This window comes from Clinocottus analis, unplaced genomic scaffold (genome assembly GCF_023055335.1).
Source record: "Clinocottus analis isolate CAN_PGR_092001 unplaced genomic scaffold, fCliAna1.0.p SCAF_1, whole genome shotgun sequence".
Taxonomy (NCBI): Eukaryota; Metazoa; Chordata; class Actinopteri; order Perciformes; family Cottidae; genus Clinocottus; species Clinocottus analis.
The window spans coordinates 19,243,517-19,363,816 of record NW_027175820.1 but is presented as its reverse complement, the minus strand read 5'-3'; the positions used below and the strand labels follow the sequence as shown (position 1 = coordinate 19,363,816).

The 120,300-nt window shown below is 41.5% G+C and overlaps 4 protein-coding genes across 5 annotated transcripts; all 4 read left to right on the top strand.

Moving 5' to 3' along the window:
- The first annotated feature begins 10,574 nt into the window (after positions 1–10,574).
- On the top strand, positions 10,575–15,693 carry irx6a (iroquois homeobox 6a). 2 transcript variants are annotated; one of them, XM_068574906.1, is made up of 7 exons: positions 10,575–10,913; positions 12,053–12,266; positions 12,973–13,082; positions 13,338–13,630; positions 13,756–14,418; positions 14,630–14,741; positions 15,107–15,693. In XM_068574906.1, exons 1-6 carry the CDS (start codon positions 10,900–10,902, stop codon positions 14,734–14,736), a joined length of 1,401 nt encoding a protein of 466 aa, XP_068431007.1. In that variant the 5' UTR covers positions 10,575–10,899; the 3' UTR covers positions 14,737–14,741; positions 15,107–15,693. The 2 variants fall into 2 exon arrangements, with proteins under 2 accessions (XP_068431007.1, XP_068430997.1); XM_068574896.1 differs by having other exon boundaries at positions 12,003–12,266.
- Positions 15,694–61,368: 45,675 nt separating this feature from the next.
- mmp2 (matrix metallopeptidase 2) lies at positions 61,369–76,008 on the top strand. Its single transcript, XM_068605184.1, has 13 exons — positions 61,369–61,788; positions 61,970–62,196; positions 63,180–63,328; positions 64,126–64,254; positions 64,928–65,101; positions 65,850–66,023; positions 67,527–67,700; positions 67,916–68,071; positions 68,232–68,358; positions 72,127–72,263; positions 72,848–73,007; positions 73,307–73,416; positions 75,288–76,008. Exons 1-13 carry the CDS (start codon positions 61,633–61,635, stop codon positions 75,389–75,391), a joined length of 1,977 nt encoding a protein of 658 aa, XP_068461285.1. The 5' UTR covers positions 61,369–61,632; the 3' UTR covers positions 75,392–76,008.
- Positions 76,009–77,901: 1,893 nt separating this feature from the next.
- Positions 77,902–90,272, top strand: lpcat2 (lysophosphatidylcholine acyltransferase 2). Its single transcript, XM_068605060.1, has 14 exons — positions 77,902–78,149; positions 78,555–78,697; positions 80,538–80,755; positions 81,256–81,368; positions 81,533–81,593; positions 81,941–81,999; positions 82,405–82,439; positions 82,599–82,653; positions 83,309–83,391; positions 83,732–83,857; positions 84,083–84,236; positions 85,037–85,135; positions 85,896–86,037; positions 86,169–90,272. The coding sequence occupies exons 1-14, from the start codon at positions 78,039–78,041 to the stop codon at positions 86,345–86,347; spliced, it is 1,578 nt and encodes a 525-aa protein (XP_068461161.1). The 5' UTR covers positions 77,902–78,038; the 3' UTR covers positions 86,348–90,272.
- A 6,120-nt stretch (positions 90,273–96,392) lies between these two features.
- Positions 96,393–118,611, top strand: slc6a2 (solute carrier family 6 member 2). Its single transcript, XM_068604945.1, has 14 exons — positions 96,393–96,746; positions 98,594–98,725; positions 99,946–100,183; positions 105,834–105,972; positions 106,361–106,495; positions 107,824–107,927; positions 109,965–110,089; positions 110,729–110,841; positions 111,739–111,867; positions 112,559–112,658; positions 113,438–113,538; positions 115,066–115,233; positions 116,384–116,455; positions 116,773–118,611. Exons 1-14 carry the CDS (start codon positions 96,452–96,454, stop codon positions 116,794–116,796), a joined length of 1,875 nt encoding a protein of 624 aa, XP_068461046.1. The 5' UTR covers positions 96,393–96,451; the 3' UTR covers positions 116,797–118,611.
- The last annotated feature ends 1,689 nt before the right edge of the window (positions 118,612–120,300 follow it).

Sequence of the window (120,300 nt, the reverse complement as noted above, 5' to 3'; positions counted from 1 at the left end):
TGTGACATCATCACACTCTAGGGACAAATAAATCTATCCCGTGAACCAGAAATCACACTTTAGAACTCTTTGATGATCGTACTTACAGGCGCTCATGTGCACTCGCTCACGCGCAATCGCTCACATGCATGCGCGCACAAACACACACATGCTTACAGCAGGCAGTATGTGCAGTGTGTTTGTAATATGACGAACGTAATTGTGTTACGATAAGTTAAACTCAGCATTTTAAATGTTGGTCCTTCGAGGAAGACATTTTCATTCAAAATATACATGTATTAGAACAACACTATTTCAAATTCTTACGCAATAGATTTTCCCTTTTTTAAAATTTTTTTCCCAAAAGCATTTTCATTGTTTTCTATTCCTGTGTTGGTCTGGGCCTGCAACAACTCCACAATGAACTCATGACCGTATGACCGGGCACCGTAGCATGACTATATTCTGCAGCATCGCCGCATTGGATGTGAACGATTTCAGTGCCGTTAGTATTTTTCTGCACACTTTTTTGATGTTCTTGCCAACTGAGCTAAAGTCTTCTCTCTGGACGAGCCCAACCAGAGTCTACATAGCTGAAGACATTTATACACATATCTTTTATTTATATCGTTCGAAATACACGTTACACCAGAGTAAATGTAACATCCAGCCAATATTCTTTTTTTTTTTAGTTTGTTATATCTAATGTGAACACTTTATTATGAATAAACTAGGAATCTTAAATGTTATTGAATCCTAAATGTTATGACTTGTTCTCACTTTTGCTGCTCCGAGGTAAAACACTCTCTCTACTTTGTCTCTGACACTCACTTCAATCTCTATGTGTTTTCTCCCCCTATTTAGCCTAAAGGTAACACCATATATTTACTCTCAACACCTTGGGGTGACACCGCTTGGAATTTAAGCCGTGCTAAAGAGCTGTTTTACAGCCCCCTCAGACGCCGCCTGTGTCAATTTGTTTTCCCACAAGCAATGTAAACACAACACTTGTTGAAGGACCCTCATTCACCATATATTTAAAAGGAATGCTGTTGCACCCCTCCCCCCTCTCCCACGCTCCCTGCGCACCACTTTTATGTCCATAATTTCCCCCTTATCGTTCTCAGGATAAATATCCTTGAGATAAATAGAAGGCGCTTCTGTGTTCTCGATATCTCAACCTGCAAATGGAAAACATATTGAACAGAGCAGAGAAAAAGAGCCAAGTTGTATTTCAAGGTTACTGCCCCCTTATTTCGAGGCGTCCATGTTAGCCCAGATCAGGGGGCCTTGTGGACACCTGATCCAGTCCTCTTGCTTCCTCCAAAGTAAGCTTGACAATCTGCAAATCAAAAATTAGCCTTAACAAGGCAAAGTTGAAACAAAAGTGTGTGTTATTTCTGTAATCTGATGATGTATTGGCCGTGAGGCGAAGGTCAGGGTTCACTCAGCAACCATGTACGAAGCTTGTTTACATTAACCAGTGAAAAGGCTTATCAAAAGTATATGATTTCACCTTCATACAGTTAACAGGGACTTTTGATGTTGCAAACATGTAACATATGCTTTTAAGTTGGATAGTTTGAGGGTACCCCATTCTTTTTTTCTGTCTTTACTTCTTTTCTTGACCTTAAGGAAGGTGTACATGGGGCAACGGAAGACTGCGGATAGGGCTTGAGAGCCATAGACCTATTTTCAAGTTAAAATCCAACCCATGGTGTAGGGATTTAAGGTTACAAAAAGCATAATATTATGTTGATTGACACCCGATTATATTAATGTGAGTCTGTGCTTTCCGCTGAGAATGAACCAGATATCTTTTTTTTCTTCTTCTCACACCCTTAAGATTGAAACACACAAGGGCATTTTGAGATGAGTTAAGGTGCAATAAAAGTCAGACTATTAGCAGAAAATGAGAATTGCATTCTAGTTATTCTATATGTAGTCAATGCGAGATAACAGCCTTGAGCTAAGGGAAATAGGTTGAGTCATTATGTATCACTGGTTGCTGAGCTCGTCAAACCTGTGTGTGTTGAGACCAAACCCATCAATGGTTAAGCGCAGAGCAGAAGTGTCAGGTTTTAGTCCGCGTACAAGAAAATATACCATCATTACCTCTGCACCTTGACACAATGTGGCTGCAGAGGAACTGAAGACAAAGACAAATGTTGCCGCATAAAAAATATTTTTAGCCGCATCTGGATCCAGTTGCGAGTCGACCATGGAGGGACCTCCACTGGCTAAGCAGCAAATGAGGAACAGAGGAGCCGAACGATGGAACGGTCATTGATAGAATTGCGATTTCCATCCTATATCGAGGGCTCTGGCTGGGACTCTGGGGACTTGGGTGTCTCTGCCTGGGACCAGTTAGCACTAAGCTTGCACACTTACCTGGGCATGAAATCAATTAGATCAATTTGCTTAAACCTAGAACAAAACTAGAGCTAAGGGATGATGGCTACTGATTGGTTGTTGTCTTTTATGTTTTACCGGGACGCACGATCAAAACAAAAGCAAAAATGTCCCTACTTTAATGGAAGATAGACGTTTACTTGCTTTTTTTTTCATCAGTGTAATACAAGCCTAATTCACCTCACGACATAACTTGGCCTTTTCCTTCCTTTGCCTTGACATGTGGAAGAAAAATCAAAGTGGGTATGTGAGGGATTTAGGAAGAGAGACATTTTCCCCACATTGCATTGGGCCTCTGAACTTTCAACTGAACTTTTAGCATGTGTTTAACGCTACATTGATGTGATTGAAATTGACACTGCTATGCTACGAGAGAAGAGAGAGCTGCTCAGCATTCTCCATCATCATACACCCACATTCTATACACACACACACACACACACACACACAAAACACACTTTACATACACACAACCCACTGAAAAGTTCACAGTCCAAGCTCACTGCCAGGAACCGAGAAGAAAAATCCAAAACAATCTTTTTTTTTCATTCTTAAAGAAGAGCAAATCTAACTGTCAGCTCAGTGAGGATTATTCCACCACGTTTGGCTCCCCAACTTCCCCACCGTAATCCACCCCAAAAACTCTTGGTGAAGCCTTTCAAAACAATTTATGCAAACAAACATCAAGCACAGCTATTTGTATTGGCACCACTTTGCAGTAAACCAGACTGAACCAAGACCAGATGGGGCTGGGCCTTTTCTGTTGCCATGTGGTGCAACACTAGAGGCAGCTCAGCAGACAAGCTCAACGCAGAGCGCTGTCTTGTGTAATGGAGAGTGTTTCAATATTTAGACCACTTCTCATCACATTCCCCACTTCTGGGTGTATATGTGTATATGTGTGGTGGATTTACACAAGGGCACATGAAACCACAAGGGATGTAGTGTAGCCATTTCTGTATTGTTCTTGTATGTGTTGTCATTTTGGTCACAAATCTTTCCTCGTTTGCAGCGTACATCCCTCACGCAAGCTATCATCCACGTAGGCCCGGCTGGAGGTGTCCTTCACATCTCATAATGATCGAGCTCTTTGATGACTTCCTACTCTGCTCAACTCTTGACCTCGTATAACGGCTAATTCATAAGAGTGGATGATGTTGATAACCAGTTGCTTACAGCTCAACGCTGTGCCGCAGAACATAGAAGTTCTCCTGCCTCGAAAACATGGCCGAACATGAGAGAAAAGATGCCGATGCATACCATGACCCGTCTGGTGTTGACAGCGGTGGCTGTGCTGTGGCCGGTAATTGGACTGACAGTAATAGGAACTGTCTTTCTGCCTCTGCGGGCCCTAGAGATGGGCCACAATGCTGCTGTGAATTTAGCAGCTGCAGTCAGATGGAAACCATGTAACTGCAATTTTCCTCGTCTTCCTTTTTCTTCCTCCGTTTGAACGCTGACATGATCATTTATGAGTTGAGTGAATTTCATGACCCTCGGGCCCTTGAAACTTGGTCAACCGCCAACATGCGATTTCAGAAATACATGGTTGTCAATGAGAAAATGAGCCCTCCATTCGTCATTCCAGAGGAACTTGTTTTTTTGCAGATACATGTATTTACCCGACAGCAGCGTTTTGCTGCTGCTGGCCCTCCGCCTTCAGGGAAAGTTTGGTTTGAAGTCAGCATCCATCTCGACGAAGACCACACAAACACAGGCAAAGTAGCAGTGAGGTGGCTCGCACAGACCTCATTACTGCCGGAGACTGAAAACACAAATTTGATCATATTCAAGTCCAAATGTGAACGTTAATTCACAAGGAGACGCGGATCCACGCAATGCCACCACAGGAGCTTTGACACACCCAGAATAGACATGTACACACACCACTTGCCGGCTAGAACACACATAGACAAAGAGCCTAAGGCCCCAAGATGAAAGACGGCACATGGATCCACACATCACATGATCGACCCACAACCAACTCCTCTACACACACACACAGACACACACACACACACACACACACACACACACACACACACAAACAGACACACACACTCTCTCCAGACACCCCGGGGAGAAAAGAGACACACATTCCTCCCACTCGTTCACCGTCTCTCAATCACTCTTACACACAACTACACTCATACGAGCTCTCTCTCTCTCTCTCTCTCTCTCTCTCTCTCTCTCTCTCTCTCTCTCTCTCTCTCTCTCTCTCTCTCTCTCTCTCTCTCTCTCTCTCTCTCTCTCTCTCCTAAGCAGTTATTTCCCAGAGTCACTGCCAGCACTCTCTCTCTCAGTGACATGCTACAAATCCCTGACACCACCACTGATGATAGCTTTACAGTAGAGCCTCAAGGGGACTCTACCATCCAGCGCACACAAACAACACACAAATGCCTGCCTCTCTCGCGCTCTCTCCCTCTCCCAGGAGCCCCGGGGGCCTCTGGGATATGCAGCTCCCAACACAAAATGCCTAGGGTTTGTTTGAGTTAAACATCTGAATGCAGGCAACTAAAGTGGCACGGGTACAAATGAAACACCAATTATGCCTGTCCATTAATGTGCAGATTCACGTTTGAATTGTGGAAAACAAAACCAAATGGATATACGTGCTTTCAGGATAAACATTGTCTTTTTAAGTCAAGAGACCAATCAAAGCACACCACAGATCACTGGTACTAAATCAACAGCAATCTAACTTGTACCGTGATCAGTTTTGATCCTTTTTTTCTCAGCACACCACATTGACTTATTGAGACAGTTGTCATAATGTCATACTTGCCCTATCTCTCTTTTTTCCCCTGTTTGATGAAGCTTTAATGACTCCCTCTGTGTGCAGTAATTATTCAGCAGCCCTGGGATGTTTGTTATGGTGTTAACCGGCCGGCCACTGCTGTGACCGTATTGCTCTATTATTTCTCATTACAATATTCATTACTTTTCTTTCCATTTTGGATAATTTTGCAGTACTAATAAATGCTCTTCAGGGGGGGGGGACGTTTGTGTGTATGCTGGGAATGTGTGCGTGAGTGTAATAATTCCGGATCACAAGTGCCTTGGATTTATTGGCATATACCAATTTGGCTTTAATGAGATCACACACCTCCAGGTAGGTGCAGCTTCATCCGCTGCTCGGCTCGGGCTTCTCCTTCCGTCTCTCCGTCTCTCTGCCCTTATTACCATTTCATACCCACCCACCCCCTCCACCTCCACCTCCACCTCCACCACCACCGCCGCCGCCGCCGCAGCTACCCCCCATCTGATGAAAAACCAGAAAGGCTTTGTGTGGTTCATTAAGTCAGCATAGGAAATGTATTAAGTAGGAGAATAGGGCTGGGAGCTATTGAGTGTTGACTTAACCTTTCCAGTTTTTCTTTTCTTTCTTTTTCCACCCAGTGATGCTTCTAATGGAGGATGCGTGCTTTACTCTGTCTCATTAGTAACCGCATGGATCCGTTAGAACAAGATATAATGGAGGTTTGGACTTGCTTACGCTTCAATAATGTGTGTGAATGATGTACTGTAGGGGTGAATGATTTTGTTTGAAAGTAGTTAAATGTTCTACATGACCTGTCTTGGTTCAGATATTATGTCCACGAATTCTGTCGGAGTTTGTCGCAGCTTGTTTCAAATAGAGAAATGGACACTTTTGTTGTATCATGAGAAAGTCTGCAGGATGCTAAACATTGAACATTAAACCAAATCTATGTCTACTTTCTTAACTTCAATGTGCACTTTGTGTTAAATGTGGTACTCTGAAGAAGTTCAAATGATTTTCTCCACATTCTTTCCACGTTTTATTTTACCACCAAATTTGTTACAAATGATACATGATTTAAAGAGGGTGGTGTGTGTGTGTGTGTGTGTGTGTGTGTGTGTGTGTGTGTGTGTGTGTGTGTGTGTGTGTGTGTGTGTGTGTGTGTGTGTGGCCTGGAACAGGTGCTCAAACTTGAACAGAGCCTAACAGCTTTTGGATGGTTGTTAAAAATATATATAGTGATTGGATATTGCTCCTATGGGAGAGTATAGCACTCTATATAATATCTTAAACCAACCACTTCAAGCATGCCTGAAGGACATTAAAACCTGGATGACCTGCAAACTTCCTGATGTTAAACTCAGAAAAAACTGAAGTTAACTCTGAAAAGAATTATTTAATAAAATAGTTTCTCCAGATGGCATTGCACCAGCATTCACCCCCAACATAAGAAATCTCTCAGTTATCTTTTATCACGATGTCTTTTAACTCTAATAAAACACATTTCAAGGACAGCCTTTTTTTCACCTATTGCACAAATTAGGTACATCCTGTCTCAAAGTGATGCAGAAAAAAATGTTCTCATATTTCTTACTCGACTAGATAAATTGCAATTCCTTATTATCATGGTGCTCTAATACGTCTCTTAAATATCTCCAGTTGATCCAGAATGCTGCAGCTCGTGTACTGACCGAAACTAAGAAAAAAAATCATATTACTCCGGTATTAGCTGCTTGGCACTGGCTGGCTCTCTGTAAAATCACAAATCAAATTTTAAATCCTTCTCCTCACCTACGGAGCCGTAATTGGTGAAGCGCCATTATATCTTAAGGCGCTTAAGGAGCTAACTCTACAGTACCACATTACCCCACTAGAGAGCTGCGCTCACTGAATGCAGGGCTACTTGTGGTTCCCACAGTCTTAAAAAGTAGGATGGGGGCCAGAGCCTTCAGTTACCAAGCTCCTCTTATGTGGAACCAGCTTGTACTTTAAGTTGAGGGTGTAGACACAGTCACTTCATTTAAGAGTAGGCTTAAGACTTTCCTCTTTGATAACACTTATAGTTCGGGCTGACTCATGTTTGGTCTGCATCCCCTACATGCTGCATTAGGCTTAAACTGCTGGGGGACATCTCAGGATACACTGAGCTCCTCTCTTCGCTTCTCTATCGCCGTCTGTATGAATTCATGTGCCATGAATGCACATTACTAACTCTGCTTCTTCCTTGGAGTCTTTGTACTTTCTCGCATCACAGGTTTCCATGGATCGTGTTTTTTTTCTGGGCTGTGGCCGGGCTTCCCATCACGGCCCTGCTGACACCCACTGCTACAATCATTATTGTTGATACTCATATTCCTATTTGTGATACCAATACCATCACTGCTTTTATGACCATTATTAATATACTGTATTCACTGCTCTTATTACTAGTAGTTGTATTTTTGTTCATTATTATTCTACATATTTCTCTCATTATTTGAACAATAGATGTCCTATTCATTGAATATGTTCTAACTCTGTTATGTTGTTCATTCTGCATACACAACATCTATTGCACTTCTGTTCATCCGGGGAGAGGGATCCTCCTCTGTTGCTCTCCCTAAGGAGTCTTCTTTTTGTCCCTCCCTGTTAAAGGTTTTTTGGGGGGAGTTTTTCCTGTATGTGAGGGCTCTGGGTGGGAAGATGTCGTATGCGTACCAATTTGTGATTTGGGGCTACACAACATAAATTGAATAGAATTGAAATAAAACCTCTAAACCAGATTTTGCCAAAAAGTTTTCTTCAAGAAAAAAAAAACATCGGAGAAGGAGGAGTCACTAATTATTGTAGTCCGCCATTTAGTTGCTGAAAAAACTAAAAACCTTGTAACAATGTGAGTACTAAGTAATCCAGATAAAACAATGTTAAAATGTCTCATTCGGGGGTTGTCACACGTTTTAAAGGGAAGGGCACTGCGGCCAGTCTGCCATTACAATTAGCGTTCATTTTGGCCTGATTCAGTGAGATCTACGCTGACTGCTGGACATGCATTATGCATGAGTCTGTCCATATGCACTTGGGCCATCATGCATGCCCTTGTAGAAAAGCATCGACCACTGGCATGCAATTACATTTAGCTTGTTTCCACCTTCTCTGTGTGCACATTCTCCTATGGAATCATGGGGAATGGTGATGAAAGTGTGCATTCTCCTTTGATAAAAAAAAAGTTCTGATATCTTTCATTGATAGTAATTGGACAGTAGAATATTTTATTGTTGACATCTGTGTTGAGCTCTTTCACTTTTCTGTCTTTTCGCCCACGTAAAACAATGTGTCTGAATTTTTCAGATTAACTGGAGGAAAAAGTGTTCTTTTAGGGGTTAACAATATTCTCCAACCTACATCTTCATTAACTTAAACAATTGAAAGAGCCACTGAATCATCTGAAAACTCAATTGTTACAAAACTGAAAACTGGTCAGTTTTTCATATCATGAAGTAGAAAATGTTGTTTTCCACTATTTTATCCAGAACCTCACATTCATCATACATGTGCAGTGGCATTTCACTTTTTAACCAGATTGTTATCATTCATGACACAAGAATAACCTATATTTCAAATTAGTTATATTATTATTGAGTTGGCCTGTCCCTTTTATTCATATATCTACCTCTATATTTTTTTGTGTGAGTTTTTGCCACTTGAAACGTTTGGGTGCAGAATGAATCTGGCTCTGCTGCTGATGAAAGAATCAACAAGTTGGGGAACAGAGAGAAGATTAAAGACATTTTATATGGTTTCATGTCGACCACATGAAAGGTTTCATTCATTTCAGCGACATAGGGAATAATTATTAGTTTTGAGCACCAACAAGTTCCCCGCTGTAACTTAGTTGTCCTAATTGCAGTGAGCGCTTGTCAGAGCCGAGGTTGCAGTGTGTGTGTGTGTGTGTGTGTGTGTGTGTGAGAGAGTTGCTGTTGCCTGTGGGTGTTTACTGCCCTGGCACTTTCCAGAGCCTGGACCATGACCACTGTGTCCACTTTATCTCTCTGGAAAATCTCTTGACGGGAGATCTCCATCTTCTACACGCGGCTCTTTAGCGCCCCTCGGAGAGGAAGCCCATAATCGCAGATGCGTCTCCAAGGGGAGGACACGCCATGCATCAGTTATGGGACGGCGGGGCACCGGGGGAATTTGGCACAAGGTATCAGTCGTGACAACGGAAACCTTACACAGCCCTAGATAATCAGAAACAGGCAGATCATATGACTCAGTAGGACTGATCATCGCTGTCACTGTCAATACAAATATAGTGTGTATAGGGGGAATAATAGAACCCCCTCCCTCGCTCCCTCCCTTCTCCCAGCTCAACATCACACGAGGAGGAGACACAGCTTGTTTGTGTTTATGGGAGAGAGCGGAGAGAACTGGTGATGGTTGAGCTGCTGATCTAATAAGGCTTAAAATTATTTCTCGTTTCATTCACTGTGAGGCAGCATCATTCCTTACCCATCTTTCAAGTGAGCATCATTCAATTAAAATGCAATTCTCGTCGCCCCCATCCACGGATATTTAATTAGACTAGAGAGCAGGGCTTCCACTGTCTTTTTTTTTCACTGCACAGCTCTTCGGATTTCACCTCTAAGGCATATTTTCACTATGTTACTCGTTGGTTAAACAAGGGCATGTATCCATTTGTTAATTGATACAATTACGCATTACGCGTAATGGTCACGTAGGTCTCCAGGCGCGCATCAATCACTGGTCTATTGACCTGCCCAAAACCCCTCTAACCGTTCCTGCTGGGACTGCCCCTCTCTCTAATAGAGAAAGATAGAAACATCATCGTCATTAACTCCGGGATGGACCTCTGGCCAGAGAGCCAGAGGCGAACAGAGGTCGAGATTAAATAAAGGGAGAAAAAAAAGGTGCTTATTCCACCAGCTTTAATTGTGATGGATTGTAAATAAAAGTAACTGTTTTAAACGACACTGGTTTAAAACAAAAAATACCCAGCAGACTTTGTAGTTTTTATGATTGTTTCCTATTTGTCTGGGTGAAAAGGGGGGAAAAAAAAGTAATCGTTTATTCTGAATGTGTGACGTGTCTGTGATATTTCACAAGACTCTTTTTTTCTTTCCTTCAAATTCATTAAACTTCACAAAGGGTTTCCATATGTTGCCAAGCTGCAATTCAATAATAATGAACAATAAAACAATTTTCCAAGACGTTATCTCAGCAAGAATTATATTACAAAAGCGGGACAAGACTGAGCACCTTAAGAAACCCCTGCGTTGGACGTGATTGGCAAAGACATTATTCTATCCTTGGTACCCTGCCGTTCTGGGATTACAGTGACGTCACGCTGATACCCTTGCATGGATGAATGCTAAAGAACTATAGAGCCACAAATAATAGCACAAGCAGAGTCCATATCTTGCAAGTCTTACGTTATCCTTTAAGCCTCCTTCAGCTAACACAACAACAATTTTTTTTTTGCACCTAATGACGCTTAATTTCATTTCTTATCGGGTCCTTCGGGGGGGATTATTCATTCATATAAAACAATCTGCAGCTGGTGCCATCCTAAAGTCTCCCTCCTATGAGTGAAGTCATCTATTATTGAGCGAAAGGCCGTGCGTGGAAATGTGTGTAAGACGGTGGATTTGAAGTAGAATTGGTTGCAATCGATCAAGGGTGAAGAATATTGCTGATGGTAACAAAAGAAGCAGCTATGTCTTTCTCGCAATTTGGATACCCTTACAATGCAACTTCACAGGTAAGCCTCTTTGCTTTTTATTTCTTCTAAGTGTTGTGCACACACACCACACAGACACACACCAGCAAATGTTTTTTATGTGCAAATTGTCTTGTATTTCACGATAGTCAGAAGCATTTTTCTCTTTTAGTAACATTAATGTCTGAGTGACTTCTTAGACAAAGACTGCTTTTTTTCGTGTGGTGCTTTTGTTGTTGAACCAAATATCGATATACACGCAGCCGTGTCCAATTACACTGAATTATGAATGAACTCACGTGTTTTTCTGATGACAATAGAGATGAATGTCACATATTGCTCACTGCGAGGTGTAATTGGGCTGTAACGCATGCTGTACACATTCGCAAACTTTCTTTTTTTTAAGGAGACGTGTGGGATGTTAGACACCTTGCAATCTAGTGACATTTAACAAAAACTTAATTAAAGTGGTTTATTTACATTTAAAGACACTCGTATTGCGCGTAATGACACGTTTGAAGAAGTTCAAGTCGATCAGGGGACAAAAGTTACTCTCATGGAAAAGTTGTCACCCAACTTTTATCTCGATAATATTTTTAACGATCAATACATTTTGTATAAAATTAAAATATTTCAATTGCAGAATAATTGCTTGCACAGTTATATTACCTTAGTTTGTCTTATCTAATTTTGAAAATGATGATAGACTGGAGCAGGTCACCTTTACGCACAGATTGCGCACACCTCTTTTCATCTTAATATCGACTGAAATGTTTTTATTTTAATTGTTTTGATTATTATATTTAAAAGGGGGAAACGATATGCTACCGCTTATTACACGTTTTCACAATGTAAGCTGTCTCTCATTCCAGGAGTCCTCTGAAAAGTAACTTACCTTATATTCAGGCAGGTAACACGTTAAGATAATGACACCTGATTCGGGACAATTGCGCTCACGTTTTCACACGTTTGCATTGAAAGGCTCAACACTAAACTGACTGAGCAACTTAACTCAGACATATGTTTGCAGCGCATCACCCACAGCCACTTCAGAGTTGTCTCAGGCATCCATGCAGATGAGAGCTGAAACAGCCAAAATGACCATGTCTATCCACGATTCTCTTCATGCAGTTTTTCGTGTCGGCAAACCCCAGTACGACTTGCTGCGATTCGATTTCCAGGTCGGTCTCTGATGGGACAGCCGGCTCCCAGACCGCCGCTGCCTCCTTCTGCTGCCCGTCCTACGAGAATCGGCTCCTGGCGAGCAGCCGGACGGAGCTGAACGCAGCGCTGGGGATGTACAGCTCTCCCTACGCCGCAGCGGCTGCCGCCAGCCAGAACTACGCCAACTACTTCCCCTACAGCACCGACCCATCCGCTATCTACTCCACTCTGGTGGGCTCACTTTCCGCCTCAACTGATGCGTAAAAGGGGAGGGGGGGGGGGGGGGTTCAGGCTAATCGATCAACTGGGTTTTATTCATCAATTTATCTCACACTGCAAAGGTATCCGTCTCGACAAGCCGTTTAGCCAGTTGCATCTTCTTCCCATTAGAAGCAAGTCAAAAATCCCGTGACTGAGGTGAAGGGAACCTGGAGAGGAAGTTGTCTCATTTTAATCAAATTGTATTATTATAAAGTAATCCTCCTTATTCTACCTTGTTTCCAAGACACTGGCTCTTCTGTGTTGTTGAAACAGCGTTTGAAGAAAAAAAAAGTTATGTAAATTATTACTTATAATAATTCACTTTGAGAAAGTACGATTTCAGATTGGATAAAGGACTAAATACTTGTTAAATGGATATTTTGCAGTGCAGATATTACTTTTCTTTCTTTCTTCTCATTTATTTAAAAAAAAAAAAGAAAGTCATCTTACATTTATGTCCATGGAAATGTTGAACATTGTGTCTGAAATTGTAAAAAAAATATATATATATGGCACGCATACATTATTTTGACTTTTGGTTAGAGTGTTTTATTCTTATTTAAGAGCATGAAAATAGCAAATGATTTCATTATTATTGAAAAAAAAGAATACTCAAAATGTTGAGAAGCAATAAATGTTGCATGTATACTTACAACAACCTTATTGTCTTTCACAGAATCCACAGTATGACATTAAGGACAGCACAGGCACGTTACACTCTGGCATCACTCAAACCGCTGCATACTATCCTTACGACCATTCACTGGGACAGTACCAATACGACAGGTAAATTCTATCGTCTTTTTTTTTGTAACTTTCTGTAATATGAGCGTCAGCAGACCTGGGACACTGATCTTTAAAAGCAACCTTTCACAGGTCTGCATTCAGATCAAGGGTCAGAGTGTAACTCCATACCGATATCTGCATGTATTTCAAACAGCGGGAGAGATATAAGTCGTCTGAGTGACTAGTCGATGATATCCTCCACATACTGCGCTAATACACACTGTCTGTGTGCATTTCTGTGTGTCCCTTCTCCAGATACGGGACAGTGGACTTTAATGGCACAGCAAGAAGGAAGAACGCAACTCGTGAGACCACCAGCACCCTGAAAACATGGTTGTATGAGCACCGCAAGAACCCCTACCCGACCAAGGGCGAGAAGATCATGCTGGCCATCATCACCAAGATGACCCTCACCCAGGTGTCCACCTGGTTCGCCAACGCCCGCAGGAGGCTAAAGAAGGAGAACAAGATGACCTGGTCACCAAAGAACAAGGCCAACGACGACAGGAAGGACGACTTTAAGAGTGACCAAGACTGTGTCACCAAAGGTAATCAATGGTTTACTGACACTAAATATAAGTAAATACAGTTACCGTTCGGATGGACCACAAAGGGTAACATGTATATTTTAAGAACTTTTCAAACTGTGCTAATCACCTTTTCTTCCATGCAGATTCTAGTGATTGCAAGGAGGAGAAGGATCTGCATCTAAGTGATCTGGAGGACATGGACGACGACGACTGCGACAAGTTGGACAGTGACTGTGAAAAGGTGGCTGCGGATGAGCAGGACCTCCAGAGGGTCATGGCGGTATCCGGAGACCTTCAAAAGAGAGACTGCAGCTCCGAGCTGCACCTAAGTTTAACCAACAGTTTCCACGCGTTCCCCTGCGCCATCAAAAGCGTCACCGCCCTCCCTCCTCTCCCGTCTGACTTCCTGGACCCTGCAGTGTCCAAGGCCTCGTCTTTGACCGGCCCGGCGGGCACACTGTCCCTCTCTCACTTTGAAGCGTCAGATAAGCCTCGGATTTGGTCTCTGGCTCGTACGGCAGCTTCGGGGGTCATACTGAGCCCTCAGCAGCACGGCTCGGAGCTGAGGACAGGCAACTCAACCGGGGACTGCCAGCTCCAGAGCACCAGGCTCACTGGACAGTGTGGGGGCATGAGAGGCCTCCATGAATCTAGCAGCGTCACCAATACTGAGAGCCCGTTCCCCGAGGGCTTATCCTTGCACTCAAAAGTCTATGGCACTGGCAGCTACAGTCACAAAGACCTCCAACTGCACTGTTCCTCCTACGCTGCCCTCCCAGACTCATGTCAGTACTCCTCTATTGAAGGTATGTCATCTTATTACAAGGGATATTATTAGAGAGGTGTATATATGTGGATATACCATAAGGAAAACTAGCTTTGCCAAATGTGTTTAAAACTATTCCATGTGTTGTTGGATGTAGAAAAGTCCATCTAGGGTTAAGAAGTGAGGAGACGCTTTCAGGCAACTTGCACCTGAGGCAAGTTTCTTAGACATGCTTTTATTTGGTTGTGTAGGATTCTCTGGTGGCAAAGCAGGGACACGATCATCTGACCTCAGCGAAGCCTGCGGGACCGTGCAGGATGACAAGGTCACTGCGTTCAGACCAGTGATGAAGAGGTGAAGCAGGTGAGAGTTTGCACGGAACTGGAAGAAACCGGCAAAGTCACGACACACACACACACACACACACACACACACACACACGCACGCACACACACGCATGCACACACAGGGTACAGAACAACAGCATTGCACACTCACGTGTGACACACAGACACTCTTTTTTTTATATTTAACATTTTATTGTATGACTGCCAGGTTATAGTGCTGCATTACTAATATGCATAATGACAGAAGTGATTTATAATAACAATCAAAGTGTATGAGATCAAATATTAACATTCTTAATGCAATCAACTTATAATACTTTTTTTTTTTTTTACAAAGAGTGTTTATTCCCTATTTTAATTCCGTTTCTTTTCTCCTCCTAGATTGCTGGAAACTGTACCACAATGAAGAATGGGACATGTATTATGCACTAAAGGACACACTGGCTGAGTAGTGGCCTCAATATGACACATGGGAGCAACCTGGCGCTGCTGCAGTGAGAGGCTGTCAAACTGTGGAAGTGGCTATCATTTTGCACAACTTTGTTTTTATGGTGTAAAAGACTTTATGCAAAAAATTCTAGATGCAAAGGTATGAGAAAGGCCACGTTCAAACGGCCGGATTTGTGTATGGCAATCGTGTAGTGTAGCAAACCTATTTATTTCTCTGTGCATTTATGGTTTTGTTATGTTGTCTGTTTGTGTAATATCTGAGGTGTTTCTTGGTTGAATTCGTATTCCCTCTGAGTGTTCTGTTACCTGTTGCGTTTTACCGTGGCTTCGTTTAATTTTGCTTGAAGTAAAAGAGAAAAGCTTGTGGGACATAAAGTTGACCATAAAAAGGACCGGATCCCCTGTGTTGCGCGTGGAGGATTTTTTTTTTGTCAATGTGTTACAATGTGAGCTTCTTCTGTGTTTGCCTATCATGGCAATTTTTTTTTTTCTAAGAATACAATTTTTTTTCCAAGAGCTTTCGTTGTCCGTGTCATGCTTTATTTACAGAGCCCGGCGTCCAATCGGCCAATTAAAACATTTGCGGATGCGTATTTGATCAAAGTTGCGCGTCTTGACTCTTTGCATATGAAGCCGCAGCGCTGACGGAAGGTCATAATTCAGAGGGCTAAGGACGTGAGTGAAATGCACAAGTTGCGGAAGAAAGGGGACATCATCCCTCTATTGTCAGCATCTAATCAGAAGTGACGCCGACCACTTTGTTACTGTTCAGTCCGAGCATCGAGGCAGGGACATAGGATGAATGCTGCTTTGTCCCCTGTGTAGTGCGCCGCTGCACTAACTTAACATTGTGTTAATTAAAAGGTCATTTGTACGATCAAACCCGGAAGAGAAATTCACATGGTCCATCAAAGTCCCTTTGATTTGGCGGTTTTGCCCAATAGTCCATCTCGTTATGGGCTGACTTTGGTGACTCTCCTATTCAGACAGCAGTAATAAGATGATCACTTTAGTCTATGATGTGACGTGACGGCCTCAAAAAGTTATTTCAAACTTTTAAAATCAAACAGTTTCTGATCAAACTACACACGTCAGCTGTGTAAACTATACGTGCGGTTGGGATATTGATTTTAACTCACTATTCTACAGCGAAATATGCAAAAGAATATATATACATCAGTTTGACAAGTCTGTGAAACTTTGTATGTTCAACAGTTAATTAAAGTCTGATGACGTTTAAACTTGTCTGCGTATGAATAAAGCTACAGAGGGAAAAGCTTTCCGACTTTATCTCCCGTTAGATTCCTGAAACCAGTGAATTATTATGACAAATATTGATATTTCATGACTAAATGTACTTCCAGGCCACCACTGAAACTATACCTGCAAAGAGCTGCACGGCCTCGCAAAAATGTCATTTGAGGTCCTGGCTATGTGTGGGATTAAACTCGTAATAAAAGTCGTTGCCGTATTAGGGCTCAAATCACAGGCACTGGTCATCCTATGTGTCCTTGGCCAATGGCGGAGGCGTCAGTAAAGCACAGAACCAGTGAATCCAGGAATGATGAGGACGAGGAAGGTCAGGAATAACAATCTAGGCCTATTCAGATTTGTTCTCAGTTAAACGTTTTATTGTGTGTTGATCTGAGAATTTATCAATGAGCTGTGTGAGGCTGCAGGCAAAAATAAATATGCATTTTTAATAAAGCCTATAATTTCAAAGATCGGACTCTCCTGATTAACTCTTTCCTTTACGACCAAGAAGACACGTATAAAAAATAAAAAAACAACAACAACCGATTGGCAGTTGATCATGCATGTTCAATGGAAGGTCAGCTGCATGAACGAGGAAAACAAAATTCAAATTTAAAAAATGTCCAGCAGAATACATGGAGGGAAACAGGGAGCAGTTCACTTCACTTGACGTGTGACAGAATTACAGCTTCTACCCATCACGAGTCAGTCCAGGCTGATACTGTAACAGTCCGTCTGTTAATGACAAGCTGCAAGCAGGGGGCCTCTCTCCATCCTCCTCCTCATCCTCCTCCTCCTCCTAACACTAATCAGTCATGACGCCGGATGCGATGCTCTTTACGTTGAAATGTAGGGTAGATATGTATCAAATATTTACAACCAAATGTAATTAAAGCCGAGGCTGTAAAGAAAAACCGGCCTTATGCTATTGAAGGTAATGATGCATGCGCAATGGGATTAGCACCAGGGCGACGTACCTGGGGGAAAGCGAAGATAATGACCATGATGGGCTCATATAGCAGCTAACAGGTCAATTAGTCTGTCGGTCCCATATAGAGCTTTACATATGGCTAAAGCAGCTGCGCACACAATCAAGAGACACATCAAACTAGTCTGGATGCCATGGATCAGAAACCCCATCTGTAATATGTGAGAACACCAACATTGGAATAAATTAAATGAAATGACCTTAAGTGAATGTAAGGATACATTAATACATGTTTAACATCGTTTTGGTGTCATGGTGCTGATGGACAAAGGGGGAGGGGACAAACGCAAGACATTCTGTTTTGTCTGAAGTCTTTAATCTGAGGCCAGACATTACATCTGTGGCAAAGTATACAGTCCTTCAGAATAATAACTTCCTTAGGTAGCCCATATATGCACAACTGAATCTCCCTAATACACGCTTCCCTCTTGGTAAATTACATTTTTCATAAGGGAGGGGGGAGATGGCGGGTGCCTGTGAGAGCATGTTTGCATAATCCAAAACAGATTTGAGATAATCTGTGAATGAGACACAAATATGCACAAAAAAAAAATAAAAAAGGAAGAAGAAGAAGAAAAACAAGCTATGTGAACATGAACACTTGACATTTTTAATCTGTGGCCATTGTTTGTGTCGATGAGGGTGTCGTTATACTCGTCTGTTATTATCAAAGATTTCCATAAGTGTACGCTCAGTCACCCCCCCGCCTCCCTCTACCGCCCCCCTTCTCCTCCTCCTCCTCTTCGGCTGCCATGGATCGTTGGTCTTTTCTGGGCCAACTTGCTGCTTGCCCTCTGTATGCTCTTTTCAAGTCAATAGGCCAGCTTACTGTCACAAACGACAGGTGTTGTGTTGAAGTCAGTGTGTGGGACATGTAACACTCACACTAAATGTTTTAAGACGGGCTAAAGAAACTTTATATCCCTGACAGCTGCATAGTTATATTTTGTTTACTTTCAATTTCAGGTCACCTATAAAAATGTGTTGTTTTTGCTGTGAGTATTAAACAATAAACAACAGAGTTATAATAATAATCTGTGTCGTTTATTTCTCCGTAATGGTCTGCTATTTGTGTGTGTCTCTCTCAGAGGAAGCTTTAAAATGTCATCATTTTATGTATTTATTATCTGTGCTATTATTCTTAAACAAGGTCTAAAAGGGGCTGGGACCAGTTCAACAATGACTGTCACTGTTGTATGTTGTGTGATATGATACTGGAGGTCAATGAGGGGTTAACCTCTGACAAAGCACTGTCAGGACCATCCATCACATGCTCTTTACGTTTTGGCCCACACTTAATGAGCATGTGCCGAAGAGAATATGCATTATTCTGACATGATAGCAATGGCCTCTTCGTATAAATGGGAGCCATAATAACAACAACAACATCTCAAACAATAATTTGCCCTCTAGTCTGACAAAAGAGGCAGCATGGAGGTGCCATTTGATGTGTCCCACGCTGGGCCGCTAAGGCTCATAAAACAAAGTCTTTGTACCGGTGGCTCAGAGTTCAGATGAGGAGGACAATATACACACTTCATTACATTTTGTCAAAAGGCGCAATGAAATGTGTGTGGGACATTGTTCCTGTGCATGTCTCCCTCCATGGAATTTCTGATTGCCGATGTTGCTACAAGGTCTCTGCTAATGAGTTTTGTCAAAGACAATTATGGACTTGGTGGAATGGCCAGAGAGGGGATGAAAAGCTGGCTTTGTGCGCTTTTCGGGAGATGTTGCATTGCGACCCCTGCTTCTTTCTATACCCCGTGTTTGACCTGCGCCGTTCCGTATCTGAAGGAATCCGGGGCCTCCGTCGCGTCACAAGTGCTGCTCTCGGGGCAGAGCGATCTGCCCCAGCACCTTTGCCATCCCAAACCGGATCGCAGCGTGATGTTAGCGCTACTGGTGCCATTTCCCTGGGTCTTCTTTTTTAAAATTATTTTTAATTTCCCTTAAAAGTAAATAGGGTCTTAGAGTGTTCTCTGGCTTGTTTAGTGGAGGGATAAAGATTGTTAACCAAATTCAGAGTCTCTTTCCGCCTCTCGATCTCAGTTCACTGACATTAGCAGTAAACTGTGAACTCATTCACTGCTAATGTTAAACCGAGTGGCTAGCTCCACGTTGCTCAAGTGGTACCGCACGATGGAGGTAAGAGTCACACTGCAACAAAGTCAATTGACTCTTAAATCTCAGTGATTCTCTCCTGGTGTCAATTCCACTGCTGACCCCAAGGGGAAGGTCAATCTCTCTCTTGTGTCATCAGTAGCTACTGGAAGAGGCAGAAATGGTACTCAAGGGGATTAAATGAGCAAAGATTGTTTACTTTGTACACATACAGACTTAAGCAAGTCAAGAAGCCCCGATCACACAATGAAAGGCAATTACATACATTCTTACTCAATACCAACACGAGAGGAGCTTTCATGTGAATCACCACATTGTCCGCATAGAGCGTTAAACTCTGTGCGCTCTTGTTCCTCTTATCTTGTTTGTTCTTTTATGTTTGTCTGCCGGACTGGACGTTTTCTGTTGCTGACCTTAGATTGGTGTCTCCACCATCGGAATAATCTCCTGTGTCTTTTTAATGCCCTTTAATAATCCCCTCCGCATCTCCTTTTTAATCTCGCTCTCTCCTTCTGTTTTTCTTCCCCTTCACGTTGGGCATCTGTTGGCCTTTAATGCCTGCTGTTGTGAGTCTACATTTGACTTTTAAACTGGGTGAATCATGTCATAAGATGACCACAAAATAGGCATGTGTCCCAAATTCTACAGTCTCAACAAGCAAAGTCAAAACAAATTGTAATTTTTCAAAACAACACATTGCCATTCGAAGAATTGCATGGAAGAAGAGGCGGGGCTCATGAGAGTATTGACATTAAAATAACAGGAAGAGGTGTTTTGGCTGAGGTGGTGGATGGACATTTTAACATTTCACTGCCCCGATACTTCTTCATGCTGCTCTCATCAACTTCTCCAGCCTTATAAACCCACTTTACATAACCCCATAAATCCACTGTACATAACCTGCCAGAACCAGATGGCAAATACAAGTTAGCTACTAGCTGGTGGACACAGTGGAGCAATTAGCAGCCCCTAAAGACCCGGATATGTTCTCATATGTTGGTGGAGACCCAAAGAGATCAGAATAATATCGGTCACAGTGTAAATATATGTGATATGAGATAAAAGAGTGTATTTTTGTCAGCTCATTTTCATGTTTTTTTGTCCTTTGTTAGTCAAAATATTGATCAGTGCCGTTTAAATCTCATCGTGAGCACATACTTTTCATTGCCTATCCTTTATGTACTTCAAAAGTGAGGTGTTTCTCAATACCATATTACACTGACATATTTTTTTGTACAATATCATATGTACTGTATACGCAAACATTGTATGAAATCATAATGGCCGTGCACAATGGAGCTAAGGCTGCAGAATGTGTATTCAGGGGTATGTCTTGTATAAAGTAACAGTAATAGGATGGAATTGATGTTCAACAGTATTTTCCTTGTTTGTAGGAACAGTCAAAACTACAGTACATAAGTGCCCTCTGTTGAAGAAACTCTCACTGTCACTGATGTTTGTATGATTTCATGTTTTTTATAGAAGCAGAGACAGTTTTTATGGTTTATAAAGAGATGTGTGGAGTTCAAGGAACACGTGCAGACCCACGGACACAATTTAGAAACTTCACATTACATGAAACAAATCACATTTAAGGTCAAATTTTTGGTTCAGGCTGATTTAGGATGGGAAGAATCTTGTCGCGGCGGGTTTATTTTCGCGGAGCTGTATATGTGACAGCCTCGGCAGCAGTTCATTTGGACCGCAGACAGCAGCAATGTTCAGCAACAGTATTCTGCAAAGCAGCAGCAGCACTATCAATTCTCTTCAATTTATGTCTCCAATTGCCTGAGTCCAGCCTGTGCCAGCACCGCTGCAGATTTGACAGATGAAGTCCAGCATGTGAAGCCAGCCGTTCGACTCTCTTGGAGACTCTACACCTGACTGTCCCCCCCTCCCCCACATCTATTTCACAGATATGCAGCACAATGAGTAGCTGTAGCAGTAGCACCTATAATGAACAGCCTCCTCCAGCTGAACACAGTATTTCCACGACATTAGTTTCATTGGCATCATTTCGGGCAGGAGGAAAACTCGCAGCAGGGCTGTGTAACAGTATGGTGTCGACAGCACTCTTCTCCACCGGGCTCTGCTCGGGGGCCTGCCTCTCTGTGTGAAGCTCCTGTGTAGGATTAGACACTGGTGTGCAAGTCAAATGGTTGCTAGCTCTAATGGAGTCTCCACACCTGCCTGATGTCTACATCAGCCCTGCTTACTGGCGCTCGTGGCCCTCACACATCAAGCAGACACACCAAGGAATGTCGCGGCTTCTCCAAGAAAAGTAGCTTCATGAATACGGAACATGTCATTACTGTGACAATGCTAACCTCGAAAACAGATGCACGCAAAGTGACTAAACATTACAGAAGAGCACTTTGAAGCAATTATGTCATGTTGAGTAGCTACAAAAGGCTCTTGAAGTAATTTAAGACACTGGGGAGAACGCCGTGGCCTGTAAATCAGATTTCATCCTTTAAATACATTGTATGGGGGCCCTGAAATGTGACAAACGGCTTTGTTGATCGCAAACAAACCGAACAGGCTCTCATCAAGCGGCATCAATGCATGGTGGCCCACAACAAGTCGTTGTTGTTGTTGCGTTGGCATGCCAGCCGCGACGGTGGCTTTGACGCAGCGGCGCAATAAGAGGCATCAAAGAGGGGCAGTCGAAACACGCTCCACATTCTACAGCAGCAAGGTAAACAGCCGAGGGGAGAGGAGGAGGGAGGGAGGGAGGGAGGGAGGGAGGTGGCGGAGAGAGGCTGGGGAGGAGGGACCAGCAAAGGGAGGTGACACGCAGACCACACATTTCCAAAGTTCACTCTTAAACACACTACGCTCATAAAAGTACAGGCCCCATTATTCACGGGTGGGATTTCTTTCTCTCTCCCTCTCTCTTAAAGCATGCAGGCAAACAGCCCAAACCCCCGAGCTGTGTCAAATGATGGAGCATCATAATTACGCCCTTTTTATTGGCCATCTTATTCCAGCTATGACTGATGCTGCTCCCAACCCTAAGTGTTTCCATTTGCACTTTCATGTGGCAAACGAGCAGAGAACCCGTGGCTCGCCTGCCTTTCAAAGGTGGGCTGACAAATATTTATGGCCTGACGTGAAGTCACTTTTAATCAGGGCTGGTGACCTGTTCCTGAGGATTCTGGCCGCTGCAACGCGCTTATCTCTTCCGTAATAAATGAGCCTTCAAAGGCCCCACTGTGCTTGCATTATGCGCTTGTCTAAAAATAATAACTGACACATTTCTTTAGAATCACTCATAATCAAGAACCCAGAGCAGGCAAATGCACAGCGCTGCTGTAACATGGCAGAAATAAATCAATGACCTCCCTCTACTGGTCAGAGGCCAAACTACAGTGGAGAGAATTACCAGCCTCTCGGAACAACTCTGGACTGATATTTTGGATATTCACAAATATGTTATTTTGACATCAAACAACTTACTAATGTTCCTTATTTCAAAAACCACACTTAACATATATATGTTGTGTGTGACCTTTTAAATCTATTTAAGGCATGAAAAATCACACACACTTATAGACACAGACACATACACACACACACACACACACACACACACACACACACACACACACACACACGCACACACTGAAAGGACGTAAACTTCTATTACATTTAAACGACAAATTACCCACATCCCGTGAACCTAAATCTCTTTAAACGAATGGATCACATATATTACCATAGCACTTGTCACAGGCAAAAACAAGTCCTATCTATTTTTAAAATGCGTTGTAAATCCTTTGAATATGAGGGCAGCTGAGGATGTGATGGATGGCAAAGGAAGTCAAGAGGAGATCTGTTGATGATGCACTATTAATAGAAATTACCTCAAACTTCCAGACTTCATATCCAGTCAAAATGCACTGTAATCCTTTGCTTTGGTTTAACTTCTTCACTGTTGTCCCCCTCTGTGATCCCACACTCTATGTTTTATGCTGTCTTGTTTGAAATCTAGATTTATGTCACCAATATGTTCTTTTCCATGCTTCAACAGCATGTAAGGTATATTATGGGAGGGCTCCCTTAGTGAAAACAGATATTTTCCTCCATATTAGGAGTTATGGAGAGAGTGATCCTTAAAAATGAAAGCCATAAATCATTTCCCTTCACGATTATACCGTTAACAGGAGCATGGTTTTGTCGTTTAGGTCATGCTAATAGTTTGGGCTTGAGGTTGTGGCCGTGGGGAAGGAGCATGGAGCGATGCATGTTCCTCTTTGCCAGAGAGAGGGAGGCGTCGCGAGAGCTGAGTTTGTCTTGGTGGTCCCGTGTTAGTGCTTCAGCTTTCTTAGCTTGATCACTGTAAACGTCATCCGCATCTGCTCTGCATCTGCCCCCCCCCCCCCCCCCCACCTCCGCCCCACACACACACAGCCCCCGTCTTCCAATTGGAGTTTCTATATTGGGCCTGCTTGTGGTCTTCCAGAGAGACCCCATGACAAACTATCGGAGCATTTTGCACTCTACAAAAGGCACCGGATGCCAGCAGAGTACATATTAAATTTGTTACTAATTTTGAACTTGGCATGCTGGACCACGTAGCTGCCACTCGCTCACTGGAAGCAGGCGGGTTCAGCCCCACTGCGACCACAACCACAATACAAACAAAGCATACGGAACAGCAGCTCCCAGTGTACTACTGACAGTAAATGTTTAGAAAAGGAACTTTTAAAAATAACCCAGTGTAATAGAATTAGTGGGAGAGAGGCGCCTGTTTTCCCCCTTTTTGACTCTTACACCAGATTAAAATAATAGTTTGAGAGGCATAACCAAAACTAAGGAAAGAATGAGGCTGCTTTTGTGTTTTTCAGATAATTCTTGTGAGTTGTCCGTGGCTGGGAAATTCACTCTGTTTGTATACCTAACCTTCACAAAAGAGCACTTTAAGGTCTAAATTGAATAACTTACTGAGTTATGTGCATGCCACGGTACAGTAGGTAACGCTATTAAACAAGGTGTTAAATTATAGCTGTGAAAATCAGAAGTACTCGGATCTTTTACTCAAGTAAAAGTACTGTAGTAATAATGTTACAAGTAAAAGTAATGAATTTCAAATTTGACTTATGTAAAAGTATAAAAGTATTTCAATCATGAACCATTGGATTATGATTATTGGTACTTTCATATATGCATCATTTTAATGTTTCAGTGTATACCTATTTTATACAGCTTCTAGGCTAATATATCATCATGTATTTATTGATACATTTTGTATCAATAAGCTACAACTGCAAAGTCATTAAAGTTTTAAAAATAAAACACAGTGCAGTAAAAAGTAACATATATGCCTCTCAAATGAAGTTGGGTCGCAGTATTATGTAGCATAAAATGGAAATAGAAGTATTTTAAAATGACCTAAATGCAGTCCTTGAGTGAAGGACTTGGATGCATTTCATTTCCTAGCTCGTCCAGCAGCAGACATGCGAGCTGCAGCCATGGAGCGTTCAGTGTCAGTGTGAAATCATTGCTATTAGCACCTAACAAAGCTTCATGCGGATTTGGATATGCAGCTTCTGGTGACAAGGCTGCAAGGTTTGTTTTATCGGTGCATGTCGGTCTGCGAGTGGCTATTTGACAGTGTGAAACCCACGGTGATATTCTCTGGCCTCTTTCAGCGTTTGCCTCTTCCCTTCAGTTCATGCCCATCACCTAAGTGGCTGTGTAAAACAGGATGTTGACGCTGGCCCCAGCTGCATCTGTCACCCATGGAACTGCAGTGACCTCTAGAGACAGCTCTCCCCACATACAGTGTTGAGGCAATCCAAGGTGTTTTGGCACTCATCAGGTGAGGTGATAGTAGTTAGGTGTATGTGTATGTGTGTGTGTGTGTGTGTACGTGTGTATGTGTGTGTGATCACAGGCAAGTTGAGACTGCAGACAGCCACGGGGCCCTGGATGCATCGTTAAATGCAAGGCTTGGTAAATGACACAAACATTAGAACAGAATCACGCACACACACACACACACACACACACACACACACACACATGCAAAACCACACATGCACTAACATGCACACACATCATTAAAAGTGCATACCAGCGCTTGCCCGTAGTTAAACAAACCCAAGCAGACGAGACCCTGGGCCACCCTGCAGATCACCCTGATCAGTGTGGGAGCTGCGTCTTCTCTGATCTAATATGTTTAGCAAACATTCATTTATTCTCCCCCAATCAATAACTCAGAGCAGCGTGTGTTTATGCCTTGGCCTCTATACTCACTCAGTTCATCTGCAGTTCATCGAAGCTGAAACAGTGGTTTAGCCTCTGGCCTGTTTCTTTAGCTCTTGCAGTCAATGACTATGTCTCTGTCACTCTCTCTTTATATCACCGTCTTTCTCTCATTCACACATACATATTCCTTTAATTATTAGCATTGTTTTGAACTTGCATTGAGAGCACACTACTAAGATGCCCGGAGGCATATGGATCAAGGGAAATTTCGGAGAAACACAATATTTTTTTTTCTAAAACAGAAATATCTGTCTATCGTTTTTAAGTTAAAAATGTTTGACACACCGCTTCCATAGAAGGGAGGACAAATATAATTGTATGGTTCCTCTTAGCAAATAGAAAATGTTTTGATAAGGTTTTAAATATATATATATTTCCAGCTCAAGGTGATGTGCAAAACCATCACAGGCTGTGAGAGAGTGTATTACCTTCAGTTGAACTATGAAAGTAAAGGGGCTCTAGCTTAGAAAACGATTATACGGCATCTTCAAACATGCGGAATGATTCGCTATGGAGCCTTTACACCCCAAAATTCCCAAGGTAGGAAATTACCCTGAATAAAATGTTCCAAAAATGTAGCCGTGAATCACTATCAGATGCAGGCTGAGTTTCATTTGAGTGAAACCGGTGCTCGCTTTAACTCTCCGCTGAGGAACATAGAGTATCTAGTAAAGAATAGAGCTCATTCATACTCCCAAGTGCAGTAAAGATATTTTATATGGGTAGTTATTATTGTTATCATAATTATCATTCTGTGTGTGCTGTAAAAGTGGATGATGGAGGATATATGGATGGCTGAGGCTGTAAATAATGGTTGCCTTGGAGGGCTGTAAAGCTGTCCCCTCTTTTCTGTGGCAGAATAAATAACATGTGTGCTCATGCTCAGTGCACATTGACACTCACATGAAATCTGCTTTGTACTATGAGGTCAGGTACTGTAATAAGAAGTAAGATATCCATGGTTACTGTGGATAAATATTCAGATATTTGCGGGTAAACTTTGTTTTCATGTGATAAGACAAAGCAGGTGAATGCTCCAAACCCGTCCTGAAAGCAGCATGGACAGACAATACATGTGCGTGGTGTGCCTGTACAGTATGCGTTTGTGCTTTCCATTAGCCATGTACAGTACAGGGGCCGATGCACAGATGCCCTGAGTGGTGCCATACGGCCGATGGCTCATTAGAGCTCAGATGGAAGACATGAATCAAAGGAGGAGCGGAGAGGAAACAATCAATCTGCCTAATGGGAATCCCCTGTGAGGAGCGTGGGCCAGCCGTCCCAGTGCAGCTGTAGCTGTTTTAAATGTGACCCCTCCCCCTCCCCCTTCCCAGTTTAAATGACCTACCAAAAATGTCCCCACTGCTGCTGTGGCCACCGCCACCGGAGCGAGTGCACACACACCAAAAGGCACCAAAGGCCCACAACAAGCTATTAACGCAGGGGCCTCCCACAGAGTGTGTGGGCGCCGCGTCGCGCTGATGTGGTCTCTGAAGCGGAGACCGGGAGACCCGACGTTCCTGTGCGTCACCAGCGGTCCCCCGCACATGTGTCGTCCATATTCTTCGTAACAGCTTAATGTGTGTGTGTGTGTGTGTGTGAGGGGGGCGGGATATCAACGAGGTGGCGGGAATTGGATTTATAGCGCGGGGGGGGCGCCTGTGTTCTGGGAGGCATGCTGGTATGCTGTGTTTACTGTCCGCGTGTGAGGTTGTGGCCAAGGTGAAGACATCATTGTTGTGGTGTAGGGTGAACGGCACTCAATGAGGTCAAGGTTGGGTTTTCACCCGTAGTTTACCTGAACTTTCTCCCCTCCCACTTTTGTCTTCAGGCGGCCCTCATGAGCTTTGATCTGGTACACCGCAAGCTCTCCGCCTGCTGAAGACTACTTATCTATTCAGCGTGGGGTTTGCTAGCAGTGCTTTAAGAATCGAGTTATGCTAAACAGAGGTTGATTTAAACCAGAGGTTGACCTCTGACCTGGGCTTAGAGGATAATGTCCCAGGCAAGGAGAGCAAAGTCCTGTTACCATCCATGAATCAGGCTCCCACCGACATTATTTCAAAATTGCTTAGTTGCATGGAACTCCCTTTAGTGCTGAACGGACTTTCATAAAATTGATTTTCTGAGTACACCCTTTTAGCAGCTATAAGCTTGAAATATGAACCCTTCATTGCTGAAAGCATTTCATTTTTTTGCCCCTGTGACTAATGATCCAGGGAAGAAGTGTGTTTGAAATTCTCCTCGGCAGCCATTTCCATAATTAAACACTGCTAATTATAGAGCTTTGGCTGACTTTAAACAAACAGGCACAGTTGCCGAGCATGCTTTCACGCCTTCCATTTGGAAATTTATGCAAATCGTAGCCGTATTGTGTGTTTTCTTAGATGAAACTGACAACGTTAAGACACATTGCTCATGCTCTCGAAGATCAGACAGCAAAGCCGAGAGTTATGCTGAGGAGAAACCAACAAGCCATTGGTGGTTTGCAGGAAACACCCTGAACAGGTATGATACCTCGTACAATGAGGATCAAAGCTCGCACTGCAAAAGTATCAGATGATTGAATGTGTTCACATTCATGTGTGTATGTTTGTTTGCGCATACATGAATATGCATTCATTCATTACCATGAGTGCCCTGTGGTAGAAAATATCCCCTGTCTTGGCCAACAAAACATTTCTGCATTGTTGATTCTAGTGTTATGATACCGCTTCTCAATTTATCAGCCTTTGACAGCAAGCCACTAGAAGCCATTATATCAGACAAATGAAAATTATATATGAAGATTAACATCAAGTAATTTGTAAGGGGGGAAATAATTCTGCAAGGAAATAAACAGGGCACCAGACTGAGAGCTATGCTGCCAGTAATTCACATATCAACAGCATTTAAATTATTAAAAAGATTGGAAATCATAATTGGCCATATATTTTTCCCATTCTTCTCCACACAAATGGCTCGCCTGGGGTACTTGACATTCACCAGTGGTTTGTAATGTAAATGACAGAACCTATTTTCTCCATTTCTTAACAGCGGATGGAGTGATTGACTACTGAATATAAGCAAGCTACAGGTGGGGGTCAATTATCATTTGAATAATCGAGCATCAGTGGCTGCCTGGCTTGGCTGTGAAGTGTGACACATTTTTATCTCTATGCATTTCAATGAAGTCAGACTGGTACATAAAAGGTTATCACCTAGGAAACATATTTGCCTAGGCGCAAGTTAAACAGGCAAGTGAGATCAGCATAGATATTCAATTTAACCAGTCAACCCTGACCTATAAATATTTCAACAAAACCCAATGAGGACCCCTCCCTCCATCCCAACCCCCTTCTTTGCTTCTTTGATCCAATTCCATTTCAGCAGCGGGAGATACGAGAGAAGAGAGGGAGGAAGGACGGGGGGGGGGGGGCAAGGGTATGAGAAAAGAAAGTCAAGCATATTGTAGCTTATCTATTAAGTGAATTGTTTAATGCATCTACCATCTTCTCACCCAAGGGACGGGATCCCAGTGAAAGGGGACAGAAGGGACAGATTCACACTACAGGGCACTGGTGGCTCCGAAGTTGAGGCGGAGACGTAGACTAATCTATAGTTGTGAGCTGACAAATCTGGCCTGACACGGTGCTCTGTAGCGGGTAGACTCAGGAGATGGGCATTAATCACAGCGTGTGCTCTGCTGAGAGCTCCGGCACACTGGGGACACCTCAAAGTGAGCTGGAGGTTATACAGGCGAGGGGATTAATCAATACGGCCCCATAATAACAGCCAACCGCCAGCACTTAAAGGCCCACCGGTACCAAGGCACAACACGCACTCGCACGGACTCTCGCTCACAGATACACGGAGGCGGAAGCATGCACACACACCTGTTTGTCTCCCGTTCGAGACCACGTGAAAGAAGTTCTTAAGTCAGAGCTCTCTGTGGAGCACAATGCACATTCAGGAACATGTAGACACCGCAGGCAAAAGGGAGGAACACATACAAATACATTCATTTTCTAACGATGTGAGGAAGGAAGGGATCATCATGGTTGTCATAACTGGGAGGGAAACTATTGTGTGACCAATACAAATAATACTGTGTCTCGGTGAGTCATTTCCTTTCTCACAGGTGTGGCAATGTCAAGCAAAGACAATTACAGTGTTACAATAATTATGGAAACGATGATCGCTCCACATTAGTGCACACCGACACTTTCACATACAAACACCTCCATCCGATGACGACACCCCTCACACCTGAGAGCTGGGCGCACAGTCCATAATGCCACGCTGTGCTGTGATTACACAGTTGCTTGCCAACACCAAACTGACAAGCCCTCTCAGCTGGGAGTATTACTGGGGACAGGGTTGCGTGTGTGCGTGTGTGTGTGTGTGTGTGTGTGTGTTGGGGGGGGTGTGTGAGTTGTAGTGAGAGATAACGGCGTTCACCAGTGTGCTAGGAGCCCCAAATCTGGCTCAAGTGTTCTGTCAGTGGCCAGCGCCGCCCCACCCTTCCCTCTTCGTAGGAGTCTGCCACCCGCAGAGACCTCGATCAGCAGCCCCCCTGCCTGACAGCAGATCTGTCAGCCCCCCCGCCCCCTCACTTCATACAGTCGGCGAGGGCTGGTTTAGCAGGAAGCAGACAGTGTAGCAGGAGGTGAAAACTCCAGCTATTTGTCAACGTGGCGCCCGTGTCAAAATGTCAGGCCCGGGGACATTCCCTGTGCAGCTGGGCTGTTAGCTAAGGAGACAGGCCGTATGGTCGGAGCAGGAGCATGCTGTCACCGACCAGTCAAACTGCCTGAGACCGGCAATCAAGCAGCTCTTCCCCTCGCTCGCTCCCCCTCTTTATCTATCTATCACAACTCTCCTCCGTGCTCTCACTGACTGTTATCTATCTGCAGATTTTTTTTTTTTTTTTACTCCCCCTGACTCTCTCAATCTCTATTCACTCTCACTCTGTCATCCTCAGTTTCTCCATTTTTTTTTTTTTTATCTGAATCTTTCAGCACCTGCACATTTCCCCTCCTGTTCATAATTCATCAACTGATCAATCTATCTTTCTTCATCACTTTCCCTCAACCGACATGGAAATGGGAATAGTCTTTATTTTATTTTATATTCGATCAAAATTACAGAATGTTATCTCCCATACGCTGGTGGAACTCCTCAACATTGTATTTTATTACTATTATAATTTCTTTATTTTTTTTACAATTTTGAAATACAATTGGAAATGGGGAAGACAATTAGGGTGAGCAAAACAAGTGCAGAGGGACTTGGCAGATTCTGGATAAGCTCGAGGCTCGCATTAAGATTCGGCCAATCACTGTGCTGTTATTTCAAAATATTATGCTTACATTGTGAATTCTGTTCTTGAAATCTGCTCGTGGCAGAAAAACAACTGCTCCGGTTCAAATCTCACATCGCAAAATAGTAAACATCTTGGTGTTTGCTTGAGGTGCCAAGTCTGGTGGTAACTTCATTGTCTATCAGCTGACTAAGATACACTCGCCCCAGAGAGTTCCAATCCCAGAAGATTAAGAGCTGAAATAAAAATAACAGAAAATCAAATCAAGTAACATATGAAACGCAAAAAAACAACATTAACTGTATTCATGAGCGGCAAATTCATTGCTCTATCTTTCCATAAGCTTCTTTGACTTGGCATTTACTCGGAGAGGGTGGAGGATTTACTGAGGCAAAATGCAAACAGGGTATTTATGGGTCAAACACAGCCTAGCTGGCTTTATGGCAGCTTATGCCCTTTTTTTCCGCAGGAGAACACAAATTCGGTGTGATAGTGGTTTGATAACATTTTACGCATTTAATTTTGATTCTTATTAGGTCATATAAGCAGAATGCTACAGGATTGGTGTTGGCCGAGGGAGGTGGGGGGGAGGCTTGGCTGACATTTTACACAATGTTGTTTGTTTGTGTGCGCGTGTGTGCGTGTGTGTGTGTGTGTGTGCACGTGTATGATTAGTCTCTCCTTCAAGCCTGTCTATTTCTCCCTCGTTCTGTCCATTTTGTTTTTTTCCGATCTCACCACCCCTCCCAGAGTCCATCTGGTACCTTTGCTCCCCCTCAGAACATGGGCCGGTGGAATTCCCTGGCCTAATTAATGAGCAGACACTCACAGACGGCCAAAGGCTCACATGTCTGTCTCTGTGCGCCACGTTGCCTCTGGAGGCCCTTTATTGAAAAGGGAAATGAATCAGATCAACTGGACAGCATGCACCAGCCAACAACATGAAATGTCATATACTTTTTGACCAATATGGGTTTTGAAAGGTGATTAGATGCTTTAAGACTGAAGTTACTGTTACCCGTTTAAAGGTACAATGTGCCTACTCCAGAATTATTTAATAGTAATAAATATCACTCAACATAATCATTAGTTTTAATATAACAATAGTTGCATGCACTCGTGTTTGCTTGGTATTTCCTCCAAATGATTTGCTTTCCTTCTACATGCCAAAGACAAATCCACATTACCTCTAGACGTTTGACTCTTGATGTTGTCTCGCCTCACTTGTTCTGCTTGGAGGCTGCGGTCCACCCGCGGTCCTGAATACATGGGCATGTAAAAAATACAAATAAAAACAAGTCATGGATGCAGTTTCATATATTTGATTATACGACTAAAGAGTAACTCTCTGAGAGTGGCAGAAAGGCAGCATTAGCTGCCAGGCCACCCAGAGAGACACTCAGGGAACCCGGAAATATTATCAATGATCTTACTCTCTCTTCCCAAGTGCCAAACAAGTCCTGGAGAGCTCTTGACTTGAGTAGAAGGAGTTGCAAAAGAGAGACAGAGTGAAAACGAACAAGAAATCATTTGAAAGTATTTGCCTTTTTCTCCTTTTTGAGTTGTGACATTATTTGTCACGTGGGACATCAATCATGCAGTGAGTTAATGACACTTCCAGCCCATGAATCTTTCAGCTCCTTTCCCCAACCTCAACAAGGCATGCTGGGGCTGTTCCTGCTCAGCAGCTGCTGGAGCAAGGCTGTGCCGGAGCCCGGGCGGATTTGCCAGCACCGGCGCTTTGATCTCAGCTTGTGGAACAGATAGCTGTGAGGCTGGGCCTGGATCTGGCTAGGTTGGAGTCTGGATGCTGCGCTGTATAGGGCACACACACACACACACACACACACACGCACACACACACACACACACACACACACACACACACACACACACACACACACACACAGGAGCCCCATTCCCAGCCCTCCCTGCCATTCTCCTTACACCTCGGACCTCTATGTGACCAAAAACCTTTATTGTAATATACAGTATGTATTCAGTGCTGAGATTATCATATCAATGGTGATTTGTCTGCAGAAAAAATTGCAAAATACAAAATGCCTAGTTTAAAGGAAATCCAATGCATCGAGTATAACACGAGCGTGTAGCTAAAACAGTTCAGAAACTGCAGCCAGCAGTCAGTATTTGTCATGCTTTTGCAATGAAGCATATAGTCCTACCTTCAATCTATTTCACTCCTGAGGAGCCAGAATTCAGGAACAGCCTGCTCCATTCACACTCCCTGGGCAGCTCCACTGACATACTTTCCCTGCTAATGGGGCCACCTGCAGGTCTGTGTAGGGCCCCGTCCGGACAGTGTCAGAGGGGAATGCAGACAGAGCAGGCGGTGACGTGGGCGGGTGGTGGTGCTGGGCATCTGTGACTGGCACCAGCATAAGAGCTCTTTCATTTCCCCCTGTTCTGCTGAGTGCCACGGGCACACACACAGAGACGGGCACGGGTACAGGCCAGGGCACCAACACATGTCAGGAAATACTTTCTCTGTGATCTGAGCGAACGGGGCCCGAGTCAGTAATCCCCTGATATTTTGACTGCAATGCGGAAGCTAACTGACATACATTATACGCATGAAGATTCTGTGTGTTTAAAGTGTTCGATGGAAATGGTTCACTTGAACTTTATCTAAATTTACTTGCGGTAACATATGGTGGACGTTAAACTGTGTTTTTTTATTGTGTACTATGACACTGTGTGTATGATGTCCCTTGCTTAATTCCCCTCTCTGATGTATGCAAAGTGATACAAAACAACATGATACAACGCAATATTATACAATACGGTATGACGTCATACAATATGGTGTTACAGTATATAATACGAAAAAAAAACAATCATTTGACACAATATCAGTCAACCGAATAAAATACAGCACGAGAAAACATGATATGATACAAAACCAGCAACGAGTCATCCCAATCAAACAACAAAAGCACGTGGATTGCCATCAAAGTGCAATTTATAGAAGCGTTTTCTAATCTGGCGCGCCCTTTCAGCAGGACAGCGTTATGTGTGTGTGCCCTCGTGCTTTCTAAATCCACTGTTTGGAGAAGAAATGGGTTTAATAAATGGCATTGCTAAATGTGTGGTAAGGTTTAGACACAAACCACAACATGGTCAGGTTTAGAGGAAGAACATTTGGGTTGAAATTGCTACATGGTATGATAGAAAGCAATATCGTACACAATAGAATATGCTACTATATGATACAACACAGCGATGTATGAAATATATGTCACAGCTGGTCCGCCATAACTATACATGAAATTAAACAAAATTCAGTCATGCAAACATCCAAGTCATACATCTTCACTCCTCTAAACACTGTTTTATGAGTGACACGTTAATGATAGATACTTAAATATGCACTATTTGCAGCAATTCTGTAGCGTGAGTCATTTAACTGCCAAATGTATAATGAAAACGTCTCACAGTTTAACTTCCACTGAAGAACCCTGCGTCTTCCACCTGAGGCTAAAAGCTGTATTTCAAAGCAGAGGATAAGACTCGGGTCAGACTCGTTTTATTTCAGCCTGCCTGATTACAGACAGCTCACGCAATAACTGTGTTTTAATTTGTGTATTCAAAGCCGTAATTCTGGAAATAAAGCTCACAGTAGGAACCAGTTTGACAACAGCGATGAAAAGGGCATTCAATTAACAAAGCCTGGGAGTGCCTGCTACCTGGGCTGTAATTTCTTTAAACACCATCCTCTGCAGTTAAAGAGTGGTGTTAAAGAGAAAACACCATGCAGTCCTCACACACTGAGTCCTGCCTTGGGGCAGCCGAGCAAATTTATGGGTGTACTTTGCTCATTACACCAGAGAATAATCAGCCTTTAAAACAAACCTATAATTTCCTAGGTCTCTGAAGTCCACAGGTCTATTCAAATCATTCTGCTAATCGGCCTACTGTAAATTGCAGGCAAGCGTGCCTCTCAGTGCATGTGTGCTCTGAGCTATTTCTTGTTTATTGCACCTACTATATTATATGTTAATACTGCTCCTCTGGAACAATAATAATGATTCAGATGTTTTTACTTCATTTAATTACTCATATTTTTAATACAACTGATCAAACACTAGAAGGCAAATACAATGCACACATAGAGGAATATTGAATTTAAAAATATGTATCTATACTGTATATAACTGCTTTTCGACATTAGATTGCATTAGCTGAATAATTAAAAATGACAAATACATTTTTTGGTACTTGAGCAGATTGGTGACGACCTTATACAGATTACACAATGTTCTATGAACCAAGTTTATGACTCATAGTCTCACAGCAATAACTTGCTTTAAAAGATCTCATCAATGGGCGATAATCCTTGTCAACAGGCTACTAAACACGTACACACAGCTAACACAGTTCACCAAACACTCCATCACTGAGAGCGGAAACCTGACCCTCCGTTCAGAACAAAGTGGAAAAGCGCAGGCCGAGTTAAGAGGGAATCAAAAGGAGAACGATTTAGAAATTCAAGGGGATCAAATGGTAGCTTTATTAGGAGCTGAAGCCGCAGGGCCGGATGGAATGAAAGCCTGGTCTGTGCTGGGCCTTACTGGCCAGGTCAGGCGAGACACCCAGTAAGAGAGAGCACTCAGGCCTGGGGCAGCCTTCACACCGTCAACCAAACCCTTAAGGGTCATCCCTCCCTCCTGCCTCAGCATACCGCTGCACAAATGTCTTTCTCAACAGGTATACAGTGAGCAAAGGGGGGGCGGCCAGGTAATCCAACGCTGATGGGATCACTCAGCCTCTCTGCAAGCAGGGCGGGCATGTTTTGTGATCATCGTGTTAGCGTAGGCGCTTCTGAGATGGCAAGCTTTTAAGTGAATGGGCTAAATGAATGGGGAAAGCACTGCTCTGAGCAGCGAATGCAGGTGACGACAATTCAGGTCAAAGATTGTCTCGCGTCTTGCGGGGGAGTGTGGAACAAATCCAATTTTTACACCAGGGACAGAAAGTAAAACAGGCCAAAGAGGATATCATTCATAATTACAAGGCTTAGCCAAAGCAAATGCTCCCCCACGGAGATCTGCAACAATGGCCTTAATTACATTTTTTTCCTCCCTCCAACCCCACCTCAAAGTAAGAACACGGATGACAAATTTGGCATTGGGATTCCAGCTCATGGCTACTCTCTGTGCCAATTTCACTTTTTTGCTTGTTGCCAAGACAAATCATATTAACATGTTACTAAAGAATACTAAAACCTTTTGGCTACTTACCAGCCTACCGGTGCCAGTAAACTTCATTAAAGCAAAAAATAAATGCTTTTTAGAAAACCTTTTATGAGTTGCAATTATAAATAAGTTCCTTCATTGAGCCGCCCATCATGGGTGGGCTAGCAGCCCAGGGTCCACTGGCGTGCAGACAACTGATCACTAGCCTGAATGGAAAGCAAGCCCAGGCAGCCAGCTCAAGTATCTGCTTTGTTGCAGAATAAATGTCGCCAGCCACAAAGTTTACAAAGGACCATTTGTCAACATGTTTATGTAATAAAGGTCTATAACTATGGTGACGACAGCCAAAAAAAAAGAAGTGTCCGAGCCCATGAGAGAGAGGAAAGTAGCCTGTTCTAACATAACACAAAATGTCCTTGGTGGGGACTGGCTATAGTGCTTGGATTGATGAGCACAAAAGATTCTGTGGTTGATCCAGTGTGAACATGTAAGGTGAGATGACTGGAGACTGTTCAGTGCGACAATACAGGAGTCTCTTACATTTTCCCGCCAAAGGCCTGTGTCACGGCAATAAAACAATAAATAGGATAAAAAAACAAAACTCTCTCACTTGCTTTCCCTCATTACATCTAACTTAAACACACTGAATATGCAATTCATAAGAAGGTTCTCACAAATCTGGCAACGCTCACAGTTGTTCAGCCTCCTTACAGACCGCAGAGGATATGTACAGGCATGTAATAATATATTAATCTAGTTTTTTAATTGCTTTATTTATAACTTCATTTATTTGCTTAAGAAGCACTCCCAAATCTCCAAAACCTGCATTGTCGACCTGGCTGCGAATATGCAATTTATTTAGACTAATGTAGAGGAAAACATTTGCTCGGCTGCACACAAATTTATTTGAGCGGAATATGATCAAAGTAAAGATTTGCATTACATCACCCCTGCAGCACTCAAAAGTCAAACACAAAACAACAACAAAAAAGAGAATTTCATGTTTTGACAGGAAGTTAAAACCCTTTTATTGTGCAACACATTTCGGTGCCATAAGCCTGCATAACACCTGAAGTGTTACAGCAAAACCCAAGCAAAAAGTCATCCTAACTATTTCTTTCTTGGCCTTGATCTGCCCGAACATGGTCAGAGGTAATTATAAGACTTATCAAATAAATTCTTTAACTTCAGAACATACGCTTGTCCTGATTGTGTTGAAGACATAAGTGCTGACATGTCTTATGTGTCAACGTGTTTGCGTTGTGCACAAATTGTTCAGCGAGGCGCTTTTCATAAAAGTAGCAGAACAAGAAGTGGAAGTTTGGTTCTATTCAAACTGTTCTTTTCAGTAGATAAGGAGAGCTGCTGACTATTGAGATCCACTAGCAACCTATTAGAGCTTTTTCATCTGCGACCTGCCTCCTGAGACTTGCGGGGCTATGAATGAGAGACCTGTTTCGAAGAGGCCAACCAAAGGCAGTCCGCTGTCTCCTCGCCACTCCATCACTCAGTGACCCCTCCAAAGGACACGCAAAACCAATCGGCAGAGAGGCCTTTCAAAAATCACCCTACCTGTCCCAGGCGATCTCCCGGTCAGTCAGTGGACCCCTCTCTTGATAGGCAGGGCTGGGGTAACTGGAGGAGGGCCTTCATTTCAGAGAGGTCATTAATCTTTCTTCCCTTCTCTTTCTGACACCTGAACCAGACCCAGCCAGCAGCCAGCCGCTTTGCAGCAGCCACCTCTCTGGATCTGATCAGAGCCACGCGGCAGGCCGCCCGCAGAGAACCAGCACCACAAAACTACCCCCAAACACATGTGAACAAACGCCCTTACCAGGTAAAAAAAAAAACTAGGTATCCTGACGCACAAACATATACTTTTTCTCCTGCTCACTAACAGGAAGCCATCAGAGACTGACGTTGACAGCAAGCTGATCCCTTCCCCTCATCTCTCCTACACCCACACTCACTCACAAACACATCTCTACCTGACAATCTCTTTCATTGTAGTCAGACACCAAACAGAAGGGAGCTGAGGGGCTTTAGAGATGACTTCCGACACTCACTGCAAACGAGGCACCTTAAAGATGCTCTTGAGGATGGGGGTTTGCCTAAATGCGCGTTTGTTTGAACACACACAGGTGCATTGGCACCCAGATGGTATTCCTGCGATACTGGCACTAAAATGATGTTTCTCACCGAAACCCCTGATACTTGTGCTTCCTCGTGAACTGGGGTGGATGATGTGATGACAGTAAGTTCAGAGGATGCAGATGATGCACAGTGATACGACAGCTTACAGCTGTGATACCTGTTTAGACAAACCCTCTGACAACAAGATGTGTCACTAAGCAAGGCTTTAGCACAGCCAATTCCCTCATAACAAGATGCGGATTTGCTTGCCTCAGAAGTATGGAGACTAGTCTCGAAGCCTCTCTTATGACGGTTAGCGCTAAGCCACAATGTTTACACAACCCCTCGGGGCTATTTCACTTGCCAGCACCAAAATAGTAGTCATCTTCCAAATCTTCTTGTGAGGAGAGAACGTCTCATTGATGAGGATAAGAGGAGAAAGGGACAAGACAAGCTTGGGGATTAGAGGCCCTAAACTCCTGCACAGCACACTCCACCGTCTGGTACTGTGCATTGAGCCGTCTTGACAGGAGGGGGGCCGTATGGCATTTGAGGAGGTTAGCTGGGGTCGTGGAGCGTTGCTCAGCAGGGATTAGGAGGCGTGTGGCCCCCTTCGCTTTTAATCAAACCCTTCCAATCAGGTCAGATTACAATGGGATAAGCAGCATCGGCACATTGTGTGGTTAATACTCGCCTCTTGACGAGACACCCAAAGTCCCTGCAAGAGGAGGGCTGCATTGTGTCGAGGGAATGCAAATTATTTTCATTATCGCTCTTTACAAAATAGGTTAGCCAAATGTGATGAAGCAATATCTAGAAATATTGAGGACTTTTCTATGATTTTTACACACACCTTCTTTTTCTTTTCTTTTTTACGGCTGGGAGCTTTCTCCAGTCTCTTTATACCCTTGCTCTTTTTTTTCCACTAAAGGGCCTCAGGGCAAATGCTCTGTCCTTTAATGCTGCCCTTGTGTTGCACATTTGATTCAATATGAAGTAACCTTATAACAGGCTGGTTAGTCATAACTAATTTGTATTTGGTGCTCACCAACAACAAAGATCTGGCTGTCAGGTGGAGAAAAGAAAATTGGTTAATGTCTCAGATGAGTGCAGCTGCTGGTTTGATTCACAGGAACCTCTTCAGATCCCCGTCAGGCAGATCACAGAGAGGTTTTGTCACAACTGACTGTTTTACTAGTTGTTTCAACTCTGCAGAGCTTTTCTGAAGAGTTAGGTAAACAGTGTTAACAAGGTAGAGGTTTTCATGGTCTGACTGAAGAAAAGCCAGAGAAGAGGCACTTTGCCTACGCTACCATACCGCACGATCACTATCCTTAATCTGGGAGTCAGGCCGCATACCTTCTGATTTCTCTGTTAGAACATGGAGAGAGGAGTGGTCCGTGGAACTTCAAAGGGGCAGGGAGACGCACATGGCTGCTAATTTTTCAGACTGGGCATATGTGGCGGAGAGCTTGGATTTGAGGCTCTCCTCATACTTCAAAGCCGGGCGCTTTAAAAGGTCTGGCTGTGTTTTGACATGGATCTGCAGAGGTGAATGAGAATCAAGCACCCGCTGCAGACCCTTCAGAAGTCAGGCTCACTCTGTTTAACCCCCCCCCCCCTCACACACACACACACACACACACACACACACACACTATTCTCCCTCTGCACACACTCTCTCCTCCCTGCCTTGACAAAGAGAAGAAGAAAACAAGAAAATTCAATAATGCCTTTGAGAGGCAGGATTACCTGAGGAGACGCCTGCGCTGCTATGCCGCGAGTGAAATCTCATGTGCCCTCCTCTCCGTCTGCTCTCATCACATCCCTCCCCCTTTTCACTCCTCTCTCCCTTCTACTCCCGAACTTGGCTAAAGACATCCCTCAAAAAGCACATCAAAACTCTCCTTTGATGCCGTGGCAGGCAATTAACCCCTCGAGTCCAAAATTACAGATTGTTGGGGATGTGACACATTTTGGATGGGATGGGCTGGGTGGCAAGTGTGCATGTGCCTGCCTGAAGAGGGGAGGGAGTCGGGGGGGGGTTATGGGACTGGTGTGGGGGGGAAGTGGGTTGGTGTATTGTTTGATTGTTTGTTTGTCTTAAAGCAGGCTACTTCTTTAATGAAGTGATGCCGTGGCAGATTTGAGACAACCCATTTCTGTCAGTTTGAAAAGTAAAGTAGGGTAAACCTCTAGAGAAAGGGCTAGCTTCACCGGAGGAAGTGTTTGCACTCGATTATTTGTACTCCTGCTCACTTCTGATGAACAATGCTGCAATACAGAGGGAACAAAGGAGCCAGGCTCCTTGCGAATCTTAATTAAGTCGTGGGCGCAGCCAAACAATGATGAGGTCTATCCCAATTTCAACTGTGTTTTTGTGTCACCCGCTCCTCTTGTGTTGCTTTGCATAAAAAATAATTAGGCTGGGTTAGAGCAGCGGTGGTGTATGGAGATGGCAGATAAAGCCCGATGTTCCCTTCCCCGATGAAGTTCATTGTACGTCACTGGGCATTAACACAGATTAAATGCCATGTGCCGTTTTGGCACCGCAAACGATTTACAAAATGACTCCATTTTGGAGACTCGTCCGTCGCAGGGCAGGTGTGTAACAAGCTTTGCCAAGTAATGCAACAACACCGTAGTGGAGGTGTGACAAGCGCTACGCGGCGCGACAAGGATGGCCTCGTGTGAGCCCGGCCATCCTGTGTGCCGTGACCCCTGGCAGCCGGGTCCGTCTGTCTGATGAAGTGCTATGGCTGTCGCTGTACATGCCGCTGACATTAAACACATCAAAACACCTGAGACCTTCAGCGCAAGACATCCAGCCCCAGCAGTGTTTGCACGCCAGATAAAACACAGCGAATAAAAAAATGACATGATGACACACACACACACACACACACCTTTCTGTTTTTGCTTTTCCGTTTTATCATTCATGCAAGCAAGGACCCACCACGGCTTTCCCTCATGGTGAGTCCCGTTTGTGGCGTGCACTCATGGGTCTTTCACCTGCCAGCTTGAGAGTTAGTGATGCTGTCAGTCATGGCAGTGGGCGTCCTCAACTCCGTTTCACATATGAGGCCTTGAGTGTCTCTATGAGCACTGCCAGGCACTAACACGCACAATTACCCTAAGTTCAAGCAAACATGCAGCTCTCTGATCTCGACAATTAGCGCATATCACAGTGTTTGGGTACAGCGCATAAATCGGCAGTTCTTCTCCGCTGACGACCAATGAGTCATTTTTCCTCCCTCGCTGCAGACTCCCTGCCTTTTCATCCTGCCAGATACAGGCAAAGGCTTCTGATCTCCTCAAAACATTGTTTTACGGGGGGCTTTTGCGCCGCCCTCCCCTGGCAGACAGTGAGATTACACAGTGATTATAAGCAACTCAATATTGTATGACAGCATCTTCCACGTGAGGGACTTACAATCATGTTTCATTAATTCAGCTTGAGTGAAGCCTCATTTCAAGCATTGAGGAGCTTAAGATTTATGTGAAATTAATAACATAACAGATGTCTTCAGAATATCGTATCTCTGGTATAAATAAAGGAAATCAGATATTTGTCAAAAATGCCGAAATAAATAAATAAACTTCAGACCTGCATTCAATCAGGCTTACAGAGAGAGCACCTACGCGTTGAAGAGCGCTTCACGTATACATCATGCATTGCAAGGCACCAGAGGGGGTGTCAAGTGACAGATTTGTACCAAATGGCCTTATTTAACACTGCCTCTCGGCTTTAATACTGGCAAGCAGGAGCAAGCCGAGTGTTGGATATTTCAATAAGATGTAATCACCCGGGGATCTTGCTAAAACATGGTATGCATCAGAGCTTTCCTGTTTTTAATTTTCATGAGTTGCCATTACCTCTCATCTATTCTTTTCTTCTGTAACAAAATGCATCTGTGTTTCGAAAATGTCTCACGCACTTTGTTCAAGCTCAGAGAGCCCTACATAAGATAGCCTCAGGCCAGAAGTGTTGTACTCCCTTTCCCTTTTGTATGCACTGTCTCTCTGCATAGACTAAATATGGGGACAAGAGCTTCACAGCCTACTGTCTTGCGTGGTGCTGCCCTCCCCAGGTACTCCACCAGCGCAGCTCAAACAGAGGCAGTGGGGAGACGGCATTTCTCTGCTTCAAAGAGGGGAAAAGATAAATCATTCAGGTTGGGCTTTTGTTCCAATATGCCACGGAGCTGCGATCACAATCCCCTTTTCCACTCTCTTTGTTTCCAAACTGAAGCGTCTGAATGTGACAGTGAATCTGACTTCTTCTGCAGGTTGTTTATGCAGCTCAATCAATATAATTCTTCAAATTTGATGTGACACCAACGACGCGCTCGCTTTGAGAAAAGTGGAGCCGTGAGATCGTCTCGTGCAAAGACTCACCACTTGTCATTTCACAAAACAGGTATATATTATATACATGCATTGTATATGACCAAACACTTAAATATATATACAGTATATGAACTCACCATATTTCAAACAAACAATTAAATTATTGAATAGTGACAGATTAATAAGTGCGAGCTCGAAGATGAAGTCTGATTAAAATATGAGAAGTTAAACTGACAAACTGTGATCAGTTATTTTTGAAGCTGTTTAAGTTGAGATTGATTTACTCGGTAATTAATTTAATCACTTTTATTCTGCTCCACTAAGTCAGCTGAACCATGAATTCAACTTTTTGTCATCTTCAGTGAAGACGGCCTGTATTTATTCACGCTCTCAGTCACTGATGTGAGCCCCGTGTCGGTCTTTGTCAGGAGAAACTGCAGAAGTCCTGTCGACGGCAGCCTGCCATCCCGCCTGGTTAAGTCGTTTAAAGGAATACAATGCAAACAGAAAAAACAATAAAGGAAAATCTGAGTTATTAAATTGGATATTGCGGTAATGCATAATCTAACTTCATCTCAATGGATCCGATGGAAATTCTTTGTTTAGCCAGAGAGAGCTGAGGCACTCTAATAATTGAAAAACCAATTCAAATTTATATGAGAGCCGGGTCTATGCAAAAGTGGGCGGATGGAAGAATGAGGTGTAAGGGTGCATTAATCTTTATAACACTATTATTTTTTCTTCATTTCTAGAATAACAATTGTCTGCTGTATAATAGGATCAAAGTGAGTTTGCTAATAATGTCAGTAGAAGAAGGGCTTACAGTATGTCAGTCAAACACTTTCTAATGGTGTCTAATTCAGTCTGAACCCAGCCACCCTTTGCACCGCTCGCTCAGCTTTACACATCAATGGGCACAGTGGCCCTCCGGCTCCTGCCAAGAACACAGTGGCGCAGAATAAAACAGAGCATTGTGCTAAACTGTCTATTTAATCTATTCACTGTAAGGGCTCAGCTAATGTTCAGTGTTGCCGTTTTATAATTACATCCAGACAACAACTAGTACAACTCTTAACATTCATCGTACATCCGTTCGACATCGCGACATCGCGACACCACACCACGGAAGTCGTAAAAGGAGAAGTCGCTTCAAGGAAGAACAGCCTGCCCGCACAAATTACATTTCATCTTTGATTGACATCCAGATACTTCGGGTCATGGAGGTGAGCTTGGAGATTCGGGGCAGGTGGTGGTGGAGGGTGGAGGGGGCGGGGGGGTTGAATGTGTACCAGGGTGACATGTTGTTAATTTACTAATAAATAGGGAAGGAAAGGGTGACAGGGGTCCAGAAGAAGGAAAGTGCTCCTGCGTATGGCCCCTGGGGTGATGTGTGGAGAGACATGATGCCCAGAAGCTCTGGCCACTTGCCAGCGTTAACTGTACTTCTCCCGCTCCTCCCTGCTGAGAGAACATCCATCTCCCTCCCCGGCCTGACACTCCGTTTATTCCCACATTCATTTGTCATGTCCCCAATCAGCTGGATGAATAGAAATGCTGTGACCATGATGAATGGTGATTCTAATTAAGACCCCCCCCCCCCAAAAAAAAACTTGGGATGCTATTTTATTTTTCCCCCCTTCCCATTCTCTCTGTTTATCTAATAAGAGAGTACCCCTCCCCCATCTTTTTTTTTTTTTTTAACTGGCGGTGAGTGATGGTCTTTGCAGTCACTGTCAGTCAGCTGTAGGTCATCTGACAGCAGAGACAGAGGGATGCAGAGAGAGGCTGGGTGGGGCGTGTATGTGTGTGTGTGTGTGTGTGTGTGTGTGTGTGTGTGTGTGTGTGTGTGTGTGTGTAGGTGGGCGGGTGGGTGGCGGGGGGGGTGGAAGTAACTCTGGACCCAGGATGCTTTTGTTTGTTTGTTTGCTGTGTTTAAAACAAAGAGCGCATGGCATTGAGAATTCCATCTGAAGGAACTCCCCTCAGAGATTAGTTATTCAAAGGCATGCAAATGACATCGCCATGTGCTGGTTTACAAGGGGGTTGTGTTCATTTTGGATCTGCTTAATTGCTTCATTTCTAAAATAACTTCTCTGTTGTTTACCAGCACAATACAGATAAAGGCTGTGTACAGCAGAGCTGTAGTGCATTGGATGCGTCCTTTTTTTTTTTTTTTTGCATTGTATGTGCATTATTTTACTGGCTGGTCTATGATGTGTTTATCAAAAAATTCAGAGGTTGATTTTTCTCTGTGAGCGAGGTCCTTTTGACATCAGTATTGCAAGCACACAATGTCTTTTTGAAATAATTGCAGGCAAATAAACTAATGCAATTTCATACATTTTAATGTACGATTTAAAGGTTAAGCTTATATCAACTGAATCTACTGGTTCCACTAAAATTAAAAGCTGTGACAACTCTGTACTGCTCTGAAAGCTACAAAACACCGGCACAGGCGTAGCCATGTTGATGCTGTTGAGAGGCAATCAAAATGCTCCCACGCGCATATGATGCACCTTTATATACTGCTGTTGTTTTCAGTGAATTACCACAATGTCGGTTCATGCAAATTGACAAGAAACTGATACATTTCAGTAATCAGTGAGAAAATGTAGTTTTAAGTCAAGCCGTTGCTCTTGGTAAATATATTTAGTGTTAAGTTTCTTTTTCACCATCCAGGTATCACTTCATGTGGATCTCTTGCTTCAGTGATCTTATTGGCTGTTTCTCTGTGGCAGTACAATAAGGGCAACTGTGGGTTGTATAGGCTCGAGATGACCAAAAAAAACAACAAGAAAACAGGTTAAAGCCGCTAAGTAGTTGTATGTTTTTAGCTAGTTTTATTTTGCAAATTTTAAAAGCTGTTATAACAGAAATGGTGTGGCACTATATAAATATTTTAAGGTAAACATGATGAAACTTGATTCAGTTTTAAGAAAATATGGAGTAAATGCATCTTTCCTTTGGACCATAAAAAGAAAATGCACACAAATCCATACCATCCATATTCTCAAAGCCAAATCAGATAAAGAATGAGCGTCTGTGAATGTGCATGAGATTACATGGAGAAAGTGAGTCAGTGGGCATAATACAGGGGAGAAAGTCCAGCAGCACTTGTGTCCCAGGGAGTTAATCACCTTGGTTAGGTGCAGAGAGGCCGGATTTAATTACAAAAAAGCAGCATATCTGTGGAAGTAAGCCATGCGTGACATGCCTGCACTCTCTTTAAACATGCAATGCCAGCAGGGGCCTCTGCATTTTAAAATCATTGAAAAGAATCAATTACTGTAAATGCAACAGGGGCAGCCAAGCATGTAACCCATGACATATCTACACATTGCAGTTTGGGGAGCCTGAAGCTGCATTCGGACTATCTATTGTGAGATTCCGTAGGGCAGCCAACATTATTATAAACTAATACCCATAATACATAGCACATACATCCCCTTCAACGATGCTGGACACATTTCTAATGCATCTTTTGTGAAAAGCTAATATCAGCAACAAAAAAAAAGAGTGCCAGATTTGATGTATCAGATGGGTGATGTTTTCAGCATGATGTTGTTCAATCATAGCAAGTTAAATGTTTTTCAATTTTAATGAAAAATAATACAGATAATGCCAGTGCAGTTTGTAACACTTACATGGCTTACTCTGAAGGCAGCATTTCTTTTGTACTCAATTGATGGCACTGTGTAGCATGTCTTCAAACAGCATTGTGGGAAAGCAAGGGTTTTGGGATTGCTGTCCTCAACTAAGCCTTTCAAAATAACCCCAATATTGCCCAAATATTCTCATTATGTACACAACATAACCTGCTTTGCTTCCAATCAGCCCAGAAGCCTTACTTCAGCTTTATATCAGCAGAAACACGCCTAATCTCATGTTAAAACGGAATAACACATAATAAAAGGAAAAAAATAAACATCATCCCGTGGTCAAGGCCTAAATCTCTTTTTCATGTCCGTCCTGAGTGGACAAGCAATGTTATTCATTGTGAAACAAGGCGGGGACAGGGATCAGAGATCCTCTTTTGGCACCATCTGAGGACTGAACCACTGTTTTCACATCATATCCCAGTGTATACAAGCTGTAAACCAGCGTTGGTATGGCCTAGACCCTTTGTTAACACTTGTATATTGGTCTTCCTCTTGATCAGACATACTCACAAATATTGATCGCTACAAATTTGTTGAAATCGTCCCCATTGCCAGAACAACAACCTTGAAAAAAAGGGGTAATGCAGAAGAGGATTGACTGTCTACTGCAGCTCTGTCCATGCTGTGGAATGACACCCCTCCCTACCTACCTTAGTGCCTATGCATGCTTATGCAGGCTATTCTTGTTTGAGGGACATTGCTTGATCATTCATTATTAGCTCACGTCTGTCAAACCAAACAATGAATAGACTGCTCAAAATTGATGACTATATAGAAGTGCATATGAGCAAAAAGGCTTTCATTTAGTGCCCTACTCTCCATGTAGGAGGTGACAGCAATGATGGATATGACACTATACACCAGATTTATCTTGGAAATGGAATAATTATGCACTTAATGCATGACTGGTGGTCTGCATTTATACTGATAACTAACAGGGTAGGCAGCAGGATAAGCAGAGGGGGTTGGAAAGTACAACCCCTACGGCTTCATCGCCTTGGGCCCCATTGGAAATCTTTAACTACAGGAAAACACATTTTCTTTGGTCAAGGTTAAGATACAAGTCTACATATGCCAAGTGACACTCTGACAGTGTCACCTCCACAGGGACGGTCCGCTCATTGCAAGGTGACCTTAGCACAGCTAATGGTGACTAATACCCCTGTAGAGGGAAGCTAAGGGTCATAACACGCCACACCACTTACAGGAGAACGATACAGAGACACCAGCTAACACCGATCAATATGCTGCATTACAAATTCAACCATCTTTCTTTGTTCCTCTCTACAAGATCAGACATGGAGACACATAATGTGGAAATAATGTAGATTTCCATCCAATCTCCTGTGAAGGCAGAACACAAACACCTGGCATGTAAATGCTCACTGTTTCAAGAGACCGACTTTCCATTACAAGTTCTCAGTTTGGCTGTTGCTCAGGGAACTGAACAAACAGCTTTACATGCAGCGCTGCCTTTATAATTGAATGTGCATTTCCCAGACATCAAAATGATCTGAATGTTGCAGCGGAGGCCTCTCTCTTCATTTTACCTCAGCCCAACTTCAGACAGGGTTTCTTCTTATACCATGGGAGGGGGAGGATGGAATCCCCCAGTAGTGTCGCTGAGTGTTTTGTGTAACACTGGGCAAATAATCCTCCCTTCTCAGAGGGGCGAATGTATTTTACAGGTATCCGTCATCCAGGTGTCAATCCTGCCGACAGATTTCACACGCCACTGGCACCACTGCACATCTGCCTGCTCGCTTCCTGATTGCATAAATACTCCCAGTGACACAGTGGACTGCATCCAATTCCACACCCGCTCAGACATCTCAGGCAAGTACATGCACAAGTCATGAGGGCGAGCGGGGCGGGGGGGGGAAAACATTAACTAATAAATACAGAGCGCCAGTTAGGCACAGGGAGAGGCTTTTATCTGCAAGACTGGCTTCTCAACCCCTGAACTCGAGAGGGTCTTGTGTGATGTACATCATCAGCATAAAAATGAGTAAAGCTGAGAAATTTGTCAATTGGGAAAAGGGTCATCAGAGGGCCTAATAGCTCATATTAGCTAAATACTTTGTGTCTCCACACCTCAAAGACAGCTACTCTATAATTAAAGTAATTGTGGTCATTAGCCTTGCATTATTTTAATAATAAATTCCCAAGAGGCTTAGTATGATTACACTGTTGTACTTAGGCCCTTTGAAAAGCCACAAATCCACCCTGGCGCTAAGCTATGTACGACAAATGTTACAATGCCAAATTTCAGGTACAGGATGATGAACAGCAGCTGAATGGGAAAAGGGTTCAAATCCATCTGCCGGGTTCCTATTCTTTTCTATGTCTTGGTTTGAGAAGTGTGCGGTGGAGGTGCGCTGCTGTGCCTTTGATCAGCAGATGCAGACAATGCTGCTCTCCTCAGCCCTGTGGCACGGGGGTTTACCTGCTGCTAAGTCAGGTATCACAGCCGGGGACCGAGCACCTTAAAGAGGCTTTAACCCTCCTCTGGATCAGGCTGACATGATTCATGTGGGCTGGGTGTGGATTTGAGTCCCTGCTGTGGCACAGCGTCTTTCATGTCAGGCTGTTTATGAGAATATGGAGATGGGTTTTGCGTGCTCGCGGGTGTTCCTTAAAGCAGCGATACGACCTCAGGCTGGGCTTGATCCCCGACGAGTCAGAATCTACCTCTCGATGAATCTCTTGTAGCACACTTAATACCCATAAGAACATGGTGCACGAGGGCCCTCATCTTGGTAACAGAAAGGAATTTGAGAGCAGATTAATATTATGAACAGTAATATTCCCCCGGCGGCATCTGCATGCGCCAGGGATTACAGGGCTCTGGGGTGATTACCGGCAGGGGAAGAGGGGTTACAAGTCCAAAAAACTTTTCATCTTCACCAAGGACACAAGAGCACACACACAGAAAGACATATAAACACATAATAACGGGGCATGTGTGTGTGTGTGTGTGAATGCATGTCTGTTGAAATCTGTGTCTTGTTATATTCATCACACAATGTCATAAAACATGGATCATTTTCTTATATATAAAACTCACCTTTTGACCCATATCTTTTATGTATCATTTCAAGATAAAATCCAAAATGTAACATTCCTGCAAGCAGGCGCCTAACAATTAACATGTCAAATGGAGAGAGAGAGAGAGAGAGAGAGAGAGAGAGAGAGAGAGAGAGAGAGAGAGAGAGAGAAAACAGCAAGAGACTACACTTACACTTCTTTATCTTGGAGACATACTTTGGCAACTCTAGTTCTTTACTCCATTTTGAACATTGTCCTGTTCCTTCTAGTTTGCAGTTCTAACTATCTTCACACTGTAATTGGCAAATAACTTTACAAACGTTAACTTTGCTGGCTATTGTTATTGTTAGCTAGCGTTACTACAGAGCTAGCTTCGCCAATTTTAGCAACCCGATGTAATGCAACAAAAAAAAAAATCAAACATTATCTGAGATGTTAACAGTTCAATAATGATAAAGACAAGCTAATACTGGAGACTGTCAACTTCTGGTGCTAAATGTTTATAACTTTACCTCGACTCCTCGGTTGATTTCCACATGGCTGAGCTCAGAAGGATGACGACTAAAGCTGTGATGTCCAAAGTCCAGTTCAGGAACAGCCCAGCACATCTTGTCACTAAAAACAAATTAGTTGGCTCTAAGCAGTTTGATCATTAAAGTTATAGCTGAAACATTAGCCTATACAATCAACAATGTAGCTGGATAGTGAGTCACTGAAGTTCAACCACTCAACAGAAAATACAGTATTATGCAGTTATCTGCCGCTACGGTTAAATGATGGCATTAAGTATTCATTTACCTGTATTTTACAGTAATTTTGAAATACTTTAAGATACATGCTAGGCTAGGGCTACTCTACCACCACTACCTAGCCTGTTATTAGCTAATGTCCACTGTCTCGAAAATAAGATGGATGAGCTGAGAATATATTTTATACATTTTATCATATCATAGCAATACTATTATCATACTTTTGTGACTTTTGTGCAATACTGTTATTTTATATTGTGTGCCTTATTTATATTTAACTTTATTTGTTTACCTTAACTTTATTGGAATTCTGTGTTAGGAGGACCGAGCAAAATAAGCATTTCATTGTATAGAATATCTGTCTCATCAGTAAAAACATCTTGAATCTTGAATCCTAAATCCACCGTAGATTTAAAGCAATTCATTACAGTGTATGCTTAATTCTATCATCAGGCCTGTGATGTTTTTTTTTTGGTCACGTTATCAATCAAATGAATTACCCCACTCCATCCAATTTTAGAAGAAGCCACTTTCTTTAATGATTTAATCTTTTTTTCTCTCCTTGATGTGTGTGAGTACACTATTAGTTTAGTGAATTAAGAAAGGAAGCATACAAGGCGAAGAGTAGCAAAGCTAATCTCCCATAGGACGGCATCAGAGATCCCTCAGGGCACCACGTCCGGCCCACTCTAGATATCAGTTTTCTGTGAGGCATGAGGAGCTGCCAGGTTTAGGGCCCCGCTCACTCTAAACCTCATTATTTCCCTTGCCACCGGGCTGACGCCAGGCCACGCGTGCAAAGCACGCCAAGGAAATCGCCTTCAGGACTTGTCTTATGACAGAAGACTCAGCAATTTCCTCAGCACCTTTTGCGTGAGGATAACACACAGTCCACTTTGGCCATGTGCAACCAATAAGTCGGCTTAATTAAGGCCAGGCCGTGCGGGCAAAGGGGGGCTAAAGAAGGCTGAAACGGGCCTCTCATGTCTGAAATTATCCAGAGGAAAGTGGTCTGACACGCTGTTCTGCTGCTAGGTGGTGGCGTGAAAGAAAAGAAACAACACTGTTTCCATTTAGAGTTAAGTCAGAATCACAGTGCGCCAAAGATTGCACACATTTGTGAGGGAAAAACAGCAGGATATTTCCCTTCTTCAGACTCTAGTGTTGACTTTGTAAATTCCACAAGGTCCTAGGGATTGAGTAGAGGAAGGAAGGCAAGGGGCACTGCAGTACGCCGCCATGCAGAGTCTGAGTTTGTCAGCAGCTCATAAGCTTGAAGTTCAAAGAGCAATCTGATAGATAAGCTGTCTTGGCAGTGGTTTCCTCCCATGTGTTTGCCAGCAGACTGCTTCCGTCGGACAGCACCCAGTAGTCATCAATTAGAAAACTGAAGGGTGCCATCCACACACAAGCACAGCCACTATTTGGGTGTGAGTAGAGCAGACAGCATTTCCGAAAAGGCCAACAATCATACGGGACCAATAAACAGCAATGTGACATGATATGTGTTTTTAGTCAGCAACATTCTTTGCTGTTTTTGTTTGAACTGACTCTACAAGTAAAATGTGATCAATCTGCAGATAAAATAGGAGAGAACAAAATGTGTTTGATAGTTTGCAAATGTAATACAATAAATAAGCCTATAGTGTTTTGAATTATTTCACCCCAAAATGTATTCATTCTCATAACAAAGCACATTATTGCATTTCACCGAAACTCTGTTGTTGAAACTGATAGAAAGGGAGATTGTTGGTATAAAAGGAGATTTTATTCCAGTCATATTGTCTATAAAAACAGGGAAGAAAGTGGAAGGGAACTTATGTGAATGTTAATTGATAACATTTATAAAAACTTGACAAATCTTTTGAGTGCATACCTCTATTTAAGTGGGATGAAAGGAGTGGAAAACTGGATGAATGTTTGCTGCCCTTTCTTTAATTACTTTGCCTCATAAAAAAATGAATGCTTTGATTAGCGTTGTCTGTATCAGTAAAAATCTGATAAAGGCAAGATTCAGTTTCACAAATTTTCTATGATAATATTTTTCAAGGTTATATAATTATGCTTTTTTAAATGCTAGGGTTTTATGTTGCTTTATTAAGTTTGTAAATGGATTTACAAGTAAGATCACTTTGGAGTTAGTTGGAAGACTGATGTCAAATTAATGCAGCTATAATCAATACTTTTGGAGGACCTTCTCAAATTTACGCTACCCTGATTATCATTACTCAACATTACTCAGCGCTGCATAATATTCAGCTGCATGACTACTATAAACTGCCTGTCCAGCACTGGAGACAAACAAATTTAGCCACTAGCTGGTCAAAGTGGAGCGTACATTTGGCAGCTAAATAATATTCGCTCAGGACTTGATTGAAATCAAACAAAAAACTTCTAAAAGGAGCGAACATTTTAAGAACTTTGGACAACTTGACAAAAACACAACTCCTGTTGCTCCATATCGGTTCAATGTGTAAATAAGCAACTCTTTGCTAACAAGTTTCCTATATCAATTTAAAAGGTTTTTTAATATGAGGTGTTCATAGTTAGATTCTGCTGCCACCAAGTGGCCCAAAAAAACAAAACTGATAAGCTGGCTGAAAGAGTTCAGCTTTAATACACAGTTGTATTGTCATTTAAACTATATAACAAGAAGGAAATAAATTTAAATGGTAAAAGAAAATAATATAAAGTGATATAAATATGTGTGGGTGTTTACAGTTAGATTCTGCTGCCCCCCAGTGGCAAATAAAATGAAAACATGTTATAGCAAGCGGAAGGATTTCAGCATGACTATTCATTGATGTCATTTAATTAAACTATTTAAAACAATAGAATGAAGTGAAAAATGGTTAAAGAAAACAAATACGGTAGCTTTCAATTATGCATAATTTATCAGAAAAAGGTCTTCCAATATTTCATTCAGTCCATGTCACAAATTGCTTTTGGAGATTAAACAGAATCTCAAGTCTGCAACATGTGAGGAATATAACAAAGGGCTAATGATGCTTAGACCTTTTACCTAAATATCATTTAAAGCCTTGTGTGAGGAAACATCCCAATTGATAATGCTTGAAATTCATCATTATTGGGATAATGCATTGGATGAATTACTTTGCAAGAGCCAGACGCCTGGAGGGTGACCTGTGACAATTCCATACAACACCTCTTCAGAGCTGAGGGAATTCATTTTCATCTCCCACCGGCTGTCTTAATCACCGTGTTTCATTGTGACAGAGAGTTCACTGTGGCTGCTCACATTTCAAGAATGGGACGTTAAATTGGTTTCACCGCTGTCCAGTCACATTCTTCATGAGTAGCAACACGAGTTTTAACCAAATTTGGACAGACTTCTTGATCAAAACAGCATCAATTACTGTTCACTCTCTATAATGTCCTGTTTTTTGGGGACAGCCTATCATTTGTCAGGACATGGTTTCAGAGAGTACAGAGGGGACGCTCAACACCACGCAGAATATAACTTTCACAATATGTCACAGTGTAAAAGGTTGACAGGATTAGCATTTAGGACACATCATAGAGAACCATCTGTTTCAGCTGTATCCTCTTAAATCCCCTGATCTTCAATTGACATATTTCATATTTGCCATGGGATATACGGATTTAAATACTTGATTTTGCAAAGCATACTAAAGACATTCTTAGCTGACTGTACTTACAGAACAACATCAAAGAAGATACCATCACTCCCATTTTACAAAAAAAAAACACCACGCAAAAAGATGTTTCAACGTTAACTAAAACATAGAAAGGCTTTGTTCAGATGACAGTAGTTCTGGGGTGTAATTTAAGTGCGAGAGCGGAGACGCTGTAGAAATCAATACCCCGCAGCATTTGCATTGCTTTGATCATGTACAGCAGGACCGGGAGTTTAAGTAATACAGATTCAGCCTGACAGGTCGATCATTAACACTAGTTTGTAATCTGCCTGTGCATCCACATGTCCTGTCTAACGCCTTGGGAAACACAAGTGTTCTACATAAGTGAATTTAGGAGGGCACATGTAAGACAGTGGTTGTAACAGGCCGAACAGCGCGCTAGGTGAGTGTTGTCTTTGTAAATCATCGTCTGACTTCAATCACACCTCACCCAGGGCCACTTAAGTAAAAAAGGAAAGAGGTGTAGGTGAGATCAACTGCAATTTCCTGGGAAACAGATCTTTGTTGCTGAGGATAGATGGAAAATGGGTCAACTGTGACCATGTCGTAGGGCAACCTTTGCCCTGTGTCTCCCCCGGTTCACCCTCCTCTCTCTAATCCAGTCAAGGGTCATTCTGCTTAAATGATTTAAAACACCGATCCAAGGACATAAAGTCATATTTCATATGTCAATGATATTCACAGTGCTCCACATATGACTTATCTGGCTGTGGTCTGCCCCCATTTGCGCGGTCTTGACACACACACACACACACACACACACACACACACACACACACACACACACACACACACACACACACACACAAATGAAATAATAATACAGAATAAATCGGGTCTCAATATGGCCCGATTGTGGAAATCACTGTCCCTGATACATTACAAAGATCTCAAATATTATGCGGTGGATTATGCTTTGATATCAGCTCTTACTTACTACTGTGTGTGAGGGGAAAATACCTGCCCTCTTTCCCAATAGGATCAGCGGATTAATCTTGGTAAGACGTAACACACACAGATGGTCAGACAGGAAAAATTAGAAAAATATGCAATATGAATACATTTGTCTTGCGTAATATAAAATATGATTCATCTATCACAGAGATAATGGCTTGATGCATTGGTGTACTTAGCAAAGAGACAAAGTTAATTTCTTTATAGGCCAAATATTCCTACCAGGATCCCACGTAATAAAAATGATTCTACGGGGAATATTATATAAATTAAATGTAAGCCATCTATCTTGCTCGCATAGCAATAGCAACAGCGCAACCTTGTGCATCGATTCACTTCTAGTCACATTTCAATGCTGCAAACACAATGCACTCAGGAAGATATGTTACCCCCTCCCACACTATTTTATACAACAATAAAAAAACATACAATCTTTTTTTGAAATGTGTTAAAGCAAAAGAGGCTGCTGCATGAGTGTCACCCGCCACACATCTGACTTTGTTGTTTACTAGGATGAATAGAGAAAGCTGATATGGTCATTTGGAGCAGCACGATCACAGCTCCCCAATGACCAGTGGGCCTCAGCTTCCTGACAAAGGTCTTTTTCAATATCCTGCAAACATGCACCACGGAGAAGTGCATGCTATCCGGTACTTAAGACACAGGAGGCCTGTGGGCTGCAGACACGGCCCGACAAGACTCAGATCACAGGTAGCAGCAATAGGAGGAGGCACGGCTTCCAGGGTCCGAACACTGGCTCACACATCAGCTCACGTCTGCTGCGAAATCACACAACAAATATGTTTTTTATGCATACGGTCTAGACACGGGACTCATGGTTGGGTAAGCCACATAGAAGCTGTTGTTGGGAATCAACAGCAGCACAATTGTGACAGTTCTAGTTTGCTATGTGGAAGTAAGATCTGCATTGTCCCTTGAAGAGTTGTGTGAACCTAAAATATATATCTTTCAACAGTGGAGAGAGCTCCATCCTGGTTGAGCTGTGTTATCAGAGGTTGATACAAGATAGTCTCGTGTGTTCTAGGAAAGCCTGTAGGGTACTGTAACTCAACTCTGTCTTACTAACAAGGTGACTGGGGGTCAAGGAAAAAAAAAAGAGAAAACTTTATTGAATCATGCTCCCTCACCTTCAGAGGTGACATCGAGCTTGTTATTGACAGGGAATAGGAAATTCACTTTTGTCTGGAATTTGTGACGGTGGGCCCAAACCATAATAATGAATGGCCTATTGAGCTTTCAAGGCATTACTGTATTATCTTCCAGGAAGCAGGTTCGGGAAGGTGACTGTGGGGATTTGTTTGAGCCACTTCACATGTGACTGATGTTTGAATTTAAGAGGAAAAAAGTCAAAGCAAAAACTAATTCAATCCAGCTGTTGAAATTTGCTGCTGTTATGTAGGAATGCAGAAATATACACATCAAATCAAGTTAGTCTGTTTGCATGCTCAAATCAGATTAAAGCTGTTTACCTGGGTGTATTCCACTTTCCCTGAATGAAAGCCGGCTCACCCCGAGGGACAACTTGCTCTAGACCTCGCCAGACTGTGCAGCATCTTCCCAAAACTAGGCTAGGCAGTTCTAAAGCTGGGGGAGATGGAAAGGAGTTGCCAGGCCTGGTTGTCGTCTTCTTCTTTTAATGAGTGAAAGGAAATGATCGCGAATCTGATTTCCCGCAGGGTCTCAACACTCTTCTCATTCTCTTTTAATAGACGATTATTTATCTTCTGATTGTTTTCTCATTCCTAATTACACTCCAAGGGAGAAAAATCAGCATTAGCATAAAAAGCTGCTGTTAATGTATGAACTCTGGCTGAGGTGGGACCCTCAGATTATGAGACAAATTCGTATCAGATACATTTTCCCAGTGAAGAATGAACCTTGGGGTGAAGTAATAATTATTGTCAGGTTTTCTAATTAATATGCTAAAAGTGACAGAAGCTTCTGAAGCCGACATGTGCAAACAACATAATAGCTCATCGGCGGCACGGCTCTCTGAACTGCCAGGAGCATCAGACAAACGGCAGCATTTTCAACACTCCTTTCACTCACTTGCATCATGCAGTATTTCCTTTTCATCCAACAATCCAGGTACCAATGTTCCTGACTTATCAAAGCTATCCATTTACCGTGACGGCCAAATCAAATCACTGCTAAAAAATGTATCTCACAAGTGTCACCATGCGAACACCAAGCAGGAGCCACTGCACTCCAAAATTACCTCTGTGAATATTTCAGAATTACTAAAAGCAATCCATGGTCGACATTCATATTTCATCTGTGTGTCCGCGTACCTCAAGATATCTTTGAGAGTAATTTGTTTTTGATGTGAGAACGACATCAATATTTCAATTCCCTAAAAGATCACACTAACAGGAAGATGATGTCTCTGTCGGGAAACATAGCAAATACGCCGTTTAGTCGTCCTGAGTTTTGACGTCAAAGCTCACAATAGACCTGAGAGGTACGAGGAGATTTGAGAAATGTGAGTAGAAACATTGTGAAACTACCACATTAGAATGTTTCACGGGCAAAGGAGCTCTGATATTGTGACAGATACCTTTTTCAAACTCCCCTGAAATAAAGAAATAATCAAACAAGTCTTCAAATGAAACAGCGATAGACTCGGAGAGGAAAAAGAAAGAGAGTACAAACTGTGAAGAGCTCTAGCGGGGTCAGCCCTCCCTCGCTTGGTTATTTCCATCTGCTGTTGCCAGCCTCTGCCACAGAGTGGTGCCGACACCGCTGTCTTGGAGTGAGGCAGGGCCAGCCCCGTGTCCTATAAACACACACAAATCATTTACATGCTGTACTCATCAAAGGCAACTCTTCCTCATCTCCGCCGAGATTTGCTGCTGATCTGAGCTTCCAATATTGCATCTCTGAGCGTTGCGACTAACCTTTGCAACTGCCAAGAATGTGATGAATTTTTTAAATACAGCTGTTGACCTATTATTGAGATGGAGAGGAGCCACGAGAGACACTCATCTCCTCTCCTCTGTATAATGGAATGCATTATTGCATCAGTGTTTACAAGGCATGCTAAAAGAGAAACAGAATGTGGGAGAAAGCATTAAATAAAGCAATTGGGCTAATGTCGCTTTGGGCCTTGTGCACACACAAAATGTCAATCAAAACTTGCAATTCTTTGATTCATTGCAGTTTGCTCTGGCAGTTGCATCTGAGAGAAGAGTGGTGACACAATGTGGAACAATAATTACCCTGCAGTGTTAAAGTCCTCCAGTGTCTTGCTGCATTCATAAATAAAATATGTTCAAGATAATGGATTTATGTTCAATAATTCATCATCAGAATGTTTCCAGCCGAGTGATATAATATGTGTCACAGTATTCTGTAACACAGTGCTTAGCCAAATTAAGTTATCTTGAAACAGATTTATTGACAGGGCTGTTGCTGCATTCATTTACTCAGCAACCATTGCTTAATTACTCCTGCAAAGCACATAAAACAAACAATGCCAATAGACTGATTCTAAACCACTCAGTGTCAGTATTAACTACACACCCAGGCTAACTATGTATTCAAGCCAGGACTGAACAGCACTGCACATTACACACTTTCTGAGTTGGAGTGAGAGGAGAGAAGCGGGTGGGGTAGCAGTGGGACTGTGATATTTGTCATTCACGACCTTGATGCTCGCCAATCATACAGGCAGTTTGGTTTGATGACCCATCAGAGAATCTGTCCGGGTCCGTGCAGGAGCCAGTGGACCGCGGTGAGGGAAGAGGGTGACATCCATGGGCTCCGGTCTGTTCAGCTGGACTGGGGTCAATCAGTAGGCCTGAAGATCCACAGCCAGCTGGAGAGCCTTGATACGCCTGGCCTTCATGTCCAGAATGTCCCATTCCCAGTCGCGAGAGGAGGCCATGCTGGCATGCTGGAGGAAGCCACTCATCCTCATAATTAATGACATGAGTTTGTGCGGTGTATAGGACCAGAGCAAGCGAGTGGCAGCGTTGCATTAAGTTGCATGTGTACCACATGTAGTCATCCCTAAAAGTCGCTCAAACTAAAAAATAAATTGTTCGTAATCAAGGTGATGTACGCAATTTATATGCTGCGGTGTAAACGTTGAAGTACAAATCAGCTCTACCAATGTAAAGCATCGCATACAATCATGATTGCGTTGGAATCAGTCATCTCAGCAACAAACAAATACAAATGGGAGGGATGCACTTGCAATCAACAGCAACAAGACACTTTATTTCAAAAGCCAACAGTATTTCATCAAAACACACACACACACACGCACGCAGGCACACATTGTGTGGTACTTCAATCTAGACGGAGCGTAAGCATTCAACGGGGGGCGAAAAAAACAAAAAAAAACAATTTACATGCAAATCAAACCTTATCATCTAAATCTCTTTATGCCACTTTCGCATGCAAAATTGCATTCATATGCACAAAGGCGTTCAATTACTGTAGCTGTGGCTCAACTTTTCACATCTCAGCGTTTTCTATTTGGAGAGGCAGGCCCCTGTACATTTAATAGGTAGCCATTCTGTTCCCCGGCTCTGCCAGAGATCACAGTGAGTGTGTCAGTTAGAGGAGACGGCAGCATGTATCAGTGCATGAAATAAAGCTCCTGCTCCAAAGTGACAGGCCCTGGATATTGTTGGAAAATGGATGTTAAATTCACTCTGCAACCACCAACAGCAGCCCCGGCTATGAAAAATTAACTGTACTCTGGCTAAAGGGAAGGGAAATTGCTTTGCTAGATATGCCACAAAATCCTGTTTGTGAGCTATCCATCTGTCAGATCTCTTTGCGGAAAAAAAGAAAGAAAAGTCTTTCAGCTTTCTGTAGGCCATTAAAGAGTCCGCTGTCTTATGATGTTCAGCATAATCCAGTAGGAGAACGGAAACAAAGAGATGTCAAAGAGAGTTAGAGTAAATCCTTAATCTATAGCAAAGACTGCAAGTCGGTAAAGAAGACTGGCTCCAAGGGCTTCAGATCTTAAAGAGATGCTCTACTTATATCAGCCACCAGAGGGCAGTGATGCAACCTCAACCGACCTCCTTTGGTCAGGGATTGTGTGGGAGTACCTGCTTTTCCATCTGAATTTCTGGCATCTTATTTCACGGAACATTCAGACTGCGATGAGTCTGTGAGCCGCAACAGGGTTTCATGCAGCACATGATAATGCCCCCCCAGAGGCCGGTAAGGTACAATGGAAAAAGCCATAAAAGAAATTATAAAAATAAACAAAACATAAAACAATACATTATTCTGAGTGGTTGTAACAGAACTTGCTATTTTCTTTAAGAAATCTTCTAATGTATCACAGCATAGACAATATACTAACTTACTATAGCTAATAAAATACATGTTTAAAATAATATGTAAAACAAAGGGTGAGTAAGTTCTGGCGGAGCGAACGAGCAAAGATGTCAACTGCATTCTGAAAACTATCCTGGAGGTTAAACTTCCAGCTCACTGGACTGTGGTAACATCAGCAAACATTTTACATGCACATAGTTATGTCACAACACCGTTTTCTCATCTGCAGTGTGGGATTTCATTTTCCAAGCTTATGGGTTAAAGGTACAATATTCGGGATTCAGAGCATTAATATAGCAGCAAAACACCATTTGCTGTGAGGCTGTAGCAGAGGAAAGTCTCCCAGAGCATGAAGTCGCTCACACTGTGTGGGTTGTAATCTGAGTTGCTTTCTTGGCCCCTCCACCCAGACCTGCCGCCAAGTTGAGACTCGTTGTAAAAGCAACTTTAACTGTAATAAATGAGGTTAAAATATGGTGCATATATATATATATATATATATATATATATATATATATATATATATATATATATATATATATATATATATATATATATATATATATATGTATATAGAAAAAGGATAAATCAGGCCACCAAGGTTTGTGGTTTCAGCTGGATCTTTTTCAAACTGATACGAGGTGAATTTCCACATCCCGCCACTAGGTGTCAATGTAACACTTTGAATGAATGTTGGCTTCTTCAGCTGGGTGTCTCTGTTTCCCTACAGCCCAAGTGAGTGATGTCTTATTTACATGATGTAGAAAATGCAATCCCATTGAAAGAAAAGAGATGAGTCCAGTTCGCGGAAGAATTCGTCACTCACTTCACATACATGTCTCTCGGCATGAAAACAGTGTCACGATACAGTAACTGCTGAAGGAGCGGCACTAAAAAAGTGACGCAGGCTCATTAAAATACATAGATGTGCAGGGGCACAGGAAACACCCACTTCTTAATTTTCATGCTCTATCAGTTTGCACTGTGCAGCATGCTTTTTTAGAACAAAAACAGCCCCTCTCAACCTGCACATAAGATAGTTGCAATAAAATGGATCGAATCAGCCGTCGTCTATGGACATTATGGGCCACCTTTTAATCCCGAGCTACCCGAAAACGTTTGTAAAATCAAGGTTGATTGAGAAGTCAATATGAGTAATCCCACAACTATCCCTGCGTTAGTTCGCAGACTCCCCTGCTCCTGGAGACTGCGCAGAAAGCCGTCGGGGGAAAAAAGTGCGTGTGCAAGCAGAACTGAGAAAGTTCATAGAGCTGAGGTGCAGGATGTCCCGTTGAGGAGAAGAAAAAAAATCCTGTAGAGGAGGAGAAGCAAAAAAAAAAAAGCTGACGGGTAAAAGAAGTGCAGCTCCGAGCGAACGGCATTTACCATCCCATTGCAAACTGGGAAAATGGCCTTACCGACGATATTTAGCTGTAGTCGGATTGTTCTCAAAGTGTTTGTGATTCAGTTCATCGCCTTTCAAGCTACATATGCTGCCCCTTCGCCTATTATCAGGTTTCCTGGAGACGACACTTCTCCAAAAACAGACAAAGAAGTTGCTCTGGTAAGTTTTTCTTCAAACTATGTCTAAAGGGGTCAGTATATGTAAAGTAATAAGGGAATGTAACTAAACTGTTGGGGAATAGTTTGTACATGGTTCATGTGTTTATGTATTTATTGCAATCACTTCATACGTACTTAACCCGGAGAGTTTAACCATTTGCATGTGTATTTTTCTCCTTAAGCACTATCTGAATAAGTTCTATGGATGCCCACAAGACAGATGTAACCTTATGGTGCTCAAGGACACCCTGAAGAAAATGCAAAAGTTCTTCTCTCTGCAAGAAACTGGAGAGATTGATGCCAAAACTGTGGATATCATGAAAAAGCCCCGCTGTGGTGTCCCAGATGTGGCCAATTACAACTTCTTCCACAGGAAACCCATGTGGCAGAAGAAAGACATCACTTACAGGTCAGGGAATAAACTTTACCTACACATTGACTGAACAAGCATTGGATTATCCTGCATATTAATGGAGAAATTCAATCCTGCACTGGGTATTTTATAATGGCAGTAGGTGCCAATTCATTCCAAAGTGGAATTAGTAATGAAATCATGGAAGTTTTTTAGAGTATGGTCCAATAAAAGAAGGCAAAAACATTACAACTGAGCCTAACGCTTAGGTTATTTGAGATGCGTTGCATGCATTACATCAGCACGTTTGCCAAGCACAGAAAGGTACAATGACTTGACCACACCCAGCCGCTGCCCATAAATACAACCAGGAATACTCATTGGACTAGATCGAAGTCACTCCACAACGCTAAGGTTCAATTCCCACAGGGGGTTTTGATGAGTGCACAAAAGTATAAATACAAAGCCGGAGTCTGTTTGCTTTGTGAGATGGACCACAGCTTGGCCCCGCCTGACCCCCCGTCCCACCACACCTTCCCCTCAACCTCCAGTCCACCCCACCCCCCCAGTCCACAAAGTCGCTGTGCGCTTGCATCTTGCATCTCGCATACACCAGCATTCCTACACAGTATGTGTCAGGTCTTTTGTTTTCGTTCTGTTTGAGGTTTACAACAATGTGGAATCGGTTTATTTATATCAGCGGTTTTTCTGTGCCCTGATCATTCCAGCCCGTCTGCCTGTGTGTTTGTAAGGGAGACCGCGAGCCAAAGACAACAGCAACTCAGAGATCTTAGACTGTGTTTAAGAAAGGACTGTGTCGACAGGCATGGGACAGGGTTTGCAGCTGTTTCTGGAAGCATAATCATTAGATTAGGAATTAGTTAGTCCGTGATCTGAAACTGAGAAAATAGATCTTATGATATTTCTGCACACTTTTCCAAACATGACACTCACACAGCCACAAACATCTTTTTTTAAAAAATATATTGTCCTTCTTTGTCTTGTTTTAGACTGAAACTGACTCTCTGTTGACTCCGTAGAATCCTGGGATACACTCCCGACCTGGATGAGGGAGTCATAAATGACGCTTTCTTCAGAGCCTTCAAAGTGTGGAGTGACGTCACCCCACTCACAATCACCCGCATCATGGACGGAGAGGCTGACATCATGATTAACTTTGGCCGCAATGGTATGGCATGTATTTAGACAACAGACAGTGTATGGACACTGTCTTTATCAAGAGCTGTACTTAAAAGACAACTTTTCTCAGTTGAACTATCATCAGGTAATTAATTCATTAAATTCAAATAGTAAAAAATAGGTTTATTTTCTACGTCTAAAAACCCTGCTGACTGCAACTGTCCCATTTATCGGCTTTGTCTTCATTGCTTGTTTTGGGATGTGGGAAACATTAGTGCATACTTATAAATGTACTTGCCTTAATGTGGCAAAGAAACAGTTCAAATAAAACTATTCAAGCACTAATAACTAAGTTGTGATAACATGAAGTTGCTTTCCGCCTCCAAGAGGATAAATTCAGCTCATGTTAGGTCATAAACCAAGTTAGGAAACAGTTGAAAACAAGTTCACTGCCCTGTTGGCGTGTCTTCACAGTAAGTCCGCGCACCGCCAGCCTATATTTTAGAAACACTTCTTCACACAGGCCATTCCCGCCATTCCAACTAAAACAGCCATTAGATACGTATGCACAGTGTCATGGTATCTTCTGTCTCATGGTAGCTTACCCCATCAAGAAGGAATCTAATGAGAATAAATATGGCCACTTCAGAAGATGTGAATCACAAAGATGTCACTTTATGGCCCAAATATTTTCCAGACTGATACTTCTGGTGTTTTCTCTTGAAATGTATTTATCTCACCGCTTTCTGGCGAACTAATAGCTGCACATCTGTACCAGTTGTTTAAAAAGAAGAACATTGCTTGTGATATTTGTCTTGAAGTGTTAATGTTGAAAGCCATCGACAGAGCACGGAGACGGATACCCCTTCGACGGCAAAGACGGCCTCTTGGCTCATGCCTTTGCTCCAGGGCCAGGAATTGGGGGAGACTCCCACTTTGATGATGATGAGCAGTGGACGCTGGGAGATGGCCAAGGTAAAAAAAAATTAACTGCAATAGCTCCACTACATCTGTTTGTGATTTGTGCTGCAATCTTTTACAACTTAGATCTTTTTTTTAAAGATGCACTGAATGCCAAATAGGTGCATTTTGCATAACCATCTTCAATCTCTCATTCAAAACAAAGTACAGGTACTATATTGGTGAGATGACTGGGAAGAGCTACACAAAAAATGACACTGTTAATACATTTTCAACTACTTTGTTTGGATTTTGTTAACTTTGTCTGAATGTTCTGGCACTGGATATGACAAACCTCAGCCATCTGGAAGCTCAATAGAAGAAAAATAAATCTCTGTTGCAGGCATTTGCATTTGGATGCATTGACCCAGATAGTTTAATGTATTTCCCATTATTCAGAATTGTCTTGCCTGAATTTATCATTTGCACAAAAGTAATCTATAAACCTCATGTGTCTCATGACACAAAGATTTTTTTTTGTTTTATCAGTGCCTTTAAAAGTTTTATCCCATTCACTACAATGCACATAGAATAGTTTCCTGAGCTCCTTGCCATTTTTAAGGGGCTACTTTTCCATGGTTGTCCATAGTCTATGGATGACAGTAATATCACACAAAATTTGAAGTAAAAGAAAATGTTTTAGTTACAATGTGGACAAGTGTCAATATGCCCCTTCTTTTTTTTACAGTGGTGAAGGTGAAGTATGGGAATGCTGATGGGGAGTTCTGTAAGTTCCCCTTCTCCTTCATGGGCACTGAGTACAACAGCTGTACAAATCAGGGCCGTGACGACGGCTTCCTGTGGTGCTCGACCACCTACAACTTCGATGAAGAAGGCAAATATGGCTTCTGCCCCCATGAATGTAAGTTTGAACTCTTCTCTATTTTTTACGTAACAACACGATGTAACAATGCCCGAACACATTTCGCTGAAGTCTCTGAGATTTGTAAATTTGTACTTTTGCGGCCCCGCATGACCTCAGCTGCATTGGTGTCACGCCCTACTTGCATCTGGAATTGAAGCGGTGTCTTCTATACTGGCAAAGTAATACTTCATACCAAATGTGTTGCTATATCCACAGCTGCTCTGCTGATTTTTGACAGAAAGAAAGTAGGTTAAACAGTATGCCAGGAAAGTGTTGTTTTCTGTTTGGAGTGGTTTATGGAATATTTCTTTTCCAAGTCACTGCCCCACTTTAGAACAGTGGGCTTTGTTAAACATTTTGTTTATCTGTGTTGTATTGCTGTCCATGGTACTAACATGATCACATGCCCATTACATCTAAGTGCCAAAGTACACATGTACCAAGTTGTTTCGTATAAGAACATGAGAGAGGCCTGTTTGTACTGGAGCCGTCTGTGTTGTTAAGCTTTTGTATCGATGTAACAAAAAAGTTCCATTCCACCTTTTTTCTTTATTCAAATTTCTCCTCTTCTCTGAGCTTACATTATCACTCAAAAGGATCTTAGTTGCTGGCAATGATCCTGAAGGAATTGCAGATTGCTCTTCATAAGAATTAGAAAAATGAACTGTGCACAATGTCATGTTATTGTAACTTTCACTAAAACACCTCTTTGTATGTGTTGATTTTTTTTTCTTTTCTTTTACAGTATTATTTACCATCGGTGGAAACGCAGAAGGCGCTGCGTGTAAATTCCCCTTCACCTTTCAGGGAGAGAGGTATGACGGATGCACCACTCAAGGCAGAGATGATGGCTACCGCTGGTGTGCCACCACTGAGGACTATGACAAGGACACAACCTTCGGGTTCTGCCCTGAAACTGGTAGGTGGTGTCATCGACTGCCTGTAAAGCTGATCACATACTAGAGTAGTGCTGAGTCTCAAGTAAAAATGCATCACCTTTCTGCTGCGCAGACATGACATGTGTGCAAACATTATCCTCTGTATGTGTGTCCTGTTTAGGGTTGACAATTTCAATATAAAAATTGTACCCTTTAATAGTCAAATGATTTACTATATCAATACTAATGGCAGGTTTTGTTATGCCCATCTAATTAAATTATAACATACACTACATTCAGCAACAACAAACTATTCTATTAGAATTTGAAGTATCCCATTAAATAGGCATCAAGCATCTGCATGCACCTTGAATTCTCTGATCATAAGTGTAGCCAACACTATGCCAATGATACTACACTATCTCAGGCAAAGATATGTCAGATAGTAGCCTCACGCTAAAGCAAAGTACAGCGTTCATAACTTGTTAACAACTTCTGCTAGTTTATGCTAGCTAGCTATTTGCTAGCTTGATTGTGCTTGACTTGGAGAGTTTTCTTAAATACATTTCCATTCCTTACTTTATTGTAAAACTTTAGTAGTTTACTTTAAAATATAAATGTGCACACAGCCCACATTTCGGCTTGGAGTTTGAAAGTAGGCTACCTTTCCCCATTGGCTAATCTACCAGATGGCACATGTCAAATTGTATACATATGAAAAGGGAATTCCTTTATTTAGCAAATTAATGGATTATGTCTGCCTATGATATATTCAAATGTTTGTTTCTATCTGTTTGGTAGAAACAGCCTAAGCATATAACCCAAATGTTTCAGTTTGATTCCTGTTATTTACTGTTAATTCACATGGAAAATGACCACCTTGAATTTTCCCAGAATGTTTTTGCAACATTTGCCCTGTTTTAGGATTATGAGCTTGCTTAGATGCCTCCGGTGCGTTTTACTGGCTGTGTTTATTTTGATGTGCCGTGTTGGGAGCCCTGCCGTGTATTGGTCTACACAGGAATGCTGCAGCTGGGGTTTTCGGTCTAGCTCGTGGTCCACTGAATGGCTGTGAAAGTATTTTAATGTGCAGTGTTAAGGCTTATTTTCCATTCTGTCAGTAGGACTGGTTAGGGTTGAGGTAGTGTAGTATAGGGGGGAGATATACACCACTGGAGCTTTAATCTGGTTCTGATTGATTAGGAAAGTAGCTTTATTGTAAAGCCTTTTGCGATAGCTTGTGCTCAATAAGAAATTATATATTTTTTTAAACAAAAACAGCGCTAAACCAGTCTGCCAGATAGAAAATGATCTCTCTTTGAAAGAAAATCAATTTGGGCGGGTGCTTTTTGGTTGTGTGCCCCGTGGATTAGTTATTGATGTCATCTGTGTTGTGCCAGTGCTTTCATGATGCTGTTTGCAAAATCATCTGCGCTTATTTCACAATACAATACAATCTGCTCTGAAGAAACATTCTGGCACATGAATGAACAAAGTTTCTTCCACATTTCACTTCTAAAGTACACTTTTGTTGCTAACTCTAGCAATGTCGACGGTGGGAGGAAACGCAGAGGGAAGCCCTTGTGTCTTCCCCTTCACCTTCTTGGGTGACACCTACGAGTCCTGTACCTCATCTGGACGCAGCGATGGCAAGATGTGGTGCGCTAGCACTAAGAGCTATGACGATGACCGCAAATGGGGTTTCTGTCCAGACCAAGGTAGGAATAGTATTTGTGGACAGTTGTGTATGCATTCGCCATTTTGTTACTGGCACACTCACATTAAACAGGAAAAAAAATGTAAAAACCAGTTTAAGTGTTATTCAAATTCAATCATTATCTGTCCTGTCCCACCATCAAACTCCATCAAGGACCACAACTGGTATACAGTAGCTACCAATTGCCACAGTTCACATTGTGCTGCATGTTTCCAGGTTACAGTTTGTTTCTGGTGGCAGCCCATGAGTTTGGTCATGCCCTTGGCTTGGAGCACTCTCAGGACCCCGGAGCATTGATGGCCCCCATTTACACTTACACTAAAGACTTCAGACTTCCTGAGGATGACATCAAAGGCATCCAGGAGCTCTACGGTGAGATGAATTGTCACATGTGGCTAGTTTCCCAACAGGGATCAAGCCTAATGCTAGAACAGGCATATTTTCCTATTAGAAGCCAGCAAAGACTAATGTACTGTGAGTGTGTAATCACTTTCTCGAAGATGAACTATTCTGGTAAATCTCTTATAAACAGGTGTGCCAACCGACAAACCTTTGCCTCCAACCCAGGGTCCAGTTACTCCAATGGACATCTGTAAAGAGCCAGTTGTGTTTGATGCTGTATCCCAGATTAGAGGAGAGACCTTCTTCTTCAAGGACAGGTAATTCAATCAAAACAAACAGGAAGTCGCAATACTGTTTGACCTTCAAAGTGTGTGTGTGCTACATTAACAGTAGACGAGCCCATTTGACCCTAGCTTCGAACTGCTCAGACCAGGGTATGACAGCTCTGCTCCATGGACTCTCATGCAATAGGTTAATTCATTTCTAGGCCGGTTTTGTGGATTTCAAGGTCGACATGAGTCAATAAATCATCCAAAATCCATTAAGAATCCATCCAAATCAACATGAAGTATATTTGACCACTACCAGCCACTATTTTGTGACTTGTGCAAGTGAAATAAAGCAGCCTACACAAATCGAATCGCATAATCATTTCCACACAAACAACGAGCCATTTCACATGAGGCTTCTTGTTAATTATTGCCCTCTCGGTGCAGTTGTGTGACACTTAAAGATTGTGGTTAAGATGCTCGTTTCATTATGGGACAATTAGTCAGGGGGATAAATACACTATTCCTCTACTCAAACAGTGACAACCAAAATACTCATCAACCCTAAACACAGTCTACAGTTCCTTCTCCACTGGCGCCAGTGAATGCAAACTCTTGTGAGATGACTGTGTGTACTGGCTGACTCTGTGTAGAAGTGAGTTTCATGAAGTGTTGTGGTTTTGTCAACAGGCTTTGTGAGTCAGATTATATTTCAATGGGAAGGTGAACATTTTCATTACAACAGCTGAAGTTTGTTACAGACAAATTCTCCTGGAGGTCACGTCGAACAAAAAGCAATAACGTGGTTGAAAAAGACCCGATGGAAAACACAAACAGCATCCTTGTTAGCTATGATCTCTTAATGCTTCTAGCTGTGCTATGACATTGACTCTTTGCAATTTAATGGGTAACAGAGCTGAGAAGCTGTCATGGCCATAAACGTGTCCAAAGCAAACAGGCCAGCATACCTCCGTACCAAAGAGTCTTTCAGTTATCCTGGTTTTCCACTCTGAGAAGCTTGAGTTAGAAACTGTTAGGAACAAGCCACAATCCTGCTCACGTGTTGCATACACAATTACTTTTCACCTTGTCATGCCTCCCGTCCACACATATGCGGAGACTGTCAGAGCAGAACAGACACTTAACTATATATATAAAATATATTTTTGGTATTTTTATTTCCCCCTGACCCACTGTTCACTTACATTCATTCTCTCTGAACCACAAATTGTGTGAAAGTAGGGTGAATCCACTGCAGTTTGATCCAAGTATGTTACATGGTCTATTGAGATGAAAAAAATATTCCATTTCCCCTGATCATTAATTGTAAAACACAAATGTCAAAATGCCATTTGGGTGCATGAAGGGTATTGAAGCTATACTATTCATTATTGTAATCTAATCGAGTCAATGTACTGCAGCGATCTTTGGGTATTTGCAGCTAGGACAATTTCATAATCCAAAGCAATGGTTTTTAGACAGTAAAGAAAGTCTCATAGATGAAATATGTCAAGAATTACAATGTTGCATTCACTTAAATGTAGTTGACCTGAAAGGCCATTTAGTTTCATGATTGGCCATGTTCAACGTGTTTCGTAGCTCTCTTGCAGTGACCATACAAGGCTTCGTGTGATATTTTCAAGCAATTCTTGATTTGATAGTTTAATGTGAGTTGCGAGCCCCAACAGACTCAGAACTGAGAGGAAGGGGAGATTTGAAGAACAGAGTGATCTCAAGGCACGGAAGTGAACGTCGGGAAGGATTTATCTTTCTGAAGTCTGAGATAAGTGAAGTTTCAGTAAGGCCTGTTGTTCTGACCTTCACAGAGACTTAATTAGTTGCCTGAAGGCCATGTCAGGTTTGTGAGCTATAGAGCTCTGGTACAAGCCAAGTTTTATAGCTTCAGAGAAAAAGCCTTGCCCTCTGGGTTCCCGGGCTAATGCTCATTAGACTCTCCCAGTGTACAAGTATGATCCCCCTTTTTCTCCTGGCTCAGCATATTTATAATGTAGGACACATCTTGACATGATGCAGTGAGTAATACTTATAGCGCTCACTGAGCTCAGCATAGTGTCTGTCTGGAGGCTTAGGGAGAAGGCAATTATAAAGTCTGTCTCATAGAAACAGTTTTGCCAGCCTACTGACTCTGTTGCAAGGAATCAATGCTCATGTGCTTGTAGCCTAGCATGTCGCCAACAGAAGCTATTTGCAATGTACATTATTTACTTCAAATTGTAATCCTTAAAAGTGTGATTGAAGACTTTTTTATCAGCGACTTTATCAGAAACACAGCTGATGTATCTCTTTACAGTGCATCCAAACCAACTCAAATTGTTTCAATAAAGAAGTTAGTCAACCAATAAATGCACATTTTGAATCTGAAATGATGTTTCAACCACAGGGTACTATAATGTAGTTGGTTACCTTGCTGAGGAGTTGATGGTGTGAAGGATTTTCAGTCCTAATCACTGTTACAAACTTGGAAACAGGAAACAGAGTGTTTCCTGTGGCTGCTTCACAATAAAAGACTCTGTTTTGCCAGTTGAGTTGTTTTAATGTGAAGCAACAGCAGTGGGAAATGTTTTGATGGCATTATCAGTGACATATTCATTATTTAACAGTGTATACAAGTCAACAGTGAGGCTGTTATTAAAAGATGTTATTAAAAGATATTGCTCATATATTACTAAACTAGGAAAACATTGAATGGCTATTGCAGAAGAAAATGCTGGCCATAATTATGATCAAAATGGGGTTTGACTTCATGACGATATTAAAGATTATTTCTAACTTTAAAGTAGGACAGTTCACTAAGAATGCTCCATTAACTGTTAGTTGGCCTTTCCACTGATTACCCAAACAGGTTTCCACTTGACAGGATTTGTCATAGGGACGTTAAGTCTCATGCAGTGTTTTGGCATGTTCTGGATAATTTACGGGAAATCACATCCTTATGGGGACTCAAACTTTATTAACTTAAAATGTGTGTAGGAACATCATGGCTGCTGATATTTCCGTCAGAGTTATGGTTACATTGTAATGCAAGTCATCAACCTGTGCTTTGAAAACTTCAAAATACAAGATAAATGGATGAACCGCTTGAAGCTTTTTAGTCTGAGCAATGGTTTGGAAAGATTTCTTGCAGTTATGTGCAGCACATCACTATATATGCTATATGACTATATCCTGTTAATCTGTCCCCTCAAACAGCCACCAGGCAGATCCTCTTTTTTTTTTATTAAATAGAGACAGGAAGAAAAGACAGAAAAGCCCTCTGGATATTGCTGGTACACTGCATGAACTTGACAAATTGATCTACAAGAACACTGCTAAAATAATGCAATTAGATGGTTAGTCCAGATTAAATATGTCTCCTCTTTCTTCCTGACAAATGTATACAAAACTTCAGATATGCCTGTCTGTTAGTGAAGTTGTATTCTCTCCATATTTTATCATTTTTGCAACATTTTTTTTGCTAGATCTTTTTCTTTTTCTTAAATAGGCCAGTGGAAAAGAGTTTGGGGAAGCTGCCGTTGTTGTGCAGCTGTGTATTGGAAATCCGGGCAAGATAGGTCTTGTTCCGCTGGCGTCTGCAGCCTTAGTTCTAACGCGAACCAGATGCTCATGAATCAGGCCATTGTGGCTGGCTCGGCCAGTGAAGCACTTGCACTAAAACCTCCTCTTACACACGCACGCACAAACACGCGGACACACACACACACACTTCCCCCACGTCCTCACCATCCCTTCACTTTCAATTCATCTGCCAGCTCATCTACCTTGCAGCCTCTCACCCACTCCTTCTCTTTCTGCCAGGTTCCTGTTCAGGTCAGTCAATTTCAGAAGCAAGCCCAACGGCCCTATGCTGGTGGCCACCTACTGGCCAGACCTACCTCCCAAGATAGACGCTGCTTATGAAAACCCAGTGGAGGAAACATCGGTCTTCTTCTCAGGTATCCTGTAGAAGACAAACTGTGGAGAAACGGTTGATTTCGATCTTTCTGAATATGTATGTAATATTGCATGAACTGGTCACCCTGTTCATATCCTGCCTGTCCCTCTGTGGTGATCAGAGAAACAGACAGTTCCACTCCCATGAGTAATAAAGAGGTGTCTTCATTCTTTTACCGTTTGGATTCACTTTAGGGTGCTGTTTCTACAAACGGAAACTTTAGGACAAGCAGGAATGTTGTCTGGGCACTCCTGTGTGTGGTGTGCACTCTTTGGGCACTTCAGATATTCCAACATAGTTATTAGTGGTTTATTATACATTCTTTGCATTTTACTAATATGACAATCTTCCTGAATACTAATGAAAGTTACATAATGTATCCATCAGCTTCGAGGACCTGAGAAGCAGGGCTGGTTTGGCTATGAGAGAGACTCACCCTGAACAATTAACTGACGATCTCATTCTGACGATATGATATATTTGGTTAATAGAAGTGTAGGAATACAGGATAATACCTCGATCAAACAGTTGTGTCATTTTATCTCAGGTTCTACTTCGTGACTTACTATAACTCTTCCATTCCAGGCAACGAGGTCTGGGTCTATAAAGCAGATGAGTTGGAGAAAGGCTATCCCAAGAGGCTCTCCAGCCTTGAACTTCCCACTGATCTGCAGAAAATCGATGCTGCCTTTAACTTCAGGAAGAACAAGAAGACTTACTTTTTTGCTGGGGACAAGTTCTGGAGGTGAGGGGGAGCCCAGCTTACACAACTATTCGTGAGCCCTTGTCTGACACACCGGAGCATGTGCTGTTGGTGTCATCACATCTTGTTGTAATGCTGGGCTGAGTCTGGATCTAGTTAGTGTTTAATGTGACCTCAGCTGAACTGTAAACCACAACAGTTCTCTTAGCTGTTGCACAACATGCACATTCACAGTGTTGAAGACAAACTGTTTTATGGAAAACTACGAGTAGCTTGTGTTTGTGTGTATGTGATGGAGTAGCGAAGAATTCATTAAACGATTGTACTGTTTAAATGTACAGATACGATGAAGATACGAAGAAAATGGACCCTGGCTTCCCCAAACTTATTGCAGACTCCTGGAATGGCATCCCAGATGGCATCGACTCTTCCTTCAGTCTCAATGGCATTGGTAAAAAAATATCTTTCTTTTCACATAATTTGTAAATGTTAAGGCCCTGTATTATTTCAAGGGACATTTGCCCAGACTCTGCAGTGGTGCTACATGCTAACATACTTACAAATACAATGCTAACAAGCTGATATATTGCAGGTAGTAACCATTGTCACCATCTTAGTTCAGCATGCTATCATTTTCCTTTTAGTTAATTAAAGACGTTATAGTAAATGTAAGAGGAACATCAAAGTCGTTACGGTTGAGACATTTCACTGAAAACCACAAATGCCAACCTCATAGTGACACAAGATGAGAAGCAGGAGGGTAACTAAAGTCATTAGGATTCATCCCATGAACACAATGAATGTCTGTTCTGAGTTTTATAGCGACCCATCCAATAGTTGATGAGGCATTTTACTAAAAGACCAAACTAAAAAACCTGTAATAGTGCGTTAGGATAATCTTTTGATGATCAAAGTCTTAATCCTCTGGGCACCATGATTTGTTCAACATATCATGGAAATCCATCCCATACTTAGTTAAATAGTTAGTAATAGTGAGATATTTCATTCATGTACGTAGTGGAGCGACAGATAGAAAGACATAACCATCCCTAGACGTGTTGCTAATCACTAGTAACCACATCGTTTTGTGACTATATGAATACTACAAACATAAGTTATCGTTTTACACAACAGTGAATGAATGCCATACGAATGTACCAATCCTTCTTGGAATGGCAATAAACAAATTGTAAGGAAGTAAGCCAGCTAAGCTCACTGTCCTCAGCTGTGCCTGGAGCTCAGTGGGTAAAGCAGGCCACCTTTAACCACAAGCTGACTTTACAACTTTAACAGCCCACATGTCCAATGTCATGTATGTACCTGAATGTGTATGCCAATTCTAATAAAGCCTATGTGTTAGTTAAAAATCTAAGAATAGGAACAAAATAGCCAAAAGTATCCTCGACCTACAACTTTCTTTGAGTTTGTCGAAAGACATAAGAGAAAACTGGGTGGTGGTTGTGGTGCTTCGAGTATAGCTTGTTTAGACCTGATGCTTTGTGCGCTAGTTTACAGTCTTCGGGCGAGCATTCCTTGTGGTTAGATTACAGGAATATCCAGTCAGCTCTATCAGCGAGTCTTGCACTGTGGCTCTGTCGCAGTAAAACCCCTCATACATCACAACCCAGCGAGCAACGACGTCACCGAGCCAGAAATGAGCAGTTTCAAGGAACTGACTGAAAATGAGGAAGTACAAAGGGCCAAAGACAGTAGTCATCTGTGGGAAGTCATCTGTGGCCTGATGTTGATATAAAACGAGGTTGATTGTCAGATGTCATGCATTTATTTGCTGTGAGTAAATACCTCAGTATTATGTTAGCTTTACGTTATTGCAACTATTGTATTGCAACTATTTTTTTGTCATGACACCACCGGTAAACTTCCTCTGTCCATGGCAGCCATGTATCCTTGGGGATAGAGGTGGTATACAGATTTTTGTCTATGGCAAGCAATCAGGGATTTTTCCATCACTGCTCTCCTAACATACACACACTGTTGTAAGCATCACGCAGGCCCTTCCCCTCACAGTGGACAAACATATTTATATAAAGAACGTCTGTGCCCCGCTACAGAGGTGCCTGTGTGCATCCTGATTAGCATGATTCAGAGCGAGAGAGGCCTAACATTGGCTTTAGCAGAGCCTGATTTCATGTTCTCATACTTGTCACTTTGATAGAAAATGATTAGTCTATTTGCTTGTATTAAAGCTTGATTATTTTACTGTTTTTACATGGTAGTTTCTTCTTATTTTACACAAGCAAATTATAGTGGAAATGAGGACATCAGTAATAACTAAGTGTGCATTGTGCCCGTCTTCAACAGATTACAGCTACTTCTTCAAAGGCAACCACTATTTCAAACTGGAAGACAGCAGCTTGAAGATTGTCAAGTTGGGTGAAATCACAAAGGACTGGCTCGGTTGTTGAGCATTTTCCAAAACGTCTCGCAACTGGCTAACTCCCGTCATGACATCTGACCTCACAAGGACGTTGCCATAATACCGCACACAACTTGAGGTTGCCGCAGTGCACACCGTTGTAAGTTTTTATCCTGGCAACTCTGCACGCTTCTGCGGGAGACGTGTCCCCTCCAGCCTGTATAACCGCCGCCTCCAGCTTTGTAGCGAGGCATCTCTGGACCTCCGACCCAGGCTGAACATATAGGCAACTGGATATTTGCTATATTACTGTGTGATGTTGACATGTTTTTGTCGTTGTGCTGATACAGATTTATTTCAACATGTACCCCCCCCCCCAGTTTATTGTTTTTATATATTTCATTCTTTTTTAAACTCAGACATCAGGTATGTCAACACTGCATTTAACGCAGTGCTGTACTGTGCTGTGAGATATCGCCGTTTTATGCAAATTAAATTCTGAAAGGCTTGGAATTACTTTCATGTCCAGTGTAAAAGTGCAGATTTATAAATATATCACTTTTAATTTCCCATTGTTGTGCAATACATTTGACAAAATTTTGACCGAAAATGGTGCTTTAGAGATTGCTTTTTTGCTTATAGTCCTGTCTGCATACAGTATGTGTGTGTGTGTATATATGTATATATGTATATGTATGTATATATATATATATATATAGATATATATATATATATATCTATATCTATATCTATATATATAGATATAGATATAGATATATATATAGATATATATATAGATATATATAGATATATATATATATCTATATCTATATCTATAGATATATATGTATATATGCATATATACAACAATGTATATATATGTATATATATATATATATGTATGTATATATATGTATGTATATATATATATATATATATATATATATATATATATATATATATATATATATATATATATATATATATATATATATATATACACACACACACAAACATACGCACATACATTTACATTATATAGTCTGTGTATCTATGTCTGACTACTTAGTATCCTCTGAATGTTAGAAAGTAGTTTTTGCAGGCACATTATTCTTCATTTGATTAGCACTTTGTATAGGACTATATAAGGGGACTGCTTAATACGGAGACCAAATTGTTTTTTTTGGGAACTTCGTGTTGCATTCTCTTCACTAATGGTACAGAGAGATTAAAGGCACAGGTTGCCTCCAGAGGCTTTATTGATTTGCTGCATGATAGAATCATGTCAAGAGTACCGCAGTAGTATTGTTTGATTATCTTTTTTTATATATTCTCTTTTCTTTCTTGGGTTTAACAATACAGTCATTTTGTTTTGTGTTGTTTTTAATGCTTGTGCACTTTGTTACTGTCATCAATAAAGATGGTCAATATAATGTGGATCAGTGATAAACAAATAATAAGTCCATGTACTTGTACTACTTACATTAAGCTCGGGAATTCAGATAATTTAGTAGCAGTACCACTGTGTAAAATATAATTTAAAAAACACGATACATATATAAGAAGAATATAAGACTGATGCACATGAACATCACTTTAAGTTGTACTATTGGGGCTCCAAACAATATTATACAATACGATAATATAAACATTTATTAAACCTGCAGTGGGTAGAGAATTACAGCAGCAAGCGACACATAGTAAAATAAAAAAGTAATATGAATAAACAGTAATGAAACAGTAAAGAATCTACTATCTAATCAATGCATGGTATTTGATGATATCGTGTGTTTTTGTGAAAATGCGACTATAAAGTGACAAGTTTAGCTGTAAAAAATGAATGTAACGTTAGTAAAAATGTAGTCAACAATAATTCGAGGTAAAATATAGTAAAGTACAAGTATGAAAGCATGAAATGAAAGTACTTAGTAAAGCAAAGTAAACTTAAAGGACCCTAAAATGGCACTCAGTACAGCAGAAGTACTTGGTACGTATTGAAATGACCGGCTTCTCCTCCACCCTGCTCAGTGATATCTCTTGGGAGAGAAGGTATGCTTTGTTTTAAGGGCAGCACCAAACGAGAATTGTTTATGAAACTGCGCCACCACGTGGACATTCATAGAAGCTTGTAAACAAACATAATGTTTCCTCCCTTTAAAATCATGGCTGCTTATTCGCCCCCACCATTGCAATACTTCCAGTATCGTTGCACATGCACGCACAGATGAATACAATATCGGATTCCTACTCAGTATTTGCACAAAACCACCCGCATGCATGCGTGATCCCTGACTGCACGGTGGCTTCCTGCTCATTCATTCGAATATGGATCAGACACACCGTTAAAGGAATAATAGCATCCTGCGAAACACGTATGAGGAGGATTCGCCGATTGTAGAAATGGAGGGAAATCCTTCCGCAGGCTTTAAAAAAAATAAATAATAATAATTACAAAATACAAAATCAAGCACACACGGAAGGGCTTCTGACCCGCTGCGACCACGTTGGAGGCGGGGCTTGGAGGCGCTCGCCTGGTTCCGCACTCCCTGCACTGTGACCGCGGTAGCGCGTACGCTCGTCCGATACCGGGGAGGGAGAAATGAGAAAGCAGGCTCCCCTCGTTGAGGAAGTGAAATGATAACATAGCGCCGTCTCGACTCGAACATTTGCCCGTGTCTACCGCTCCCCGGACTGCAATGCCGCCACAGCGAGTGTTCACCCTGCCGAGGCAACAATCTCTGCTGCTGCCCGCGGTCATCAACCCGTTCATTCAAGACACCAAACTGACCAAAGCGGCTATAATAAAAGTGAGTATGGCGTTCCGCGTCTGTGGTCATGCAAGGAGCAAGCTTTTTGTTCGAATATGGTCGCTATTGGTAGCACGGCTCATACGCACATCCATGCACACGTCTGATGTGTGAGATTACAAACACACACACACACACACACACAGGCTGCTTTGTAACCAGGGCCTATAATCTTCTCCAACCAGGCTTTGACAATCTGCTTGTAAAGCACAAACAATGAGAGCCGTTGTGTGTGCTTTTCTAGAAAGCTTTCCAGTGATGAGGATTTCCAGACTCGTGCATATGTTTGCTCTGAAATGTCCACAGCCGGCCTGCAGTTTACCCTGACAGCAGTCTTCCCTTAAATGGTATAGGCCTGCAGTTTATGGTGTGTGTCTGTGTCCGTGTCCATCCCTCTCCATGCAGTGTGTCCTCCTGGGAATCTTCCTGGTCCCTATTCGCGCCATCCTTTTGTCCCTGGTTCTGATGGTGACATGGCCAGTGGCTGTCATAATAACCCTCAACCATCCGCTGAAAGGAACCGTGGAACCAATGACAGGCTGGAGACGGTAACTGGGATGCAAACACTTATCCCACACACACCTCACAACCCACCAGATCCTCTAGTCTCACCAGACTGACATCATATTTCATGTCCAGTCCTTCTGAATAGCAGACTCACTTCATCACAACACAACTTCAGCTGCCTTACTTGCATCGCTTTTACATACATGCATATTCATAAAAACATGTCTACCTGGTTGCTTAAGTAAATTAAGCTTTGCCTAATGCATGCAAAGTTCCCCAGGCTATGGTGTTAGTAACACACAGATATTGTTTTTGCACTTCTTTCTACCAGTGCAGCGTCATGCAAATGTTTTGTGTATGCAAAGCAACTGCATCTCTAAACACAGTGACTATATCTATATATATATATTTGACCATACATTACTTTCGGCCTACAAAGAGGTGAGTTGGCTTTGAATACTATTCCTTTTTGTGCAGGTGAGCCAAGCTATTTCGTGCATGTAGACAGACATAGCTATTGTTCAAGGCATACATTGAGAGTTGGGAAAAAATGAATAAAATACAACTGCACTAGAATATTACATGTTAGAAAGCAAGAAGTAGCAGAAGCAGTGTATTTCCTGTGTTTGTAAACTGGACAGGAAAACACAGAGACCGCAGCATACTCTCAAAATAATATTTCCTGATGTGGCTTGCAGAATGTGCAGCAGCTTACATTAGTACCAAATCATGTCGCTCAAGATCATATCTGCAACACTAGTGTTGCTTAAGCTCAGCTCCCCTCAGAGTCAGTGGTATTGGAGGGGTCAAAACAAAGAACTGAACAAGGGATACATCTCTTTATGAGTAGAAACCAACATCTCAAGGACTTGTGTATATCCACACATTATCAACACATAATGTGACTTTGTACTTGGCATGTCATAAGTCACAGATTTACAAATTGTCTCGTAGTGCTTCCACTGTGGTATTTGTTCTCGGAGTACCAAACAGGGTGCAGCCTTTTACACAGTTCAGTTGTGCAGATAGCGGCTGTTATATACACAGTGAGCAAAGCTAAGTTAACAAGGACATTCTTGTGACCTTAGGCAACACCTTTTTCAACGATTATGACCAAATATGGTGTAGGCGACGGTAACAAGAGAGAAGCTTAGTTGGCTCACCTACTTATTGCTTGGCTGTGACCTGGCTCAGATATTCAACAGGGTGGGCTTAACTAACTGAAGCTTTGGTTTTACAAAGAGTAAGATTTCACAATTTCAAGTTTATTTATTAAATTGACCTCATAGAGCCTCAATTAGTTGTGATTTTGATGTCTCCGTTGAATCGGAACGAAACTCCAAATGGCAGCCTCTGTTGCTCTTTTTTTTCTCTCTGTCTGCATATTTAAGTAGTTGATATCTGAGTCATCAGCTGACAGTATATGAAGGTGTCGATGCTTTGTTTTTGCGTGGAAAGCTCTCTACTATCAAAAGTTCCTGCTCCATTGAGCAGAACAATTAATGCAGCTTTAAATAGTGTCAGGTTTACGTACTCTGGACACATTTTTTAATAGCTCCACATCAATATTCGTAATTTTGTCTCAAGCTATACGACCGTACTCTTTCTCAAGATTATGAGGAAGTAACTGGTGATTGTAGAATTCAAGAAGAGGGTGAAATGGTGTCAGTCTTCCTGTTACTGAAACACTTCTGTTTTGTCCATTTGTCCAAAAAAAAAAAACACTGACATACATGACCCTGGAGGGGATGATAATGAAGAAAGAGACATTTCAACATGGCCGATCCCAGTGTGAAACAAATTAGTGCAACTTGTGCTCCACATTGACATTTTTCAGAATCTCTTAAACCCAGTAATGTAAGTGGTTGTGGTCGTTTCCAGGCTCATGTGTCGGAGCGTGATGGCTGCTTTGGGGAGGACTTACTACTTCTGCATGGGCTTCAGAGTGGTGGTCAAGGGCAAGCAAGTCAACAGCAGCGAGGCCCCCATCCTGGCTGTGGCCCCGCACTCCACCTTTTTTGATGGGATCGTGTGCATCGTTGCAGGCCTGCCCTCCACCGTCTCGCGTGTTGAGAACCTGGAGACACCCATCTTTGGCAGTGAGATACTTTTCATTTGCTTTGCTGTTTCATCAGCACTAAAAGTGTTTGTGGGGGCTTTGTGGTTCTCTTAACCGTGTGTGTGCATGTGCGCGTGTGTATGTGTACTTTTGACCACTATACAAAAGTGTGAGACATGTTGCTATTTTTCATATTGACTGCAAACACTTTTTAAGTACATCTTGACACTGACCTCTTTTCACTCAGTTATCTTAACTCGCATGAACAAATGTGCTTTTTGAAGTCAGAGTGCTGTGGACTTGATAAGTATGACCCTTTTCCATCCATTGTCATCCTATTTTGATAATAGTGACACCACAGAGCTTGTTTACTTTAATTAATTGTCACGTAACACTCATATCATCAGTAAGTTACCATTTACTGAATTGACATGAATCAAGACCTGCCCATTAAAGTGAAAGTAAACAATTTGACAAAACATTAGTATTTTCTTCTTCTCAGAGTACAACGTCGACGTTTGTGTTTGGCCTCTTCTGTAGGGTTTGTGCGCTGCCTGCAGCCAGTGCTGGTGTCCAGAAGGGACCCGGACTCCAGGAAGAACACAATCCAGGAGATTGACAGCAGAGCAAAGTCAGGAGGCAGCTGGCCTCAGGTCTGTCCCAAAACACTCTGTTTATAATGATGTATTTTTCTTTTAACACTATCACATGCGTACAATGTTGACATTTTTTTCAAAAGCAGACTTTCCATGTTGCAAGCGGCAGCAGCACAACATTGCATTCTTGATAATACTTGTACTCATTTGAACCACTCTAGGTTCTGATATTTCCAGAGGGAACGTGTACAAATCGCTCCTGTCTCATCACGTTCAAACAAGGTAAAAACATTAATATCAGTGGAATGTACCAGTGGATGGTTAACAAGAAATATTTTGACAGAAAAAAAAATATTCCTTTTGTCACTTAAACTTTATGAAGTATTTCAGTTAATATAATTGTTCATTTTACTTGAGTTAATATACTGAAGAAGAAAACAGTGTATAATATGTTCCCTTTAACTTAAAGAGGATCAACTCAGTGGAAAGGTTAAACAATGAGAAGAACACTTGATTCTACACTGCTCCATTCATTCATTACTTGATGTGGTTTGTGCACTGGCATGTTGTTCACTGACGAGACCACGAGAAGTCTCCATGATGTCTTTCCCACTGCTCCCCACCTCTAGGTGCTTTCATTCCCGGGGTCCCCGTGCAGCCTGTGGTTATGAGATATCCCAACAAACTGGTGAGCGATTGTGATTGTAGCATGGCATTCATATATTTCTCCTCACGGGTGGAGAGCCACATTGATAAAGGTGCCACACTGTACTAGTTTGCACAGAAGATAATTGTATTGTCGGCCGAGTCAAAGATGAAAAGCATCCTGTTGGGTTACTGTGCACACAGTGTATTACAGTTTAATACACTGTATTTATCAGTCAGCTGAATCTGCACATCTTTTCGGTGACATTAGCATCCTCTCAAGTTGTGTGCCATTTCAGCTTTTATGAATTTGGCTGGCTGAACTGTCCAACTTGAAAGTCCCAATGAGACATTGAAGGCAACAACATAAGCTTGGCTGTATCACACAACATGTCTGCCACTGTAGCTCAGTGTTAATGTTTTATGACGCTTTTTGCATGTCTTCCAGGATACAGTGTCTTGGACCTGGCAGGGTTTCAGCTCGTAAGTATGCTTTTTACATGTCCTTATGTTTCACTCATAGTTTCTTAAACAATGTGGTTATTACACGATAACGGCAACATTACTGCCTTGTCCTGTAACAACTGTTGGTGATGTGGAATCAACATTTGTGGCCGACTGTCCTTTTGGTTTGATGTGCAGGAAGACGCTGCTGCTTCTTACTCTGTGCCAGCTGTACACCACAGTAGAGATCGAGGTAACGGCATTCCCAATATGTGCATCTTATATATTAAGAGTTCACTCTGTCTCAAGGATGAACTGATTAGATTTTGGTAGTCATTGTCACTGTGACCTCATATCTGTCCCATTATTGTGAGCGTCATATCTCAGGGACGCCTGGCGGAAATTTCATTACATTTTGCACAAACATCCACTTGAACATGAAGGGTGACCTGATTAGAATTTGGCGCTGAAAGGTCACTGTGACCCAATAATTCAAGAATTCATTATAATCTTAGTTATGACAATTTTACACAAATGTCTACTACGATAAATTGATGAAGTGAGGACATTTTGTCAAGACATGGATGTAAACTGCATTTTGACTGGTGGTGGAGGCATTCAATTTTAGTTTTGTTATGTTTTATTTAACGTTATTCATGATTTTTCTCCAAAGTGCAGCTTAAGCATTCAGCTCTACTGCTACGATCAGAGGCATCCTCTGCTGTCAGGTTAAACTAAAGAGAGCTCAGTGTGTCGCCTTAATTTGCTTAAAGAATTCAGAGCATTCTCCAAGATATATCAAACTAAGATGCGTCTTCTGAATTCTGCGATTTGGTTTCCATGCAAAAGTATTAGGAGTTTACTTCCTGGTTGACCGTCCACGGGACCTTTTTCATCTGTTTTTGCAGTTCCTGCCGACACATATCCCCACCGAGGAGGAGAAGAAAAGCCCTCCCCTGTTTGCGTGCAGAGTGCGAGAAACTATGGCCCAGTAAGTGTTAATTTGTCTGAAATGTACATCCCACTATGTATTGCTCACGCAGACAACACAACAAAGTACAATGGAAAAGCAAAAATACGTATGCTTATACATGTAATACATTCAATGTTAAACACATGTGGAGTATATGTAAGTTGATGAGAAAATGAAATAGGTGCGTAGTGATGGATGCTGTTTAATACGATGGCTGTGATTTATATTCAACCAACAATTCTGCTTTCCTACTGAACTACTACAGTATACAATGAGTTTGTTTCTTGCATTCCTCTGATCTTAAGAGCATCACAGACATGTGAGCTGACCACTGTATGTGCAAACTGCCTGCTTTCAGGACTTTGGGAGTTCCTGTGACAGATCACACATACGAAGACTGCCGCCTGATGATCTCAGCTGGTGAGCTAACGCTGCCCATGGAGGCCGGCCTGGTTGAGTTCACCAAAATTAGCCGTAAACTCAAGTAAGAACATCTCACTTAAGTACACTTTAGGCATCGCCAGGCAGGGGCAGCAACAATTACTAAATATTGCTTGAGAGGTTGTTGTTGTTTTTTGTTATGGTCAATGTTGTCTATCTATCGCACACCTGACAACCTATGTCGCTCAAAAGCAGTGCTGTTGAAATGAAAAGTATGACCGAGTATGATGTACACCACAACCTCCTCATGTGTGCACTGCTCCCTCAGTCTGAAGTGGGACAATGTGAAAAGGGAGCTGGAGGGCTTCGCAGCCATGGCCAGCTCTTGTAAAGGGGGACGGATCACTATCGAGGAGTTTGCCAGATTCCTGAAGCTGCCTGTCAACCCGGCCCTCGAGGAGCTGTTTGCATTGTTTGACAGGGTGAGAGACTTGCATGTCAAATAGTTCTGTTCGACAAAAACACCACAAAATTGGATACAGTTTTGCTGCAGCAGGATGCAAGTTTAGCGGACAAACACAGATACAATGACCGTGACGATGGCCGTGACTGAGGTTCAGAGTCACTCAGTCACGGACGCAATGACTCACACACACACACACACACACACACACACACACACGCACACACACACACACACAGGTTTACGCCTGGCTGAGACAATGACACTTAAATACAGAATTTCCTTCTTTTGACACACAAATAGTTCTTAGTACAGTCAAATTGGCCCTGACACATACTGCACGAAGCGATCCTGCCCTGGAAACATAATGGTTGACAACATAATGTGCAATGGTCTTTATATACAATTGAGAGAATTTCCTACATATTGCATCACTGCATATCATGTGTACCGATGAAACTAACAGTGGGAGGACGTTATGGTGTGCGTTCAGTATTTATACAGCCTGACAGAGGAAACTATGATCAAAGCAGTTTGGCCTCCGTCACTGGTATGTCGACCAGAGGTTTGAGTCTGAAGCGTTCTTTTTCCTCAGAAATGCTATGACTCATCATTTTCCAGTAACAGAGAATAGCCAAATCACTTATGCTATTAAACATATATTACCCTTTTTAATGACCCATCAAGATCCAAAGCTGTTGATCCCAGATATAAGTTTGTATTTCTACACAATAAAGGATTAAGTACCCATCCATCATAATAATTAGTTTATTTCCCGACTCAAGTCTTTTTTATTGCTGTCTCTTCGTCCCTGTCTAGAACGGAGATGGCACCATAGACTTCAGAGAGTATGTTATCGGTGTGACCATCCTGTGCCGACCAGCCAACACAGAAGATGTGCTTCGAATGGCTTTCCAGGTACACGCAAATATTCTGACCTTGCTCCTACATGGGCCTAAAGGATATGCACTGTTGTTTTTTAATGCATGCTGAATACAAATATACATACATGTGTATGGTAGTATCCATCTTTATCAGATCACCCAAGCCAGTACTCCTTAAGACGGCTTTTGCATGTGAGAACAGCCGAAATGTGTGAAGGCAAATAATCGCCGCTGTATCAGCATCGTTCCATGTTTGGATTGGATTCCTGCGGATAGTTGTTAAACTTGGTTTTATGTCACTATCATCGGTAAATTGAAGTTCTAACGCTTTGCTAAGCCGACATTTCTGAGATCCAGTAACTAGAATCTATGAACCATTATGTGTGTGTGTATACTATATCGAAAGAAAATATGTAAATCTAAACTCAGCCAGCCCTGCGTTCAGTTGACATTGGAGCCTAGCAGACGCTCCTGTAGAAAGAACAGAAGCACATGCAGAGAGGCTTGGATAATGTCAAGTTAACAACGTCTGTCTTTTGTGAAGAGCATGGAGTCAGTATGCTGGCCATAATGGTCAAATGTGGTTTTCGACAAACAGTGCTGGTGTTTATGTAATAATCTGATGTTTTTCTTCTTTTTTCTGACTTACGTTTTAGATAGGATTCTTTTTAAGATTTAGTCGTTTTAGTTTTTTCTTAACTGCCTGGATATTTCCACACTTTCAATCAGCAGTATTGGTCTCAAACATGCCACCATTTGAAAGTGAACTATATTGTTCTTTGTTTCTTATGCAGCTGTTTGATACAGATAAGGATGAGAAAATCACCCGAGAGGAGTTTACCTCTCTGCTGCGCTCCGCTCTGGGCGTGTCCAATATCAACATGGCCAAACTCTTTAAGGAGATTGATGCTGACGGCTCTGGTTTCATCACTTTCAGTGAGTAGATTCGGACACTACATTTTGTTGCAACATTATGGGATGGGTATATATATATATAAACAGTTTTTTAGCATTCTTGTTTGTAATTCCCTTATCCTGAGGTGTTTTTTTTCCCTGTGCTTCTTCAGCTGAATTTCAAGACTTTGCCATGACCCACCCGGAGTACGCCAAGCTCTTCTCCACTTACCTGGAGCTTCAGAGATACCAAGCTATGCAGGAGGCGAATCCAGGTGATCTGGAATTAACCGGTCAGACCAGTTCAGCTGAAAAACAGGAAGACAGCATCTCTGACAAAAAAGATGACTGAGAATGACTGAACTCTCCTTGACCGCTCTGAGAGAGAGAGAGAACACTGTAGCCACTGCACTGAAAAGGAAAACGCATAAGTGTTGTCTGCCTTCTGACTTCAGGCAGATTCAAGTCATTTGCCACAGCAGATCCACATTTTAAGTCATGGGCTTGCCTTTTTATATAGTTTTTAGGGTGCTTCTATGTTCAATTTTAGTGCCTTATAGAGATTTTTTTTCCCCAAATCACTGCACAATAAATGTTGTATTGCAGACTTTTAAATCCTTCAAAAGTTGTGTTTTGGTTATGTGTTAATCTTAAAAAAAGAAAAGAAAAGAAGAAATAACAAATGATAAAAGTTAGTCATAGGATGGAAATATGTCAGAAAATTCACATGGGCCCTCAGTGTTTTAATGAAGCTGAATTAGCATAGCAGCACACCACCATCCGTTATGTCGAGGTCTACTGTAGTAATGGCGTCCTGAGCAAAGGATGACGACACACTTCTTCTGTAGTTGTCGTAGTCCGAGCTTCTCTGTGCTTTGTATGTACATATCTCGGTATGTTAGTGCATGTCAGTCCGAGTGCGCTCACACAACAGTTACAGCTGATAATGGCTTCCTGTCCCACGCCGTTGTTGCAGAAGCAAAGCGCCTCCTCTTTGCCCAGGTTATCACGAGCTCTCACTAGATTACAATTAGCTGTTGCTGCTCTTTGCACGGTTAGCGACAGAAGTTGCCATGTTGAGAGCCCTATGGAAGCAATCCGTTGTCACAGATATGCCCTGGACTTTGAATGAAGCGCCTTTTAACTTTAGAAGCCCTGCAATCTTTGGAGGTTTAAATTTAGCGACAGCGTTGTTATCATAAACTTAAGCTGCCTTGCCATGTTTTTGACTTAGATCAATCATTCTCTGTGTCCTGATCTTACCTTGGCTTTGACTTAGATAACATAGCTTTGTGTACCCTCTCCATTGTCTCTGTGGTCTTCTGTAAATGAGAAAAGAAAAATTGCCAAATCAACTCCTTTTTAAATATAAGCAAAGAGTCCACATGCTTCTGTGTTGCAGTATAATTAGTGTACAGTAAGCTTTGTTAAGATCTCTCCAATCCGGCAAACCCACAGATGTTCTGTATTATGTCTACGAAGAGCATACATGCTGCGCATTCAACTTTTTTTCAGTGCTCAGGGACACAGACCTTGTAAGACGGCTGTATAATTAGCCATAGGTTTGCTTTGCATGTGTATCTATTTGCATTTCTACTGAAGACTGTTATTGCTGAGACAGCAGCACGTCTACGTAGCTTTAAGTTTACTAAAGCAAATCAACCACTGAAAATAGGGCAATTTGTGAGCAAAAAGGCAACGGTGCTTCTTCACAACATCATATCCCAGCGGGGTATGCTTTCAGATTAACTAGCAGCACTGTTATTTGTTTAGCAAGGCACATTGCAATTATGTGACTTTTTTTTCTTTCTTTTTTTTGCTCTCTTTTTTTGTTAACACTGCAAAGTTTGATTTTTAAAATAAAACAAAGAGTACAATTTTAATCTCGCCTGGATTTTTATATTCACCACTGAGAGAACTAATGACTTCTGTATATTTTGTCTTTAATGAAGCGTAGGTGCAATAAAGGGGCTATGGAAGTGTCTCTGGTTCTCTAAACCACCACCAGGTGCCAGTAGTCACCTACAATAATTCCATTATGTGCGTCTGCTTGCTGTTCTTTTACTTTCAAGTGATTTACCCCAGGCTTCATTTGGGTATGTATTTTAAATCACTGATAGAGCGAGTCCACAATGAGGTTTAAGTTAAGGTGGTAAAGAAGTGCATGAGTGTGCAATTTATTTAAGGCACTGAAACTGAAGATAAGGCACAATAAGGGAGAGTTATGTCATCACACTTTAATACCAGCAGACGATTTAAGTTCATCTTTGATCTTGGACACAAACATTTCAAGATTTTGTTTTTTATTTTGTATTTGTTCAATTCACAAAAACAGTGCAATTTCTGAATTGTGTTTCTACGATTTATGTGCTATAATTGCTCAATTCATCTGCATTGCATTTCTTGATTTTTCTTTTTTGCGACACAATCAGTTTTCATGGTGAGGGTGGAAGAAGACTAGAAACACTATAAAATGGGCATTTGAGACCTGGAAAGCAATGAAATGTATCTGCTGATTCTTTACTATGTGAAAGTTTCCATATATGTGATTTTGTTTCCCTCCATTGGTGTTCTACTTATTTCTGTGATGGTTTCTCACTCTGTTTTATATCCGAGCTGGGGTTCAACACGCTGAGAACATCTTTCTTTTATCTACATTTCACCCTGAAAACTGTGAACTCTTTTTTTCTTTATTTATTATTCCATGTTCCAGATTAAAGTGTGTATATATAATGATGCAAATAATCTGTTTCTAAGGGGTTGCATCAATATTAATCTGTAAATCTTTTTTTCTCAGTCAATTGTGAAGGCTTTGTTTTAATTAGATACATTGATCGAATTTTAACAGTTGTTTCATAGATGTTATATTAAAAAGTAAAACTGTATTTTACAATGTTTTGTGTCTTGATTATGCAAATATGTTATTTTTTCACTTTACTCAAAGCAATTAAATTAAATCACATTGATGTGTTATAACAGTGATTATAATGTATTACAACAATGGAAATGTATGATCCTTGCAAAAACAAATGTGAGTCAGTCACCAGCAATTATCAAGTATTGTAATGCTTGACTTTAAATCAATAGAACATGCTTTACAATGTGGTATGAGTATTGTTATAAAGCATTGTAAATATGTATGAGTGCTTCTAACTAAATTCATGTGGTGATATGAGCAGATTATAATAAAGCACAGACATGGTAGACATAATTACGAGTGTTACCACATTTCTTAATCCGTTAAATAAATGACTTTCCAAAGCCAAACCTCTAACGTTGCAAGTAAAAGGGTTTTCATAGTCAAATGCTTTGTCTGCATCTTATGAAAAGATGAATGTGTTGGTCTTTTGATTTGTGGTTATTTTTTCGAGGATAAATCAGCGGCGCATATTATTTGAACAGCGTCTCCAATGATGAAACTAGCTTGTTGGATAACTTTTTCCAGTCTCCTAATAATTCCAACGTCTGTGTTGATGAGCGATGAAGGGCGCGAGCTTGAGCACGGAGCAGGATCCTTGTTAGGTTTGAGGAGAAGTGCTGAATTCCTCTGTGGTGGGATGCTGGTCTTTTTAAATGTCTGTTATCGTCTTAATGAATAATGGCGTGGTCCAAAAGTGCTTGTAAAATTCAGTGGGGAAAGCATCTGATCCAGGTGCTTGGTTATTTGATCTAGCTTGAAGTGCTTTCTCTGTCATCTAGCCTACTGGGTCTGTCTAAGATACCGTTAAGAGGTTCTGTTATCTTGGGGAGATCTATATTGTCAAAGAATGTGTTTATTGTTTGCGTGCATTCTGCTTGAAAGTGTTAAATGTTGATTTGCCAGATATTTTCCTGATTGTGTCGTGTCATAAGTGTTCAAAGTAGTTATGTTTTAGCCTTTGAATGAAACACTGTCTCCTTACTCCTGATGTAATACGATTTGTCCCTGAGAGTTCTTTTTATATATATCATTAGATTTATTCATAGCTAATATGCCATTCATTTCCCCTCTGCTCAAGTTCTATTTTTTTTTTTCATTGGTGGAGTACAGGGTACAGGCAGATAGGCAGATGCCTCGGCTGTTTCCCAGAGTATATAGGTGGCGTTGTTGGGGAGTCATTTAGTTTGAGGATGTCCACTCTATTCAAGTTTGTATTGAAGTCAAGAGTCTACAAGTGATGATGTGTTGCAACGCCATCTTGTGCATGGTTTAAAGTGTGGTTTCATTAATAAAAGTAACAATTTCCGTAACATGGTCGAGAATAAGAATGGGATGGATTTCTGAGTTTTGAAAAAACACGTGCTTGTCTACTTTATCATGATAATTGATTGAAACAGAGAATTTCTGTGAAGTGAATAAAAAAATAAACATTTTCATCTGATGGGTCTTTTAATTTGCTTATTGGTCAAGCATTACTCTTTTTTTTTACATCATGTTAAGACCGTGGCTCCATTTTTAAACAACTGCACGGAGTATTTCATCTGTGATGAGACCATGATGCTAATCCAATTCTAACACATGCGGTTCCAAATACAACGAATGTGCTCTCACACACACACAAAAATAAAAAGCAGACTTGCTCCATATGCACGGAGGAGGTTGTAATGAATGATGGCGAGCAGGTCGCTTCATTAAAAGCCCGCTGTTAGACAAACTGTGATTACCAGCTGTGATTTCCAACTTCAATTTGTTTTAACCTTTTCAAACATACAGAGGCTCATTTCATTTTAATCAAAATTGATGAGATGCCATGGAATCAATTAAATGACATTGTTGCTGCGCGTACAACAGTGCGACTCCTTCCTCTACCCCCAGCCTCCCTCTTTCCTCCACATGGCTGTTGTATATTGCTGTATCCACTTCAGCCCTGCCTGCGGGGGGTGATCCTGTCGCAGTAGATTGTGAGAGATATGTGTTGGTAATGCGATTTGGTGTCCTCAGGACCAGAGTGAGAGAGCAGCCCCCGTTTGTGGACACAAGCTGGACACCGGCCTCATATGGATTGGGGGGGCGGACTCGCTGGTCCAGGCTGGAAGGAAAGGTCAGAACCGACAGGCCTCGCAGTTTAACAGATGTGACAGTACTGTGTGCCTCAATTGAACCAGGTAGCCCGGCTTCCTCGGACCAAATGAGCGTGAGTCTCAGAGGCTACTCCACAAGTTCAGACCAAGTCAGCCATGTACTTTGAATTTTCTTTTTCGGCTATTTCACTGATTGTACGGAGTTAATGACTTTGACTCACAAAGGGTAAATACTGTATGCATTTTAACAAGGTAATACCTGAATTTAAACTAGTGTTCCCACCCTCTAAGAGTATGAACACATCTCTATATACAGAATATACAGACTCCGGCAGGTGCCCCAAAAAATGGGGGCAAAATTTTTTATCAGGTGCTCTTCTTTACTCTCCAAGTCCTCGTACTCCCATGAATCGATACCAAAGCCACTGATGTGACAGAGAAAAAAAAAAAACTGCAAAGCCTGGTCTTACAAGAACATTTAAGTTGATGTTCAATTTTTGTAAAACATTTCAACCATAAATATTTCTATCAGTGGCGGGCCGTGCGCTTTCGACCGAAGCCTTCAATGCCGTGTAGTCCACATTAGGGACGGACTGGGGGAAAAAAGTGTCCCGGAAGTTACTGCTTGACTTATTTGAATTCAAACTTTGCAGAGATACCGTTAACATATAGTGCTATTTTATAGTACGCGAGATGATTTGCATAATTAAAAAGAGGATTTTTTAATTTTTTCTTTCCTGTGTTCTATCATAAAGTAAATAGACCATGTACACAAATAGTGCTATATAATACTCTTAACTGGTCTCATTAGTGTTTTCTGCATATTATACCTTTTGAAATTATTCAAATAGCCCTTGTGGTTGAGGAGATATTGTGTATTTAGTATGGGTATGCAAACCATTTAAAACTTTTGAGAAAAATGTCTGAGGCTTTAATGGGGCCAAACGATAATTTCGGAGCATTACAAAAAAGGAAGAAATCATTTTGCAATATGTTGCTCCAGAATCGACCTTCCTGCTTGTAACAACAGGATACCTGTATATACAATCCGGGCCCCCTTCTTTGTCCTGCATGACGAACATGGATGTATGGCTTCAAGCATTCAGCCTCGTGTGCATCAACATTACAGGATGGAGGCTAGTTGCTAAAGAGGTCGACTGAGTGAAATAACATACTTTAAACCTCAGGGAGAGGAAACTTCAAGTACAGTTAAAGGTATTTTTTCCAATTCTTCACAGGACTGAGACAATACAATGCCTTCAACAGGTACTATATCCAATGCTTAGTTGAGTGAAAAATTAGAACCTGAGATGTCTTATTTGTTATGGCAGCGTCAATCAAGTATCAGTCGGGTACATCATTTTAGAGACTTTTCTCTTTGATCTAGCGTTAGATATGTTGGCAAACTTTCAAACTTCGGAATGTCCAGTATAATAGATTCCTCTGAATATGAACAATGTTTGGCAACATGAGATACCTTTGTAAAGATGGACCCACTGCTCTCATGCATGTCTTCTGTCCAGCGACTCGGTGCAAAGAGTTCATTGAACTCGGATGAGCGTTTGCTTCTATAGACGCTGCCATAGTTTGGCTATATCTACACATTTATTGATGTGAGTAATGGGTTTAAAAACACACACGCACATGCGCACACGTACACACACATCACACACACCTTGCAACATTGACTCCTGCAGTTTTGATCTTGGCAAGCTGTCTCCTTCAAGCCTTCAGGGAGTTCCTCCAAACCTCATTGTTACGTTTCCTTATCACACCATATGACACCTTGTTGACTTTCGTTCCTATTATTCTCTCAGGAAAGGGATCATTTCTCATTTCCTTTGTGATGGTCTATAGAAAAAGTGAAGGTCCTGGTGAGGGCAAGGTATAAGGCCTGTTGTGAATGTTGGCTGTTCAATGCCGCTATCTGCGGCCCAGGTTTGTTTTCTTGGTCAATGTTTGGGGTGTTTCATAACTCTGTGCTTGATTCTTTCCCAGAGGTTTTATTAGATGATCGGTAACAACTTTTGTCATGTATTATTTGAGGATGGGTTACAGGATTGTGGAAAAGGCATTTGTCTTTTACTTGTCAGTGAGACTTACCAAATAAGGTGTGTAAGTGTTTGTGATTTCCAAACAAACTCAAACTCATCCCTGCGTACTTCGGTAACAGTGATTGAATGTGTTTTTTTTCTCGTCTCACAATGTTTCTCCTTTTATTTCTCGGAGCCAAGTGACAGAAAGTTTAATTTGTTACAGTGTTTCTGACAAATGTGTCCGCACAACAATTAGATAACTTTCAAAATGTCTTCATGGACGACATGACTTTTATGGGAGATGTAAGTTAATCTTACGAGACTTGCCGATCAATCACGCACATTTGTTCTTTTTTCAAGCACTCTTACCGTTTAAACAGCAATAATACCAACCCTCCTGCTGTCAGGCCTCCCCTTTTTGTGCCCCCTAATTACTACCCACTATTCAAACTCAACTAGTGTGCTACCTATTGTGTTCTTCATTCACCAGTTGCTTGGAGATTGAAGGGGTGGGACTTCGTCAAAGATTCTTTTGATATATAGATGAAGGAGACTGGTTATTGTCCTAAGCGTTTTGAAGACAATGGCACCACATTCTTATAGATTTATTTTGGAGTGTAGGTGTTGGCTGAAATACAAGATGAGGCTGCTGCAGAGGAACACTCTTTACGGGCTTGAACCTTTTATATACACCACATTTCCCAGATGTGGGCTTTGTGCTGCAGAAATGTTGCTCTCTGGACATCTGACTCACACTGTTATTTCTTCCACCTGAATGTATACAGCATGTAGGGAGTGAGACTTAACATTGCTGGGGTGCTTAAATATTTGCAGACAGTAGTAAAGTCCAGAGAGAGAGAGAGAGAAGCTTTATGATACTCCTACTTCTGTGAGGTTGGGATATATTTAAACCAGAGAGTTGTAATGGGGTGCAAAGCAAAACAAACCCCATATATTGAGACGACCATGACCTGATTACCATGTGGTAATGACTGTAGGGCGACCCTGCTCGGCCGCTGACCCACAGTCACCTAGTTAGTTGTTTCTAATAACCCCGAATGACGCTTCTATTCAAGAGCCCCAGTGAGAGTGACAGTGAGCAAGCATGCACGATACCAGGAGCCTGGCACTAAAGCAGCTAAATGGAATCCAGCCATGAACAGTTTAATTATGTCCACCTGCGCTTTCCCTACTGTATTAGTACCATGACGCTAAGGCGCTTTGTATGATACGGCTGACACTGATGGCAGAGGTAGGATGTAAACTGTGGGGTCATCTCAATACTTAGAGGAGGTGGGTGAAAGGTTGTAATGGCGTGTGTGTGTGTGTGTGTGTGTGTGTGTGTGTGTGTGTGTGTGTGTGTGTGTGTGTGTGTGTGTGTGTGTGTGTGTGAACAAAAGGGAACAGAAGTAGAGAGTTTTGCTGTGACACATATCTAAATGCACAGGTTAAATCCAGACAGTCGTACTGTGACTGCTGAGAGGCAGCGTCTTGTTTCATTAGCTTCCCATCCTCAGGTCAACATGGAAGAGCCAGAACCTTAAGAACAAGAATGAAGGTCTCAAGAATTGTACATAGCCATAAGGTGGAACCCAGGATGACCGAGGTGAAGGATGACATAATGTTCCCTTCCGCTGTCCTGTACACTTCTACAAGTGCAGCCTGAGGTTCACTTGTAGTAACAGACAATGGTCTGTTCTCAATATGCACCTGCTTTACATCTACAAGTCCCCTCTGAGGGCTTTTTCCATCAAAGTGTACAGCATGTGTGCCTTGTCATTTCAAGAAACCCAGTGTATGAATGTATAGCAGCACACTAGTATATTCAGAAACACACCCCTCATCAAACACGGCCATGATGACACAAAACCTTTGGTAATTCCTTGCTTGAGGTATCTGACAATACAACACCAAGTGCAAAAGAATAGAACTAATTCAGGAGAAAACAACAGTAATAACACATTATCCTTCCATGTTACCTGGTCTTTTGCTTTACCATCCTTGCAGTTATTCAATCTTCACAAACAAAACGCCCAAAACCAGCCCTATTAGGGTTTTATAAAACAACCACTGGGGAGCAAAGAGGACATTAATTGACTCTAATGGGATGAACTGATCAACCATATCTAATAAAAATCATTGCCCCTGGCTAAAGCTGCTGTAGAATTGAATTACACATGGAACACAATGCTTTCATGGCTTCTTAGAAAACTGTAATTCAATCTGTTTAGTGCAGAGAAAAAACAGATAAAGTCAAAATTAAAACATTTGAAAAAGTTTTTCTGCATGTGAAATGTAAAGGACTAATGTGAAGCTGCAGGTAAAGTGCTATTATGTCTCTGGATTCAAGCAACAATCTGAAAAGCAAAGATATGATCTGACTTTATATTCTGTTCTTGACATGAACAAAGTCTTAATCGAAAAAATACACAAGCCCCTAGCTTATAAAGCTTATAAAGTTCAATGCAAAGTTTATATACATCATATTTTACATAATATGTAAGGGGTAATCGGACTATTATGTAATCCCGACTGATTGCTGCACTGACAAGGCAGAAGCAGATGCACAAGTTGATGGGAACTTGAGCCTAAACGAAAAGAAAACGTCATGCCAAGTCCACATCTAACATGGAGAGAAAGTGCTCAATAATAAAATATCACGTGGAAGAGAGAGAGAGAGAGAGAGAGAGAGAGAGAGAGAGAAAAGAGAGAGAGAGAGACGACACCGATTTAAAAGCTCGCATTTGATATCGTGTGTCTCCTGGAGAAGGCGAGTCTACTAGTTGCCTCAGAATGGGCAGTCTTCCCTCAGATGCGTCCGGGCAGCAGCAGCATCGGGTCATGGAGATGTGGACCTAGCTTCACAAAGTACGGCGGGACAACTTTTAACTTCACACCTTTGCACAGCTTTAGTACCGGTGACATTCCAAGTAACCATGTCTCTTACTCGTGTTCCTCCTTGTGAATGTTTTAGGTGATTGTTTGATTGCGTTGACTTTTCAGCGCACAAGACGCTCATGCGCGCGCCGTGGAAAGGGATCTTTAGGGTCTTTCACCTGCTGTTGCTGGGCATCAGCCTACAGAAACAATGTTGAATGTCAATGTTGGTATTCATTGTTATGTCTGGCTATTATAAGAGAAACAGTCTCACCTATCCCCCCCCCCCCCACACACACCCCTCGCCGCCTCCCCCCGGCAGTCCTAACCTGTGGTGTTGACGCTGTGCGGAAACTTTACGCACACTCATCCAACCTCTACAAACTCTGTGTTTCTTCCCTCCTCTCCAGCCCATGTACGCGGGGGCAGCAGCTGCAGCTTCTGCGGAGACCGCTCGCTCCGAACTGCCGTCCACAGGAGCACCGACTCAGACCATCAGCTCCGCCAGAACCCGCAGGGGGCCGTGAGAGCACCGGGTCAAGATGAATATCCAGGTTCTGCCCGAACACAAGCTCTCGTCGGTGGCCCCGCTGAAACAGTGCAATGTGGAGAAAAAGGAGGTAGAACTGATACTGGTGAAGGACCAGAATGGCGTACAGTACACCAGTTCCTCCATCATTCCTACCCCTGGTCACCTCGCGGGTCCTCCCGGATGCACCGACGAGGAACGAGAAACTTGGGGAAAGAAAATAGACTTTCTCCTCTCGGTTATTGGCTTCGCAGTAGACCTGGCCAATGTTTGGAGATTCCCTTACTTGTGCTATAAAAATGGAGGAGGTGAGTTGACTTTGATTATCGTTCACAGATGCTTACAAATGTTGAAGGTCATAAACTTAACATGGTCTCAGGTTCGGGTACTAAATCCTTCAAAAGTAACATAATACGAAGTAATACAGGCGTGACTGGGTACACTGTAAATTATAATGATAGTAGTTTGTTCTTCTGTGTGCTTCAGTGTCTTCTTTCATTTCAAGGTCAGGTGCAAAAGCGTCTCTGTTTTTACTCTCAAGGCTTTAAAAAAAATACGAATGTGTTGCCAAAGAAAATACTACAGGTTTAGATTAGATTACAGTGATATAATGCGATATTGTCCGAAACGTTTCTTTAATCTCCTTTAATTCCCTTTGTAATTATCTCAGGGGTATTGATGGGGAGTGCATTTACTGTAGCTTACATGATGAAGGAAATACATCATTTCCTCATGGGATGCACATGGATAAAATGATTGTATGAACTGACTGTCCGGGTTCTTGGTCACTAAGTCAGGATACTTCACCACACTTAAAACTGCAGATGCACTGTAGTGAGCGCAGAGGGTGAACAAGTGTGTTTAGTTGAATAAGCAACAGGTGGTTCTTGACATCTTTATCTTCAATGTCTGTTTGCCACCCTTTTTTTTTAAAGGTACAAACACTTTCTTAATAAACTAATAACGGTGTTATGTTTAAATCACACAATGTAAGCTGTGATCATCTCCAGCCGCCTTTACCCGGCGCTTACAGATAAAGGCTGCGTGGATTTTTAGAATTGCTTTAATATTGTGCCACTTGAGCCCTTTAATAAAGGCAAGTAGGGTGATGATAACTAGGATATTTTGAAAATGAAAATATTGATATAATGTTCATAATACACATATGATGATAATGTTTAAATTATCCAGCCCTTAAATTATTTTTGTGCATAGTTATGGATACAGACTCTCACTTGTAACTATTTTTGCCTAAAAAAAGGGGCAAAACTCACAATTAAAAAAATAATATTACTCTGGAGAATTCTTTTTTCTATTATAATCACGTAGTGAAAATGTGATATCTGGATATGGAAATGCACTGTAGCTCTACAATCAACTTGTATTATCAAATGACTCATGGGGGGATGTTTTAGCATCTATTTGTAAATGATATAAATGTTAAAATCATATTGTTTAAAATATACTATCAGGTCTATTTGCCTGGTCTAATTGAACATTGAAAAACAAATGTCTGAGCTCAGGTTTGCTCAATTTGTCTGAATACAAGAGTAACCGATTACCAACTTCCTCTGTTTTCAACACTACAGCTGCACTGTCGTGAGAGAAAAGAAAGTACAGTGTGTGTAGTTGGATAAACAAAGGATTGTTTTAAACAATGTTGTTGCTCCCTCATTACTCATCACCAGCGTGCTCGCTAGAAGGTGTGTCCGCTCACATGGCGAAAAGCAACATGTTGTGCTCGCTGCCCCAAGGGGTCAACTCCACCGATGGCCTGTCAATCATATTGGCCTTCAGCAGAATGTATTCATTACTGTAGATAATGTCCCATTTGTGATGGACAATGTCAAGAACAATTCAATTATGGTAGGTCAATTCCTTGTTGCTGGATGTGCTACTGAGGCCCAGCATGAAAATAGCTGTGAGCCTTCCTGCTTCCATGTTATGGTGTGTTGTTTTTTCCAACAATGTCAAAACCCCTAAACACCACTCTGCCCCTCCCTTTTTTATTTTTCTTCTTCTTGTGGCATTTTGTTTTGTCTAGCACTTATTTCCACATTGAGCATTTTGAACTTACTTACTGTAAGCTAAAACACAAGTCACGCTAGCAGGGTATACGACATATTGTAACACGGACCATTATTTCCCTTTCCAGGTGCCTTTTTGATCCCGTACATTCTTTTCTTGGTCATTGCGGGGATGCCATTGTTCTACATGGAGCTTGCCTTGGGCCAGTTCAACAGGGAAGGGGCAGCAACAGTTTGGAAAATTTGCCCCATGTTTAAAGGTGAGCTTTAACACGTGTGTACAAGCACGCACATGAACCGGCATGTCTTTTTACTTCAGCCTTTCTCTAACCTCTTTAACTGGGCTACGTACAGCTCAGTCATGCTCTTCTTTGCTTCCCTTCAGTGTCCTGCCCTTTCATTTCATCCCTTTGTTCTTGTCCTTTAACCCTCAAAGGTTCATAAGTGTCACTTGGAACTAATTTCTCTTTCGGTATTTTTCTATCTTTCTCCGCTTGTGCTTCCAACCTTGTACCCCTGTCTGTGTTTCTTCAAATGCCAATTTGAAATGAGTGAAGCCGAAGCAAACTGTCCTTGGCCTGCTGAGGAACACCGCAGGGGTCAATGTAATTACAAGTCAATCAATTAAACTAATCAGAGACACAACAAGAAATCCTGAATCAAAAGCAACCTATCATGCACTGTTGTTCTAGAGAGCACAATAAATAAAACAGACTACCATGGATTTATGTTGTGTGAACTCTCTACTGGCACTTGAAAAGCCTTAATTCAAGCAACTGGGCACGAACAATAAAGCCAATCCTGCGTAACGCTGTTAACCTTTCATGATTAGCATTCAATTGATAAAAGGAGATCTAAGATCATGCATCCGGAGAGCCACAGCGACGCACACGCCTGACCTCTTTTTACATTGTGGTCCTTGTACAACAGATTATTATTTGAAGCAGCATGTTTTAAATAATGCCAGATAAATACCTCAGTCTGCAGTATTGAATCAGCAACAGTCCCGGCCTTTGTTGGCTTCGGTGCTGAGAAGGGTTTGTTTTGTTTCCGGTCGAGAATGAGCGGGTGATGGATTTATAGTGATGTTATCTCTGTTTTCGTGCAAGGATTTCACATTCCAGAGAGGCCCAAAAAACTCATCCCAAAATTAATGAAATAAATATACTGTATATATAAGCCCTAGCGCCCAGTGGTGTTGTGTTTAAAAAGTTTGATGAAGTGTCGACTTAAATAGACACTGTTTATATATATATATATACACTGACAGGAGATTACAGTACAGTATGTGTACCTTATGGTGGTGATATGATAGTGAAGAGGACTGAAACTATGTTGACAGGTGAACAACGCCTCAGATATGTGGCAAAAATTACAAATGTTTCTCAGCAAACTTTAAAAAAGCAACTTCTTATCGACACGACGTAATAACACAGCTAACACTGGGCTGTTCTGACTAACAATAACTTGTGTTCCTCAGGTGTGGGCTACACTGTGATCATCATAGCCCTCTACGTCGGCTTCTACTACAACGTCATCATTGCCTGGTCCCTCTTCTACCTGTTCTCCTCCATGACCACTGAGCTGCCCTGGCTCAACTGTAACAACCCTTGGAACAGTCCAAACTGCACCGACCCCAAAGCCGTCAACGCGTCCGTCATCGGCAATGGGACGTCTTACGCCAAGTACAAGCTCACGCCAGCAGCAGAGTACTATGAGTGAGTGATTTCTGAAATTCAATGTAATTCATTTATCAGATAGAGACCTATGTAGACGTAAGTTGACATTTTATGTAACTTAGGAAAAAAAAAAAAACATTTGATGGAAACACGTGGTGACCCGCAAACTGACCTTTTCAAGTTTTGACATCACACTTATTCGAGCATCAGATCTAATTAACTATTTGGCAAATGTCAAAAGGCAGTTCTCTTTTTGCAGATGCCACCATTTTGATAACAGGACATTCACGGTTGCTCAAAGCTTTGACCTGCATGTAAAAACAGCCTCTATCTTCATTGGGTGAATTAAGTTTTATTGTCTAATTGTGGAAGCTTGTTTCATTTAGACATTTGATACTGATGCAGTTTTGCTGAGTCGGTACATAGAATACAGTCCACCAAACAACAAACAGTGTCACATGGAAGTGATACTTTCATGTTTATTGGGAGTGCTTTCTGAATATCACTCTTACAGTATGTATATTTCCATGAAACATGTGCGACAGTATGCACATGGTGAGAGTGACAGGCACTTAAACTCAAAATGAACCAGACGTAAATGTTTAGATAACGCTTTCGATGGCGTTCATGTATATAATCGATCATAAACATACTTAATAGCATTAGATTTTAAATAATCAGCTTATGGCACTGTATTGTGATAGTCATAAATATATTTATCCAATTATAATTCAATAACCACAACACATTATGACATAAGGTCAAGTGTCATAATGCTTGATAATTGTGCTGATCTTGCATACATTTAATTATTCTCGTTTCACTTTATTGAAAGCAAACAATGACCAAACTCTTAATCACAATAAAATGCAATATATTAATGCAATATAAGAGTGATTATAATGCATTACAATAATATTATTTATAAGATAAATGTTGTCATTGTACAGAACAAATGAGTGACCATTATCAAGTAGTAAATACTTGACCTAAAGTCATTATAATATGTTTTCTAATGTTGTATATGCTATTAAGCATTATTGATTTTAATGAGTGCTTATAACTATAATTATACAGTGCTATGAGCAGATTATAATGCATTATAAGTATGCTTGCATTATAAACTTGGGCGTCACAGCAAGTGTTACCAATGTTTGTAGTGTACTATGAAAGGAGTATACATAAAAACTTCAAATGCACTGTTTGAAGAGCATGAAAAAAGCTCCATCTGTTTATACTTCAAAGACAGCCAGTTCTTCCCAGCTCCTATAAAGACTGACTGTGCAGCCCCAGAGGAAGTCTGTGAAGCGACTTGGACAGTACAAGGTACACGTGCCAAGCGTGACGCACAGAATACACTGAGCATGCAACCCGGCAAAAAAAAATCAAGCTTGTTAAAGTTCCACTCCCATTTGTACGGGCCCCACTGTTTTGGACAGTTTATTTATCCAGGATCCCTGGATATCTTTTAAATTGCCAGGAACACCTCCACCCCCAACTTAATACATTTTTTAAATAAGTCTGGAACATTTGCCTCAAAGCTCCAGACGTGTGAATTATGGCAGACTTTCCAAAGAGCATACATGGTGCATTAAATCAGAAGGCCGCCTCTATGTTCCAATTACACTTCACTCATGGGAAGAAGGAAAATCTGTAGATATGCATCGACAGACAATAGGATACTTTAAGACAGATCTTACTTGGGCTTAGGCCCTGTCGGGGACAATAAATCCTCCTGCGTCCGGTTGGCTTTGAGCGTGGGAGCAATGCCAAAGCACAGCATGAGAGTGCGAGGCCAACTAAGTCAACAGTCTCTTGATTTGTAAATGTATAACCGCCTACGAGGCAAAGCATCTTGAGCCGACTGTATAATTTGCATAGAAATTTTAAAGCAAAACTAATTTAAGATGGAGCATTCGTTCTGACTTTGTGCACAGCACAGCTGTTGAAGCTCACATTTTAGCTGATTGATTGCCCAAAATGTACAGTGCAGTAGATTATTCGTGATCACACATATCCGTACTGTGTGTGATCATATGGTTCATTTCAGAGGACATGCAATTGCATTAATGTGCTGAGGCTGCAGAAAATTGCATTCGAGAAAGATGAGAGCTCACGTTGGCTTTAACCGGTGTTAAAGGATTCTTTGGCCACCTGGAGACTAAAGAGAGTCAGGCAACAATTATATGTGGAATTGTCCCTACATTGACACCTTTTACATTCACGTTGACATTTGATCCATGAATAATATTGATTATTGCTGCCTTCTTTTTTTTTTCGGAAAGAATTAACATTACCATGCATTGTCTAATATTTTGTTCTCTCTTGATTTTTATATCTTTAAGATGTACGTATATTAAACCCAAACACATGAACATTTAAACCCAAGTCTTTTGTCACGACCATCTACAGTAATATGAAGATGTTGTTGCTCATCCGTCCCATAACTCATGCTATACTTGAACTCATAATCATCATATTCATTCTTAGGCTGTCCTCCTAGTATCTCAAGTAGAATATGTTCATAAGGATGAACATCTTACCACAAAATCCGAGGGCCCTCACAATTAAAATCAATTAGTATTTCAAAAGCAAATTCATCAACAAATATAGGAGGAGCAACTAACCCTATGTCATACCCCTAAGTTATCCACTACAAGTTTAAGTTTCCAACATGCTGCAATGTGACGCACTAAAAAAGGACTAGAGTCAAAATGATTGCAGAAATATCATGTGACAAGGATTGTTTTTGAGGATGTGAAGTGGAAGGGGCTGTGTGAAGACAGCCAAAAACATGGTTTCTGCCAAAAGACTGACCTGGAAACCAGAGTTCTGGGCATTTGTCTGTGATTAATTTCATTGTGCAGCCTCCAGCGATCAAAGAAACCTGAAGAAATGTAATTCCCAGTTCACAGCATCATGTCCACGACCTCTCCAGAATAAAGTAACGCTGTCTCAATGCTAAAAGGCACACAGATCATAAAACAGTTGGGGTGGGCTCTCTTAAGCTGTCAGGTTGTTTCATCAGAAGTGCCAATTTGGATGGTCAACAGCTTTGGAAAACCCTCTTTCTGAAACCATCAGTCTGTCATCCACGTCCACTCCAAGCAGTCATTGTCCAGATGTGCAAAGTTGATCAAATTAGCAGGGTTTACATTGTTTACACAACAATTTCTGCAACTTTAGATGCATGCAACCTAACATCTTCCAGTCAAGTGTGATGTCCCATATTTAAACACACTCATCTCTACGATAGGCAGCTTTTTATCCGCATTCAGACATAGCAGTTCATTCATACACGTTTGCCTTCTGACACGGTTCTGACAAATTTAGGCAGAGTTTACAGGCTCTCCTTTATTTCATCTCATCAGTAAAACAAACAGAATGTTCACTCGCCTTTCATATTAAATTCAAAGTTGTAACAAGGCTACAAGTCTCAGAATAATACAAACATTCAGACTCCCTCATGTGGCTGAAACGTGTGCTGCAGATAGAGACTATGAAAGGAATTTAGTAAATTGAATTGGCTACTGTAATTAAATCCCCCGTGACCCATGGGTGCTATTGTCTCGCAATGCAAAGTAAAGTATTATATAGGTGGATAAACACTGGGCTTTCTGTGGAAGTCTCCCTGCTGGCCGGCTTGCCGAGTCAATCAGACATAACAGGACAGATTATGTGACGAAATGTTTCCAGGAATAGAAAAAATATATTGTAAAAATGACAACAACGACACCACAAACTCATTTTATAAGCATGCACCCTCATCCTTTCCCTTTGGATCGAGCCTGAAGCAACCACATCTGATTTCCTGTCAGGATAACTAGATTTAATAGATAGCCCAAATTAAAACAAACAAATACATTATTGCATAAGACACTTGAGAAGATGTTTTGAATTGAAATCCCTTCATTGCGTTTTAATACTCAAGTCTGTAGTCATTTTTATTTATCTACTTTTTGCGTGGCCTATTTCTCGTTCTGTAACCCACATTAAGACCGGACTAAAGTACACTGGCAACATTGAGTGTTAGCATAGCAGCGTAACCAGCTCGCTGAGTGACGATAACAGTAAATGTGTTTAGAGTAACTGGGCCAAAGGGACCTGGATTGATGTTATAGAGAGCATTCACTGGCAGTGCGCTATCAATGCTATCAGATGAACAAGGAGGCCTTGAAGCATTACAGCAGAACACCAACACGGGGCCTTTCGGTCAGAGCGTAGACTCTAAATTTCCCTCCCCAAACAAACTGATGTCTTCACGCTGCTATCAGCGTCTCCAAAGACCTCATAGCTTTGGATTTATTACCAGCCAAAGATTAAAAAAAAATGCTGAAGAGGAGTTTCACAGATGCCCCGCTCCCTCCGGACTGTACGTCTGAAGATACTTCCGTTTGCTTCCTGAGGGCGTTTTGTCTCGCGCCGTTGCTGAAACAAATATCAGATGAAACACAGTTCAGCCTTCAACCCATAACAGCAAATGTCGACCGAGTTAAAGTTTTTGGACAAATGTGAGAGGAACATATCCACATTTAAAAAACCTTCCTTCCTGGTTGTAAGGGACACTGTGTTTGCAGTTACTGGTTTGCTGCAGATGGTTTTTCACGTCCTCTGTTACAATGTGCATGGTGACTGCAGCTGCCCCTCCCTGTTGTTCTGGTCCAAGGCAAGTTCCATGTAGAAATATGGCAACTATAGCGGGCTCCAACGTTTTCTTAGGTTCTCAATCTTTTATGTTTCTAAACACCTTTGTGTCATTTCCCCTCAGGCTCTCTGGACTGTCAACAGTTAAGGCACGATTATGCCACAAAAGAAGCGGTTTGTCCGCCGTATCGTTCGGCCATATTGGAAGTAAAGTCTTGAATGTTGTTCTGAAAAGTCAAACTCTGAAGCGGCCTGAAAGTGGTGGATCAAAAAATGCACTCTTCGTGATAATGGGCACAGAATTCACAGTGAAATTGACCAAATAATAGACTTGAATCTCTATTCATACATGGTGTCTGTTGCCCTCATGTCAGTGATGTCAGTGATGACGGGGCTCACCAAATAATGGCAGCAGACACCTTAAATATAGTTCAAATTGACGTTTTAATGAGGATGTCTGATCTTTTTTTGAGAAACTCAACATGGAAGCGTGAATACGAAGCACATACAACCTCTATAAGCAGCTTCTGACCAGCAGCTGCTTGTGAATGCATCATCTGAAGTTGTGGGCTTCCTTCAACTACTCTGAGCAGACATTCAAAGAATGAGCTTGCAGCTGGAAACAATATTTAGATAGTGAAGATACAACATTTTCTTAGTACAATATTTGCTTACATTTTAAGGTCAAATATTTTTATTTCATACAATAATTGAATTATTTGTTTTAAAATAAAAGTAATCTCCAGGCACCTGAGAAACCCTCCGGCTGCTAAGAACCTGGCTGGTTCTGTTCAACAAAAAACATCTTTAACTTTTTAAGATGTAGCCAAACTTAATATCATACCACAGCATCGAAAAAATGACTTCTTATTATTGTGTTAAAAACTGTTTTGCTTGGAAATGCATCGCTGACATAGATATGTTCCTTACTAGTGCTCATCATAGAGCTGTGAAACGCGAGAAACAATTTTGTTATCTATTAATAATACAAAGCAATTATTGAAGGAATGTCTTTTGGATATCAAATCCATATCTCTTTCTGCAGACGGGGTGTGCTGCATCTCCATCAGAGTAGAGGCATCAATGACCTGGGCTTGCCTCGCTGGGAGCTGACCTTGTGTCTGGTCGTGGTGGTCTTCATCCTCTACTTCAGCCTGTGGAAAGGTGTCAAGTCCTCAGGGAAGGTACAGTCAACGTTGTTGCTTTCTCCTTTTCTTTTCTCTTTTTCCTTTTGATTTGAAAAATAAACATATTTGAACTGTTTCGCCAACTCCAACATGTGCACACACGTGTAGCTGTGGTTCTGTAGCAGACCGCTTGGAGACAGCAGCTCGGCATGAACATTTTGGTGCTCGGTCCAAAAAGTCGAGAGGCTGTGATAAACATTGACTAGAGACTGTACTCCCCTTCACATTCCTTCCTAGATAGTGTACTGTCATCCACTTTCTCTTTCTGTTTATTGACATACTGCTTCAATAAAATATGGGACTACTTGACATATTATTCCCTACTTTATCTGTGTGTGTGTGTGTCTGTGTGTGTGTGTGTGTGTGTGTGTGTGTGTGTATTCAGGTGGTGTACATCACTGCTACCATGCCCTACGTGGTCCTTTTTGTTTTGCTGATCCGAGGCATAACTCTACCAGGGTCCATGGACGGCATCAGGGCCTACCTTCACATCGACTTCAAGCGGCTCAACAATCTAGAGGTTAGAGATAACACTTGTTGCTCACAAACCCATTCATGGGTGCTTGTGTAACCTTGTAACCTTAAAAAAAAACAAAAAACGAACAAAATGTCTTATTTTGCTGCAGAACAAAACACTAAAAGTATGAAATCTGTCGGACACATCAGGCAGCAACCTCCAGGTTGGAAAAGTGAAGGCCATGCCCAATTGTCTTAAACTTGCTTGACTTTAAAATCTGTGATAAAATGACTCTATAACGCTTCTGGAGGTAAAATAAATCAAGTGAGAAGTAAACATGAGTTTATGATCTCCATCAATACAGCATGATGTTCATTCAGTAAGTGATGGTCCCATTTAGACTAACATAGACAATAAAGCAGTTTGTGCTGAGTTGTTTGAGTTGTATCATACAATTAAAACCATTTCAGTGTCTTTTCAGTTCCTGAAAGTCAAATGGAGTATTTGGTTCATCTTACAATATCTTACTCGCTCACTCGTTCACTTTAAATTAGCTCCATTCTCTTGTGTCATGTCTGGTCGCAAAAAGCCAAGATGGCCAGAAACCAACGGGTGATGTCACAATGACTCCATTTACTTCTTAGACAATGTAACAGTACTCCACATGTTTGTGTTATTTGTTAACATCTGGGTCTACGTCAACCCGTGAGACTTTACAGATCTATACATTTAAGGGAGACTGTACAAGTTACTCTTGCATCTTTAGTCTCAAACTCTGAAGGTTTAAAAGCTAGATTCCAACAGATGGTACCCACTCTGAATGTATGCATATGAATGAGTGTACTGTGTACATATACAATTAAGATGCAATTTTAAACTTGCCAAACATTTGTGTCACTTATGTGTAATCTTTATGTGCATGTTTTGCAAACCAGAGCTTCATGTTTTCCAATGAAATCCACAGAGCTAAGTCAAAATGATAGAAAACATTGTCCTAAAAAAACACAAAATATTAGCTTTCAACTATTTTTTTTACCGTTAGAGTAAATTTCCTTTTTTTTATTGATCCTTTTCTTGTGGTCCTAATTTTTTTAATTTTCTTTTGTCTCTAATTTATTTTATTTTTTTTGTCACAATTTTTTTTTTTGGTCCTAATTTTTTTGTTGCGGAAATGGGCTTCCATAGAAATCCATAGAAAAAAACAAGTTGATTTTCTTCTTTTTTTTATTCACCCCCTTTTTTTTGGTCTTAATTTTTTTAATTCTTTTTTTGTCCCTAATTTTTTTTGTCCGAATTTTCCTTTTTTTTTTTGGTCCTAATTTTTCTTTTTCTATTTCCTAATTTCCTAATTCACAAGCTTCCTTGATTGTCTATTTTTTTTATTTATCCAGGTGTGGATTGACGCCGCTACTCAGATATTCTACTCACTGGGAGCCGGGTTTGGAGTGCTCATTGCTTTTGCCAGTTATAACAAATTTGACAACAACTGCTACAGGTAAGAGCTGGAACTATATTTTAGTTTCATGATAGTCCAAAACAAGCCTACAGCAACATAACATTTGGCGGTCTTTAAGCAGCCAGCCTTTTCCAGCATGTAACTAAATCACAAAGCAGCAGAGAAGATGCTAATCTGTTCCACTGACCTTGATGGCCAGGCGTTAACAGGACAGATAAAGTACAGACCAGGAAGGGCTGTCAGGTTATAGCCAAAGGCTGGAAGTTGTTGGTCTGTCATATGCTGCACTTCTTAAGAAAAAGCAGGTATGAGGTTGTGAGTTTACCTTATCTTTTTCAGAAGCAAAAAGCAGTTCCATGTTTGTACATGTATAGTTCTGAAGCAAGACAAGCTACTCAAAGACAGTTTCTCTCAGTGAGCGAAATGTAATGCAAAGTGAAATTACAGAGGCTTCCAAGCTTAGTCAGTGCTGTACTGGAAGTTAGAAGCATTGTGGACCCCTCCTCTCCTGTCGTCTCTCATTTCCTCCAACGTCTTCAACCCCAAACAGGGCCTCCTGCCATCCTCCCCTTTCATGTCCCATTTAGTGGAAGGTGTGTGGACTGCTCGCAGGTGGGATTCGCATTATGCACTAAATGACAAAATCTGAACTAGATGAAAGGCAGTGGCCTCGGACTCGGAGGAGTTGGTACTGTTAGATAAATAAGCACTGAACAGACTTTTGTTTGAATACTCTCACAGATGGAGGGAATCTGCATACGGTATAGTGCAGCAGTGTGTCCTCCATCACACATCCCTGAAGAAAAAACATAACTCCAGGATCCAAGCAAAACATTTATCTGGTTTTAAATGTTGTTCTTGACTGGTAAAAAACCTCAATGCAATCAGAAGAGTACAAGATGAGGATGCAGCACTGCTGCCTGTGTTAGTCAAGTCTACTAAGTCATGTTAAATGCCCACTTTCAAAGAAGGTCTTGTGGCTTAATGGACTAAATATTTCATGTTGTTTTTTGTTTTTTTTGCAACAATATTTTCAAAATTGAGCTCAACTTTGTTTTACCAAAATGAGTTATCTAAAATTAAAGCAAATTGCAATAAGTCATAGTAAAGTTTACAATAAATCATACTTTAAATACAATCTTGACATTTTACTAATTGTGTTATTAACTCGTACTTAGCTAATTTGCCTGAACAATAATTTGTCTGCACTAATTGTTTTAGTTTGTCAAATGGTTTTAAGCGCGGCACAGGCTGTCCAATGTTTGTGTGTCATGACCCGACCAGTCTGAAGAGTAGAACTGATCAAAATGTAAGACAGCTTTCACAATTGAAAAGAAAAGAAAAGAAGCGAAAGACAAAAGTGCGGGACAGTGAGTGGCTAGGAAATACTTCATTGTGAAATTCCTCATCCCTCAGCCCAGGAGGTGGCCATGGTCAGTTGACCTTGGGCACAGTACACTAATTCCTGATCAAATCACATAAATCATAACAGGACAGAACCGCCTATTAACAGGAACAGAGCACAAAAGCTTCACTTTAACCTAAACATTCCCTCTAAAACGGGGCCTGCTAAGCCTTCTCTGCTGGCCTTAACAGAATAACAAAGCTATAGCTTCCCAAGCGCGCTCCTTTAACACTCTTTATCCAATCAGATCTCTGTATGTCTCTCTCTCTTTTCTCTCTCTCTCTTCTCTCTCTCTCTCCGCCGCCTACGTGGTGACGGCCAGCGAGCTGGTTCTGTACTGCGATTCCTCACAGAGAAAGCAATAGTACCCTGCACCGCACACTCCGGGATGCTGTTCTCCGTGTGCGCCGAACAGCATCCCGTCACGCGCGTATTCGTGTATACGATATCAGACAGCGGGCCTAGGTAGGAAATGCATGGCCCGCCACTGCAACCAAGATGTGGAAAACTTGAAAGATATCAAGTTTCCCATGGCTCCAGGTCAAACACAGATCAAATGAAAGAATACTGTCAAAGTTGGTCAGTTGTGGGGTTGAAAATTGAAAATGCACATGTAAAGAAACCTAGCTTTCTCTTGAACTGGCTTTTGCTAATATGTTTTCTGTCTTTAGGGACGCTCTCTTGACGAGCACCGTGAACTGCGTCACCAGTTTCGTCTCAGGGTTTGCCATCTTCTCTGTGCTTGGATACATGGCTTACAAACATGGGGTGAAAATAGAAGATGTGGCAACAGAGGGTAAGTCCTGGGCCCTATTCTTCGTACGTGGTTCAACAAAGTCGATCAAATGTCCTGTTATCCATCTTAAATTACTAAAGGCTGTGATCCACTCTGTGATCCACTCTGCGTACAGTGTGTGTGCAGTATGTGAGACGGTCAACGCTCGGTTGCGCCGTGTGGTGTTCAATGTACGGCTCCAGAAGGTCTCATCAATAAATGAGTCGTTCTCGGCAGAATCAATAGCGCTCATATGAAGTCATCATGATGTGAAAACAGATTTGGGCGATCTGGAAGAACTCTCTTCCTATAAAACTAATATCGCTCCTTCATCAATAAGGAAGAGGGATGGCTTTTTGTCTGATGGGAGTGACCAGCTTATTCAGTGAACTTTCACTAAAACTGCTCTGGACCAGGTTAGGGGATTTCCATGTGTTGCTAAGGGCTATTTTTCTAAATTTGCTTCGAAGAACTGAAAATACTGCCATGCGTCATCTTATCCCTAAAATCATCCAGCTAACTCAGTAAGCCGGGTACGAAGAATAGGCTGGTGTCTAAGACAGAAACAAAACATTAGTGTGTGTGTGTCTGTGTGTGTGTGTGTGTCTCTCTCTCTCTCTATCTCTCTCTTTCTCTTTCTCTCTGTGTATATACAAACAGGGGCAGGATTAGTGTTCATCATCTACCCCGAGGCAATTTCTACATTGCCTGGTTCAACATTTTGGGCCATTGTGTTCTTCATCATGTTGCTGACTCTGGGCATTGACAGCTCGGTGAGTCCCAACTACCACTTCATAGAACTCACTCCTTTATCTTATGACGAGAAGTGAAAATATGTTTAGTAGGTAGGACACAAGACTTAAGTTGAGTGGTGAAATACATTCACACACAGTGCACCTTTTTGTACAAGTTCAAGGTGAACTTCTATCCATCAATTTACACGAAAACATTGAAAAAAAAGTGCTTTACCTGAACCACGGTGTGCTAAGAAACAGTGGTCCCTTTGCTGTGCACGTAAAGAGCAGACACAGTGCACATTCAAACCCCGGCAGGATAGTAATGATGTCCACATATCATATTGGAAGACTCTTCGCTGAGTCGCCCATTAAAGCTGACATTTATTGCAACATAATGGTCATTGCATGCTCACTGTGCACGTTCATCTCTGAGAAACAGTCACATTTGTTTTCAAACTCAGTTTTAATGATGTGAGATTACATCACTCAGTAAACAATTAGTCAACTATGACATAGAAATAACACTTTAGCTTGTCTTGGACTGAAATGGACTAAATAGATGTCAAGTGGAATATGTTACCTGGTAGCAACCTTCAGAATTAAAGCTCAGGTTCTGAGTATTAAAATAGGCTCGGGATTTAATAAACCTGAATGTTTATTTCTCATTCAACCGTATTTATTTGTTCAGTTTTCAAAGCCTGCAGTAGTTTAACACTATCTGGCCAATGAGTCACTCAGTCACTAAAACAGAGGACAGTTTAATACCTCTGATGACATCTCAGCAAATATCCCAAAGTACTTAAGTGATCCTCTCAATCATTTATCAATTAAGAACATCTTAGTATTACAAAGTGTAACGTTCTAGGTATGTATATTTTATTGTGTTCTACTGAATGTTTATGTCTGAGTCCCCTGTTTCTCTCGGTCCACCAGATGGGTGGCATGGAGGCCGTCATCACAGGCCTGTCAGATGACTTTAAGTTCCTCAAGAGAAACAGGAAGGTCTTCACCTTCGCCACAGCCTTTGGAACGTTCCTGGTTGCCCTCTGCTGCATTACTAATGTCAGTGTTACGTTCCAAAATGCCACACATTTAACCTAATACTTGAATAAAGTACTTGTCAAAGTCTCACTTTCAACATAATACCTTCTAAAATAATTTTCACATTTTTCAAATACTGTACAAAGAACCACCTTTACGACTATATTATTGTTTTGAAATGTTTTCAATTTGGTGGTGTAATACCAAAGTAGGGATGACATATGACACTCCGATGACAAATTAGAATTTACTGAAATCCAGAAAGCTAATGTTAACTTAGTCTGTAGTACATATTCATTCACATGGCATCGGCACCGAGGGGAAACGCTTATCGATTACAGAGAAACAGACTTTGGGAACCGAAAGATTTGTGATTCACATGGTTTCTTCCTTTTATCCAGTCAACGGAATTCTCGTGTAGTGCCTTGCCGATGAACAAATACAGATTGTACCACTCTGGACACAAATCAAAGATCCTTCGTATCAAGTCTCTAATGCCCACAAAATCCGCTCTTTGTCCATGTGAGGCTCGTTTATGCTGACACAGCAACTCTTCAACGTGCACTTAAGTTACCTCAAACAAGCATAAAGTAGAGAATTAAGTCGGAGAGGCCATTGCTTATTGACTGCACACAAGGGTCCACTTCTCTTCAAAAGGTGAAGATTGATATACCACACTCAAACTAACCTCTTCCTCTTTTCCTTCCTACAGGGAGGGATCTATGTGCTGACCCTGTTAGATAAGTATGCAGCGGGGACCTCTATACTATTTGCTGTGTTGATCGAGGCCATTGGCGTGTCATGGTTTTACGGTATGACATTCTTCAGCATTTTGGCATTGTATTCATTTATTTTTTCCTCCCAATCATTCCATTTATATCGCAAAGTGTAATTGAATTATACAATTACATTAGAAGTCATACTAATTCTAAAATAACGTTATAAAATGAAAACAACAATATTGAATCTTTCCCTCTCACCGACTCTCACCCTCTTGCCGATATCTCAACTTTGATGGCAGAATAATCTTTTGAAGGTGAAGACAATAATATGAACAAAATAAAACACTGTATTTAAATTCAGCTGGGCCAAAACTATGAACACCAAGATCATAATATATGATCAAAAGGTTATGCATATAAGTATAGTATTATTAGGGTTTATTGTAATTGAAATGAGAGAAGAATATGTATTTATTATTAGAGTATTTATAATTCATCCAGTTATTTGAAAAATGATAATAAATATTGTTTTTGATACGTCTTTCTTTATTTGATTTGACAGTCAGTTGTCAGTGTCATACTGACGTTGAAAGAACTGCTGGTTACTTCAATACTCACGGGACTAAATCATAGTGCAAGTTAAACATTACTGTGATGTTCTGGACCTTAGCATGAGGACATTTTCCCAAACTGGACCTTGTTGTAAATTAGTTGAATACCCCTGATTCATCATTTGTTGCATTCCCTACTACTGTCCAGTAAAACTGCATACTTGAAACAACGGACCTGCTGTATCCTACATTGACTGAACGTTGCAACTTTATTTTCCACATTAACCTTTAATCTGTAACTTTTCATTCTCACTCCAGGTGTCGACCGCTTCAGCGAAGATATTGAGCGCATGATGGGCTTCAAGCCAGGTCTCTACTGGAGGCTGTGCTGGAAATTTGTCAGCCCAGCTTTTCTGCTGGTGAGCGGAATACTAAAAAAAAAAAAAATACATTGAAGTATTTGCATTTGACTGGTTTTCCTGAATAGGGATAATGTCTGATGCTAGACAGTAAAAAAATGTTTTTCACTCACACAAGCTTGTAAGGAGGTATCATTCATTCAAGCAAGCAGTAAGGATGTTTGTTTGCGTGTCAGTGATGCACTTATTTATCATAGAAATATAATTATATCCCTATTAGAATCAATAGCTTAAGTGGATTAAAGTAATGTCATAAATGTTCCACTGTAAATAAATACCAAGTCATTTGAACACCTGCCAAACTATTTTGCTAATTCGAACATCATAACGCTCTATAAAAAGAGGTTATTGAACATTTAAATACAGTTAAACTTGCATATCTCACATTCCACAACAGATGTCCATTTAGAAAACATCTTTCCTCTTTTGATGTTAGACACCATTTCACAAAAAGCCCAGATGTCCCAGTTTTACACCAGCACACAGCATGCATCTGTGTGGAGGTGGAGACCGTGGAAAGAGTCTCAATACGCAAATGTAACCCGGTCTGTGTGTATCAGGCGATCCATGCGTGCACATGTTACCATCTGTAAATACATTCAAAATAATGTCAACATTTTTTGGGGATATTTCCAAAAGGTTTTTCGAAAGGGATCTGTCAAATACAGTTAAAAACGAAGTAAAATATGACTATTTATTCAGGGTGTGATAAGTGCATTTGTTAAACTGTTTCACACAAATTGCTTGGTATTTGTAGATTGGAACAAGCAATTGTGAATCCCCCAAAATACACATAAATAGTTTTCTACACATGTGTATATCTTATTCTTCATATGCAGATCATGTAAAGCACATGTGTGACCATTTTGAGATCAATTTCACTCCACACTGCGATGCAGGATAATTGGTCGCACCACATGGTAAAAAAAAAAAAAAGGGACTGAATGCAAAAGCAAAAGTGGACACTCTTGAGAGGGCAGACCTCTGCTGAAGCCAATGAGCTTCAAAATGTAGTGTTTTCTTTCCTGGCCCATGCTAAAACCTTTTACCTAGTTTCATGAACATTGGGCCAGCATTTCTTACGTAATTCTGCTGACAAAAACAAACAAACAAACCCTCCTGGACGGAGGTAATAACTATCATTATTTGCAGATGTATTTTATTGTATGAGATGTTACTCCAATGGACACGCTTTTGCACTCTAAAAAAAAAAAAGTACACATGTAAAAAATTGCTAACTTCATAGTGTGCAACAATTACACATGTTCTCTATGTTGAGTGTTTTCATCATGTACCATTGTGCTGGGAACATAGGAGATGAGTAATGAGAGTGAGAACATGAGGACAAAACACAACACCCTAGCAATTATATTCCACTCCATCCAATCCTTTTCTTGTAGCATCCATGGATGTGCACTGCAATTATATTATTTAAGTGACTTCAAACATTACAAGCGGCACTCATGCAAACACATGTAATGCTCCTTGTGTGTCCGTTTTCCCATCTCTCTCTTCTCTCTATCACAGTTTGTTGTAATAGCCAGTGCTGTGACATCGTCAGGCCTGAAGTATGATGACTATGTCTTCCCTCAATGGGCTAACGTGGTTGGCTGGGGTGTGGCCATGTCCTCCATGATGTTTGTCCCCTGCTATGCCATGTATAAATTCTGCAGCGTAAAAGGAACATTCAAACAGGTCAGTGAGTATGTATGTAAGTATGTATGTATTGACAATTATATCATTGATGGTCTTACTCATATTCATAAACTTCAATTGGTCCAGAATTCAGCTGTCAGACATTGTAAGCTAGTTGTGGTTTGGTTAGATATTCCACTGTCATACAAAACCATAAATTACTACTTAAAGAATAGTGATTATGGTAAGAAATACTACAATTTATGGTATAGAATTTCAAACAATGTGTACTAGTAAACAGCAAAGTTGTTACTAAAAGGCATGCAGTGCGTTATTTCAAGCAAAAACAACAATCTTATTAAGGATGAAACTTTCTTCTCTCCAGTTGATGACACTGGCAGATGAAATGAGCGCTTCAAATGAAATGAGCGCTTCAAAAGCATTGAGAGTTTATGATCGTAATCATTAAAGCACCAGAGACCTATTTTCATCCCTCAGCAGTCAACCAGTGTCAGCTCCACTGTAACACTTATCCCATCCCAATGGCATTTCCCATTGGTACTCACTGTTTAAGGTTCCTCTCAAGCTCTCAAAACACACATTCTTTGCGATAACTCCTGTCGATGCCTTTCAAGTTTTGTCTGTCTCCTCCAGAAGGTCCTTCAGGAGGATCCCTCACAGGTTCCAAAAAGAATTGGCATTTTTTTTGCCAGCGATAAAGTCCATAGTGACCGTTATGCGAGTATGATGTTAGATTACCACTCTCGAATACATGAAAGCTGTGGCTGTGTAAGAATATGCAGATGGGAAAAAGTAATTCAGTCACTTGGATGGGCGACACCTCCACATGGGGCCCTACGGCTCTCTGCTGTGCTCAGTACAGTGGGTAAGGAGTCAGCAGGCAGTAAATGGCAGTATTAAACGGGCAATAAAAGTCTTTTTGACAAAGTGTGAGTCACCACAACCACAAAAGGACCTTGAACGTGCAGCTATAACTGACCACCTAAAATAGTGTACAAAATGATGTGTATATAGACGCAGAAACGCAGTCTCACTGAGTGATTGCATTCGACCATTGCATGATTCTTCTGGCAGAAATAATAATATTGTATTTTATGAATGCCTATGAAAACTGTTTTCCGGTTACTTTGTCAGAAATGTTGTGAAACAGTTTTCAAATATATATATATATGTTTTGTTTTTTTTACAGAGAATAGCCTATTGCATCACTCCAGAACACGAACATCATTTGGTGGCCGAGGGAAATATACGGCAGTTCACAGTAAGGACAATTTGTTTTGCTTTTTATTTACAGTGTTAACTTGAATTGGCTAAATGGCTGCAATTTATATTGAATTTAACACATTGAATGGTTTGTGAATGTATCAAATTGAAATGCTAAAAGACAGAGATAAGGCATGCCTTTAAAATAATGGCCTTTTAAATGGGGATGTAACCACTATTATACAGTACATTATTAGCAAGGAGAAAAGCAGGCATCAATGAGTGATAATGAATAGAAATGCAACCATTTTAAGTGGTTAAAATGGAATGAAATACATTGGACATCAAGCTACAAAACAGACTCTTGTTTTACAGCTCAAGCATTGGTTGGCCATTTGATGACATCACCCAGCATTCCCTCATCCATCCTCACATCTGGTGTTTTGGAGGTCCTGTGTGGTCAAACAGACAAGCAGAACAACAGGCTCCAACCTCGTTCAGCAGTCTCTTCCCGTCCATTACAACAGTAGCTTCAAGCACTTTGGTTTCAACATATTAAACAAGCATAACTCAGAATCATTCAACGGCGTCAACTCATAAGGGAGGGGCACTTCATGGGGACAATGTTTTGTTGTCCATGGACATTTAAGTATTTTAATTCATCTTAACTGTATTTGTGATTTTCTATAGTTTGTGGTGTGGCTGACAGAAACTAAAATGAACACCAAAACAATCCCATTATCCTGTGTACTATTTTACAAGGAACCAAAAATAATTCCTATTCTTTATTTGTCATTACATTCATATTGGAAGAAAGTCTCTATCCTTGCCTTTCTGTTATCAGTGCCTTATCAAGCGAGACACTCCATGTTTCTTACATAAACATTCATAAATTAAATTAACCGTGTTGACTCAGGAACCCACCAAATCAAGCTCGTGGATGGCGATCTCTCGATTTGACCCAGTTCTTTGATACTCAAGTCAAACCGCTGGAGGTCAAGAGTGAATCAAGGTCAAGCTCCTTAGCAGAGATTATATTATATTTAGGTCTTTTATGATGCTTTCATGTCATATTCTGTTACAACAATGATTCCAAAGCCTCAAGAAAACTGAGCCAGGCTTAATTCCCCTGTAGACTCCCAACCATGCCTTATTCCAAAGAAAGACTGAGGCTGAACCTGGTCAGTGTCTGGCTGCTTACTGAAGGTGAAAAAAAAACAAAAAATGGCGTAACTGTTATTTTTTTTTTATTATTGTTGTGTGGCTTTTACTTTACAAATGTATGTCTGTACAATGCTTCTGAGGAGTATGAGGCTTTTCCTCTGAAGATACGAAAGATTGTGTGTGTGTGTGTGTGTGTGTGTGTGTGTGTGTGTGTGTGTGTGTGTGTTTTGAGATTGTGTTGCCATCCATGCAGTATGCTGTTAGTGTACAGTACATGGAAGGGTGACCACCGTCAAATGCCTCTTTCACTGCACTGTATATTATCTTAAGTAATGTAACTGCTCTTATGTATTTATTTGAAACATATCTTGTGATGTACCTTTTTCATCACCTTAGAAGTGCCAATATGTTCCTTTAGGAATGTGTTTGATTACCTTATTCAGTTCATTTTCATACCTCAGCTGAGGATGTTATGCTTTCAGTTGCGTTTGCTCAATTTTTCATCAGGATTACCGAAAAAATACTGGCCCAATTTTCATGAAACGGGTGGAAAGGTGAAGCACGGGCCATGGAAGAAACCTTTCAATGCTGGAGCAGATTGGCCTGATAGGTCTGTGCTCTACAAGTGCACTTCTCCTTTATTTATTGGAATCAAGTTGAATTTTAGACATCAATTATAACGGACCCTTATTGCAAAGACGCAAAGAAAAACATCAAACATATGTGGAATATATTAGACAATATAAAAATATATTCTTTTGTTATGTATAATCTTGTATTCATCAAATTGTTTATAACAAAACGTGAATGTAAAGTATTTTAAGCGTAACTGTCCACTGTAATAAAATGGTGTTTGATGTATAGCTAAGATGAACTATGTAGAGAAAATATTCTTCAGTGTAACCCTGGGCTAGCTTGTCACATAAATGTGAACAAATATACCCTGGCTTTCCTGGACTATGTTTACAAAAATATTGTGTCCAATACCAATGTCCTGTTGAACGTGAACTATCTATGAAAAAGTCTGAAGTATTCACACTATGATAATAAAGAATTTCATCTACACACAAACCCTTGAAGTACACTGATTTAATTTCATTTTTCAGGAAGGTATTGGTCTCTCTTGTCTAATTCTGTTGTTACTGCTGACTGAGGGCTTCTCATAGCTGACTGTGCTTTTACAATCTCTCCCTTTGTTAGCCTGCTGTACCGCTGGCATGTGGGCTGGCAATGTCCATTCTTTACACCTTTGCTGGCTAAGCTACTACAGTTCATGATCCTCTGCTGGTCACATGCCAGGTTTCCATGCTCATCGCTTCTAGTACTGTTGAATATACAACTTCCTATATGTATACTGCAGATACCCAACATTATACTGGTAATAATCTGCAACACATGTTTTAAACACTTGTTCCGGAAAGGTCTCATGTGTTAAGAATCTACTGTAGCACACAAAAGTTATACATTCTCATCACAATATCTCCAACATCTAAACTGTACTCCAAAAACATGTAGTATGAAGGACATTAAAAATCTATATTTTGTCTTTTTCTTCACTATGAACTTACTATACTAAATATTGTGCTTAAATATGTGCTGACATAGCCAAAAAGAGTGACTGCAGGATGGGGGCACCACGTCTGAGAGCATTGCAGATCGGCGGCTGTGAGCTTACCACTGGGGCACTCTTACATGCAGTGATGTGCACAAAAAGCACCCGCTGTTGGCCGGGTATGTGAACAAAGAAAGGAGAAGCTCGGCTAACAGAACACACAGAGCGACTTCTTTCACCGCTCATGTAATATAAACTTCATTTCTATGGCATCTTTCAAAACAAAGTTACAAAGTGCTTCACAAAAAACACATAAAAAGCAAAAATAAATATAAGCCAAGCGGTAAAAGTGAGTCTTCAGACACAATACACCCCCAGCACAGACTCTTCTCACTCCTGCCATCAGGCAGACGCTACAGGAGTCTGAAGTCCAGAAGCACGAGACTGACAAACAGTTTGTACCCGCACACCATCAGGCTGGTGAACAGCTCCCCCCTACACACACACACACACACACACACACACACACACACACACACACACCACTGAACTGTGAACGGCTGCTGCTGTGACTTCATGTCACGACCATACTTAAATATTGTAGCAATGCCTCGCGCACTTTATACACTGAGCAATACGCTTATCATATTTTTGTGCCTTGTTTTTGTGGAAATCAGCAGATCGCAAATACAGGAAGGAGGCAGGCCATTCACGGCTTTAAAAAACAAGCAGTAGAATCTGAAAAGCATGTCTAAAACTTACTGGCGACCAGTGAAGGGCAGGAAGGATTGGTGTGATGTGGTCACTTCTCTTCGTAAGAGTTAAAAGCCGGGAAACGGCGTTCTGTATCAATTGCAGTCTTTAAATGTTTTGCCAGCGGAAGAGGCATTTCCAAGCATTACATAAAGGATCTGTTCAACAGATGAGACGTCAACCAACCCAGCACCACATCCGTGAGGCCAACCTTCTTCAGACGAGTGATGAAGACATTGTGGTCCACTGCGTCAAAGGTTGAGCTGAGGTCAAGACAAATTAAAATGGAATAGAGGCCTGCGTCAGGATTAAGCAGAATTTAATGGGTGACCTTGACCAGAAAGTTGCCGTGAAGAGAGCAAAAGCCAGACTGAAATTTCTCAAAGATTTTATTATCATTCATGAAAGAAATCCATTTAGTGGAAACAGTTTTT

Coding starts and splice junctions, on each gene's coding strand:
- irx6a (XM_068574896.1), top strand. CDS start 10,848: ATGGTAACAAAAGAAGCAGCTATGTCTTTCTCGCAATTTGGATACCCT. Junction 13,631..13,755: donor CCAAGACTGTGTCACCAAAG/GTAATCAATGGT, acceptor TCTTCCATGCAG/ATTCTAGTGATTGCAAGGAG. Junction 14,419..14,629: donor TCAGTACTCCTCTATTGAAG/GTATGTCATCTT, acceptor TTGGTTGTGTAG/GATTCTCTGGTGGCAAAGCA.
- mmp2 (XM_068605184.1), top strand. CDS start 61,633: ATGGCCTTACCGACGATATTTAGCTGTAGTCGGATTGTTCTCAAAGTG. Junction 65,102..65,849: donor TGGCTTCTGCCCCCATGAAT/GTAAGTTTGAAC, acceptor TTTCTTTTACAG/TATTATTTACCATCGGTGGA. Junction 72,264..72,847: donor AACATCGGTCTTCTTCTCAG/GTATCCTGTAGA, acceptor CTTCCATTCCAG/GCAACGAGGTCTGGGTCTAT.
- lpcat2 (XM_068605060.1), top strand. CDS start 78,039: ATGCCGCCACAGCGAGTGTTCACCCTGCCGAGGCAACAATCTCTGCTG. Junction 81,369..81,532: donor CAGGAGGCAGCTGGCCTCAG/GTCTGTCCCAAA, acceptor GAACCACTCTAG/GTTCTGATATTTCCAGAGGG. Junction 82,440..82,598: donor ACCTGGCAGGGTTTCAGCTC/GTAAGTATGCTT, acceptor TTTGATGTGCAG/GAAGACGCTGCTGCTTCTTA.
- slc6a2 (XM_068604945.1), top strand. CDS start 96,452: ATGAATATCCAGGTTCTGCCCGAACACAAGCTCTCGTCGGTGGCCCCG. Junction 106,496..107,823: donor AGCGGCTCAACAATCTAGAG/GTTAGAGATAAC, acceptor TTATTTATCCAG/GTGTGGATTGACGCCGCTAC. Junction 116,456..116,772: donor GAAATATACGGCAGTTCACA/GTAAGGACAATT, acceptor CTTGTTTTACAG/CTCAAGCATTGGTTGGCCAT.